The sequence below is a fragment of the Falco biarmicus genome, chromosome 7, assembly GCF_023638135.1.
Source record: "Falco biarmicus isolate bFalBia1 chromosome 7, bFalBia1.pri, whole genome shotgun sequence".
Lineage (NCBI taxonomy): Eukaryota > Metazoa > Chordata > Aves > Falconiformes > Falconidae > Falco > Falco biarmicus.
Window position 1 is genome coordinate 33406522 of NC_079294.1, and position 144179 is coordinate 33550700.

Sequence of the window (144179 nt, forward strand, 5' to 3'; positions counted from 1 at the left end):
TATTTTCCGATTTCAAATACTAAAGTATCATTTTGCAGTCACAAGACCAGCATTGACAAAAGGAGGTGATTGGGATAAATTAACATAACTCAAACTGTTATGACAAGAATTTGCAGGTGGTCACAGACTGAGATCTGATGTTAACCACTGTATGTAGAAAAGCATATATGTGTAAAGGGGTGTGTTAAGGGCAGATGTGCAACCTAAACACTGAATTTGAAACTGACTTTTTGGATTTTTTCATTGTTTTCTTTCTTTTTTCCCCACCACTCTTCCCTATTCAATCAACGTCAAAAGACCACTTCTGTATGACCTTAAATTATTAGAAATGTTCATTATCTTCAGCTCTTTGCAATAATCACTAAACAGATTTTTTTTTTTTTTTTGTAGTCACTAGCATCTCCTTTATATAAGGAAAGACACTGGAGAAATGCATTAACAAGTGCATGTAGTAGTTTTTTCTGCCTGTGCCACTGGATGGCTCAATGTGTCACAAAAGAAATCTCTGTTAGCAGTATAAGTTAAATTCAGTTTGTGAGGAAACTGTTCCTCAAGAAGGATCTGAACATATTTTGCTAAAGGTATGAAGATCAGAGTAGCCATGATGGTCATGTTATTGAGAGCTGTTAAGTTTTCTCTGGCTACAATTCTGTAACACCACTTGCAAAGCCTCCTGTAAAAGATGGTGGTAAACACTTTGTGGACAGCAGCAATGCCTTTGGACAGCCGAGTTTGCTTTATGCTACTACGGAATCAAGAACAGTAGGGAAACAATAACTTGGTCATTGCCAACTCAAAATTTGCCTGCTCATGGACATGTTAAGAAACAGTTACATGTTGTTGTGGCTGCTTCTTTACCATTGGCCTAAACAGACCAGGAGCAACGTAGGTGTACACTGGAGCATGTGTCTCTGCATGAAATTAAACGAGAAAGTAGGTAGATGCTTCAGCATAGTTCCCTGCTTAAATAAGCTCTAACCCTTTGCTGCTATTCAGTCTGCAATGATGATTCCAAAACTGATAGGGCTGTTGTCCGTACCCCATTTTTCTGTAGGAACTGTACTGTGACAACCAGACTACTTGCAGTCACGTACATAAGTTGGCAACCACTGGTTTCTTATCAGTCTTGATATAGGTCAATAGCTCAAATCCAGCTTATGATTAGAAAGGAAAACTATCCATGCTTCAGGTCCCTGACCTGTCCAGTCCTATGTGTTTTGGATAGTAACAATTACAGTAAAAAGACACCACACTTCAACGTCTCCTGTTCCACCCCGTGGTTCTTGAAAAACATGATGCAGCTTATTAATAATGCAACCCTTTACTTAGGATGTAGTTATGTGTACCAGCCTGGAATTTCTAATACTCACTGAATGATGATATACCAAATAATCTGTATTATAAATATCTTTTGGAGTTGCTCTGGTTTGTGCTAATTACCATGTTGGATTCTGAGTCATAAAGGTATTAAACCAGATAAAATAGACTGTATTTTGCCACAGAGGTGGCATAGTTCAGCATGACTGAGTCACTGCTCTGAAGAGAAGCGGCACTGAAATTTTATGCAGGGTATTGCAAGTCAAGCCTGAAGTGCATTGGCAGAGCTGCACAGCTGCAGGCAAAAAGCTGCTTTTCAGTACATACCTAATTTTACTTGTGCAATTCACTTTTTTCCAGATACACATCTTCATCATATAACCTAAACTACGTATTAGGTGCAAGCGTCCCAGGATGATTCATGCAGTGAAAAGGGAACAAGTAAAATTCTGAATCATTGCAAATGGTCAGTTTGGCAGGTGCCAAGTACAACATGTGTGGCCATGCTAAACAAACTTGGCTGGGAACTTGAAGCTGGCAAGTATCTTCTAGCTGCTGCCTTGTCTGCTTCAGTTTCCCTCTTTCCTCAGCTGGAAAATGCTTACTTACTATAGTGGAGACCTTTATGACAGATATGTCTTCTTTTTCCTCCTCCTCCTGCCTGTGCTTGCCCTTTTCTAACCAGTGCTGATTTGAAAAGGGTTTCCAGTTGGTTAGGTCTTCTCTCTGGTAACTCCAACTTGGTTCCCCTTGCCCTGTTCTGTCTGGACTCCCTGCCTTCTTTCTGCTTTACCTGTTTCCCAACAACTTTTGTGCCCAGAAACACCAGATGCAATTCTTTTCTCCCTGCCACCAGAACAAACCTCTCAGCTGCCCACTCCTACCTGCTGTCATCTCTCACTCATCTGTTAAATCCCCAGGCTTCCTTTATTCCTAGGCAAATGTCCCTTCTGGTTCTTTCTTGGAACATCTTCTATGGGTTTTGTGAATACTTCTGTCTGTGTATTTTTCACAATGTTTTTTCTTGGTGTTATTTCCTCTGTTGGTATACAGCAGGAAACAAGACTATTTTAAGGCTCCGACTATTGTGTTTATTAGTTTCTTGAAAGTTTTTTGCAGCTTATTATTGATGTGGGATAGAAATTCACAATGAATAAAAGGTGAATAAAACACTATTAGACCACATCTTTAATGATTCATATTCACTCCAGGCTCACAGTGCCTTGGTAAAAGTTACCACAAAAGGGCAGACTGAATTTTATTACGCTATGTTGTTAATTAAAAAAAAAAAATCACCTAAAAATGGTGTTTTGCAAGGAACTTTTCAGATGCTTTATAATAACCTGCATCCTTTACCTTATGCTTGGCATTCTACTGGGGGAAAAATAAGCCAATAACTTTGAGACCATGAGTTAAATATGTCATTCTACTAAGAAAATTCTCCATAAGTCCTTGCTGTCTTTTATGCTTTCCATCTTTTGAGGTTTTGGTAACTAAAGATTATTATACCTAATAAATTAGTATCTTGATAACTAATAAAACAAATCCAAGTATAGCCTACCTATTAGGTGAATTAATTGTTCACAACTTCTGGCTTGTTTGAAAGACCAGGTGCAAATGTTGTTTAGCATATCCCTGGGAAGGTACACACCTACATGTACATACTTCTTCCTTCCATGCACTTTTATCATTCTAAGATGATATAATGATTTACTATTTCCAACAGATGCTCTGGCAATCTAAAGATGTGACAAACAACACTTGCAGGAAAAGGTTATATATCTTATCTCACCAACTGTATGCAGAAATTATAAACTTCCATGCATCTGAATTCCCCTTTCGATTCTTTTTATAAGAGAAAATTTTCTTGCACTTCATTCTGAGCATTCCCAAATGTAGCCTTTCCCTCTTTCATATGACACATAAAGTGGTCACTAAATAATTGCATTTTGAGCTTAATCCAAACTACAGCACAAAGACATCAGTACTGAAGTGGTGCGAAGTGCATCTTTAGGTGGTTATATAGGATATATCTTCATATTAGGTTTTTAAAATTATTTATTTATGGAACAGGTATGTTTGTTTTTTTGAGGCCTAGGTTGTGTGTTCTGGTCTTACTATGCCATGGGGTCTTGATTAAGAGTTAGAGGCAATGTAGCATCTATGTTGAACAGGCGTTCAGTGATAGCTGACTACAGGGAGGGAGCTTTTCACCCCAGAACAAATGCTTGAATAACAGTCTGTACAAGCAGGAGAAAGAGATGGCATGTGCACTTTGGGCTGGTTCAGTGCTCTCTGCATGCAGAGTCAAGCAAACGGGACCAATGGTTTCATGCCTGAGCCAGGCAGACCCATCCCTCTGCTTAGAGGCCTGTCTCATGCACAAGCAATGTAAATCTAAGTAAACAGCCAACACTTAGGAAGCATTTTCAACCTTAAAGAAATAACTTAATAAAAAGGGAAAAACACCCGATCAAGCAATCTAATACTTTTAAAAGTAGTTGTACCCTCTCGAGTTTTCTGAACTAGAAATGTAGGCGAAGCAGGCTCTATTTTGGGGCTCTGTAAATAAGTTATTTATTAAAAATATGATATTACTTTAATGATCATTCTCAAAAGACTCTTTGAAAATGAAGGAAAAGCAAAGTTTATGTTGGACAAGGAGACGGGACACAATTCTGAGAAATATTCAAGAATAAGTTATATGAAGTTCACGAAACTGGAAGATTTACTCTTCTACCCATCTATTTTGGCCCCGCTCGCTTACTTTCATCACGAGAGATGGCATGCTTTATACCAGGGGTCCTCAAACTTTGTAACCAGGGGGCCGGCGCGCGGATGCAGTGGCAGGCAGCCATCTGCGGCTGCTTGGTTTCCCCCCCCCCAACCCCTGGCGGGGGGTGGGCAGGGGGAGTCTGTAAATACCGGGGGCCGGATTGAGGACCCTGGGGGGCCGTGTCCGGCCCGTGGGCCGTAGTTTGAGGCCACCTGCTTTATACTTACAGCCTTTCTAGCAGTCAATGTAGTATTGACTGTATTGCAGCCAGTGTAGCCAGTGTGGTGATGAGATACTGTAGTTTTTACAAGCTTTCATTAGGTTTGCTGTGAAATGCCATATTCTCATATTAGTCATCATCCCTGCTTTATATCTTAAAAGATGCGTTTCAAACTGTTTTAAAAGTACATTATTATTCAACTGTTCACCAAAATAGACCAATATATATTATAATATGTTTACAAGGTGGCAGTCTTACAATTCAACAATTGAAAATTTAGATTCCATCTGAGATAGCCACAAAATTGTTTCAAATGGCTGTGCTTACTTTTTGGAGCAAGTAGTTCTAAATGAAAAGGTTGATGGCTGCAATTTGATTATTAGCAAGTAAAAGAACTCCGATAGAAACATTGTAGTCAGTATGTTGATATTCCATGGAGAATGAAAAATGTTTAGTGGACAGTTTAGGATATTGTCAGTATACGGTGTCATAAAAACTGCTGAACATGCTTCTTTATTTATATCATTGAGGCAGGTTTAACACCATTTAAATATCTTCAAAGCCATGTCTTTACTGAAAAAATTAGCTGTTTCAACAATAGATGGTAAACACTTTCTCCCTGGCATGTTTCAATTGAATACAAGCTTTAGACAGCTGGGGAGGGACAAAGCTTGGCATCTCCTGTCAAAAAGCACCCAGTCTGCAGGGAATGCAGAACTCCTCATCTCAACCATGAGATAGGTAAGGTCATATTTCATATGTGTGGATGGAGCCAGGTTCAAGTGTGTGAAGGGAGAGAAGGAGGTGAAGGGATGGAAGGAAAAGGAAGAAAATTAACCTATTCCCCAAGAACAAACCGTAACACAGAGAGCCTATCAGATTCTAGACATCTTCTCTTAGCGCCCTGGTAAGTTCACTGCGACAGAGGACAAAGCTGATTAATCATGTTTTTTTTAGTTGCTACTACTACATTAATTAATTCAATGCTTTCAACAGATGTCTGCATGAAAATACGGCAACTCAACTAGAAAAAACAGATCTTATAAACAGAGGTCTTAGGAGCTGAGATAATACTGAAGTAAAACACTACTTCTCTGAATAACAGGGCCAGTGCCAACGATATGGAAAATAAGCAAATGAGACCCTGAGGACAGAATGAAGATGGAGAGGAGCACAGCTACAGTGTGTCTCCTCAAGTCAAGGGTGGAAAAGTGTTGGGATTGTGTGTGAAGCTAGATGTGTGTTCTTGCAACTTCTTAAAAGCCTTGCATATTTCTCCAGTGAAAAATGTGTTTGCGGTTTTCCTTACCCACCATTGCAAAGGAAGAAATGAATTATTAATTTACTATCGGACAAAAGATTGTCTTAAGTTATCCAAGCCCATTTAGATCAAGTTATTCTACTGGAATACCTGCCTACAAATATCCAAACAAGTGGCTTTTAAAGCAAAGAGCACTGGTCACATAAAAGATGCCTGAATCAACAATATTGCACGCTGAAAATGCAGCACTGTCAGTGGTATTGTAAACATCCTCCATCTTCACCTGCCTCCTCGTAGCAAGGAGGACACTCTCCTGCCTCTCGTCCATTCATCCTGAGCCTGCGCTGCTGCCAGCATGTGTGACAACTATTGCCAATTATGACAGTTGTTTTTGCGAAGGGGGACATCTGTCTACATAAAATCAGGCTGGGGTCTGAAAACTTGTTCACAGAGGCCATGAAATAGTCATCAGATGGTAAAAATTACCTTCTTGGTTAAAAGATAAACTACTGTCCCAAAACTGAGACAGACTGTATCTGACTAATACCTGAGCCAGGCTGACGTTTGTATGATATGTGTTCTGGGGAATCCTTGTAATTGCTGACAGATGGGTCTTCATCTAAAAAACCTTCCACTGCTACATGCATCTCCTAAGTTTTGAAGTGTTAACATAAAAAATATGGTCCCCACTATATACTAAAAATCTGGAACATTAAATTTTTGAAAAATATATCGATATGTACTATGGATGTCTTATCTTGAGCTGTTTGCAAATGCTAATCAAACGGCCCACTAGTTTTGTGGCTTTCCATAGATGGGATTGTCTCAGAGGAGTTTCAACATGAGCCCAGCTCTTTTCTTGGCATCTCATTTCTCCACTCATTGTCTTCTATATCTTTTGCTGTAAGCCTAAAAGCATAAAGATCCTCCATACAGTTGGTTCTAATTAAGTAAATTAAAGCTATAGATTTTTAAACAAAAATAAAAATGACATGAACAACAGTTAAGCATTTAAAGCACAAGAATGAATATATCCGTAAATGGGCAGGCAGTTACATTAACTCTTGACTTTCTACCTGATGCAACATATTTGCAGGGTAAATGCATTAGCAGTTCAGTGTTTCTTTAATTTTTGCACAGAAGCATCAATTTTTTTTTGTCAGATCACATTTTGTAACACAATATCAATCTTGCCATATCCATGTTCTAGACAGGCTGTAGGGATTCTGCTGTAATTATGTCAAAAAATGAAATATTTCAAAATCTGATTGACAGCTTGATTACAATAATGCATGTGATTAAATTCAGGTTGTGCTGGTGTAACGAAGGAGGGAATGTCAGTGGTAATTAACTGTATTTTTGTTAAATTTTGTTGAGCATTTCTTCCTCTTAGGTTGAAGTATATCGAAACCAATGAGACACCTAGTGGTAGCATTTTTTCAGAACTTCTTAGTGCCATTTGGGACTTGGAGAAAACCAGTTCTTATGCAAATCATATATTTTGTTACATGTCATGTAAATTTTATGTAGATTAGCATGGTCATGAGCGGCAAAACTATGCAGTACAGCAGCATGACAGGAAGGATTCCATGCTATGCTCACGTACAGAAGAGCAGCAGTAAGTACTTTTTCTTCTCCAGACAGCTAGTTCTGGATAATAAAGCTTGCCAGAAGACAGAAAATTGTGGATTATAATGAAATGCAGTGGTTTATTTTCAATTTTCTTTGTATGATATCTCCTTCTGAGGAAACAGTCAATGACTTCTGCCCCTTCTACTTCCTCAAAGAAAGTTTGTATGAGACAATTAATCCACCGAATACCTATTTATATGAATATGGATTAACTTTTGATATGAAAAAGGATGCAATGTGCACTGATTTTCATTAGATTTTTTCTTCTCTGAACAGTAAGCTCCATGGAAAAAAAATGCTATATCCAATCTTATAAAAGTTTTTAGGTATTTTAGAGTGTTGTTTGAAAATAAAAGAAAAATGTTACCTAGATGATAAATATTTAGTGCTCTCTCTCTCTCTGTATTTCTACTTCTCCTCCAAGCATTAGTTAAACTGCAGGATAAAAGCAGAGGTGGGAAACTGTTAATTCTTAGATTCAAATAATTGAAGGTGCTTTGCCACACAGTATAATAGACTCAAAACTGTGATCCTTCACTGATCTGCCGATATCTGCTAACCTTGATATTTTGCCTGCCCATCTCTTCTACAAGTTTCACTGTCCTCTCAAATGTTTCCCTTACAACTGGAACATCCATTCCAGGCCAATACTCTTCTCTCAATCCAAATTATACTCGCTCTTAAAAGCCTGTAACTGCTGACTTGTCAGAAATCAGGTTACCTATATTCATTCTATTTTTGGGAGTGAAGGGACAGGGTAGAATAACTAACAGAAAGCTTTGGAATTTATCTGGTATTCACTGACTGTATTCTCTTTGAACAAATGTTATGTTTTCCTCTGACTCTGGAAAACACTCAGTAAACTGCTTCCTAGCAAGATATAGACAGTAAAAATACGTAAATAAAATGCACTGTAATATAATAAAGTGAAATATAAATACATAAAGCTGGCATCCTTATTTATTTTCCGTGAAAGAAAGTTCTGAAGAGATTGTTAGAGAATGTAACAAATACATGGTGGTTCTTTATTTTTCCCACTACACAAACACATTTTCAAAACCCAGGGGGAAAGATGCTATTTTTGCTATTTTGAAGCAACAGAGTTAATGCTGCAGTATTTAAAATCCACTGTAGAAAACCTGCAACAGCCCAGTGACCTTGGAAGTCATGGTGATGTCTCTAAACAACAGGAAATATGGAACTGTAGATGGGGAGTAAACTACACAAAGTTTTGCATCTGGCTGTTTGCATCAAAAGAAGGTTTAAAAATATATAACCTCATTCTTCCTTGCACTTTGCTAGAACCTAATCACCTTAAGAAATCATTATTTGATCAGTAGGTCTATTGCTAATAGTAAGCTCATCTCATCCAAGAGATCTGAACTACAGAGGATAGTAAATAATAAGTTTATAGAATTCTGGTTTGTTATTGAAATAGCGTATAGTGAGAACTCCACTACTGTTTAGCAGAAAAGTATTTGGAGGTATGCTAATGACCACAAGAAATTTTCAAACCTTCATAATGTGCTTTAATCATCAGCTGGAGATCAAAAGCCACCATGTGATTTTATACAGCATGGGCAGCTTCCAGAACTGCCTTACATGGAAAAGATCAATGGTAAAATTGGTAGATACAGCAAAGCTTTGCAATAAAGGCATTTTATGTATCTTGTTCAAAGTATTTAAGTGCCTTTTAGATCACTGATTGAACCATAGACATTATAAAGTGGAACCTTTTAATACCAAAATAAATTTGCAGAATAAAATTCCAGTATAGGAAAAAGCATTGCACTGCAACAGGACAGATAATAATTCTTTCACATGTAATGGGATATATGAAATGTTTGATGATAAACAGAAGTTCTTTGTATAATTATAGTTAGACTTCATGTACTGTTGTTTGTGTGCATGCAAATGTATCTGCAGCGTAGGATATACAGTGTTCCCCAGATAAAATGCATGCGTACCTATAAATACAGCTTCTAAGATCGGTGAAAACACTTCATATTCAAGACAGTCCAGTTATTTATTTTTAAGTAGAAAAAACTGCCCATGCATATGAGTTTGGACCTTGACCAAAGAAAACATACAAACCATTTAGAAACTCATGAAAGTCCTTTAATTTGGATTAATTTAATGCACTTCAAACAAACTCTAGTCTTAGAAGCTTCAAGTTATTTAAAACTATTCCCTTTCACAGCTTCAAATCACGTCTGTTAGCATCACAAAACTTCCAGAAAAAGTGAAACTTCTAACAGATCTGACTGTAGCTTTTCTTCTGGAGCATTTTCATTAATTCTTCTAATACTCCATCCCCTTTCCATTAAATTATTGGGTACTCTGTAGAGTCTGGATCTCTTATTCCCCATATTCCATTCCTTCATTTAACTATTTAACTGCTTAACTTGGGGAGTGAATACAGAGGATATTTGCAAAGAACTGCAAGATTTATAAAGACCTTTCCTGCCTCTGCATATTAATTTTGAATTTAGTATGTTCTGAATAGTACAATTAATAATGTTTTTTTAATTCATAATACAGAATCAGGATTCAAGAAATCCAGGCCTTACTTTGACATGTATTACAAATTTCCTTTGCCACTTCAAGCTAAACAAACTTCACTCAGCATCTCTGTGACTGCTTCTTCATTTGTAGTAAGGGGTAAATATTTATTTGCTGAAGGGACTCTTTATCAAGTTCTGTAAGAACTTGATCCTATCATGAAACAGTGTTGTACTTTCCTTTAGTGAAGAAAACTTAGGTGACAGCCTTATCTTGTGTAATTTTTTAGATAGATATGTAAGAACTCTATTATATAAATAAATAGTCTCATCAAATAGATTGAATATTCAAAATAATAGTTGATTCTCTCTGGTTTCTTATTCTCTGCGTTCTGAAGGAACTAATAAACAAAAAAATTAAATTCCTACCTCAAAACACCAAAATGAGTCTAACTTGTAAAGACACGTGGAAAGATCTTAAACACGGGGCAAAACCAATTTTGTTCCTAGCTATCTTCCAACAAGCACTAGGACATAATAGGATATTTTACTGCTCTCCTAAAATACACACAAGCTCTGAGGTTACTGGGCAGACCATCTTAAATACTCTCAGAATGTATATTAATGGATGAACAAAGACAACTCTGGAGTGCCATATTGCTATTCTTAGATAATAGTGATTACCCTTTTAAAGTTTAATAAAAGTGGAGTAGAGGATAAACCCCACAGGCTTCACTTAATTTATACACATCTTTCCACTGTGGAAGATGGCATGAAATGTGAATGAGAGAAAAAAAAGAAAGTTTGCAGTTACCTCATTTTTCCCCCAGTGTTGTTATAGTCACACTGCAGGCTAAGACATGGATATGATGGGGAGCATAATCATTTCTACACCACAGTAGGTACACTGTGGATGGACAGTAACACAAGGCTACTGAGTCAAGAACTGCTTCTTGGAACGTGATCATATCACTGTTCCTTCTCAAACTGTTAATGAACTCTGACCAGCAGGTTTTTAGCAAATCTCTTTTCGTCTAGCACTTTACAAGGACTGTAATTTGAAGCCAATACCGTGGAAATTTTTAGGACCAGTAATCTCTAACCTTTACTCCTGCCTGTGGTCCTCACACCCTAGTTAGGACAGCCGAGTGCAGTGCCTATGTACTCCTTTATCAAGTATCTCTGGTGGCACAGTCTACCCATTAATTCTGGAATTGTCTGCTGAATTATTTTTTTTTTATTTTTCCTTTTTAAAATCTTTGTGTGCAGTATGGCAAGGTGTTTGTGAAATGTGTAATAATTTTCTTATTTTGCAAAGTAGAAAAATATAAAAGACTGCAGGAAGGGAATGCATGCTCGAGTTCTGAACCATTTCATTCTGTAATTTTTGGAAGAGTGGAAATGTGAAGAACATAATGTAAAAATACCACTGTATCACTTAATAACTTTTTAAATCCAAAGGTAATTTCATGTTTTTATAAAGAGATAAGCAGCAATCTTGTGAGGTTTCATTTTCTATAATTTCCAAGAACAAAACTCAAGGGATATGTTGTATTACTTTCACATTTCTAGATTGTTGCTTGTTTACTTGCATCTGTATGTGGAAAAGCATGCATGCATCTTTTGCTCCAATATTCCTTTCTGATATCTTGCAGAAGTTTAGACCATGAATCACAGCCTGGAAAACCTACACTAAAGCGGAAATGAGCCTAACTGAAGCATAACACTGTCTCACTACTACCTGCCGACATTTGGCATTCTCTTGATATTTTTACTGGAACCCTCACATTCATGCATTCTGGTGTTGCATTCTACCCAGCCTTGTGAGAAAGCACTGAACCCACTCAAGAGATTTGGGCTACTTTTCTGACCTTGCCTAATAATCCCTGAAGACCTTGAACAAATATTTTACTCAACCTATGCCTCAGCTTTCTTAGTGTAGAATGAAAGAGGGGCTAAATCACTTGGAACATTTCACTTTTTTCTCTATTTTTTTGTTTGTTTGTTTGTTTGTTTTTGTGAGGTCGGAGGATTTGGATGTTTTTGTACTATTTTAAGTCTTTTGAGGAACATTCTTAATATTCTCTTAGTAATGAGGATGTAACTTGCATGTCTTCTGGAATTCATAAGTACACATAGCTCTCCCAAACAAATAGCCGTTTCTGCAATGGCTATTCTCCATTTACTCTGGAGATTCAGCAGCCCTCTGAAAACTTTCACATTTAATCTAGGTAATTTTATAAGGTGCTGATTTAGAATAATTTATCCTGTAGTTTGATTGCTACCTCTTCAGATGTTCTTGTCAAGCCACATTCAAAATGTGATTCTTTTTAACCCGTTGCTAAATTAAAGGAATCTGACTGTTTATATACTATAGTTCATTATATACTGCATATTTGCTATTATTTAAAAGTAGCATTTGAACTCTTCTTACAGCTGTTTCTGTAGTGCATACATAGATTTGATTGCCCATGCCATTTAGGAAAAGAGATCTTTTAAGGAAAAGATACAAAGTCCTCTCTTTGGAGAAGAATCAAATATAACTATCAAATCTAAAATAATTCTTAAAGCATATTTGAAAGTTGTAGTCAACACATTCCAGGAATGTTCTTACTACGCATTAAAGTGAAGGATGATAGTAAGAAACTCACTCTATGCTTTTGTTTGTTCCCCTGTACTTGGCACGGGTGAGGCTGCACCTCAAACACTGTATCCAGTTTGGGCCCCTCACTACAAGAGGGATGCAGAGGTGCTGCAGCGTGGCCAGGGAAGGGCAATGAAGATGGTGAAGGGTCTGGAGCACAAGTCTTATGAGGAGGGAGGCTGAGGGAACTGGGGTTGTTTAGCCTGAGGAAGAGAAGGCTCAGGGGAGACCTTATCGCTCTCTACAACTACCTGGAAGGAGGTCATAGCATCATGGGTGTTGGTTTTTTTCCCCAAGTAACTAGTGATAGCAGCCCTGGCTAACCGGTGACATCCCAGAAAACCAGAAATTAGGAAACATGATGCCCATCTACAAGAAGGGCCAGAAGGACAACCTGGGGAACTACAGGCCTGTCAGCCTGACCTCAGTGCCAGGGAAGGTTATAGAGCAGATCAGCCTGAGTGCCATCGCATGGCCTGTACAGGACAACCAGGTGATCAGGCCCAGTCACTATGGGTTTATGAAAGGCAGGTCCTGCTTGACGAACCTGATCTTCTTTGATGACATCATGACCTGCTTAGTGGATGAGGGAAAGGCTGTGGATGTTGTCTACCTGGACCTTAGCAAAGCCTTTGATGCTGTTTCCCACAGCATTCTTCTGGAGAAAGAGGCTGCTCAAGGCTTGGACAGGTCTACTCTTCAGTGGGTAAAAAAACTGGCTGGACAGCTGAGCCCGAAGAGATGTGGTGAATGGAGTTAAACCCAGTTGGCAGCCACTCACAAGTGGTGTTCCCCTGGGCTCAGTACCGGGGCCAGTCCTGTTCAATATCTTTATCAATGATCTGGATGTAGGGGATCTTGTGCACCCTCAGGAAGTTTACAGATGACACCAAGCTGGGCAGGAGTGTTGATCTGCTGGAGGGTAGGAAGGCTCTGCAAGGGGATCTGGACAGGCTGGACCCATGGGCCAAGGCCAGCTGTGTGAAGTTCAACAAGGCTCAGTGCCGGGTCCTGTATGTGGGCCACAACAGCTCCACACAGCGCTACAGGCTGGGGCAGAGCGGCTGGAGAGCTGCCTGGTGGAAAGGGACCTGGGGGTGCTGGTTGACAGCCGGCTGAACATGAGCCAGCAGTGTGCCCAGGTGGCCAAGGCAGCCAACAGCATCCTGGCTTGTATCCGAAACAGTGTGGCCAGCAGGACCAGGGCAGTGATCGTCCCCCTGTGCTCAGCACTGGTGAGGCCGCACCTCGAGTCCTGTGTCCAGTTTGGGCCCCTCACTACAAGAGGGATGCAGAGGTGCTGCAGCGTGGCCAGGGAAGGGCAATGAAGATGGTGAAGGGTCTGGAGCACAAGTCTTATGAGGAGGGAGGTTGAGGGAACTGGGGTTGTTTAGCCTGAGGAAGAGGAGGCTCAGGGGAGACCTTATCGCTCTCTACAACTACCTGGAAGGAGGTTGCAGCGACGTGGGTGTTGGTCTCTTTTCCCAAGTAACAAGTGATAGGACAAGAGGAAATGGCCTCAAGATGTGCCAGGGCAGGTTTAGATTGAATATTAGGAAAAATTCCTTCACTGAAAGGGTGTTCAAGCACTGGAGCAGGCTGTCCAGGGAAGTGGTTGAGTCACCATTCCCGTAGGTATTTAAAAGAAATGTAGATGTGGCACTTAGGGGCATGGTTTAGTGGTGGACTTGGCAGTGCTAGGTTAAGGGTTGGACTTGGTGATCTTAAAGGTCTTTTCCAATCTAAATGATTCTATAATTGTTTGGTCAATATTTGCCTTTCTGATATCTAGTCGAACAATTGACAGTATATGGGGAACATCTGAGAAAAATTGTATTCACTTCAGGTTTGGTTAATACTTGAAGGATTTCTAGCTGTAGCAATATTAACACAAATGTATCCAGATTGGCTAAATAAAACCCTATCCCTTTAGTGTATAGAAACATAATATATGAAAGTCCTTGCGCTGATAGTTTATTGGCAGAATCTTATGATTTTTTTAATAGAGCCAGGATTAGTATATTGAAACTGTACTTTTTGATTTAAACTGAACTGGTTATTCTGGCTCAAAAGAGAAAAATCTGAGGCAGAATGAGGTCCAGGTTTCTCTCTTCATATAAGAAAGATAATACATTTTGGCCAAATTTTTACATGGGATAGAAGAATTTATTTTAGATCTCCATAGCTTCATTGTTAAGACTCTGTCCAGAATGACATCTTGAAGGTCAACTTTTCACTGAAGTTTGAATAATATTTTTTTTTAAACTAAGTACTAGATTCTAGTAAATTAAAATGGGATTAATGTGTAGAAATTAAATTTCTCATTTTCTCTATTGGCATCTTAAAATGGTTTCACAATCCCAGTAATCTGATATTAAAGACGATGGTACTTCAAATGAAATGGTATTATGTGTGATAGCCTCATCCATTTCTTTCAAACAACCTTTTGGTCTTTCCTATAAGTGGCAATACTCTAGAACATTCAGAATAGTTCAGATTCCTGAACATCTGCAGGAGTACCTAGGATTTCTAGCATATATTTCTGTTATTCCTAATGTAGCCCAGGTTTTCATGGAAATCTTTATGAATACTGTCATTGTGAACATACTATGGAAAGATAGTTCTTTGGTTTAAGCTGTTTAATACCTCTAAACCTGCAGCGTGTGAAGATGGTGGCCATGAAAACATAATGCTTTTCTTAAGGGTTTAAAATTCCCATGAATTTAACAAAACAAAACCATTGTCCTTTTATTTTCCTGCCTCATCCCATAAATCCCCTGTTTTGGCCTGCCTTTAATTTTCCAGGCCTGTCTCCTATGTCACCGCTTGGCAGAAGCAAATGTGGGTGTGCCCATACTTGTACCCAACAATAAAAGAAAGAGGTGTCAATGGAGCACTTAGGGAAATGGTTTAGTGGTGGACTTGGCAGTGTTAGGTTTATAGCTGGACCCAATGATTTTAAAGGTCTTTTCCAATCTAAATTATTCCGTGATTCTTTGATTCTATGTAGTGATACCAGATGATTGGATCAGACCTGCTAGATGAACCAACACCATGTGATTTGACTTGAAGAAAAGGAGAGGAAAGAGAATCAGAGCAGTCAGAATCCATGCTGACCCTACAAAGGCATGGGCTTTTTTCCATAAAGTTTTGTAATAATTAATTTTGCAGAATGTTCTTGTGTACTCTGAACAACCTAAGTATTAGAGATCCCATTAAAAAAAAAATAAATCAGTCAGGACTAATTAAACGCAGACTTTGCCAAAGGGCAGATAAAAAGCTTCTTTGGAGCAGGGAAAACTCCATCAGTAGATAGGTAAAATCAGTAGTAGGGTAAATCAGAAAAGGTCTGACAGTTAAGTATGAAAGTAGGTAAAGTCAGGACGTATGTAATGGTATGTAATGAAGTAACGCACAGCTGCAGGCTCTGGTGCTGCGGTGGCTGGAGGGGTCAGTTTTTGCCTAGGCATCTGTTGCACAAGATGGATCTTGCCTCCTGGAAACCTGTGTCTTGCCCTGTTTCCTGAACAGGGGTTATCACCACACGGCATCAGCCTGACACTGGCATTACTAAACTTATTTCAGCTTCAAACGCTGAGATTCCTCACAGCTCCCCGGCGAAACACCTCAGCTTTTGGCGCGCTTTGGCGCGGTGCCTGCTGGGAAGTGTAGCCCGTTCCCGCCGCCGGCCCCCGCGCAGCTCACGGACTGCACTTCCCAGCAGGCACCGCGCCCGAGGCGGGGCGAGGGCGGGCGGCCGTGGCGTGGCAGCCCAACGGGCGCGGGCGGTGTTGCCAGGTGGGCGCCGGGGCGGGCGGGCGCTCAGGGCCCCTCGCAGTGCGGGAATTTCGGACAGGGCGGAGGGAGCGGCGGCCGGGCCTGGGCACGGAGGAGGTATTTGAAGCAGGCTTCTGCTTTTGTGGTGTAGTTTTTTATTTTAGGAGGCAAGTTTTGGGGCGCTGTTTCTCCTCCCCTTCGGCCTGTTGAGCGTCCCCGGCCCTTCTGGCGGGTTGCGGCTGGGTTTTCCCGCTTCCCTAGCTAAGGAGGCTGGTGGTACCGCCGGGGCCTGCTCGGATCTTGTGCCTCCCTCGCGGGTGGGGAGAGCACCTTCCCCGCTTTCTCCTGACCCAGCCCGTGGCGCCGGAGGCATCTCGCTGGGTCAGCAGCGAGGGAGAGAATGGGGGGAGGTGGGTATGAGCTCCCCTGAGTTTCACCCTTGGGGTCTGCTGCACCCACATTCCTCTGCCTTCATGGGCTGTTGGCTCTAAAGCTGCCTTTGGTGGCAGGGGCCTCAGTTGCTTTCTTTCGTGGTTATTCTTTTTAGCTCTAAGACTAGGTGGGGTAGGTGGAGTGAAAGCTATACTCGGTGCACTTAGAGGTTTGTCGCTTTCAGGAGCATCCCGGTGTGGCTACCAAAAAAACTACCATCTTGGTTGGGAGGCATTCCTGAGTTTTGTTTTAAAGTAAACGTAATTGGGTTTTTTTTAATACAAACCTACAAATCACAAATTAAAATCTTCAATATTAGGATCAGGACAGGCCTGTTGTGTAAGAACGGGGCTAAGCTAGTTTTTGTCAGTGGTTGTGGTCTCTCTTCACTTCCTTTTTTTTGCCATTCTCCTTCCTTGTTCAAAAATTACACAATTGCAGGTAGGGTAAACCCTGTATCTTCTTTGGTTTTCAAGTTGTGCGTAAGCCTTCTAGTAATTCATAGGGAATTTATAGGCCCTTCTTATCATGAACAAAAATATAAAAGCTGTTGTGAAGCGTTCTGTAGCTATTGCCACGTCAAAAGACTTTTGTCTTCCTCTGTAGGAATAAGCTGTCCACTTAATTTTTGGGGATAATCCCCAAATGATGTAGGATTCCTAATGAATTTCAGAGCTGTTGATTTTTATGCAGTGTGCCAAATTATCAAAAAGCCTTTTAAGTGTCTAACTCCCATGCATAGGTACTTCCTGTTGGTTTGGTGGTGAGGTGATTTGGAGTACAGATGATTTTGTACCTTAAAAAGTTCACTGTACTCTTTATTGCAATAACTCTCTCGGTGATGCTCAGGGTTTTCAGGAGAACCTTAGTAACACAGTAATTTCTCTTGTAAATGCCTGTTTCCTATTTCTGAACAAGCTGTATTCTGGAATTTTAAAAAGTTACTGGTGTGTTTGAAAAAAAAAAATAGTCTGTTTGTCTTATGATGAAATGCTTCCCATTAATTGCAGTCCACCAATGTACATGTATTCATTTTGTCTAAAAACACATTTTCCTGTTTACTGGGGAAAGAACCCTAGTACCTCTTCTACCATACGTACCATTATTTGCCATATGTCTTAATAGCCAGGAAGTGAGATTATAGCAGCAGTCAGAAATGTAACACAATGATAGACCAGTCAGTCACAGTCCAACTTAAGCAAGAACATGCTCACTATCTACCTCACTTGGTATTACAAGTCAGTGATACTTCAGGTACTGCTTTGGTGGTCCCTCATATGAAACAGTTTTACAGTTTTCAGAAGTCTTAAACCGTCATGTTCTTTCCCTGCCACTCCTTGAGCAAAAACTTGCTTTTGTTTTCTGCTTGTCTTTATTTCTTTTTTTGCAAGCAGTTAGATGTCTTGCTGTGGCTGATGAACACTGTTAATGATGCATAGATTTCAGGTCTTGCTGAGCTACCTGTTTACAAAGAGGAGCACAGGTTGCCAGCATGCCTTCTCTGTGTTGAGAATGAAAGTAGGTCCTACTCAGAAAAACAACTATAAAAATTGCAGTATCCAGAGAATAAAAGAACAGGATCAGGAAGACACCAGTCTGACTTGACACACAGCAGAAATACTTCCTTCAAAATAAGTTTGATTTACATTAATTTCAGAGTTATTGGGAATGGCTGCCAACAAAAATTGAGAAGTGGCTATTCATATTTATTGTAAGAGTTCAAGTATCGCTAGAGTAGCAATGATTGCAGACAGCATTTGTAAGAATAATGCCACTAATAGCACTATTGATGCAAAATTGTCTATGTATCTCAAGTACAGTGTATTCAGTTTCTTCCAGGATGTTTTATTAGGGAGAAGCAGGAGAGATAGCCTTTGTGGTACTAAGAGGCTTTTGGAGAGAGTTTAGACAAATAGACTTCTGTTATTCATACTTGTTAGTAGAAAAATCTTTGTTTTGAGCATATTGTAGCCATATAAAACGCTGCTGTTTACAGTCATGCACCCTGAAAATTGTTCTTGTCAGATACCTTGGCTAAGTAGGGTCAGGTCTGTTTGATACTTGAATGATAGTACAGTACTTGACATCTATGGCACTGTTTCCAAGGACTTCAGCATGGTTGCAGGCAGTAATGAATTAGCTTCACAGTACCCGTGGGATATAAAATATTTCCATTTACTAGTGAGAAGTAATTGAGATGCAGGAAAGTTTAAGGTGTTGGGTTTTTTTTTTAATTTTTTGGTATGTGTGTGTCCATTTTTAAAAGTGATTTTAGGGAGCAGTATGTCTATTCCAGTTGTGCAATATTACAGTAGGGACCTCTACATCATGCTTGCTAGTTTGTAGGTTTCCTGACAAACCTTTCATGTTTGCTGTATCATGAGTTGAAAAGCAGACAGAATGATAGAATTTGCACAAAGATGTAATTTTCTTTTTTCATTATATTTGGTGGGGTTTGTTTTGCCCAGTTCTATTTTTTCTTGTAGAAAATTTTTGCAGTCTCCAGGTGTCTGTGGTTTCAATCAATAGAAGATCCGTGAATGGATTTATCCAAATAAATGGGAAAGCATGTGCAGCCATTGCTTAAATATTTCCATGGATAACAGCTTTTTTGCAAAAGAGTGAGTGCTTAGTATTGTGCATGCTGCCCAGTGAAAGCGATCAGTGTTTGGAACCTATGGCCTACTGATAGTTTGACCAACTTGTAAGTAGGCACAGTGCCATCTTAACAGACGGATATGAATATAGACAGCCAAGAAACCATGTATGTGTATCTAGTGTATTTGTTAAGGGCAGGGTTCCCAGCTGGGGACGTTCAAACTTATGTCCATTTTGAATTTTTGCTTTTATGGATAAAGGGAAGTTGTGATTAATTTTTATTTTTTTTTTAACTAAATACCTTCAGGCATACAATTACTGACCACATTAAATGAAAAAAGGAATTAAAAAAAAAAAAAAAGGGAAACACCAGCTCTTTCTTTGATACTCTTGAGGAGCTATTTTAAATAAACTTTATTCCCTTTTAACCAAGGCTACTATCAAGAGACTCACTGTGAGTGTCAAAGATGTGAAGCATATCAATAGTTTTACTTCACTGACTTGCTAGTTTTATTGGAACAGAGGCTACAAATTTTTCTTTTACTGGGCAGCAATCTGTCCAGAATTCAAACACCTAAGCGCATGTGTCCAAGTCTAGCTGGAATTGTAGTAATTCAGAGAGTCAAGGGATGCAGTCCTTCAAGCCCTCTTCATGTCTCTTGTACTGTTCTTAGCTTAAGGACAGTATGCTTATTTTGTATACATTTTTGTACCCTTTAGATGATAGTGAGTGTGATGTTGTCCCACATCTGAGTCATTAAGTAACACTGCTGATTTTTGCACTTTAGGTTTCTCCTTATCTGAGTCAGTCTTGGGGCTGTAGGCTTCTGGTTTATTATCCTATTACCACTACAAATGGTTTAAGCCTGTCCTTTGTTTTAATCTTTTTCTTGATCTGAGTGTCCTGAGAAGCTGCTAAAAGGTTGACCTGTTCTTGTGGTATCAACAGTCCTGCCACTCTTTGTTCCTTCTGGCACTTTGACACCATTATGTTCTTATTGGTATGGTCCTAGCAGAGCTAGCTGGAATTGCATTTGGTTTTTGGAAGTGTCATTTTTCTTCTGTAGAAAATTTGGAGGAAGAACCTTCCTCTAAGACAGTACAGTATGTATCACCTTGAAGATTAAAAAACCCCACAACAAACATTGAAGAGGTATAGAGAGAAGAGTTTCTTGAAGATGGGGTATGGATAGAGCTGTGGGTAAAGTTAGCCTTAAAATTTAAGTGTAAAATGTCAAAACTGTATCTTGATTACAGGGAAGAAGTATCTTGATTACAGGGAAGAATGTTACTGTATAGAAGTGGAAATATGGGAGAGTAATGCAAAATTAAAACATCCTGTTTTGTGATAATGAGGAAGCTTATGCAGTGTAGGTATTGATGAATACCAGTCTCTTCCTGTGATGTGGGTGTTTTGTAATACCATTTTGTTGAAGTTTTTTGTTTAACCACAATAGGTATTTGGATGTGACACTGAGACTCTTCTCAGATTAATGAGGACATTGAAAAAGCAGAAGTTTTCTTTGGCATGGACTCTTACACCTTCTATTCTGTGTTTATTTCTATATTGAATGACTGTAGCGTCTGCAGACTGCTTGCAGCCACAGTCCAGTATGGTCTGACTAGGTTCTTTTAGATCTTCTTGTACGAAGGGTGTAATATTTAATGTAAAATTTTACTTATTTGAAGGTAGTTGATGCTATATGAGATTTCTGATGCAGGAGAGTGTTACAAAATATGCTGAAAACAATACAAATGTAAGCGGTGTTGGGCAAAATACAGCAATTGCAATACATGTTTTGGCTACAATACTGATGTGATTCCCTTTGCTGGTCTGTGTAATATGCTTACTGTCACAATGCTGGTGTCCCCACTTACCACAAAAGGATACCTTGGTTGAAACCAGCTCAAAGTTGTTGATCTCTTGCAAATTCTTTTGCTGGTTGTTTATTTTTTTATACTCTTATGTTGGGCTGAGCCTCATAGTTACTGGCCTGGCTAACTCGGGAGACATTTACGTATCATTTGATCCACTCCAAAATTTTGAGCTCCACTCAACTGTTGTTTAGCTATTACCCAAAACAAAGGCCACCCACCCGTTCCCTTTGTGTTGAGCTAAAGAGAGCTCCTTTGCATTATTTCCAGATCTCCTTGGGCGTGTCACTGTGCCCATCTTGATGGACTGTTCCATACATTGTTGAGCTTTTTTCAGTGACTTTCCACCCCAAGGGGTTTGGTGAGTCACAGCTGCACACTTGAGTATTAGCAGACAGAATAACATTTTCACGGAACTCGACAGTTATTCTTGCATTTAGTAAGTAGAAAAATGAGTATGAGTTGCTCTTTTCAGATGTTAGTTGGGTGATAGACATTATTTGGGGAAGAAAATTTCCTAAAGATACTACCTAGTCAGAAAAGAGACTTGTAAAGTGGGGAGCACTTTTGAAACAACTCTTGTAGTTACGCAATTTTCTATTTGGGAAATTTAAAAAAGTCCTAGAGGAGCATTGGAACTAAAAGAGGAAAATTGATGTTAAGTAACTGCATTTGGCTTAGGCTTATTGAATTTTGTAGCTAGACTGGGAAAAAGTTATTTTGCTATCCAGAAACTTCCTGAATTTGTATTAATACTCCTTCCTGCTTCCCCACGCAAAATAAAATAATACTATTAAAATCTCACCAATCAGAACCATATCTTTTAGAAAATTCCTCTGGCTCTGTTTGTATGACTTTTATCTTCACACTTTAGAAGGAAGGATCAGTTCATTGTAAAACAAATCATGAATGTTTTTAATGTAAAGAGATCCAGCGCACTCTTTGCCCTATTGTGGCTGCATATTCAGTAAGTTATTTTCCCAAATGAAACTCTGACTGCTAAAAACTCAAAACATTTATTTGCTCAAAATGCGGCCTATTCTGCAGAAAGATGCATGTGTTTGGTTCCTGAGGGCTTTTATGTTATTTCCGGAACTATTGCTTACCTGAGACCTGAGGCTGGGAGAAGGCAACAGTAATTTTTTTACATTTATGTTCTCAAACTAGGTAGTTGTGTGCTAGTTTGATGATGATCTATTACATGCTGCCCTGTGAACAACAATGTTTCTGTTGCATGCAGTTATGTAGGAGAAAAAACCCCATTTGAATGGCTTAATTTTTTTTGGTATTTTTTATAGCTAAGAGGAATTCCTCATATTATTAATGAAGACTTAGACTATGTGACACTTCTTCAATATGCAAGTTTCTTTCCAGGAAAACCGATGAACTTTATTTCAATAGTTTACTTTTTTCCTAAGTTTAGACCTATGATTTGTTGTGATTAAGTGCAATAGATTCTGAGATTTTTTTCTAGCATGTATTATACAGGGTCTTCTAATAGGTTTCTCTTGTGAAGATTTTTGCTGTCAAATTTTTATGTGATGCCTGGAAAAATTAGTTGGTTTTCCACTTAGAATTCATGCCAATAAAACTACTTACTGTATTTCTTTTAAAGTATTTTTGTAGTAACAAATTAAAACTTAAACAATCCATACTTTTTCATGCTTCTAATAAATTTCTACATAAAGTAAGTCTGGCTAGCGTGTAACCTCAGCTTTTGTTTTATTTTTCCTTCCCTCCTCTCCCTCCAGGGAAAATGCCTTATAAGAAGACTGCTGGAAAAAGAGCCCCTGCAAAAAGGAAACTTGCTGAAGTGTTTGCTCTGGGGGAGGTTCTAGCAGATACATCAAGAAAAGAATGGAAATTAGGTATCCCTATAGGGCAAGGAGGCTTTGGACGGCTGTATCTTGGTAAGTGTAGTTATCTTTGATAATGCTTTAAAATGGAGAGGGAGATGTTTATCCTTATTCAAAGCAATGAAAAATTGAACCTAAGTTAGAAGTGCGGAGTGTCTTCAAGTGATCTTTTTTACTAGAACCTTAACTTAGTTCATGGTGTTGGAAAAAAATTCCAGGAGCGCATAAATGGTCATTGTAAGTACTGTGGTTGTGTGAGATTCCAATGGTAGTGCATTCAATTTTTAAACCAAAATCTTTATTACTTTTTAGCAGTGAAATGATAGTTTAGTATTTATTTAAACTTGATTTCTGGTCTGGCTGAAAGAAAGTATTTTCACGTGAGTGTCCTTTTCACAAATTCTGAACTGAAACTGTCTGTCCTGTTGAGGCTACTGATAAGCCAGTATTTTGGCTGGTTTTGACTTCGGTGTTGCTTGTGACTTTTTCATTGCTTTGTGAACTTATGACATAAGTCATATACTTTTACCAATGCTCAAAATAAATTGAAATCTTGGACTTTACAGTTTAAGGCATCAGCACAGATCTTGGTTTGCAATGCTGTTTATCGAATTGAAGGAAAACTTCTGTTAGTGGATGGTGTTTCATACTTAGTATCTCTGTTACTTGAACAGATGAAGAGGGGTCTTGAGAATACCTCAGGGAGTCCAAAAAACTTGATTGCCCCTGTTAATTTTCCACACAATTTTGAAGGGATGAAAGTTAATGTGATCATGACGGTAAGGTTTTTTGTTGCTATGGATTTATGATCTGTCTCCTCTTGGTGAAAAAGTTGCACTGAGTTCATAGTGAGTTGAAAAAAAATTTATTAATAATCTATCCTGATTTCAAAATGAACAGACTGCAGCATAAGTGGATTAAGAAGGAAAACAAGACCAGTGGGTGGCTTCTTGCCAAAGCAGCTGCCCTCTACTACCTATTCAGCCTTGCTCAATAAGCTACTACATTTACTGAGACTGGAGTTCCAGCTCACTCAAATTGTGCAGTTCTTCATGTTAAGATTTCTGGCTTTGTACAAGCCAAATCTTGCTTTCAGTTTTCCTCCCCATCATTAGCACAAAGCTGTGCCCCTGACTGTTCCTGTACTTTGTACTTGCCTAACTTGCCCTTCATACCTGTATTGCCTTCTGTCACAAATATCAACAGCTTAGTGGCAATGGAAAGTCTCTTTTGCATGTATGACATAGCAAAATAGTAGAGAATGTGTTTTTCGTCTTTGTCCACTGTGTATGTTCATCATAGTCCTGGAAAAAGAAAGTAATGCTATTGACTAGGAAAAAGTTCCTAAATAATAAAAAAGAACTTGTTTATTTAGTAAATTGCCCGTTTTCCTCAAACAGGAGGGAGAATGCAAGACCATATCCATATAGAGTAGTTCTCTTACCAGAGAACATACAGATACATGTTCACATCAGTACTTAATTGCTTTGTTGTTTGTAACTGTATGTTTTATGACAGTTTCCTCTCCTTCCTTTTTAACAGCTGATGTTAATTCTTCAAAGTCAGTTGGCGGTGACGCACCTTATGTTGCAAAAGTGGTAAGAGCATTTGAATCTTTACTTCACAACTTGAAAATGTTTGTTCTAGAACAGCATGTGTAATTTAAAACATCTTCTGGCTGAAAATAATACAGTTGCATAGTGCTGTTTAAAATAAAAGTAAGTGTGGTGATATAGAAGAATGCTGCTGAGAATTGGGACTCCTCTATGAGGGTGGATAATGGAATATCAGCAAGTTGGAAAAGGTTCATTAAATGGATCGGATTCTGTTTCATTTGCTTCTTCCTGTAAACAGCCCAAATAACACAAAATCAATGAAATCTGGCTAGATTTTGGAGAATTTATGTGATTCAATGGTGAGTCTGTGTGAACTGTTGCTCACCACTGGATGTAGGTAAGCTGACAGATGGCTTGGGAGTAGAAACAGAAAAACTTTGATTCCTGAGGTCCCAACAGATATGAAGTCCTTTGAATAGTTTATCGTAAAATACATATGTATTCTAATTTCTGTTGAATTAAAATGGCACTGACACATAATTTTTTTAACCTAATGATTAGAGAGAACAAAAAGCATTGTTCATAGCTCATTTTTAGCCCATTGTAGCAAATCAGCAGACTCTTTTTATTAGTTGAAATTTTCTTGGTTTTAATCTTAAAATAAAAGAGTTATTTAACTTGATTTGGCTGTAATGGTCTCTTCCTAAGTGCCATGGTTGTAATCCTGGTTTAACTAAGCACTGCACCACTGCTCACTTGCTACCTCCCCCAGTGGGATGGGGGAGGGAATTGGAAGGGTAAAAGTGAGAAAGCTTGTGGGCTGAGATAAAGACCGTTTTAATAGGTAATGCAGAAGCTGTGCATGCAGGCAAAGCAAAATAAGGAATTCATTCACCGCTTCCCATCGGCAGGCAGGTGTTCAGCCATCTCCAGGAAAGCAGGACTCCATCATGTTTTCATGGTTAATTGGGAAGAGAAATGCCATGACTCCAAACATCCTCCCCTCCCCTTCTCCCAACTTTATATAGCTGAGCATGATGTCGTATGGTATGGAAAAACCCTTTGGTTAGTTGACGTCAGCTGTCCTGGCCCTATTCCCTCCTAACTTCTTGTACCACCAGCCTACTGGCTGACAGGGCCCTGTTAGAAGCAGAAAAGGCCTTGAATCAGTGTAAGCCCTGCTCAGTAATAAAGAAAACATCTCTGTATTAGCAACCCTGTTTCCAGCACAAATCCAAACCATAGCTCCCATAGTGGCTACTGGGAAGAGAATTAACTCTATCCCAGCCAAAACCAGGACACCAAGGTATAAAGTATTTTTTCTTACATTTTGCTAAATTATTTTGTATAGAACCTACTATTATATGTGATTCCCCGGTACAGTTTTAGTGAAAAAGCCTAAGAATATGTGAATAGCCATAGTAGATCCAGACCATTCATTTTTTATGTGACAAAAGGAAATACCAAAACTGTACTTTTATTAAACTAAAAGATCAGGTTAATGTAGAATGAAATACATTTTAGTCAGTATGTGCCTTTACTCTTGATATTTACATCTGCTGACTATGGGGAAATTCTGGAGTACTGGTTTTGGTACTGCTCAGACTGTTGGTGATGAACCTCTTTCTGAAAAGTTGTCCCTTGCTGAAAATTCTACTGATTATGTTGTAAACATCTACCACACTTCCAACATTGGTGTACTGCTACTGCCTTAGATGTTTGTGGGCAGGAATCCCCCATAGACCGGGAGCCCCAGCCTGCAGCTGTTGCATGGTGGCAGCCTGCTTTTCTATGTCCAACGTGTGCGTTGAGGGCAGGAGGTGTCCATTGTGCAGAAGCTGTGGCCTGTTTTAGAGGCAGACAACAGACATTCAAGTTATCAGTAGTGGCTTGCCTATGAGAGGCAGTAGCTCCTAATGGCTGGCTCCTGCCACGTTTGAACTGATCAGGAAGCAGAGCACCATTCAACCCTTCATGGAAGAATCCAGCTTGACTTGCTTGGAAAATTGTCAGATATGCATTATTTTATGCTGTACATAATTGCTATTCTACTTTTTCCTGGATTTTGAAACCTGTTCATCAGCAGCTTCTCTTTGGGCTCTGAATATAAGAAGAGTTGCTGTAACTTCTGGGTTGCTTTTATGCTAAATTCACTTTGTTGCAGCACTTTGTAAATACCTCCATTGCTAATCTCCCAGATGACTACTCACTTTTTAATTTGTCTTTTATAATTTTGTCTTTATGGCAATAAAGAGTAGCCCCAGTCTTTGTGCTGCGCTCACAAATGACCCATAATGTGTTATGCCACTACAGCGTAGTATAACACAACTATGAGTAAGAGCCTGTTTTCTGATGCCTGGGTGATTGCTGGTTGATCCATCAGCTGAAGCAAAGCAGTCAACAGCTTTGAACAATTATTAGTGTTTAACAAAATATGTGCTTCTATAGTTATGTTCTTCAAATTAAGCTATTAAAGCAGGATGGAAATTGACTTACTTTTTGACATATCCTTATAGTATTGATGTCTGGGCAGTATGAAATGAATCACAGTTTTTATTAAAAAAAGAAATGCTTTTTAACATGTGGACCTTTCAGATTTCATTGTTCAGGAGTGGATGCAGAGTTTAATAACACGTCATTAAATTGCTGACTGAAAAAGACCAGAATTCTTAAAGTACTACTAGAAGAAATTTGTTTGGTTTCGACACATACTCCGTAATCTGTTCCATTATGATATCTTTTCTAATTAAACTTTAATTGCAGTTTTGCAAATCATGTGTTTAGAATGACCCTGGGCATGAAGTTGTAGAAATTTGTGTTTGAAGTCTTTCTGGTTTTAGCATATTATAAGATGACTACTATGGCAAATATTGGACATTATTACGTGAGCCTTTTTAACATAGTGTATGCATTTCTTTATCTATATGTAGAATTAACAGTATTATGGGAAAACTGCTTCATGGTCAATATGAAGATCTGTTTTGTGGTTAAATCATTTATCCATCCCCTCAAGTAAGAAAACATACTAAATTTTCAGCATTTGCTCTGACTAGAGAAAGATATATTTTCTTCAGCACTGAGACAGAATTTTTTTGTGGAATTATTTATTAAAATGTTTTAAGAATTTTTAACACCTACAGTTTTTTGTTGTATTTCAGTAAGAAAATAACATTCTTCAAACCTGTGTAAATTGAATCAAAATAATATGTATAATGGATTATGCTACACAGAAACAAATGAATAGGTCAAGTAACATTTATTTGAGATAACTGCAGTATAAGAATTCAGCTATTTAACCCTTCTCTCTGTATGTAACCTCTGTATCACTAACTTGTCCATAGTGGATAAATAAAGTAACTGAAAGTAAATATGCATGTTCCAAAGTCTATGTGCATTGATCAGTTGGTCTGGTTGGTTTTTATTTTTCCAGTTCATGGCTGAAGTCTGAACATTGGTCCCACACGGAGGGGCCAGAAAACTCTTGTCTTGGCTCCATTGTTTGTCAGGGCAATGCTGCTGAAGATGAGGTGGAGATAGGTGGTAGCTATATAAATATATATATACATACATACTGCAGGCCTAGGAGTGGTGCCTAAGCTGGTATCTGCTCTCATTCTGACCAGTCTTCCTACTCTACCTCTGAGCCAATACAGCAGATGCACACTAAAGCCCATGTGCATGAGTGTGTTTGATCTCTTTACATTGCTTCATTAATGTCAGACAGCAGTAAACCTCTATTAGCTGAGTGGTATAGTCTGGCCTTTAGCAAATTTCTGCATCACTACATCTGCATTTAAAAGTTACAATTAAAACCATTTGAGACTGATGTTACATATCTTGGAACTTTTGGTAATATCATGTGATTGTATTCTTTCATGCCACCAATCATATTCTTTTTTTTTTTTGTTGTTAGCTGTTTAAAATGTAGGATATTCCAAAAAGGTATTTTCACTGAAATTAGGTGACTTGGGACATACATGATTAGCTAGACTAAAATAAATTGCTTAAGCTTATCTCAAAATCAATCAGTTAAAAGTTGCAGGAGTTGAAATAACTTTTTTTTTTCCACCTTCACTACATTCTGGAAATGTAGAGTCAAGGTACATGTCCATTTGCAATTCCTGCAGTATTTCAAAGCTTTGGGGTTTTCAAACCAATTTCTCTTGCACTGTGCTTGCATGATTACCATAGATTTGTTGCTAGAAAATGAAACTGAAATACCTTATGTTAGCTTGAATACAAGGTAAACTCTGAAGTCCAAATAGCTGTAGTTCTTATAATTTAGTTTGATAAATTGTGAAATCCTCTGTAATTTTTACCTTGATCAACTAATGTACGAACAACTTACTCATGTTCAGCAAGGATTTAACTTTTAAGATTTTTCCATCAAATCATTTAAGATGTTATTGTAGGCTCACTGGTGATGATTGCAGCTGATGCAATCCAGCTTTAATCTGGAAAACCTGATATAATAAAAGTTGTTTAATGTTCTCTGCTAAACTTTTGCTGCCAATTATTGGTAATATTTCTACACATTTCAGTTAATTTGTTATTCTTTTATTTTTTGTTATGGGAAAGGATTCTTTGATACCTTAATGTTAAGCAATTTATAATAAAAATAAGTTTTTAGAGCCAACTTTCTTTGTAGAAAGAACATATTCTTTTGAATTTATCGGCACTGGGTAGAGGATTTGAGGGAAAGTATGTTTTTTATAGGGTGGACATTACGCTTTGTGAGCTTTTAATAATTATTGGGCACTAACACAGCAGTTTTTAACTAATTTTAAATTGTCTTAAAGGAACCCAGCCAGAATGGACCTCTTTTTACTGAGTTAAAGTTCTACATGCGAGCTGCTAAGCCAGATGAAAGTAAGCAGTCTATTAAAATATTTTTAATGAACTACAAGTATTTAGGAAAATGGAGCCTACAGGAGTAAGGTTGAACTTTAAGAGAATCTTTTTAGGTCGTATTCAAAATTATTTTTTAAATTATTGAAATCTAAATCAGACATATAGTAAAATTAGGGGGTTTTGGTAAGATGTTCTTTATAGTTGTGTTGATGGTATTGTCTAAATTGAAACTTTAGTTGCATCTTTGTCCCTACAATGGATGCGTCATTAACTTTCCAGTGTACTTTGCATACAAGTTTCCATGAAATAAGCAGCTCACATGTATGCAGAAACTGTAAGCGATGTGAGTACTCACTTTTAATGTAAGTCTCTACTATTGCGAATTCATGAACTTATCCTTTTTTGTATTTTCAGTTCAGAAGTGGACTAAGTCCCATAGACTGAAATACCTAGGTGTACCAAGATACTGGGGTTCTGGCTTGCATGAAAAAAATGGAAACAGGTGAACATATCTATTGTTGGCATATACTGGGATTTGTTTCATCCACAACGATTATCCATTTTAACCTAATTTACTTTACCTATCTTCATATTGTTCATTTCTCTTACAAAGTTTCATGTTCATAACAGGGTGTGTTTGAGGAATAGATGAGTAGATGCATATTGTCTGTATTCTCTTTGTATGTGTGTCTATTACATTCTTTGTGATTTATTTTTCATTCCTGTTGAACATTGCTGTTATACAGTGATGCTGATAGAAGCTTTTCATATTTGAATTAAAATAAAGTCAACTTCTAATGTGTAAGTCCTTGAATAATATGACAACCTTTAAAGTTTTTCTTCTTCTGGTGTGCTGTGCACTTAAAGGGTATTTTTACTCACAAGTATAAAAGACTTAGTGGTTTCTCTAAATGTATTTTATTTTCCCTAGGGATAGTTTGCTTTTTTTTTTACTTAATCTGTGAGCTAGAATCACTTCTAGTCTCATGTTAAATCTGTCTTACATCTAGGGATAGTTTTTAGTATTGTTCCATATCACGAAGGGTTTTTGTTACTTGGTCTTGAATGTTATGCTTATTTGCGTAACAGTCCTTGTTTCATAGTGGGCTTTCTCTAAACAGCTGTGCTGCAAAGGCGCTTTAGTAGTTCTCTGGCAGCTTATATTAGGTCAGGCTGCTTTGTGTGGACCACTGTGTAGGGCAGTTGATATCTATGCCCTATGGTGTCAGAAGTATCTTTGTTTCAGTAGATCTCGACGTTAAAACTAATCTAATGTAAAAACAACTTGACTTTCGAGAGGCAAAAGTACATATAACAAAAATTATTATTGTCGTTCCCCCCACACTTCCCCCATAAACTGTTCTTTGTATTCAGTGTTTAATGCATGAGTTCCATTAATACAGCCAGTATTAATTTAAGTATTTAATACAGCAGTAATAGAACCAGTTTGGCTATAGCAATGAATATCAGATCACCTTTGGCAAGTGAGATATTTTTTTTTAATAATAGGTTAAAAAAAGATTGCTATAGATCTATAGATTTCAAGAAATGGTCATTTATAAAGTAAAAAAAAAAATTGCTGTAAGTAATTGATGCTTGGTTTTATCTATAGTGAATTACAATACAGATATTTTCCCCCGTGAGTACTTTTTATCGTACTAGCCAGGAATAAAGAACAGTTGTTTTGATGGACAAACTTAACTAGCTGATGTAAAAGATTTAAGAACTGATATACATTATAAAAAAAGTCAGGTATTTCCCACATATTTCTTTTCTTTGTACCTGCAGTTTATCTTTTGAGAGACATGTTTTCATCAGTAATTTGTGCAGTTAACACATTGCTAAAATACTTTGCTAAGTTCAGTTCAGTAACTTTGCTGCTTTTTTCCCCCCTTGCGTTTAGTTATCGATTTATGATTATGGACAGATTTGGCAGAGATCTACAGAAGATGTATGAAGAGAATGCAAAGCGATTTTCCCATAAAACTGTGCTACAATTAGGCCTGAGAATAGTAAGTTTAAAAACCAGGTATTTACAGCCTGGCTTCCCCATATAAGTCTTTCCCTTAAATCACACTTTTGTGCTGACGACAGGTCCTCTGCTGGGTGGAGCGGGGTACTGCATTTATATGCCTGTTTTGTTTTGTTAGCTTGATATTCTGGAATACGTCCATGAGCATGAATATGTGCATGGAGACATCAAGGCCTCAAACCTTCTTCTGAGTTACAAGAACCCTAATCAGGTTATTTCTTATGCATTTTATTCCTCATGTTTTAAACCTTTTATTTGACAACACATGGAAGTGCTTTGAACCTGTGAAATCTAGCAGAAGCTCATTTTTAAGAATGTATATATACATTATTTCTGCTTGACATTTATATCTAGTTAATATTCTATGGTTTTTCTAATGCATTTTGCTGGACAGTTATCAAATTGACTATTTGGCCTAAATAATATTCTAGAGAAATTCTCAAGATTAAAAAAGAATTGACTCACAAATAGGTATTTGCAGGTGGAAGCTTAAAATTATATAGCACACTGGTAAATTATGTTTGCCTGTCTGCATTGTTACCTCATTCCTTTGTTCAAGAAATCCATCAGATAAGTGTTCTGTTACTTGGAAAAATTGGTCTTTAAAGTGTTGATTGTTCCACCTGATTTACAGAAGTCTTCCATTTTTCTGCATTTTTAACTCTCTTTACTATTCAAACAATGCATATTAGAGTTTCAGAATTATGTATGTCTTCTTGCCCAAATGTTTTAGCTCATGAAGTAAGTAATCTCAGTTCTTTTAAAGTAACTGGTCTTAGTGAGAAGTAATAGTATGTAGTGATGTTCAAATAAGAGAGCTGACTTTAAAGAGAGTAGGACAGTAAGTGTATTTATAAATCTATGAACGTTACATCTTTTTTTTCCCCCCATATAATCTTAGCAGTTATTTATAAAATAACTGACTATTTTACTGTACTTTGTTCTCTGTATCACAGGGAATGACTTGCAGATCAAACTGCTATATGGAAAACAACGAAACCTACCTGACATGTTCTTTTCAAATCATATGTAGTAATCTCAGTAATGCACTGAGAAAGGATCATATAAAGTTGAAAACCTCACCATTTTTAATACTTTTTAAGAAGTTATGAGAATGCTTATACATTTATTATTTCATATTTTTTGTGTCTATAGTTCTTTAATCTTAGAATTCTTTGTGGAAATTACTAGGTGTACTTGGTGGATTATGGACTTGCCTACCGATACTGTCCTGAAGGAGTCCACAAAGTATATAAAGAAGATCCTAAAAGGTGTCATGATGGAACTATTGAATATACCAGTATTGATGCACACAAGGGTGTGGGTAAGGAGGTAAAACTGTTCTCAGCAATAGGCATTTGTGCATCCTTTTCATAAATGCAAAAGAATTTATTTGCTGCATTGAGTTTTGTAAACAACCGGGTTTCTGAATCTATAAAAATATGGTTTTCTTCTCTATGGACTATGCTGCCATCTTTCTTTTTTTCCATTTACTAACGTTTACTTTGATATTAATTTACTGTATTTTTCATGTAACTTTCTTAAATAGACTTCCTTGATTTATAGACTGTTAAGATTTTTAGTGTGGTTTTTTTATTAACTAAGTAGAAACGGAAGAGTGCTTATGAGATCTTGATAGAAAAACAGGCCCTGCTTTCAGGAGATAAGTAGTTCCTGTTGTCAGAAGGATACTGTTCTTTCATATTTGGCAAAGATGCACAATATTCTTTCTTGTTTATAGCTTAATATTTGGAAGATTTTTAAACAAAACAACATGAAATATTATTTTATAATTATAATGACTGAACATCAAAAGGCAGGGAGTGAGAAAAGGTTGAACATGAAAAGGACAGGTCTATGTCTGATTAAACATTGAGGATTCATAGTGAACACCAGTTTTATTCATTATTATTTTTTTGTTTTATTAGCATAGAAGTGTGTCCTGCAAAAATATCAGTTGTTGAAAATTATTATTTACTTCAGGATGAACTCTTGCACCCATGCTTAGAACTGAATGTGAACAAAGATGTCTTGATTTGCCCATTTATATTTCTAGTGTAGTCTGTTGTCAGTGTGCATGTGGTTGTGGATTTGGTTTTTTGGGCAGGGCTTAGGGATCTGATCTGTTGTTGTCCTCTGTTCGGTTTTCAGGCCACATGAAATATTTCAGCATCATGGAATATTTTTTTTTCAGGAGGTGGGGTTTCATCACTATTACCTTTTTAGAGAAGGGAAGTAAAAACTGTTTTGAACAGAAAGTGAATCACTTCACTAACTTGCTCTATTTTTTCCACAATCTTGAGTACTTAAAAAGCTTCCCAAACTGGGGTAGCTGCATCATGTCATGTCCTTGAACAGAAGAAAGGTATTGATAAAGAACTTGAAAATAAAATTATCCATTCAGATGTAGGATTTTTCCTACCTTGCTTTCACACTAAAATAAAGAAATCGGTAACAGATACAGTAGTGTTGTTGGCATTGGCTTTCTATTGTCTTAATGTATTTACAAATTTTAACTGTTGTTAAACCGTGTGCACTTTATTAGCTGCTTTTATGGTTCTTTTTTTATGTGTGCATATATATTTAGCACCATCGAGACGTGGTGATCTGGAGATTTTGGGTTACTGTATGATTCATTGGCTTAGCGGCCATCTACCATGGGAGGATAATTTGAAAGATCCAAATTTTGTCAGAGATTCCAAAATCAGGTGAGAAACTTGTTTTCTCTCTCTTTTGAAATTGAAAATACGAATGAAAATATCTTAGTCTAGAAATGCTTTGTACTTTGAGTATGTTCCCTTTTGGTAAGTAGACTGTTGTTTTGTATACCTCCAGTTTCCCTTCATTGTGTCTCATGTATCCTTGGCTTGTAATTAAACTTAACTTCCACTACTCTGCTGTTGTTGTATATGTGAGATGCTTGCTTATCCGACACATTATTGTCATTTTAGAGTACTGCCATGGTTAAGCCAAAAAGCACTTTTCTTGCTGTGCAAGTAACCATTATTCCTGCTTTACAGAAAGGGAAGTGTGGAGTATGAGTAGCCTTTATAACACTATACTCTGAAGTCAGTGGCAGAGATTAGTACTAAAAGTGGATGGATCTAAAATCTCTTTGAGCATCATTCCAGCTGGAAGGCTACTAATGTGGGATTTCTTTATTTATTTTTTTGTCCTTCTCCCTCACTGTTACATTTCTTCATCTTCCCCCCTGCCCTGCTCAACTGTTGTCAGGTATTTAATACGAAGAAAGCTGTCCCAGCACAGCAGTTTCTGTCTCATTAACAAGTTTTTGTTTCCTGGCTTCCTTGTCTTTACTTTTAACGCTTAGGCCTCCACCAATGTTGGTGAAGCCCTCCCTCTCACTTCCCCTCAGTTATTATTTTGGCAGAGGATCTGCTCTGAATAATCAGCTAGACAGAGTGTCCTGGATCTGCTCTGAATAATCAGGTAGAGAAAGAGTCCTCTAGCCAGAAGAGGCAAGGGGATTGGTATGTGAGAGCTTAAAATGCACCAGTTCTTTTCCCTTCAGTCTTCTGCTTGCTTGCTTTTATATGGCAAGTTTTTGTTCAACAGGTTTTGATTCTTATTTCAAATAGCCTGTCTGGCATTCATCAGGTTCTCAGATGTACTGCACTCCTAAAAATGGTTGTACTAAGTCATACCAAAGTTTTACCTAGTAGTGTTTCCTGTTTCTGACAGCAGCCCAAGCTATGTACTTAGGAAGTTTATCAGGACAGGGCAAGATTCAAACTTTGAAAGAAACAATAGATCTGAATAATTTTGTTTTTCAGATGTAGAGATGATATTTCAGTTTTGATGGACAAATGCTTTCCTGGGAAAAATAAACCAGGTAAGAGGAGCTATTTTAAATTAAAATACTTTGGTTTGTACCATGTGGTAAATGTTCTCTAATAATTTGTTTTAGTGTCTTTTTTCTTTGATGGATTTTACTATTTTAATCTGTTTGGGTGCCATCAAATTGTCCACAACTTCAGAGAATGGCTAGAAGCTCTGAAATTTGTATTTACTTGGGGCATGTTGAGTGTGTACAAGGGAAGTCTATGCTACTCTGTTCAAATAAAAACAGATCAATTCAGTTGCTGCAAAAGGTGAGGAGGTGTCAGACTGTCAGCAGCTTTTTTTTCTGAGAAGCCTGTCTTGGACATTGTACCCTGATCTGTTGCTTCTTTAAGTCCTCCTTGTTTACTTAAGTTTCTATCTATTTTTCTTCTTACTCTTATCAGCAACAATGAAGTGGCATGTGTTAGATCGTTGATTAAGAGAAGTTTAGACTCTTCCTTTTGGCTGCAGTTATATGAACTGCAGACACTATGTTGCTTCTGATTAAAAGACTGTATTAAGTATTTGCAAACGTAAGATGTATAAGTTGATTTTTCACAACTGAATTTCAGAGAATCGAAACATAAAATAGTGCAAACTTGAAGTATAGATCATTTCTATTTGGCATTGGTGATTTGCTGAGTAGGATTTTTTTTTTAAACCTGACTATTAGAAATACACTTTCTTGAGATCTTAAATATTTAGTTATTTCCAGCTACTCCTGGTGATCAGAAGAGTTTTCACTGTCAGATGTGATTTCTCTTTTTTCAGTGGTCAAATGTTTCTTTTTTTATTATATGTTTCAGTGTTGAACTGATAAAGTTCTGAGGTAACACTGAGTTTCCTTTTCAACATTTTAAAATATAGACATAAGAAATACCATGTAAACAAGCATTCATTGGTGAAGATTGGCCTATTACATTTTTCACGACTGACTGTTTTCTTCATTGCAATGAACATGTAAAAAACAGTGATGCTGTCATCACTGGGTAATGAACCTTGGTATAATTTTTTTCTAAATCGTGTTGTAGTAAAGTCATAATTATGAGTTTATAAATAACCATTTCAAAAAATAGCATAAGTAGTGCATGCATAATTTCTGGCTCTTGTGGTAAAAATGAATGATTAAAATGTTTTCAAATAGAAATTAATTGGAGGTACTGTTTCTTTAGATGAAATAGCCAAATATATGGAAAAGGTGAAGCTACTGAGCTATGAAGAGAAGCCTGTTTATCAGCATTTCCGAGAAATACTTCTGCAAGGTCTTAAGGCCATTGGGCAAAAAGATGATGGAGTACTTGACTTGGGCTTGTCAGAGAATGGAGACTTGCAAACAAATCCCATGCAAAAGGTTTTTACTCTAAAAATTTATCAGCTTCTTTTAATGTATTTTTTTTGAGTTAAATAAGTAGGAATAAGTATTGGAAGTAGGTGTCATAAGTACATCCAGTAAGAAATAAGCAAATAGTGAAATGTTTAAGTCCTACTCTTATGCATTATTTCTCTAATTGAATGTCACTAATTGTTGTTAGTGTAATACAGAATGATGTTCGTAGGTGTACTTTCATAATAGGTAATAGCTAATACCTTGACTGAAGTATATAGAATGCGTATATATAGTTGTAATGACATTTGAACAGATGAACATGCAGCTAATTTACTTACTTTTGTTAAATTGGTAAAACTCTAGATGGGTCAAAATCCATGTAAGGTAAATTAAGTCTTGTTTTTGTTTCATATTAGTTTCCGTGACTAGTGAAAAGCTTAGTTTTAAGTAAACAATGTTATGCCAAATATCTGATTCTGGAGTTCACATACTCAATTCACTGTGATCTAATATGTGGTTTATGAGTCTTAATTATGGTGGTAGTCTAGGGGTATTTTATTCCTTGTATTTAAGAAGCCTTAAACTCTAGATTTGGACTCCTATTTGAATACAGTGTAAGATCTTTTTAAGCCTTAAGGAACATTTATGTTAGTTTTTTATAGTAACAATAAAACGTGGTCAAATAATGGAACAATACATATTATCCTGTACTTCAAACTGCATTTATTACTTGTTTATTTGCATTTGTTAATAACAGGTGGGCAGTTTATTGGTTCCTTTAGCATGAACCTAGGAACTGAGAATTATAATACAGGATAATAGTACCAGAATTCTGCCTGCTTACTGATATGATCAGCAGTGTGTTAAAGATGGAGAAAAAGCACAAAAGAAAAAAAGCTGTAGGATTTTAAAGTCTTCTGAGGATATATGTCCACCTTTTCTTACTTTTTGCCTAGTTAGTACTTTGATGAAGATTGTACAGCCATGGTCTCTATACTAATATTTTCTGTTGCACTGAGTGTAAAGATCTGTCCAAAAGGAGAGCTCATTAGCATGAATTCTTCTGTTCCCCCGTGGATCAACATGGCTTGAGACCTGTGCTTTGGGGGAAAAAAAAAATATTTGTTTTTAATGGTTGGCTGGTTTCTTTGCTGAATAAGTTGGCCTGCTGCAGAGCCAACATCTGTGACCTTTAATGTCCTTGTCCAGCAGAGATGGCTGGTGCACATTTCCAATGGAATAAAACTTCAAAAATCTTATTTATTTAGCCAATATCAGTCAAGACTATTCCCAAAGGGTAGGATAATAATTTTCCGTAGGTTCTTACTTACTAGCATCAATTAGGAGTTAGTTTTTTAGATTGGGTTTCTTTTATTTTACTTTTTTTCTTTCAGGAACCTTATGTATGGTCAGCTTGCTTAGTTGTCGCAAATATTTTTAAGCACTTAAAGAAAAGTGAGTGTTACTGGCCTGTTTGAATAAAAACAAAAATTTCAGTTGTCTACTTTGTAGTGCAGTGAACTTTATGCTAGCTACTTCATGCCAGCTACTGCTAGTGTCCAGACAGAATAAGATTGTTTGCTTGAAATCAGAGTTGACATAACCTGCTTGCTTTTGACCAAATACCAGACAGATGACTCTTCCTTCTACATTCTATTCCCTAGGCCTTGTAACACCTATGGTATAGTCTAGGGTAGAAGAATAGATTGTGTCTGTCCTCCTTCCAAGGGTGTATTTTGCACTTCAAGAATGAGTGGACGGAGGCTCTTCAGCAGGATGTCTCCTTTCCCAGAATATGTGTTTGGGAACTCATGCTACTAGGTCTTTCTTCCAGAGGATGTCAGACCTTGAGAGGCTAGGAGAACAGGAAGACTATCAGTGCTAGTTGAGAATGGCTGGACACATAGATACACAGAGGAAGAAAGGAAGAACATAGAATGCCAATTAAAATTATATGTACTTTCAGCTGTGACAGGAAGCTCAACTTGATGACTGTTTTAAAGATAAATTCCAAACTGTTGGAAACTGCTTTCCATAAAGATAATTTACCATTGATCAGTAGCATCTTGCCTTTGAAAGCCTGTATTTTCTAGCACATGCTGAATTCCTTTTGGCATGCTTAATGTCCAATGTGGAAAAGAAAAATGCAGTCTGGCATCCACCCTTGAGAAGACAGTGACCTCAAATATAGAGTATTTATGGCATTTTGGCTGTACTGATCTTTTAATCACAACAGGTCTTAAGACACCTACTTTTCAATTCCTTTGGGACAACCTACTGTAATACTTTCTTAAAAGTGTTATTTGGTGTTCTGAAGTTTGCTGTTTCGTATATAGGAGATAATATTTCTAGCTTCTGTGCAAATAAATTCTTAGAATGTAGGACTCTCTTGTGCTTCCAGCTCATATAGCTAACTGAGCTATGATGTGCATTATATGTTGCATATAAGCATGGTTGTTCTGGAATCTCAGTCAGTCTCCAGTATTGGTATCTGGCTAAAACTCACAGCTGTCTGCTATATTAAAAGTTAACATTTTATTTTTTATATCATGAGTCAAGTTTCCCCACATGTATAAGTAAATGAAACACAGTCCACAGTTCTGCTGGAGGGTTTTTTTGTTGTTTTGTTTTCTGTGTAGTAAATGCATATTGGTTTCTCTGTGTGGTATTTTATGATAGTTTGAGCAAAACAAGAAGCTAACAGTACCATGTGTTGAAGAAAGTATCTGGAGCTCCTGACTAAATTATTTAGGGCAATGACCATATCTTTCTTTTATTTAGTGCTGAAGAATTGTTGGGAAATACTGGGAGTAAACTAAACTGGAAAAATACGAACCTTAGTGATTTGTGGTTCCTTCTATTGTTCAGTTTCAGATGCACAGATGTCGCTTTTGTCAGATGAATGCTGTGTGATTTCTGCTGCTATGTAATTCACCTGCATCAAGATTAAGAAACCACTTTTTATTAAATAAGCTTGGAAACAAGATAAATGTATTTTGCTTTTGTGTGGCGTATATTGGATATCTGCTTTTCTGATGAGCATTTAAAATGTTTTCTAGTACAATTGGGAGGAATGCATTATTTCTCATATAAAAGCAGTACAGCGGTGAAATAGTCCTCCTTAATTTTGGTCAGAATGAACAAAAGTGTCTGTGTTTATTCCTGCCTAATGCATCACAAATCTGCTGACATGCTAACCTTGGAGTCTTGGCTGGCGGTAATCAGGCCTGTGCACCGGCAGGAAAGATGTACCTAATGCACTCCATCAGTGCAGTTTGCATATGGAAGTTCTCACAGGGGAGCTGCCCTGTGCCAGCTGAGGGTTACCTGCCCACTGCAGTTATTGTATGTAATTATCGAACCAATCTGTTCAGCCCAGCAGGGTTTAGATGGTAATCATGAAGCAACACTTTGGAAAGGAAAGATGTAATGCACTCTCCCCTTCTCTCATGAGCTATGTGAAGTTGTAGCCACTTTTAAAGCTGTATTAGTAAAGCTCTAGTCTCATACAATTAAAAACAAAAAAAAAAAAGGGAGACTCTTCCAATGTCCATCAAAGTTATTGTCTGATACAGATATAGGTCAACTCATCCTTTGCAAAAATCACATGGCTTTAAAAAAATAACCTTTCCATAACCACCTTAAGAATACTTTGCAATAGTAAGATTAAGTGTAATACACAGATAATAACAGTTCTATCCATTTAGAGGTTTTAAGATAATGTACCTTGAATAGAGTTCAGATTTCCCAAGTACCTTTCTGTGGAACAGAACCAATAGTTGCTATTAGAGGAAAATAATAATGTACTGTCAGTGGGTGTTAGCTACTTCTAAGCTGTGCAAAGAAAGCCATGAGAAGCAAGGATCCAGATAAACTTGACTTTCATGAGGTGTAATTGCTTTTAAAAAAAGCAATTAACATCAACTTTGGGTAAAGTGTTTTTCTGTGTTCTTTAAGATTTTGCAGATTGCTCCTTTCGTAACAGTTATTCAATGTAAATAACCCCCCCAGGTTTTAATCATAAAAACTTCTGTTTTCATACGTGAAAATTTCAGCCTCTAATGTGACCTACAGGTACGGGAACTCAACTTTTAAACTATCTATTGCCTACTACTAGTATTCTTGCATTAATAAATCTGCTGTATAGCTGGAGACATTTTATAATATATGAAGAAATAATGCTTATAATTGGGGAATATCTTGTGAGAATAAGATATTTTCTACTTTGTGTGGTCTTTTCTGGTCTTGAATTCAGTTCCTTTTTTTTTTGTTTGTTTGTTTTTTTTTCTAAAAGAAAAAAAGAAAAGTAGCAGCTGCAGCCAGTGAGAGCACTGAAGCAGAAATGGAAGCTACAGGAAGTCCAGAAGAAAAGAAACCTACTTCTTCTAGTAAGTCAAAAGATTGTTCTCACAGTCACATGTACTGGTGTGGTAGGTTAACCCTGGCTAAGGGCCAGACTTCCACCCAGCCACTTACTCCCCTCCTCTGGAGGACAGCAGGAGAAAATGGGATGAGAAAACTCATTGGTAGATACAAAGGTGGGGAGATTGTTTACCATTTACTGTTGCAGGCAAAGGAGACTCAACTTGGGGAAAATTAAATTAAATTTATTGCCATTTAAATTAAATTCGGGTAGTGTCAAGGACACCTTTCCTTCTCCCAAGCTCAACTTAACTCTTCACTGTAGACTTATCTACTCTACTACCTGTGCGGTGCAGGGGACATGGAAGGGATGTTACGGTCAGTATATGGCATTTTCTCTGCTGCTCACTCCTCCACACATTTTTTATCTCCGCTCCAGCGTGGACTCTCTTTTGGGCTGCAGTCCTTCAGGGAAAAAATATGTGGTCCAGTTCCTTCAGGAAATAGCAGTCTGCTCCAGTGTGGTCTCTCCCATGAGTTGCAGGGGATATCTGCTGCATCCTGGGTTCCTTCATGAGCTACAGGGAATATCTGCTCTGGTGCTGTGCAGCACCACCCCCTCCTCTGGCCCTGGTGTTCCCTCTGCTGTTTTTCACTTTCTTCTCCACACTGCCACCCTCTGCCTGCCTGCTCAGTGGTTTTTGCCCTTAAGTGTTCTCACAGAGGTGCCTCACAAGTTTGGCTCAGCTTTGGTCTACAGTGGGTTTGATTTGGAGCCAGGTGGGAAGGACTGTCAGGCACAGGGCAGCACCTGGCCTCTTCCCGCAGAGGGCACCCCTGTAGCCAACCCCAGCTTACCAAAACCCTGCCACATGGCCACATATACCCAATACAATCATTTACCTGCAGCAGTTCAAGTGCTTTCAATCTTGCATAATTTCTTTTTAGATTAATAAAATTGAAATATTTGAACTTTCTGTATCAGAAAGGTATACTTTCCAATTACATGCTGCCTAAATCTGGTAGAAATGCTAGGTGATAAAAAAATGGTGGTTGCAGCCTGCTCTTTTGCCATCATTCATTCCCTTCTCCATGCTCATTTTTGTCTTTCCATCTTGTCCAACTCACTGTCAGAATGTGCTGACTCCTCAGGACTTCTTCGTCACAGTGTGGTAAAGCCAGGGGCTCTAGCAGTAGCAGCTTCCAAAAGTGAGTGTATTTACAGTTGAGGAAAGGATCAGCTATAAAGATAGAAAATGCTGAAGCTACATTTCAGATAATTTGGTATAGTTTCAGTGTTGTCTGGAAAAAGTCATGGACAGATAAAGTAGGATTATTCTAAGTCCAGGATTGGAAATCTTCAGTAGATTTGTATAAGGTATGTGTATAGTGAGTGTCTAGTCAAACTTTTCTGGATCTAACCTTCTGACTCCTTTATGTAGATGTGAACTAAATTAAAGTAATTGCAAGCATGTTTTTCCTAAAGAATTTTTGATTCAGACTATTAAGTAAAAGACCAGGTGTTGTCCGTGATCAAGTAGTCTAAAAAAGTAATGCAGTAGCACTGGAGTCTATCCCAAAACAAATCCACTTGTTTAAAAAAGGTTTGATGAAGGAGTATGGCATTATACAGGAAAATGTAGCATTTCAAAGACGGTAATATTATTGGTAAGTTATGGATTTACCCTAAAATATTTACTCAAACTATAGTACAAAGTACAAGTAATTAAGCTAATGGTATTCCAGGAGGTGACAGTGCTCTGGTCATTTTCAGCTCACATTATAGAATTCTGATCATTATAATCGGTGATACTTTTTTTTTTTTTAATTTGAATGCCTTTTGTATTGTTGACTTCCATTTATTATGAATTTTCTAGTCTACCAGTGGCTGAAAAAGTGTTAATTAGATTATGCTTTCTCTCCAGGAAAAACGAATTATTTGAGAAGATGTTGATGTTTGTTCATAGTTTTAGCATTTTTGATTTTATTTAAGACTATAACAAAATATTAGATATGGATGACTATATTTTGGTTGTGATTTGATACACATGAGCAGAATATACTTTCATTTTATATGATATATTAGGCTTCTCTTTTCCTGGAATGTTAGATTGAAATTCTCATGGATAGAGATGAAAAAGAACTTGAGGAATTGTAATCCAAGTGGTGATATCAGCTTTTTGTAAATGCTGTTTCTTTCAGACTAAGCAAAGGTATTTGGGAGGTTATATATGTAATTTTCACAATCCAGTGCTTAAAATGAGTGGGGGACATAAGCTTAAATTTAAAAACTCCTCTTGCCAATTCAATAGAATTACAGGTGAAATGGTTCTAACTTCACCTTTTTGTACTACCCATTTTAATGAATACCAAGTGAGGGGAGTATATCAAATGATTTCAGGTGAGAAGTGATATATGCACTTACTCATTTGGTTCTCTCCAGATTTGGAATTAAAAACTTTACCACTTACTACATGATTCATAAATCTGTGTTGAAGGGAAGTGCAACTGTTTCATAATCTTATGATTCTGATGCATTTGACAATTTGAAAATGGCTGATTATTATAGAAATATTTAAAACTGTTTCCAAATCTGACTAGTTTATGTTACCATGGACTTGTTTCTCTGTTATGTAATTAGTTCTGTGACTAAAAAAGTATCCTGAAATTTACTGTCCAGTGAAATGGATAACTTCTTGATACCTCTTAATTGTAGAACTTGAAGTTTAGTTATTTAGCTATTGGACTTATCAGCACTGGTGAGAAGAGCCAGCCATGCAGCCTCTTGCTGCTCAGCTGCTCAGTATTAACTGCATCTGACTATGCAGTTTGTCTAATCCAGTCAAAAGATTAATTGTCCCAAAAAGACCCTAATCAGCTGTGCAGCAGTTTGAGTACACCAGGGTGCTCAGTGGCTACAGGGACTCTGTCAGTAATGAAATCTGCCACTGCTGAGGCTGGGGAGCCCCCAGGCTTGGTGGAGGAGCAAGAAAGCATGGCACTGAGAAAAGAAAGGACAGGCATCTTGAAATTCTTGCTTTTTCCTTCTGCTCCCCCTGGTTGTTCTCAGCTGAAGAGTGGCTGCTTCAGATGAGTTCCCTGAAGGCCATTTTTTTCAGTCATGTTGGCCATCAGTGTTTCTGGAGCTGTCAAGCAAGAGTGTTAGACTCTCTAGACACAGAATTTTAGAAAGCTCTCAAGAAACAAGCTCTGTTGTACTTCCAAAATAAGATGAACAAAATTTAGTGGAATTCTGATATAATTTTTTATTTAAATTAGCCTGTTATCAGTTTCCTCTTTTTTTTTTCCCCCCTCTGGTAACTGGAACCCGTATTCTTTCCTGAAAGGTGGAATTTTGAGAGGTATCTTTTAAGGTAATATGGATGATGTTGAGGTATTATATCAGTCACTGTTTGTCCACCAGAAAAAATGCTATCAGAAGAAATGATGCTTATTTGAATGAAGCTTTTTTCATGCTGTTACAGCTCTATTTTGTGTATCAGCTGCCTTCATGTATAATAGTAAAAATATACAGGCTTATATGTGATGGTATTAAAGCAGAATAACAAATTTTGACATACACTGTACATATTAAGCATCACTTCTGCAGGTTTGTACTGCGTAATATTAATAAGACTCATATGCTTATTTTTAATCAGTTTGCATGGAATAGGCAGCTAGTATAGGGAGCTTTGGTGAAAATGGCATAAATGCTGGAAGAGTTTAATGGGAATTTGTAAGTAATCCTAGGCTCAAAGCTACCAATAGAGATAATACCTCTACCACTGGCAGATTTTTTTCAGTCGTGGGATTGATGGTGATTGGGTTATAGAAATACAGAATTTTTTTAGAATAGGATTTTTAACACCAGCCTTTTTTATTTTCTGTTGTGATTTTTTTAAAACAATTTTGCAGTTTGTTAATTGGGACAGTATAGAGAAATACTAAAGTAATCATGGTAATGAAAGTACTGTATTTCTGTAAAGGACTTTTTTTTTTTTTTTTAATAGTCAGTGCTGCTAGGGGTAGGAATTGTGCGTGTCTGCATTGCTGAATAGCATCTAGCATGGTAAGGCCTTAACTGGAAACTTGCAGTATAAATAAAATACTAAATACTCTTGCAGTATAAATAAAAACTATGTAAAGAGCTCCAAGGAAAAAAATGGTTATACTGATGGATTGGTTAGAAGGCATTCCAAAATGGAGGTTTATTAGTATTACTCAATTAATAAGTACTTAGCTTTTTTTATTTACATTGCATGGCTTCTTTATTCAAGCAAGATTTATTCCTTAATGTTGGATTAAATCTACACTTAGGCTCATTTTTATATTTAGAGAATTATTGGCCTTGTCATCAAGCTTTAGAAGGCAAATCATACGGTGTTTTTTGAGCTTGTTTATGGCGCCACTTGTTACTTGTCTTTCTACTCCACACCAGTGCTCACATTATAGGTAGATATTTTTACCTCTTAATTTTATACCCTAATGCAGACATTTTCAGCAAAACCTGTAGCTGTAATTGTCTGTTACTCATCTTTTCCTTCTTGTGAAGGAGTTGATACTGGCTGTTATCAGTAATATGCTCCAGGAGTAAGTGGATAGTAGTTTTACAACAGTGTATCCATTTCTGTGACTAGTCACCTAAAGATCTGTCCTTTTCTGTGCCATTCTTAGCCTTCCCTTCCCTGTCTCAGGAATGTTGCAAGTTAAATGTTCTAGTATGAGAGTTACCTGATCTGGTTTTAGAAGTTAAAATTAAAAGCATGTGCTGCTGTGTTGTATCTTGAAATTAACATCAAGATTTGGGTTTTAAAGCAGAGAAATACTCCGCTCAGTTCTCAGAAATATTGACAAACTTGCTTCTGTATTTTGCATTAAGTATATTCAAACACGATATGAAGTGATCTGTCTTTTTATGGCCTCCCCCAAAATTGTTTGAGGATCTTGCAAAGCTATTTAAAGTAGAAGAGGGGTGGTAGAAGGTGCTTTTTAAGTATAAAGATCTTGGAGTATTATGGATAGGAAGGTTAAAGTAAATCAGATACCAAACAAATCTTTGTGGTTCTTCCTGAATAATGGTTTTCTGTGACGATTTGCAAATGACGCGTTCACTGAAAAGCACCTTGAACGTGTGTCACTTAATAATAATAAAGCAGCAACATTAATGTCCAAGATGTATGGGAGTATTCCTGTTTACTCCTGTCTCTGCTTAGAACACAGTTTTCTACTTAGTCTTCCTTAGTATTTTAAGCTTATTTCTATACAATGTCTTCAGAATGCTTCTAGCATTTAAATGTATTTACATTTTAAATGTGTTTAAGTTCCTTGTTACACTTCACAGGACTGTCTTGTGTTTGCTGCTAATAAAAAAGTATTAAAACAAAACAAACAAACCAAAAAACCTTCTGAGGAAAATTTTTCATGGAGTAAGGTTTTGTATAATGACTTTACATGTAGAACTAAATCATTTAAGCATAAAAGTGATGTCTGCTTTTTTGTTGTTTTTCTGTAACCTGAAGATGTATTGCAGTATGCTGAACAAGTGTTGCAATTCAAACTCGGATATAAAATTTGCAAGTGAAATTTTTCTACAGGAAAGAGAGAAAAACTGTACTGCAGTGACTCAGATTTTTACAGGGTACTAACCTTTTTCAAGATTGCAAGTTATACATTTGAATTAAACTTTTGTTGCTCCTTCAAATTGCTTTGTGGTGGTGAAGAGGGATATTTTAAACACATGCTGCGTGTGACTGCTGATTTATATGTGTATGTACAATTGTGTTTTGGAATGTCTTCAGTAAAGCAATTTTTGCAAATGGAAGTAAATCAGTTTTATCTCAAACAATTCTATATTAAAATTTTTAAAGCAGCACTCATAGATTCAATGTTATCTTTAAGAAATAGAAGGCATAAAGTCATTGAACAATACGTTCTTTTGTCCTGATGTTTTTCCATATGATAATGTTGAAACATGTCAGCTTCATTTGTTGTAGGAAACAAGGCTTGAAGGAACAGAACACCAAAAGCCAAACCCCATCCCATAACTCTTCAAACTTACTTTCCACTCTCTCATCTCCACCCCACAATCATATTTCCTGGAGTTCCAGTCCATATTTGCATTCTTCTGGTCTCTGCTTTTTTTCTGAATCATGTTTCTGATTTTTTGTAGAGGAAAGGAACTACTGAGAATATACCAAATAAGCAAAACTACTATTTTTTGCCCTTGCTGTTCCTTCAACAGCCTTCAAAGTACTGAAAATTTCTTGGTTAAGAAGTGTTATACTACAAGGTTTATCAGCTGTGCAGTGTTCCCTGGCCAAGTTGGGAAAGGGTTTGTTAGAGGACTACATACTCTTCCGTATTTTATTTTCTTAAAAGAAAAGTCGCTCTTTCTTGGCACCATATTCAAACTGCCCAAACTGATTTGGGAATGGTAGACTAGTGTGATGCTTAACTCTCCTTAAAAGCTGCACAACCTGGCTTCTGTTCCCATTTGATGTTTGCAGCTGGATGCTGAGCGTAGTCTTCAATCTTCCAATGCTATTTTTTTTTCTTACTCCTTCCATATGTAAATAGCAATTGTATAGGTTCTATTCTCTTGTTTTCCTGTTTCAGTTTGATGATTGTAGAACCCTTTTAAGGGGCTTTTGAAGGAAAAGGGTCTCTTACAGAGCCATCCAGCAATATGACTTTGTTATTTGATACCATCAGAGACAGATGAAATATGACTGAAGCACCTTTTGCAAGTAAAAGGTGATGCTGTGGTCAATGGATGAATTTTGAAGAACAGTGTCCTAAATTTGTCTCCTTTGGAGGTGACAAGTCCACAATTAGTTACTTAAACTATTAATGAAACATACTCTTCGATTAATTTATCTGATATAGTGACATATGCAAGATCATATCTAGTTGACTAGGGAGAGTTGTGTTAGGTCACAGTGATCCTCTCATTCCTACTTCATCGCTTCTCAGCTTAACTGTGGCAGTTCAGTATATGCGGCACGAAGTTACCAGTATGAAAGAAACGTCAGTTCTGTGCTAAGTGTCCTGCTGTAGTACAGAAATGATGATTTAGCTTCATCTGTGTGGGGTCTTGAGAACATCTCTTCCAGAAACCACTTGAGAACTCTTCAGCACCTGGTCCAATACCCCCAATCTGACCTTTATTTCTTAAAGAGATAAACATACAGCAGAGTGTATGCGTGAGATTATACACATGTGTAAACATATTAGGTTATTTTTTTTTTTTAAAGAAAGAAAACCTGGTGGTGTGTGATCAGTGTACTTGGGTGCATATGCTTCTTTTGAGGGTGAAAGGTATTAGGTGTGTTTTTTAATGATGATTACTACAAGTCTAGTTTAAGAGCCTGTTTTAACTAAAATTCCTGGAACTCTTCAACTGTTATACAGACTGGCATGTACTCGGTCTCTGTCAGGTGTAAATTCAGCATATGCAAGTGATGCAGCTGCTAACCTCCAGCGTGCCTGCTACTAGATATTTTTCACTTACTGATGTTTGCCTAGAGTCTAAAAATCTGTATGTCTAAAAATGTATGTTTTCAAATATGCTAGCTATGATGTAACCTAGAAGTCACCATTGACACCTAAATCATACCTGATTTCATCTGCTCAGTAGCTGTGTTTTCTTGCTAGAATCACCTCCCTGTCTTAATTTCCATCAGAACAGGCAATTTAGTGGGAAACTTGGGTCTCTGGTGTCTGCTTATTTTTACAAAGGAACTTCTGTCATTTCATATAAAATATCATTTTTTTATTCAAGTACAGTTTTATTTCTCTTACACCACTTATGTGTGTTTCTAAAACAATGTGTATAGATTTGGAAAACAGGAGGAGAAGGGATGACAAAAGGTCATCTGCTCTATACACCAGCCTAAGGACAGGCTTATCTGTCTACATGGGTATTAATCTTGATACATACCAATATTTTCTCTTAAAACCTCTATGATTAAGGTTTTAAAACAGCCCTGGTCAACACCACTTGTAATATTTTACTGTCCTTACTAGTAACAAGGGTTTCATAAGGCTGAGTATCTTCTTTTGATATTTTTAGTACCTAATACAAATTTCCCTTAAGCTTATTAGTTGTCCTATCCACTGTGGGCATGAAAATTGCTCTCATTTTATGCAGCAACCTTTTGCACATGTGGTACACGTTTGCACATCACATCTCTCTCTAGTTTTTTCCTTTCTTCAGATAAACTGGCTAAATTCAATTCAATTTATTTTTCCCCTAAAGTTAGAAACCATGATCACGACTCCTGGTATTTCCCCTACCTCCATTTTTCTCAGAACTTTCTTGAAGGATAGAGCCCCAAACTATACATAGTACTGCTGGGCTTCTTTTGTAAGGTTGCTTTATGATATTATTTACACAGAGAGGATCAGATATCACAGTCAACTAGTCTAATAATTCCTCTAGAGCCTGTGGGACTCTTTATGCCTCTACTGAACTTTGTTCCAGTCTCAAAACAAGCTGTGCAGTGACACCATCTGGTTTATTTTTGCCTATATAATTCTTCCTCGTTTGAATTGCTGTTTCAACCTAATTCAGTTTAATCTGCTTTATAAAAACTCTCTCCTTTCCTTGTAATAGCTTTGTGTCCTCATTTGGTGCTGCCCACACAGGACTTCTGTTTTCAGGAATAGAATTGACGTTTCTCCCACAAGAAATGTTTGTGGGGAGGGGGCAGTATATGTTATCAAACTAATTAATTTTGAAAACATAGACAAGCTTTTTGGTACAAAAGACCTTTAGTTTTGAAATAGCTGCAAAGTTTGAAGCTAAACATGGGTTCAGAGCAGTCATTCTGACTTGAACATAATTAACTTAGTTTGAGTCTTCCTGCTGCTTAAGTTTGAAATTATGAATAGAAGAACCATGACAAGGATTTTTTTTTTGTTATGATTCACTTAGAGATTCTCCATGATCGTGGTTTGTTTAGAAAAGCCTTGAAAACAATTCGTTAATGCAATAAACATAATGGAAAAATCAGAGACAGGGTAGCTGTCTTCTCCTTTTTGATGTTCCAACATGGGTAACTAGAAATGGGTAAGCTCTTACTGAATGAGGAATTAGTAAGCTGCAGTTGCTTGTATTGTCTGTGACAACCATGAAATACTACATTCTTGAAATACAAATGTGGAAATCTGGTAACTCATTTCTTTTTTTCTCTATAAGCAGGCACCTATAGTATTTTCCTGCTGAAGGTCATCATTTTCATATTGACCATCTTTGTGATAATAAACCATGAACTTGACCTGTCTTTGCCGTGTTTCATTATACAGTCTTATGATTGGATGAGAAGAAAAATCACAGTTCACAGTCATAACTAGTGAAGATTAATGAAAGGGGAAAAGATCATGTTATTGTATTTTCTTGAAGAGAAAACTTTGGTCATTCTCTGCTTTCTGTTGCAATACAAAGATTCCAGGAAAAAAAAATCTCAGGAGGGGTGGAGAGGGGAAAACTGTTACAGCTCATGCAGTTGATAGGATAGCTTGACCTACATACCACTGAATACTCAATTTGAAAACTCAGGAGACATGTCTATTGCTAGAATTCACAGTTATAGTAGCTGAAATATTTTTGTGACTTTGAAAATTATAAAATAATTCTTGAACATAAACCAGAATTTAGCTGGGAGAAGGAATGATTTGCATCGTTAATTTACTACTTCCGTTTATGATACCTGCTTGTATATCTTTTAGCTATGTAAGGGTACCATAATGGATTTGATTTTTACATGGCAGTTGGGGGAGGGGAGGCAGTGGTGTGTTTTGCCAGAACATATTTTTCATTGATAAAGCTGCTCTGCTCAATGAGAGACTTATCACCAGAGCTATCCGTTGTTTGGCTTTTTTTAAAGCAATTTATTAATCAAAGACGTATTGTCTGGCAATCTATTTATAGTTATATGTTGAATGCAGCAAGTGCTTTTGGACAAAAAAGGAACAAGACTTTTTTCATTCTCCATTTTATTTTCAAGACTAGAATTCTTCAAAGCTAATTTTGGTATTTTTAATTTCAAGTCAACATTTTCAGAGCAAATTAAGTTATGTAAAATTAAGCAAACGTTAAAGCAAAACTTTGCAGTAGTTTGTTGCTTTTTCTTGGTGTGGTTTTGGCTTTGGGTATGCTCAAAACTGTTCTGGTTTGGTTTGTGTTGTTTTCTACCTCTTACTTTCCCCCAGACTTACTCATTGAGCTTGAACAATCGGTGACTCATACTGCTCAAAGGCCGTTGTCTTATGCAAGCAGCTTCTTTCTTACAGACTTCCATGAAACTCAGTTTTATCTTTTTTTCTTTGTCAGTAATCCGGAGTAAGAGGTTAACAGGAACTGTAGAGTTATATATAGATTTACAAGCAAGAACTTAAATAGTTAGGCATACTGACTTCAAGGGGGAAATCAGGATAAAAAAAAAAATTAAACCCCAATAATACTGTGGCCAAGAGATGAAAAAATTTTATTGTTACTGCATTTGTGAAAATGGTAGCAATTTTTATTGTAAGTAATATTTTTTCTCAAAGTGACTACAGTTGAATGTGATTTACAGAAATGAGCTGCGGTGTTTTGTTGGGGTTTTTTTCCCTTTTGCCTGTTAGTGGGCAGAGAAGAATCAAAGTGTGGGGACTTTTTTATTGCTGCATTTGAGTATGGTCTTTTTGAACAACCTGCCCGCCAGGTTTGTTAGGAATCTTACTTAGATGGCACTGATTGTTACCCTTGTCAATAAATTATTGCCAAATAATAACTTGAAATCTGGAGGTAAAGTTGCACTGATAGCTGAGCTGATTTAACAGCTCAACGCTGCCGAACAAAAATCTTCCTCTTTTCTACCTGTGTGCCTTCCACCTCCCCTTGTATATGCTTCATTCAGAATGGTCCAAGATGCTGCAACTCACTAAACTGTTAGACCAAACAAAAGTTCTTTGCCTGACTGTGGAGCTGGATCAGTTTAGCACAAGGGCTCAAGAGCACCAAAAATGGCTTAATGCTGGGAAGGATCATGGAACTAAAAGTTGGTGCATGGGGAGGAAGGAGGGGTTTAGGTTTTGAAGAGGATCTGATTCTTCATCCTTTAGTGGAGCTGAGCTATTAAGTTGGCTCAAAGGTATGTAATGCTACTGTTTGAGAAGTTGAATTGTACAGCGTGTTTTTCAGGAAAAAATGTTGTGCCCAGAAGTTGTGGTAAATTCTTCTGAGTCCCTATCATGTGTCCACCTGCCCTCCAGTCAAAACTAAATGCATGATTTGAGTCGATCTGTCTTCTTAAAGACTATACGTATTTTCTTCTGATCTGTTTCTGTTATTTTATTTTTTAGAAAGTCTTGTCTTTTTTTGTTGTTTGAATTGCAGATGCAGTAGCTACCAGAAGCCAGAAGATGACCTCACCAAAAGCCAAGAAAGGCACAGCAACCAGAAGGAGAGTCCAGAAGTAAATTATAGATGGAGCAACAAATTAAGTTACTCTTTAGCTTATCTCTGGGTTGTCTTTTTTATCAGTTACCGTAGCACTGGAATCTAATTCTTTCCTTTTAAAGTGATGAATCCTAAAAACATGAACTGTTGTTTGTACCTTTTTTGAAGAATAGATGTTTTATTAAAATATTTGCATAATTTATGAATACTTAAATACTAATGCAAAATTTTGCCAACTTTAAAGTGAGGATGTGTTTTCTTTATATACACAAATTCGTAACTTAAAGACAAACTAGAGTGCTTTTTTTCTGCTTTTTAATGTAGAAATAAAGCTTGATTTACTTTCGTTGTGGGTACTTTATAAAGAACAGTGGTGTTGCATCTGATTTCTTCTAATTTTGAGGGAGTCATATTGAGGGTCATTTAGATGTACACCAGGATAAAGTCTGAAATGGTACCTTTTAAATATTTTTCAAGTGGTTGAATTAAAAAAAGAGAACGTAAGACAAAAATCACATCCTTGCATTCTAGTTTGTTACAAAATATGTTTAAACAATTATTTGGATAACTGGTAGTGAATTTATTATATTTTTTTTCATAGTATTTGTGTTTGTGTCACTTTTCCAATTATTCAGATATTCTCTGGAAAGGAGGAGACCAGAATTTCAGACATAGGGCCCAGGGCAAAGAAAAGAACAAACCAAAACCCAAAGCCCATTCTCAGCCACCCCCTCACGTTTTCTTCTTATGTTAGTGAAAAGTTGTAATTAATAACTTTGTAAAGTGTCTAGTTCCGGTGAAAGCTTGACTCACATGTGCTTCTCATAACAAAATAATGGCTTACCTTTTTTTAATAGTTGAGAAGCATGTAACCTTCCAAAACCTTTCTTTCCTTGCCTGTCTTTGAGTCTTGTTTTCAGAGTTGTAAGTCAAAAAATGCAGTATTTAATTTTGGTGTGAAATACCACTACTTTACATTTAGATACTGCAAAAAAAAAAATATTGTTAGGGCATGAACATAATTCTTATCAGGGAGCCTGCTTTGTGAAGTTCGGCAAACCAAAATGAATCCACATGAGCCAGTGGGTGGTGTATTTGTGTGGATGTCCAGTGCTCTGCTTGCTTGATTTTATGTCTGAATTGCTACTGAAATAAATACGTTGTAGCATAAAATGTTGAATGAATGATGAGGTTATGTTTTGAAAACAAGGGAATCCATTGTTTTGAAATAAAACTGGAATAACATATTTAAAAGGTCTAGTGCCTTCTTTCTTCTCTGACTGCTATACTCTGACTGCTATAGACTCAATTAGCAAAGTGTGGCTGATGGCTTTAAGCATAGCATTCTTTTCGTTTCAGATGTAAAAATAGGACTGCTAAAGCCTCTCATTTTTAAAACTCCTGAAACTATCTTTTTAATTACTTCATTTAATCATTTTGTTCAAAAAGTGTGTTACAGTATTCTGAAGAACTGTTGTCAGGAAAGCATGTTGTATTCTCTTGCTGTCTTGCATACTCAAAGTTAATGTCATTCTTTTGTACTTTAGTTATTTGACATTTTAATTTTTTTAGTAACTTATTTACCAGTAAACTTTCTCTCTTTGCTTTTGAAGTTTACAAGGAGTGTGTTTTCTTTTGAGACTACCAAAGCCAAATGCAGCAAACACAGACATTTTCATATATTTGAAAAAATGTTTTGAGGTGCATATTTCGTAAGCCACCCCTGCCTCTTCCCACCCCCAAAAAAGTCCTGGAAAAAGTTTGTACTGGCAAGCGTTCTGTGAAGAAAAAGGGTGCTTTCCATCCTAGGTGAATGTTGTTTCAGGGCTTGCCTTTGCTCACAACAGACTCTGCAAAACTACAGTCTTGGCAGGCAAGAATGTCTTTGGCTCACTGTAAGCTGTGATGATGTTTTAAAGTGTGGGATGGTCAGGATAAGCAAAGTGGAAGGAAGGCTGTGATAATCCCTGCAGTACTACTGTACATATTGCATACTGTATGTACTTGCACACATGTGTTGTTTTGCAAAACAGGGATAGGGAAATACACCACTTTATAAGAAGTGGAGGGTGTAGTAGGAATTTGTTGACATCCCTGTTTGAAAGTAAAGCCCCTAACACAAAAGAAGCAAGCTGCCTTTAGACTGCATTTACTGCTCTTGATGACTCCAGTTGTGTGTAAATATTAGAAAACAGCAGGGTCCTGCATTCCAAGAATCACTTGAGCAGTGCCATGAAGACAAGTGTCCTTACTGGTATTGTAGTCATACTCCCAAGCTCTCCTGCTGTTTCTAATCTGTGCGCACAGCCGTGAAAAAACTGGACTGACATTTACAGGCACAGCAGGGAGACACTTGAGTAGGGAATGTTAAAGACTCCGCTACCTATGTTTCAAAGTGGCCACCATACATGATAAATCTTCACAGGAGAACTAGTCGGCACTTCAGCTGATGGTGTAATGAGGATATTGATAATGAAGCACAGAATGCTTCTTTTAGTGCTTGAACATTTTGCAGACAGATTGTTTATATTTTTTTCCCCAAATCTAAAATATCTGGAGAGAGAATCAAATTCAGGATGGGTGTAAGATATTTTTTACATGGTGCTGCTTTGCTAATTTTTACAGGAATATTTCCTAATAAGTTAATATAAAATGATAACGTAATTCCGGATGTCTGTTATAGCTAGCACTAAGAAGGGGGTCAGTTGCTTTCCTGAGTAGTTTGACAGACTTTACTCACTGTTTTGTCCTAGTGAGCTGCCAGATTTGGGATGCCATAATACCAGTAATGCAATTAGGTTTTCTGCACGTTGTCTGGTTGACTTCTCAGTTAAGAGTTTCTTTCCCTTTGGGAATAAGACTAGACAGACTGTCATTTGCTATTACTAATTCTGCTTAGCATTATCACTGGAGCTTTTTTGTAATTAGCTATCTTAGTTGGCTCTTAAATTTTAATAGCCAATTGAAGCTACATTTTAGCCAAGTTCCATATCTAAATTGCATTCAGTCCATTAACAAAGTTGGTTAAAAGGCTATTAAAACAAAAGCCAATATATGGTGGTTAGCACTTACATGTTTGCAGCAGTAGCAGTACCAGCCTCCAATGAATATTCTCAAGAAAAGGCACTTCCTTCTAGCAAAGGAAGTGCACAAAGAATGACCAGTTTGTTTTGGGAACAAAGGCTGATTATACAGAATACTTGTAGAAAAAAAAATAAAATTGAAGTGTGTCTTTTCTGGAAGAAGGTGGGGGAGATGCAGAAGGGGGCAATTAGTGGTTCTGCTCAGACTTGACAGGTTCTGGAAAAGCCAAATAAACGAAGTGATGTTTTTCTCCATTTCAGCTGATCAAAATTATTAGCAAAACCATCTGAAGCACCTTCTGGTGGAATTGTCATCTTGCTGAGTTTAGTTTGTAAAACATCCTGCCAGACATTAAAAAAACTGTAAGCGTGCCAGCACATAGGCTCAGAGCACCGCTTCTCTAATTGATAGACCCTATAATTTTCTTTTATACTGAAGACCATGGCTGGATACCTCAGCCTCCCGAGTAACTTAATGTAGCATCAGTCTGAATTTTTTATCCCTAGTAACACTTGTTTACATTAGATTTTTCTTCTCTCTTCTTTCTTAAGGTGTAGACAGGAGATTAACAGCCTTTGGATCATCCTGTGACAAATAATGGCTTTCTCAGACTTTTCTGTTTTTTAAAAAATAAGTAAATCTTTGCTGTTGTGAAGACATCAGATATTAATACTGCTACAGTTTTAATACAGAGTCTACCAGTTGCTGATGAGTTGTTTCAAGGATGGTTTGCAGTGCCCTGTATGTGTGATGATAGGTAAGTATCAGTAGCTTCATTGCAGGAGGTGTGAGGCAAACCCCAGATTATGTCTGAATAACCAGTGTGTGTATATATATGCTTTTACCAGCGTATATAATGGGACATCTAAATTAGAGATTCCATAGTGCACCAGTTCCATTGTTAAATAAGACATAGAGCTGGAGCTCATTGAACATGAGTTGGATCCTGTTGCTTGTAGCTGCATTGCAGTATCAAGCTGATGGGAAATGCTCTGTGGCAGTAAGTGCCAGTTCCTTCATCTCTCGTGCTGTTTTGGGGGTGCTGGGCTCTTTGTGATGATGCAGTACTCAAAGGGAGAAGGAATCTTATCTGTCTGAAGGTTGATTTTCACGATAGGTAGGGAGAAAGCAGGTGTGGTGGATCAACTTCTTTGGAAATTCCTAGAGTCCTAGTTGATCTCATGGATAGCTTTATGCAACTGCATGCTAACTCACATGCATTTCAGTTTTCTTCCCCCATATTTCAAGATTGAGCAGCTGAAGATTTAGAAGGGTGATTCCATGAATTCTTTGCTTCATTTTAGGCCTTCTACCTCTGTAGATGATACCTCTATAGCAACAGTTTTGGGGTTTTATGTGTTTTGTTGTTTGTTTTTATTTTTTTCTTTTCTCCTGAAGTGATACATAAAAAAGGGAGTATACTATTTCTGTAAGCTGAGTTTTGCCTGGATGCAGACTAAGCCAGACAGCTTAGAAAAATGCAGCAGCTCTAATTGGATGCTGCAGACTAGTTTTCTCTACACTGATGTGCCATGTTTTTAAACATGAAGTCACCAGCAGTATTGCACTTGTACTTCTTTCTAGCTGTTTTTGTTTCATCTTATCTCAACCAATACCTGTCTTATTTCAGACTGGAGCATATCCTATGCATGTAGGCTTTCATGCCAGATTTTAATGCCCTTGCATTTAGGTCTACTGCATACAAATAACTGAAATATTTTCAAATGGACCTGAAGTTCTTCAACTGCCTAAGCTGCTGACAAGTGAATCCTGACAGCTTTTTCTCCATCATTGCGAATGCTGCAACAAGCCAAAACAGGTTTTGCATTTTCTCAGGGATATCCCAAACAGTAAAAGAGTTGTGAAGGAACTGTTATTTAGTGGGAGAAAGATTGCCTCTCCTATTTCTGCCTCTTGTGTGGGAAGGTCAGCTTTCCAACCCTGCAGACCTTAGCTGCTGTGATGGGTTTTCATAAGTGTACTCGAAAGAAAAGTGACAAGAACACAGTGAGACAGCTGTGGAGTATAGTAGAAGTGAAAAGAAAATATACATGTTTATGAACTTTCCTGAACTAAGTCCTTTTGCCAGACCACTCCAGACAGGAAGAAGCTGGCACAGTGGTAATCTGCATCTGCAGCTTCTGAGAGGAGGAAAATGCTTCTTTGGCAAATGGAGCAAGAAACCTAGAAAATTAAGGATTAATATGTTCATTTATAGAGAAGCAGTGAGAACACAGTAACATGAAATGCAACCAAGGAGGATGCATTCAGAAGACAAAAGAGCCCTGGAAGGGAAGGTACTTTGCTTTGTTCAGAATGCAAACTATAACAGGCAGTTCTGGGAATTGGTGAGCTGCACAGCTGAATGTTAAAAGAAATTAGTTCATACCACAAGAAATACACAATCTGTGCCTTGAAAACCTGAAGGTACTTTCCTTTTCTTTTCTGCCAGGAGAGGAGTGGAACACTGGATCTACTTGAAAGTAACCCTCCAGCTAGTTTTGTCTATCTGCTGCTAAACTTCAACAAAAATAGTTTGAATAATAAACTGAATTCCTTTTTGAAAACAGATATATCTATAAAAAACAAGAATGCCTTTATTCTTGCATTCTCACTAATCTGTCGTTATGGAATTGTTTCCTTTGGAATGGTGAAGGTAGATCTGCGCTAGCAAATGTGCAGTCCCTGACTCACTTCTAATAATGCTTGGTGATAGCCGTAGCGAAAGGTATATAGTAAACACCACCACATTTAGAAGACAATATGGTGCTGAAAATATCTGGACATGGTCTAAGAGCTAGTTCCTTCTGTCACTGTTGGAGCCGATGATCAGTAATTTGTAGGATTTGGGTTTTTTTAATTAGTGTTGTTAAAGTTAGGATGAGGTGGAATTTAAAACTAATCTCTTATCCAGACCAAATGTTACTTGATATACCACTTTAGAGACTTGACAACGTTTCTTGCCTCTGTTATCTTCATGCATTAGCTGGTTCATGTGTAGCAGTGAGTTATCTCACTGATTGCTTATTTCCCTTCCAAGCCCTCCTAAAAACAGCTTTGAAACTTGTCATCCATTTCTGGTATAAGTGCAACACAAGGTTTTCTCTAAATCTGACCAGAATACTTTTTTCTCTGTGTGGAAACTGTTCTGTTTTGGGGGTGAATTCCAGTTGTTTGTATGGAAAGCTTGAGTTTTCTGAGGTGGTAGTGCCCAAAATATCATTTGAAGCCAGTAAGAGCTGCAGGTATCCAGTATCACTGAAAATCAAGTTTATGCTCCTCTAAAAATATACCCCTTGCCTGCAAGACAGATAATGATATTTTTGGCTGTTTAGCACGCTGCTGAATTACCTTTAAGAGCAGTGATAGAAGCAAAATCGCAAGAGAGGCCATAACAAGGAATGAGCAATTAATAAGTGAAATTGCATGCTGCAGCACTGTAACTCTTAAGCTAACCTACAGAACTTAGGCTTGAACTCGACATTCTGAAACCAAAGGTGCTGTGACCAAGGTAATGAGGAACCACAGGCATGAGAAACAAATGTATTGAAATGTGTTCATGTTTTTGCTGTGTTCCTCACAGTTTTTGCCTGTTGGCTTTGTTTTAAGCTCTTTCAAGAGGTGGTTGTCTTCTTACCCATGTGCATAGTACCTAGTGTACTAGAATGTGAGATGCTGAGTGCTGATGGTAAAGTGAATTTTCTTTTATCAGGTATTTTGCTTATTTCATGTCAATATACTTCTTCCTTCCGCCTTCCAAGAGAATTTTTTGGTTATTCCAACCAGTAGTTTAGCTTTATTAGACTAATTATTTAGCCTCATTAAGCTAATTATTAGCCTTATTGAAATCTACATTGCCCTGAAGAGCACTGAAAATGAGCCATAGCAGACCTGAGGCTCTGGCAGGCATTGAAACAGGCCAGGGCACAACAGACCGTTGTGCTTATAGCTGGGGAAATGGAACTGCTTTCCTGGAGAGCCTCTCTGATTCTTGCCTAGGGTTGAAGTTTCAAGGTGTGGGCCTTTCCTACAACAACGGTTGCCTTGCTGCTTCCTCATCATCATATCAGCTTGGCAAAAACAAGACAGAGCCATCCACCTTGGGTCTTCCCTTCATCCCTGTCAGTCCTATTCAAGCTGATTTCTTCCCCCTTTAAGCGCAGACAATATTAACTGCTATTTGATGCATGTGTGATCATACAACTGATGTCTAATCAGAGCCGTGCTTGCAATGTTCAGAGCCCTGGGACCAGAAGTAAGAGTCCTGCACAGGTACTGGGGGACCCACTAGATCACTGCGGGTCAGCTGGGTTTTGCAGCTTGGCAGGGGCTGAGATATTCCAGGGAGCCTTCAAAGGGACAGAAATAGCGGAGAAGAGTTTGTTCTCTGCTCTTCTCTAAATCCTCTCCTTCTATTTCTCTTTTCCACCATAGCATCTCCTCATATCATTATAGAATCTACAGACATTGTTCTTCCCCTTTCACCCATTTTCCCTTTACTTCTCCCCTACAGACGCATCTGACAACTCATCAAAGAAGCCTACAGTTCACTGTGCTTCCACATTACCATGTTGCCTTTGACAATTCTATTAGTTTTTCTGAAAGACCATAAAACTAGGAATGAGAAAATTGTACCAAAGAAGTGGTTTCTTCTGGAGAACAGTTTTATCCAGGTGTATGTTCAGCCACCAGAGTATTCCTTTACTTGGTAGGCATGATAGTTTTCTGTGTATGTATTTTCTTGGTATGGTTTCTCAGGAGTATTTGAGTTTCTTAATATATTAATGATCCCCAAGGAAGAGACAGAATAGATTATAAACCCTAAGATTATAATCTCATGAGTTCTCAGGTATCGGGATTGGAAGACGGACGGAGATTTTTGTATTTCATATTACATTCCGCTGGGAGCTTGTTTACTGTGAAAACTTGCCTGAATGCATTGATAGCCCATGTAGGTCAACAGCAGGCAATGGAGAGTGTCCAACTTCTTAAAACTGCAAGTTTTATTTCTAACTGCAAAACTTCTTTAGAGAAGTGCCAGGGAATATTATGTGCCCAACTGTTGATCGGTCTAGTAGAACACCAGCCAAACAAGGATCTGAATGTCTGGTGGCAAAGGGACTTTCATAATCTTCTATGTTAAGAATGACTGCCTGTTCATAAAGTGGAGCTTTAAGTGAGAAACAACATTCATTAAACAGGTTGTTCATAAAGAAAAAAAAAAAAAAAAAGAGATGTCTACTAAGATATTTCCATTCTTTTGTTGCCTTTGTCACAACCTGAAGAAGATCTCTTTGTCTGAACTTGTAAATTTCAAACTCTGCCTGAATAGGTGCATTTCAGTTATGGGCAAGAACACACCTGCCGTTGTATCACAAGCCGTGGCATGTTTCTAGTATATGATCTGCTGGCAAGTTTTTTAAGCCATTAGCCTGCAAAAGACTATCAGACTTGCTTACCCACATACTTTAGAGCAGAATTTGTGGGCATTGCCAGTTACTTATGTTTGTACCAGCAGATGTGATCTGTACTTCTGCAGTTCCTGGTGACATCCCAACGTCTGACGAAGACACTCATCAAGAGGAAGGGTAGGGAACATCTGGTAGGTGAATGGGAAAGCAGGATTTCAGGATATCTGCTCCACAGACACTTGTTTCCAGGAAGCCACAACTCCCAACAATTCCATGTATGCTTGCTGATCATCACCTCTGCCATTGACACTAGCCTACTACCCAACTTACTGTCACCAGCACTGTTGTAGGATGCACTAGAAACTTTTTTAATCCTGTCATAAATTCTTCCAGGTCTTATTACAGGATCTGTATTTCTTGTTTTGTGTTTCTCTGGAGGAATCAATGAAAGATCCATGATCACTGCTGAATTTTCTGCATTGGATTTTAGTGCTAGATTAATCCTGATAATTAATGAAGCACTATCAAATGCAGTAAGGAATGCTTTTCTAACCTTTCCAATAGAATTAGTGAATTTCTGAATGGAGCACTTCTTCTCCAGAGGCCTGGGTTGTTGTTTGTTTGTTGTTGTTTTTTTTTAAATTATTTTATTTTTTGTTTGTTGTTTTGTTGTTGTTTTTTGTTGTTTTGTCATTATATTTTGTTTGTTGTTGTTTTGGGTGGGGTTTTTTTGTTTGTTTTTGGTCCCTGTGGAGTATCAGCCCAGTCCTAACACTGAAAAAAGGTGGAGGAATAAAACTTCAATATATCTTTGATCATTCAGACTCAGAAGTAACTCAGAGCAAATCATTGCTGCATCTTTCTGTTTTCAGAACAAAGTTTTTGAGAGCAGTGAAATTCAACAATTACTGTTTTGGAAATTTAAACAGATCACTAAGATACATTAATATTTTTGCTTCCTCCTCATCAAATATTTGATTACCATTTGATGGTTGGAGGACTTCACAGTCAGAAACCTTTTGCCTCTCACTGTTGTATCCTTTGCAAAGAAAAAGTCAAATTCAAGACCTGCCCCAGAATTCATGCCTACTTTCTAGCTCCTTTTGAGAGGTTGAGGGGTGTTAAGAGTAGCACATAGCCTACAGAGGGCATACACATAAGTGGAATGAAACTATTTCTGAAATGTCTAAGAGCACCTCTGATGAGGAGCACAGTTCTTCTAAGAATTAGGGCATGCTATTCCTCTAAAGCCCTTTGCTGTGGAAGAAATGGACAAGTCAGTGGATTAATTATGTAAAACTTGTATTTAGTTTTGCTTCCCATTAATGATGAGGATATCATGCATGGAAATTTATTTTTACATTCAGGATTTCTTATTAGCCTATTTTACCAAAGTTAAGATTCAATCCATTCTCCATCTGACTTTTCTCTTCTTATCAGCAATCCTGACACTTTATTGATGAGATATAAATATGAAATGGAAGACTCTACAAGCTCAAATGCAGAAAAAGAACTTTTTATAGGGCGGTTTTCTCCCTTAAGCTGTTTTGTCCTGCCTACCCTAAAAAACAAGCGAGCACCAGAAGAGAAGAATTAACAGCAAACAAAATGATATAAAGGGAGACATCATTTTTCACCTGTCCTTTTTACAGGGATAATTGAAAGAGACAGAAGTCAACTAAATTTAGTACACTAAAACAATGTACAGTACTGTGAGTTCCTCAACCTAATGGATCAAATACTGTTCTTTAAAACCTTCCCATTGCAAATGCAAGGAGAGAGAATAAAAAGAGGCTTTATTTTCAGAGTTGTTATTCAGTTAACTGTAAAATAATTTCCAAAGATAAAAAGATGTCCTTAATGCTTTACACCATGTGGATTCAGGTTGGAATCTTTTTGTTCTGCAAAAAGTTTTCATCACCAGAATCTCTTTCCTTCCTTATTCAGGCATTTAAAACCCACATTCAGACCTGTCAAGTCATATACTTGGAGAATGAGACTCATTCAGTTGATTCCTGTCTCACATGTTTCTATAGATAGCCTGGATATCAGTCAGAGAGCAGATTCGCTTTACAACAAAGTTAATCTAATGGGTACATGGGGTCAGTAGCACAGTCCTGCTTCCTTCTGCTGCTCCCTAGTTGCGCGTTCCTGCCCCCTTTTGCTGTGCTAGTATTATTGCTCATTTGAGCCTGTGGTGAGCTGGCTAAACCTCCCGAGGGTACATCCCTTTTTTTAAACAGGGGTCGGGGTTTTTTTGTTTGTTTTCAGAAGGAAATTTTAAAGCCCCTTTTTATCTAAGAAATAAATCTTTTTCCCTGGCCCATAATACTTTAATGTCATCTGTTACTGGGCTGGATGTAAGTCATTCAGGTACTGGCCAAAAGTGGTTGTTGGGCAGCTCTGAATACATGTTCTGTCCTAAGAGCCCTGCACTCTCTGAGAAATTCCCTTCTGCCTTCAGACAGTAGAGAATTAGCCAAATATCTGATCAAGCTGCATCATTGCCCCTCATCACTGATATTTTCCTATTGAGAAATACACATCATAAGTTACATGTGAAAGACAATTATGGAAAGCAAACTTATGCAGGCTGAAAGAAGAAATGAAAACCCCTCAATTACTTCCATTTTCTGGCATTGCTTCTGGTACTGGAGCCTCAAGCATCACTAGGTGTTGTCACTCTCAGCATGGCACTTGTACCACATTTTGCTGCTCTTCTTGTTACCAGCTAAGCAGGTCACAGGGTTAACTCCAGAATGTCCATTTCAAGCTATTAGTTTTGTAATCAGAAGTGCTGGGGAATATGATGAACTGGTTTAGAATAATTTCCAGGGCTGTCAAGGTGCACTTGGCTTGCCCTATGACTCCAAGAGACATGCAGTGGAAGCTGAATGATTGGGAAGGACAAGTTGGAACCAGTTTGCTTCTAGGCTACCCTGTATCGGTTCTTGTATTATAATTAATGTACGCTTATACAGTGGGTGGATTTGATTTTTCATGAACTGGATTACCATAAGTCTATGAGGTGGTCATGACATTATCTTATACTGTAACATTGAAAGGAAACAAAATACACATCCTTTCACAGAAAATCAGTGGTCCCCAGGAAGGTCTTTTTGTGTTGGAAGGATAATGAGATCCTTCAGAATTTTAGGCCTTCACCTGAAATGTGCATGTCTGAAGCTTTGTGTGTTATAATTATGAAGGGAAGGCATTCTTCCCACAAGTGTACTACCTGTTTAAGAGAAAGAGAAATTACAAAGAATGTGGAATGTAAAATCAGTCTTGATGTTTTAAATAGTATTGACTAGGGACTCTAAAGATTTCCGTGGACTGTTTGATAGAGTAGAAAGAGACAATAGAGAATTTTCTGCATGCTGGCTTTGCAGAAACATGTTCTATATTTGAGTGTTTTATTGAGTGCAGCAACAGAGTATACAAAACATTTGGGATCAATAATGATTTCGTACATCTTTCTTCCGAAGATCCTAAGCTATTCTTCAAACATTGAGCCTTACGGTCTTAGGAGGAGGCACTCATATCTAGGTACTAGGTACCCTCTTCCTTTTAAAGGCAGGGAAACGGGACCAGAAACACTGTTCATATGGCGCAGCATTACATGCTAAGTCAAGTGCTAAACTGCATTTAAAATCCCCACCCAGCACATGTCACTTCATCTCCTGGTCCTTCATACGAGTCCTGAAAAGCATTTGTTCTTTGTTCACTGTCCAGCTAAATTATTTAGGAACAAAGTTAATGTCCTATGGAGGCCCTGTGTACTAAAACAGCCTCAGTCTGTTCAGTCAAAGCTACGGAGCTATCTGTAGCGGAAGTTATACAAGTTCTTCTCTAAACTCCTTTATCTGCCACAAATGAAGAGCAGTGTGGGTATGTCCTGGATTATTTCTCTTGGTCAGTTTCTCTTAAATACCAGGGGTTGCATTGAACTCATAATTTGGCCTCCCCTGGACTGGGAATTACATTGATCACCTTAAGATGGTAAATGTAAGTGCTGCATCAACCAAGCATTCACATGGCTGACAATTTCCCAAAGCCCTTTAACAGTTAAAATATAATTACCTGGGCAGACACGAGATGATTGACTGACTAGGTTGTGTCATCACCTTAACTATAATTCTAGGACTCCACTGGTTTTATGAAGGGCAGAAATTAGCACATTTCTGCCTCTTTATCTGAGGGAAACTTCCTAATGCTTACAGCAGGGTGCTGAGAGTCAGCATGGTGCTGGTTTCAGTGTCTGTCTCTGTTGCTGAGACCGGATTTGGTTTGGAGCTTTTCTTAACTCTTTAAGAAACAGGGAAAAATCATAGTCTGCTTCTGATAACTTCGTACTTTATAGTGCAAAAGCAAATTCTGATTCTTTAATTATTTGCAACAGTAAGTGCAATCTCTCTCATTACATTCCTGAAACCTTCCTCTTTGTACGAGTATGGACATTGAGCTGGTATATATTTTCTTTGCATTTTGAGGATCTGGTCTTTTCAAAATGATAGCTATTATTTTGTAGGAAGCTGCTAGTACATCATTAATAAAAGACCAGGGATATTTACCTTTCGAAATATTTAGTTATAATTTGTCAGTTTTCGAGTAATTCTATGATTGCAATCAGTTCTTAAGTTTGTGGGAAGAATTCTAAATATATATTCATAGAGGATGTTTTCTCAAAAGGGGAATAACAATGTTCAGCATAAGGTATAAAAGTAATAAAGGTCTTCCATTGTTTTTACAATTCTGGTTTAAATAAAAGGTGTTTTGTGATGCTAGTACAAAGAGCTGTGAGGGTGGTGAGGGAAGACAAAACTGGTGCCTACACATTCAGGTATTTCAAGGGGGAAATTAGATTGTCAGGAAAGGGTTTGAAATGGATGCTCAGGTATTGTAAGGAGTGAAAACTACAGTGTCCAGCATTCCTAGATCTGTCAGTGTTGAATACAGACTGAGTAGACATCCCATGCTCTTTTGTATTAATTGTAATTAACTCATTACAAAAATGTGTTCTGTCTCTATCTCCTCACTGCTTCCTCTAGCAGCGTAGAAAGAAGCTGACCCTTTGGTTACCCTAATAGCTTTATATGCAAAATCTCTACTGCTTGCTGGGCTGCCTGCTTGAAGCCAGCTATGGCCTACTGTCAAAAATTATTTATCAGGTTTCAAGAGCCTGTTATAGTGAGATAGTAAAACCAGTAGAGCCACAGTATTACTGTACGTGTAGCCCATATAGGGGCTAGGGTACAAACATGCGAGATGAGGTTTTTTTCACGAATGGACTTCTAATCCAATTGCCAGTTACTCTCAGAGCAGAGTATACCACTGTGTGTGGTTTTGCCTAAGGACAGAGCAAGGGTGGGAGCAGGAGGACCCACTGACAAGTAGCCCAGGGATGTTTGGGGTGAGATTTGGGACCAAAGCTGAGACTAAAGATAAATTCTGCATCTGAGAGTAGATGGGCACTTGCTGATGCTTCTTCTCCCACTCCCCAGTGGAGTCTGCCACGATTCAGGCACAGCAAGGCCCGGGTTAAGTCATGCCAAGGGCCCTCCCGCCTGGCAGAGGAAGACTATGGTAATGGCACATGAGGCTGCTGGAGGCTAGAGGGTGGGCCAGCCCTGTAACTCTGGCTTATCATCATGTGCAAAGCAGTGTGGGCTGTAGAGGGGCCAGGTGTGTGTGTGAGACCTGGGGTGGTACTGAGGGATGACAGCCTGCGTGTCCATTCAGACAGCTGTGGGGCTCTGCAGGAGTGCGCTGCCTGGGATTGGGTGAATTAAGTAGTTGCAGTGAGGCTTAGTTAGGAATTTGTTGTAGGAAAACTTCGTTTTTAACACAAGGAAGAAATCCTCCTCACTTGGGTTACAGCTTCCACTTAGCTCCACCTGCAAGTCCATTAAGGTGCTTGAAACTTCCCAGTATTTTGATACACAGCTCAGGCCCCATAAACACACACTAGACCTACATCACAGCTCTGGCTGAGAGACTGCCAAAGTTTTTAAAACTTTATAACTTTATAAACATAGATGAACTATATATGTACACTGGAAACAATCCAGATGTGAAAATCATCTGAGAAGGCACGTGGTAAACACAGTGTCAGTTACTTTTTTATTACATAAAAGCTACAGGTTTTCCTCAGAACTGCAGAGCTCTGACCACAGTGAATTTGGAAAGCAGGCTGGCGTGGCTTAAGGCAGACCTATTTCTGCGCTGGAGAAGTGATTTCATAGGTATCTGGGGGATTTGAGAGAGAGGTAGAGGAGTATCCCCTGTTATCTAGAAGTGGCTTCATGTATCTGAGCGCCTTATGCAACCAAATTCACTAAGTGCACAAAATGCGCAGTTATCATCCATCCAGGGCACCAGCTGGATCTCAGCAGAGTCTATGGATTGCCATTTTCTCCTGCCGTGCTATATCTCTTCAATTTATAATTTCTTTTCCCTTATACATTTATATTCTGCAGCTGCTTGTAAACCCTTGAGATGTACCCAGTTTGAGCCTCCTTCTCCACGAGAAGCATTTACAAAAATGTAGCGGTGGGCCTTTGTCTGCATAAAGAAATTTCTGTCATTGCTGGACTACTTGCTGACCTTGTAGTCTTCTGTGCCACACTGCAGACAAGCGGTGTGTTTATTTAATAAATCTTCAAGTGTATTCAGGACTTAAAGCCAGGTCCCACCAATAAACCACAGGCCTCGGCTGACTCCAGTGGGGACCAGTGGTGTAGTGGAAAGACCTTTTTGTAAGCTGAGAAGAGCCTAGAGGTGGGAGCGGGGCTGAGCGGTTGTACTGATGGGAGTCTACATAAAGCTGTAGAGATGCACCACGAGTAGGGTCAGCAGAGAACTCCACAGCCACTTGCAGCCAGTTTGCGGCAGCGAAGAAGAGGAATTTTGCTAGCAAGTAGGTAAGAAAGGAGCTAGAAACTGTTTTCAAAAGAAAAACAAGCTTTAAGCAAGAGGTCCTAGTCTTCCGTCAGAAGGAAGAGGACTCAGTACTGGGTTGGCCTAAGGACTCCGGCTGGGCTGTGGCCCCTGGCACGGCGCAGTAAGGGGGCACACAGCTGTAGTCAGGAGCTTCTTACAGGCCTGGACTTGAATAGCTGGAAGGTTTGTTTTTAAAAGAATATTTGCACTCTCAGTTAAACTTTTCAGCTTCTTGCTTCTCTGTTGCGTTACCTCTGAAAGGGTTAACAGGGGAATGAGCTACACAGCTGAGAGCATTCCGAGGGATGGGGGATGAGGGCTGGGAAGGGCTGTGCTCCCCTGGAGGGCCTGGGCAGAGGTGGGGCTCTGCCAGCTGGGTCACTCATCGGGGAGTATGGTTCAGTGGCCCCGAGCCAGAGAGAATAACCGACTGCTCGTCCCGTACCCCCTCCTTTTGCCTTTTCAGTGGCGCTAGGGACCTGTTGAAGCATTTGGGACCGAGGGGTGTCAGCGCAGAAGCGAGTGGGCTGAGCGACAAGCCATAGGAGGGCAGCATTGCTCAGACACAAAGCCAGACGCCTTTCAGCCTTGCCCGCCACACATCCATGGAAGAGCTCCTTCTCTGAGGCCCTCTGCACGTCCCCAGTGCCACGGGTCCTGCCATCGGCCTGGGACACCGTGTGGGAGAGCCAGGCTCATGGGGGAACTGCTGCGCCCGCAGCCCCTGCCAGCTGCTCACCGGTCCCTTGGCAAGCACTGCTGTTCTTGAGCTAGTTTGTTTTTTGTTTTTTCTTTTGTCTTCAAGTGTCTTCAAAAGATAATTACAAGGAGTTAGGGCCATTTGCTCAAGTTACTTTTAATCCCCATGGCGGTTATAATGAAGTGAGTGCTGCACATCCATTTTACTAAAGTAGTGTATAAGGACACACTTGACTTTCTCTCTGCAGATGAGAAAGGACAGATCGTTAAGAAAACAGGTTTCCTTTGGAAGAGCTGCAGACTGAGCCTTTTAGACCAGCTGAGATCTTCGGTAAAGGGCTTTTGGATGCTTCCTTTCCCCCAGTTTGGTGCTGATCCCAGCATCATTGCAGGTTTTATCTCAAAGCAGACAGGCTGCTTTGGTTTACTTCCACAAGAGCACCAGTAAAAGCATGCTAGTGAATAGGAGAAATGTCTGTAAGAGGAGAGGAGGTAGAAACATCCCTTACCATGAACAAACACTTTTCTGAAGATTTCCACTTTGTAATGCTGGTAGGTGCCATTTCCTCATGGTTCAGGTGAGGGTTAGGGATTTGGCTGTTTAGGTGCTGGCTGGCTTGCCTCAAGCTGAGTGCCCAAGGTACTGCTAGAGGACAGATGTTTTCACATTCAAATCCTCCTTTCCCAGTTCTTGACTGCTCAGAAGTTGCAGCACATACGCAGATGCATATTCATTACTATTTCCTGAAAAATTGGCTTCTCAGAGCTGCTCTTCAAGGAAGCGTTGTCCTGCAGTCTCTTACAGAGGAACCAATAACAGGGATTTAAATCAAGCCCTTCCTGTGTGTTGGAAGAGCACATAACTCCCCATCCAGAGTACATTTTGAAGCTGAGATTACATTGCAGCTTTCAAGCTAGATATATTTTATACAAAATAATTATGCGGTCTTGTGTTTAAGATATTCGCTCAAGTTTCAGCCTTTGGTCTAGGAAATGCTTATTTCCCAAAGTGGAACAAATGTCAATAGGAGAGATTCATACCTCAAATAGCTTTATTGCTTCAGGGCTGGGGTGCTGTCCTGGGAGACTGAAAACAGGGCTGTTCCATTCCAAGTGATCTACCCAAGTATTGCAATTTGTGAATAGAAGTCAGAGGTGGAAATGGGGCAGGTTGGCATCAGTTTTGTAACAGTTTAGACTTGCATTTTCTCTGCTTTTTTTTTTTTTTTAAAAAAAAAGAAGTTACCAACATGATTCATTTCAATCCAAACAAAATGCAGGGATTTTATCTTTGCTGCAGAAAACACAAAAATATATTTGGTCTGGATCCATTTGATTTTTGTCCATTTCTTCTTTTGTTTTGGTTCACCTGGTAAATAATATTCTCAAATATGATTAGAGGGGTCTATGCAGAGATTCATTGAGCAGAAACTGGTTTGTAATTTTATAAATCTTTGCTCAATGGACTTGGCATTGTCTGTCAAAGCTTTGATTGACATGACAACATTATGATGCATTTTTGTCCACGGTGACTCATCTAACATCCTTTGCTAGGATGGAAGAGATTTGCATTGTTTTTTCACGTCTACCGAGGGGTACAAACACCAGGAAGGGATAGGGATAAATTCCTAATATTCATGAATCTTTTGCTTTTGTGTTATCCTGCCATCCTTCATGTCTTTCCCCAAGTTTCTTAATGTCAGGACTCACTAGGATGAAAGTATTAAGTTGAAGGTAACTGGGGATTGAAGCTCTTGCATCACCTTAACATGAAAGCACCATTGATAAGGTTTTGCTTCACTCTTCTGCAATTCAAGGGGACTTTGAAGTCCACATATGTAAATGACCTGAGTAAACTCTGAATGACCACTAAAAATAAACCCGTTTGCTGTTTATTATTTTATAGCACTGCTGAATATGCTTGTTACTTCAGAGATGTGAAAAGAGAAGACCTCATCCGTAGTTGTCTCTGCAGAGCATTTGCAAAGAAGTCAGCATGCACTGGTACGATATTTGTTATGATCATACTACTACTCCACTACATTTTCAGAGTAAGGAAAATATATTCTCCTTTTGGAATTACTGGATTCAATCCTTTGCCCTGTGTTAAACAGATAGTAGCTCAGACTAAATGATTTTAGTAGTCCTTCGTCCCTTAAAAAATGTTAACCAAATCTACTACTCTGAGTTACAAAAAATGCCATGGCTGTATCAAGGTGTTTCACAAAAGAACTTTTAAACTCTGGATTATAATGAAAAGCTCATTCAGAAAAGAGCAAAATAGTTAATTTTGCAGTGAGAGTGAAACACATTCTTCGAATTCCTCAGAGAAGGTTTTCCTGTGGTAAACTCAGCCAGGTGAGATCTCAGGAGGAACAGTAACCAGAAAATGATTCCTGTGATGTTTAGACTTGCAGTTTGCTGTTTTGAAAAGTGCCACATAAACTGACTGACAAAAATGTTTATTTTCAATTAGGTGTCACTGATGGAGCAGCCGTACTTCTTTGACAGTGTGCAGTGCACTCCAGTGCTGCATTGTTATGTTCTGCCACTGTTAATTCAGAAGTCAGTGCTGATTTCTGCTCCACATTCCCCTATGGCAGCCTTAAATGTCTTTAATTTGCCATGACTCAAGATAGGTATCAGTCTTTTCTTTCCTTTCTCACTGTATCTCAACTAGAACCAAGCTTTTGGTGGGCTCACCCCGTGCTTCCCTTAGTATCACATTTAAGGCATCCAGATGGGGTGACAGAATGGAATAAGACACCAGCCCTCCATCTGTTAAAAAACAAGAAAAAAAAAAAGAGAAATGAAATACAAGGTTTTATTGTTCTTTAAGTAAGAACAGATACAGTCTGTATGTCAAGGCCAAACTATATGCTATTAAATCTATCCTTTGAAGTCTTCCATTGGGCTGACCAAGGACAGATGGTAAACTGTTATCATTTGATATGGGATTAGGTCAAGTCGAAGTTCAAGTTTGAAGGTGACAGTGAGAGTCTCAGTTCAGCTGTCAAATGTATTAGTTTATATAATGAATAGCACATAGTCAGCATCTTTGCTACTGTTGTGCTAGTGTAAAAATGGGGAGATTTATTTAGCCACAGATCTCCACACTCTTTAGAAGTCTAAAATGCCAACGTGTATCTGTTCTAACTTAGTAGCTGATTATCAATACAATCTTTATTCTTTTGGAGAAGAAAAGAATTTAGATCTAGGATGTACTGGCCTAAAATATAATACAATTTATTTTTTTTTAGCTGGCTGATACATTTTCATCATTTGCCTCTGTGTTTCTGTTTTCTTTGCCTATATGCCAAACCCATAATATTCTCATTGGAGGAACCGATTACTAGTATCAGATGTAGGGAAGGCTGTAGCAGCATTTCATTTCTTACACTTTATTTTCACACCCAAATAATGAATGAAGACCATTGACCCTGAAGCTGAAATGCTGCATACATGTTAGGCTTTCTATTGTTTAAATTTAGCAAAGGAAATGAACTTGCCTTAAAAAAACAATCTAACCAAACACGTTTAGAAACAGCTTTTGCAGAATTGGCTGATGTTTGCCATATGACACATGCAATGGACATTAGACATAATTTGGAAGCAAGCAAAGCAGTTAAGTGTATGCCAGCTGAAAAACTAAGAAAAACAAATTTTCAAGATCTGGTCATAATCTTATACAATAATCCTGTGGCAGCCTCATGGCGTAATAACATGCAATGCTTATATGAGTTAAGGACTGATGGGATGAGCCTTTGCTGGCAAAGTAAGAGCTAAAGACACTCAAAACAACTTCTTAGAGAACAGCTTTTCTTTATAGCTTTATGTAATATTTTTTTTTTTCATAAACTCCTCTATAAGAAATTCAGTGGAAAGGAAACTCTTCTGTTAGGTGTGTTGAAGCAGAAAAGAGGAGCAATAGTCATGAACCCTGACAGTATGAGGTACTGTACAGTCACAGAAGAAAGAAGTGCTATTGCAGCACAGGGATTGTGTTTCAGGTACATGAGTCAAGAAATCAAAGCAATCTAAGGTTTTTCTGATACTCTTCACTATATTATGGGTACACATCGACTTTTCTTCTCCATATGACATTTGTTCTTTTATGTACTTATTACATATGTTAATGTGTCATGTGAATAAGTAAATATTGCCAGAAAAACAGGACTTTTGAAGTTGTGACACTTAGTGCTTCATCACTCGACATTCAACAGCTCTTTTTAATTTTTACAGTTGGGATGATGTGTAGCTGACTGTAGCGTTATACTGTGTTAGTAACACATCCAAACTAAAAAAAGAGACAACCCTAGAACTGTTTCTGGTTTACTTTCAGCTCAGAGAGGTTTCTGTCTAAAGGCTCAGGACTCAGTTCCCGTTTGAACAGATTTTTAGGCTTGGCTGGAGGTGGTGGGAAAGTTGCTTCATACCATTTTTCCTGTCCCCTGGTCATGGGTCTGTCTGAAACCACTGTTGTAAGAAGCCTGCGGGCTTCCTTCTGTCACAAGGAATGCCACAGCTCCCTGAGTACTGCTGAACTTCAAGACTCAAAGGCGGCACTGTCTAGTCTGCTGCATCCTTTGCTATACTCCTTTCTCCCCTTGCTGCCTGCTTCGCAGGGCTGAGCCAGCAAACACCAGGCAGAGTGACGGGCAAGATGTGGCAGGCAGACAGGTACTTCGCAGGTGATGGACAAGGCATAACATGGCCCCACATGCCTGCTTCTTCTTTAGTAATCCACAATGCACTGCACTTTATTTGACCAATCTCCTCCATTGTACAACATGAATTTTTTAATTTCAACCTTCAGTTTCAAGACTGGTAAATCTTTGGAAACATTGGCTATGCAGACTGGCCTTTTCCTAACCCACCCCTCCCAGGAACCTGTATCCATGTCTGGGAATGGGGATGGTGCAAATGCAGCAGTATCACTTGGAGAAATATTCCTTGGAGAAGAGGCTTTAGAAACTTGTTGAGAATTCCTATGAGCCTTTTCTCACCTCAGTATAAGCTTTATACAATTACCACAGACTTTAAAAATGGAAGACTATGACATCAGGTGGAAAGAGCCTAGGATCTATTTTCCAGCCATGTTTTAAAGTCAGTCAGCAAAAGCAAAACGTTTTCATTTCAGAATGCTGGTCTTTTCCACCTTCTTTTTGTTTAACTGTTTATAATGCTTACCTTAACTAAGACCCATCTCTCTATTCCCTACTTAAACAAGAAGAAAGCTTCCATTATACTTGGCAACATAAAGGAATGTTCAGCAATCAAAACTAAAGTGCATTTGTACAGTATATTTTGGTATCCAAATATATTCAAAAATACACTAATCTATACACATTTTGAGGTTCTCCATGCACATTCCTGTGGTCCTTTCAGTTTACTTTTTTCCCTTCATAATTTCCTCTCTGCTCATTCCTTTGAGTTCTCTTTGAATTCCTACCATTCTCTGAGAAAAGATCCATAGCCTCCTCAGTTTCAAAATTTTCTGGCTACTGCAGCCTCATTTATTTAAGTCCAATTAGCTCCCTGAGGCTTTAATTAATATTCTTGTGTTTTGGGATAGATGGTGAGCAGACTGAATCCCCACAAGCACTTGGCCTCCCACATCCAGTGTCAATTCTTCTCTTTGGGGATCCACTATGTCCTATACTCTTGAAGCGGGAAAGTTCTGGGAGATCCAGAACTTGCCTGCACTTCAGTTTTGGGCCTAAGCCAACCTGACCCCAGACCTGCATATAAAATATTTGGGCTTGTTCCCTAGATCCACTTCTGCTTACATTTCTCTTGACTCTTCATGTGACTTCTCAAGAGACCTGGACTTCCCAAGATACTTGGACAATTCCTAGACCTACAAGAAGGCATTATCTCCTCAGGATGTAAGGTGCTTATGTCAGGAGGGTAGGACCCCCTAAAGCTTGGGAGTCTCTCTGTCTTTGGGGCACATCTCCATAATCTGTTCCACTCAACATGGACTGTCCCTTCTATGTTTGCACCAGGACGGGCATAATGCAAACAACAGCAACAATATACTAAAGCAGGTTAGAGTTCATGGGTACAAGTTCACAATTAGGCTCGTTGTCATTGTTTTTCTCCATAAATAACAGCAGCAAGCACGTTGCTTTGTAGAAGGCTATGATATAATAAGTATAAATGGTACTATCTAAAAAATGGAAAAATCCTGTTCTGCAATATCCGGGGGCCATGGCTGCAAAGGGCCAACACAGCCATCAAGAAGGTCTAGAATTAAACCAGACAAGTTGCCAATGCATAAAACTGCCATCATTGTGTTCACTTCCCAGTTTGTTTCAATGACCATCCCATCTGTGAAACATATTTCTGTGGGACAGTTAAGGGTTGCAAGCATAAACCAGCCCATTCGAGTGAATGCCACAACCCAGGTGTCGCTCTTGTTTGAGAAATGCCTGGGTGGCCCCACTGCCAAGGATATAACCGCAGATAATACAATCCAGAAATCCCTTTCCAAAGCAGTGAGTAATTGAAATTTATGTACTTGCATAACTCATTTATTGCCGGGAGAGCGACGAATCCAAGGTTGTCAGCTCCAGCCATAGGGGTTGTTCCCTGATCCAAGAGGCCTGTGACTTTATTGTTTGAATGGGAGAGCTGAGGCTGGTGATTGGCACTGATGTTTAGAGGCTGGGATGTATGGCTGAGGATGTGCTGGATGAGAGGTAAGAGCACAAACTGCTCTCCTTGGCAGGAAGAAAAACACCTCAGCGGGAGTCATTTACATCAGTAAGGGTTTGAATCTGAGGCCTCAGGCCAAATTGATAGGCTCTATTTTCTATAATGAAAAGTGTCTGATTTGCCCCGTTCCTAGCACTGTGGTAGCACTCACTGATTCTTTTTTATTTCAAACCCAAATGGAAAGGCTTTCAAGATCAGTTCTCGGTTTACGCATCATTGTGATTGAGATTTGGGAAAGAAGTTTGGGATATCCAGAAGAATGTCACACGGAAAAAATTCCTTACATCTGGAAGAACTGTTTTCCTTATTTCTTCTCTGTCATGGACTGAACTGAGCTCGTAACTTCCCTGTAGCTTATAAAGATACATATCTGGTAGCAAAATGGATTTTTCTGTGAAGAGTTTTTTCTGTGAAGGTTCTGCAAAGCTCCTAAATGACAGATGCTATAGAAATGCTAAGCATTACTGTGAATAACAAAATTATTTGCCACTAAGGTTTGTTTCAACAAACAGGTGTTCTCATGTCCAGCATCCAAGCAGGGACACAGTCTAAGCTTCTGGACTTTCGGGCTGTCTTCCTCTCTCTTTCAAAGTACCCATCCTTTCTTCCATTTTACTGTGTGTCATAATAGCTTTTTTCCTTCTTTCAGAGAGATGAGAGAGTTCTGTTTAGGAGAAGATGCTCGTGGATTGGATAAAGATATAACAAACCATCACCGACTAGCTTCCTTCAATGGTAAAATCTTCTGGGAATATCACTGCAGCTTCCTAAATATTGTTGATGAGCAGCCACAATGTTGCTAGTATCTCTTCATTTTTTAAAGCAAAATGAGACAGTACATGTGTTGTAGGGGAGAATGGGATGAGACTTTGGCTTTCACTTTTAGAGAAAAAGTAAAAGTTTTTTTTTTCTCTTGAATGGGAGAAAGTGACTGATTTCTATTGCTTATGGTGGCAAACTTCTTATACATTGAAATGAATACCAAGAAGCTTTGCACTCTGAATTGTGACTGTTCTTAGCCCCAAAGGCTCTGTGTGCCCTACAGATGGTGGAGAAATTAAATTTCATGGCAACCTTTCCTAATCAAGGAAACTGAGGCATGGAAAGCTCTGTCATCCTGCTCTTGCTAGTAGGGGGACCATAAGCCCTACCCATTTCTCCTTACCTGACTTTGAGCCTTTTCTTCACAAACAACTCTCCTGTGTCTTGCCCTGGATCCTAAGTCAAGTGGATCTGTAGTCTGAGGACAGCAATAAACTCCATAACAGCATCTTCTTGCCTTCCTTACCTGGTGGTGAGAGACACTGGCTGAGCTGAATATATGACTTCCTATGTCCCTTTAACCACAGTCCTGACCTTCTTCATAAAAGTCTCTATGTTATGATAGTCCTGTCAGAATTTAGCGGTTGTGCTTATAATTAATTAAGAGGTACTAATTAGTCATTAGAAATCAAATCACAAAGGATAAGTTAAAAACCTTTCTGTGAACTTTGACATGCCCCTTTATTACCTCTAAACCCACATCAACAAAAAGAGACATTAATAAAATCATTATATATTTGAAGAGTAACACCTTGCCCATGTAAAGTTTATGGCTACAAATAAATATGTGTCAGGGAACACCATCAAGTCCATTAGGCCAAAGATTTCACTGATGCTATTCATTTAGAAGGGATGGAACTTGTATGTTGCTGTGATGGACAGCAGCATAAAATATTTAAGAGGGATAAAAGGCCCTTTCTCCTTTTTCACCCCAGCCTTCTAAGCCATACAAATTTCTAGGTAAGTATAAATAAAAATAAAACTTGCTGCCATGATTTACTCATTCATAAATCTTTTTTTTTTTTTTTCTTTTAATCACTAGAAATCTATTCCAGTGCATGTAAAGTCTTAATGAGACCTAGCAACATTATGAGTGCTGGGAGCAATCGCCCTTCAGCCTCATGCCTGCAAACGCTCTTGAGGCATGCATATATCTCATTATGGCCGAATGCCCTGTCATGTGTTATTCCTTACTTAGTGACAATTTGTCACTGTCACCCTTGACATGTCACTCTGCTGTGGAAGGATTTGACTTCAACGCAAAATGTGACAATCAGATGAGAGAATTTTGTAATCTGAACTGAAATATGGGGTTGAGAGAGACTAATTTCATTCAAACACAATCCTAATATAACATAAATGGGAAGAAATGTTTGCATTTAAGGATTTTTGTTGAGGTTCTCTTCCTTTGTCTTTTCCCAGCCCCCACTCCCCCACTTCAATTATTCTTTAGGATAATGCTTTTATTTTTGAAGGATGGAGCCTTACGTTTTAATACCATGCATTTTCAATTAAGTGCACTAAGTTCCACGGATATAACTATTACTTAAACTGTAAGTAATGGTTACTTGTAAAAATTAGGGAAACATATTGTGCTTTAGATAAATTACATTCAGATTACTTCTTATTATAAATGGGGTAGAAAATGGATTTTTAGCTCTGGCTGGCCAAAGAGCCAACATTTGTATCTACTTCATTTGTTTAAATATATTTCAAGCCAGATTGAAATCCATATTGCCTGACATTAATTGAGTACTGAAGCATCAGTGTACTCAAGTTTCATAAACCACTGATGAGTGAGTTTCTACAGGCTTGATTTAAAAATATACCATCCCTTTTATATGAAAATTATATTCCGTTTATAGTGTAATTCTTAAAGCCCAGCATTAAATGGTATAAATCTTAATAAAATGAATGTAAATATGACATTTGTACTGTTGAGCTGACATCTTGTTTGCTAAGAAAATTATATTTCTTTACTTGGCATTTATTAAAATATTCTTCTGTATGATATTCTAGGCAAATATGTTTTTTTCTGTTGCAAAGCAGAATGGGGATAAGAGCGGGGTGGGCTATGAGATGGACTGTTCCTGAAGGTCACTTGTAGGGTTCTGCTTAGACACCTCATTCTGGGCAGGATATTCCGCTCCTGGGCATCTTTTGACAATCAGTCCTATCAGGTTGCCCAGTAATTTATTGACTTTGTGGCGCTGACAAATAGTCAATCATTTCACTGGTAACCTATAGGAAGACAGGTTTGAGCTCATGTTTCTAGAGGTGAACGTCTAGGGCATTTTAACTCATTTTTCACACTTGTAATTCTTGGAGAAGCAGACATAATTTGAACTAGATTCTGGATTGCACAAAGAAGGTGCAAGGCTTTGATTTTTCCTTCAAGTTTCATCAAATTTTCCTGCATAAAATGAATGAATGAATAAGTTACTAACTAACTAACTAAAGACGCCCTCATCAAGCAGCTTTTGCTGGCTGAAGCAAGTGTCCTATGGCCTTCATCAAGCTGTGCTCTCTCTGAGGTAGAGAATAACTGCTTTTAAGTGAACGCATTATGAAGTACCATCTGCAATGTGCCGTCCTCCTGGATATTTTTAACAGGACTAACATAGCTGTCAGGATGTCATGCAATGAATGTCGGATAATTTGTACACTTGATTTATTATTTTTTTTAAAGCTCTTTCATGCTATTATAATGATAAAGGCAGCTTTCTGCTTTAAGTGCATTTTCTGATTTCTCAATATACTTATTGGAGTTTCTTTATTTAAAATCTTTAACAATACAAATTTTGTTTAATAATACTAACATTGTGAAGGAAGGCAGTACATACTGAATAATCAAGGCTTCTGTAAGGAGTGCAGTAAGGGCGGATTTTTCATGTAAGTTCTATCATTTGTCTCCTTCATTCATTGCCTTCATTGGGGTCTTCAGAACCAGGAGCAACTTGTCATTTATTAACACCAGAGAACTTGGTAAATCTTGGGTTCAGATTCCAGGCAGACCCCTGTTTTCTCTGGGACTTAATGTAAATTATTTGAGCACTCTCTGTTTCAATTCCCCGTCTGCAAGGCATGGGTAACCTTAGCTACCTCACAGAGAAGTTAATGGAAATGCACTGAACTGGCTGCAGGCATTTAGATAACAGGTGGGTGAACATGCAAAGCACCAGGTGAGGTTGCAAACCATGACAAACAACTTTTGCCTGTTTCATCCCCTGTTCTTTTCATGCTGAGCTGTGCACTCAGGTCCTCTCCCATGGACTAGCTTGGCAATTATTGAATACTTTGCAGGGCTAAGTCATCTCTTTAAGCCAATTTAAAACTTTTTTCCCCCAGTGATTTTTTTTCTGTTGATTCAACAAGTTGGCTTAGTGGGACCTCCTTCTTTTGGTAATTGTGAGCTATAACTTCATCAATTTTTTCTCTGGAATTAACTTTGAGTAATTTCAATTTTCTGTGTTCCAAGGCATTTTTCCAGGACCATTTGAACCAATGTACCAGTTCATCACTGTCAAGGAGTGGAGCTTAACTCTCCCATACTGTAACTCATAGCCAGTCCCAGCTCTGCACCCCTGTTGTTTACCTTGTGCTGGGTCTGGCTCCTGTTATGTGCTTCAGCTAGTCAATTTAACTCATTTATCTACAGAAACTAGACCAGAAAAGAACAACAACAAAGTAGATATTTAGGGCTACAAAGATGATTAGGGTAGTAGAGCATCTCCCTTACCAGGAAAGGCTGAGACAACTGGGCCTGTTTAGCCTGGAGAAGACTGAGAGGAGATCTTATCAATGTCTACAAATATCAGTGTCAAGAGGGAGGGACTAGGCTCTTTTCAGTGGTGCCCAGTGATAAGACAGGGAGCAGTGGGCACAAACTGAAACATAGGAAGTTCCATCTGAGTATGAAGAAAACCTTCTCTACTTTGAGCGTGCAGAGCACTGGAGCAGGCTGCCCATAGAGGTTGTGGATTCTTCTTCTCTGGAGACATTCAAAACCCACCTGGACACAATTCTGTGCAACCTGCTCTAGGTGAACCTGCTTTAGTGGTGGGTTGGACTAGATGATCTCCAGAGGTCACTTCCAACCCTGACCATTCTGTCATTTCTCTGCTGAGTTATAATTGACTTATACTGATACCAGATACACTGACCCAAGAGAAGGAAGAAACTGACCTTATTTCAATCAAAGCCAGCTGTTAGTCATAGTTTTGTGCACTGTCAGAGGCTAGACTAACAGTTTACCATGACTGATACTTGGAGATCCCTTCCCCTGTCTATATGCCTCTGCTGTTCACCTCATTTGGTTAAATGGGAAGGAGATCCAGTAAGTAAAACATCAGAAAAATAAAAACTTTTCAGCAAAAAGAGGCAGATATCTCCTGGTCAGGTTGATGAATTGGATCAGCAAGCTGTAAATAGATGAGTTGTAGCAGAAAGAATGGGCAAAAGAGGAAAAGAAAAAGGGCAGTGGAGGTAAGTGGGGTGAGAACAGAGCAGAAATACACTCCCCCAGTTTCCTGATGTCCCCTGGGGAGACCACACAAGTGGATCCCATGTGCTTTCCCCTCTTTTCTTAACTCATCAATATTAGTAATGTTCCTTCCCCCCACTTTTTTTTCTTTTTTTTTTTTTTTTTTTTTTTTTGAGTGGGACTGAAAGAACAGTTTAGGAGCCAGATCAAAGCATTATTGAGATCCTGGAAATATCCTAGGAAATATCTCTGATAATCTTTATCTGGAATCCCCTTCTCATTAAGAGGCACTGTGTAGCCATCAGTGATGGGTAACTTGTAACTTCCCATTCTCCATGGTCAGCCTAGGTCTTCCCTTCTCTAAAAAAAGTTAAACTTCTGTGCTCAGCTGGACCTTATTTATGGGAAAGAACCTCACATGAGCCCTGTCATTTGTTAAAGCTTTGAGGTGATGAATCACAGCTCTAAAACCATTCGCTGGAAGGAATTATTTAGGAAAGTGAATTTCAGAGTTGATCTATTCATAGAAACATACAAGATCACAGCTCAGAACTAATGTAATTTTTTGCTCCTTTTCACCTCCCTTAGGTGATCCTAAGGGAAGCGCTTCCCTTAGCATACATCTTCAAACTTTACTAATAAAAGCTAAGTTTATATTTTTAAGGAAATCAAAGATGAGAATCATGTTCTTCTAGCAGCTAGCAGGTGTTTCTGGCACTGGGCTCACACTGGAGATCTATGGCTCTGAACTGGGATCTCTGGAGACTTAGTACAGTGCCCTGGCCACTAGCTCTGTCTCTCCCTTGACAGAGTACTTTGTAGGATTTTTTTTTCTTTTGCTAAAAACCTTCTCTCTGAAAACAAATTGTGTCCCCACAGGATAATTTTCAGGTTTTTTTGTTTGTTTGACTTGAATTTACTATAATGTTCACAGTCTTTAAAATTTTGCTTTGATTTTTGAAAGCTCATAGAAAGCTTTTTCAGCAGTGGGTGGAAAGAGAAAGCCCAGGTGCTGATGAATGATGGGGTTGTGGGTGAAGCATGGACACCCTGTTGTTTGCTTTCATGTCTTGTTTTTCTTTGTGGTTGTGTGTTGGGTTTTTTTCCCCCTCCCATAACTTTGCGAACAATGCTCTGTACTGCATTTTGCAGGGAACCAGATCTCTCGTCCCACTGATACATTTTTCCAATCAAAATTGGACAGCCTGGAGAATCAGCCAGTAAGAAATGCATGCTAGGAGCCTAAAACACAGAAATTCAGGTAAGCAACAAGGGAAAGCTTTTAATTTCCTCTACTAGACATATGAAAATACGTATCTGGTGCTGAGCCATGTTTTTTGGTCCAGTGCAGATCTCAAGTATTTTCTCTCTACTTGTGGCTGTGTCACCAGCCCTTTTTAAAACCGAAGTCGGAGCAAATGTATTAAGAATGTCAGGAAATCTTTTTTGATCATGTAAAAATAACAGCTGGCATAATTTTTCTTACTTGAAACCTCATTTTACCTTGACTAGTTGACTTTGTAGTATAGTTGTGTATTTTTGTGGTTAAACAACTGGTCTTCTTTTTTAAGATGCTTGTCACAGATGTTTCAGAAAGGTGGTGGAATTCACTTTCCTGATCATGAAAAACTGTCAGCACCATCCTTCCACACTCTGCTGAGATTAGTGAATTTATCACCATCTTTTTTTTGTGTCCAGCCTCCTGATCTCACAGCAAGAGCTGTGGCACATTATTCCTGCAGCGTCCTAAACTTCACAGGTTCTCATTATACTTACTCTTTAAACTTACAGATACTGTGAACTCTGAGATACAATCAAGGTTAATTTCAGTATCCTAATGCCTTGAAACTGATACATATGGGTATAGAAATCTGTTAGCGTGGTCACAACAGAGCATGAAGTCAACTATTAGTGTCACATGCAAGCTGGTCTTCGCATATGGACAGAATTGCATTAGGGCACAATTAAATGATATCAGTTTAGACCAGGGACTTTCCTAAGCAGATAGCCTTTAGAGCTATTGTGGTTTTTAAACATCAGGTTAATTGAGAACTGCTGTATATTTAATAGGGGGGCCTTTGGGATATGACTACAAGGACTCTTTGTTGTTCAGCAGTACATTAGGCAGAAACTGCAATTCTGAAATGGTCATATAAATCCCAGGAGGCACAGTCATTAACGGGACACTAAGCTCCAATTAAGGGCACGGCCCAAAAGACCAAGGTGAAAAACATGGTCCTTAAGCAGTTTTCCCAGAGGATATCTCTGATCTAGCTGCCTGATTTCAGCCGCAGAAACATAATTGTAAATAACAAAACATTTACTCTGAAAAGAAACATACTCCTTGGTCTGGAATATAAATAGGAAAACACACCAAAACCAAAGGGTCTTTCAAATTAAATTTGCTGACTCCCCCAAAACAAGACTAGAAAGACAAGATACTGCATATCATAGCTGCAAGTCCCGATTCCTTTCACCTTTTCAAGAGGAAGGACTCGATTTCTTAACACTTGCAGTCCAGCCCTCTAAACTTCATCTTACGTCTGTTTAATGTTAAATTGAGCACTTCCACAAGTTCACATTCAGAAGTTACAAAGACCTGTGACCCTGTTTAAGTTTGGTTTCAGGTTCTATTTTTGTTCCTCTGCGTTCCTTGAGACAAACCCACCCAGTTTAGTCAGTGTGCTAGTTACTTTCTAAATGAGTTACTGGGTCTTATGGCCTGCTTCTGGTCAAGTACTGCAATTCTGCATCAGACAGACCCAAATTTTCTGGGATGCCATAGATATACATTTTCCAAGAACACTGGGTCCTGAGAGTCCAGCTGAGAATCCAGCATGACTGGTGCTTTTTTGAAACTTTAACCTTGATAGCTCGAAGAGCCTTTGCGGTTAAATCGGTAAGTAAAACATTTATGGCTGTGTATGAATACCTTCCACTGTCTTCATCTTAATAATAACAATAATGCAACCTTTTCCCTATGCACAGAGATAACCTAGCTGTTTTCCAGCTACACAGACCATATGAGTGGGATGTTAATTAATGTGATACTATGGAATTCAGTTTAGTGAAGTACCAGAAAAAAGGAAATTAATTTCAATCATTGACAAACTTGTCAATTTGGATGTATTGATTTTTTGGTACCTCTGCAGCATGGCAAAGTTCATACATGGCAAAATACATCATTACTATTGGCTCAGTGTGCTGGATGTAAGTGGACTGGTTATTTTGGTGGTATTTTTTCCCAAAAAATTGACATTCTTTAAGTGTATGAAAATGAAAAATTATGTAAGTGGCTTTTATTTCTATTTTTAATACATCTATCAATTTCCCATCTTTAATGGTGATTCTCAGTCAGGGAGTTATTTCCCAATGCTTAAAAGCCATCTGGTCTCAGAGCAACCTGAAGATCACAGCTTCTTGGGTTGGCAAAACTTAGAAGAAAAGCAGGTGAAGCTGACCATTAGCAGACATTAGTCTTGAGCCTGCTGGCAGGAGCTAGTATTCTTTAAAGGTGCTTGGGCCCCCTGAAATGGGTGTGATTGCTAGCCTCTGGGATCAGGCATGCTGCTAGAACACTGAGTGTGGATTCCTCACCAGTTGTTTTTTTCAGGGTTATGGTGTCCAGCTGAAAAACAAAGCCAAGCCCTCTCATAAAGAGCACAGATCAATCACAGAATGCTCTCTGTCTACAGTGTTTTAGAAGTCAGTGTCCAACACTGTATTTTGCTTTTGTCAGACTTCTGTGATGGAAAATCAAAAAGCAATTGTTGTTTTGCTGAGTCCAGCTCTAGCAAAAGTAAATTGGAGGTGTTTTGATTAAGTTTTTGATTTTGGTTTGTCTCTTCAGAGCATATAGAACAGCAGAAAACCTACATTTGGCTTCTGCCTGTATATTTCTCACTTTTTAAATGCAATACTCTCGTATTCCCACCTGAGGTCATTAGCCACAAGGTAGGTTAAGAAAAAAAAAAGTTTGAAGGATGGATATAGCTGCATACAAACCCCAGCAATCTGCACTCATGTTTATGCTGATGCTTCTGAAATTCATCGTGTTACTCTGTTAAATCTCAGGACTACAGAATGTAGTGCTTGTCTAAATTTTCAAATAGAATTTTTATACTGAGGAGTTCCTGTAATAGAGGGAAGGAAAGCATGTATTTCTGATGAAATGCAATTGTTTTGCATTTCAGCATACAAAACAGGTCGTAATATCTGAGTTTTGGGTTTGGTGGTGTTTATTTTTTTCCTTCCGAGTGTCCCTAAATATTGTTTCAAAGTCAGTAATATACGTATGACCTTCTGAGACAGCAGTAATATGAGGGGGAGGAAGGGGAAATAATTAAAAAACCCAAATCCTAAAAACCTGAGGCTGAAAAGGTTTTTGCTGCTATTAAATGTATAATAATGGAACCAATATTCCCTATAGGAGAATGCATTTAGTTATTGATAAGAACTATTTGGTGAATTTTAGTCCTTTGGGCAATTGCAATCCTTTTACATACAGCACAATGATTCAAAAAAATCAAAATACACATTTCTTCAGTATTCAATTTCAGAGCATTCTCTTTTGTTGAAAACTTAAATTTGCCTACATTTGTCATAGAGATATTGCAGTTTTTCAATTGAAAACTTAGAAGTTTTAGTCAAGAATATCAGCAAAGAAGTAAACTTTGACAGAATCCCTAAATTGCAATTGACTTATCTCAGTTTAAATTACTGAGACCAGTTCTAGCAGTAATAAGTCGTAAGCATGACAGCGGTGCTTCCTTTTATTCCCCAGAAAATTTACTGACTTCAGGGCTGGAGTTTCAAAGCTTCTCTATGTGAATAGCCAACATTCAGTCCACCAGCTGGGGCTGATGGAGTTGAATAGTTAGTTGCTCATTAGAGTCCTGTCCTAACAATTTATTAACGTTGAAGGAGACAAAATTTAAGCATATGAATTAGGGGAAGCTTGTACTTTATCACCAGCAAATATAAAGGGAAAAAGTGAGGTAGAAATAGGCAGTGACTTGTTCCTTCTTCTTGCATATGCTGAAGGTAAGGTATTATCCACTTTCAGTCCTGGGCTTACAGTGTTTTTCCAAGATAATGTGCAATGCTATATTTTATTCTTAATAAGGGAGAATATTTGCTGTCTCATTCTTGAGTAGGGGTGTTCAGATTTAGCTGTGACAGGACTAGAGGCAGCAGTTTCTTTAGTTGCTACAGCTAAATTTGACAAGGATCATGAATCACAGCCCTGAGGTGATGTAATTTTCCAAAAGGGAAGGACTGCTGGGGGTGATGGTTTCTTTGCCGTGGTGTGAATTGCTGTTTTTGTGTGTTAATACAATTAGGTGCCTACAATTAGTCAGTCCAAGGACATAATCTATCTGCTGACCCAGATAGCAGATTGAGCTCCAGGTCATCAGATGTTACTTCATTACAAAGCTCTAATTATCTCCCTCAGTTTTCCCTTCAGGACAGTAAGGGTAGGGATACCTCTCAGGAAAGTTGTGAGGATTAATTAATGTTTTGTAAGGAGCCTTGAAGACAAAATACTGGGCGAGTATATGGGCTTGAGCTGCTGGTGTCTTCTAGTGTCTGACTTCCACTGAAGCAACAGATGAACACGTGTATGTCTCTGGGGCTCTTAGCATTAGTATTAGTCACCAGTTAAGGATGGGGGGAAAAAAAAAAAGAGAAATGATTCCGTCTGCTCCTGTGGAACTCTTATGTCAGACCTTCAGGTATGATGTAGCTTTCTGGAGTGGCAAAAAGACTAATGTTTTGTTCCTTTTCTACACGAACAGTGGAGGGATGGAGAGAAGGACAGCCAGTTGAGTTCTCGTGTGATTGCTGATGTAAGACCAGGGCGGAGTTTGGTCTGTAAGATTTACACACCACTCTTAATATCTGCCCAGAAGTTTCATTAGCTAGTCCTGGAGCCTTGTGCTGTGGTGGATACAAGCCTGAGAAGGCACCCTGGCAAGCTTTTCAGCTGAATTCCTCACTACTGTATTAGGAACTCTTACAGAGCCAGGGTGACGTTTGCTGGCAGGATCAGGGCCAAGACAGTTTCAAAAACCCAAGAAACAAGAGTGTGCAGAAAGGTACAATCAGCTATTCATGACTGAAATGTGTATGTGTGAAACTGTACTCAGTAACTAAGGCATATCGAAGGTGAATGCCAGCTACTGCATTTGGCCTTCCAGCTATTAAACATCTCCACAAAACAGTCAGCAGAGCAATGTCATCTAGACCACTTTGACACAATTGCATTGTACAATTAACAGGCAATGAAGGACTTCCTAAAAGCACATGTTCGACAACCTGCTTTGTCATGGGGTTTTGTGCTGTTGCAGGGATTAAAAAAAATTAATTTAACTTTGTGCTAGTGCATATTATATTTGGACAAGGGACTAGATGAAATGATTACAATAATAGCCTTAGAAAAGATCACATTTCCCTACTGTGCCAATGTATTTGACTGCATACGGCAACCCTTTTAGGCCACTGTTCACAGTGAATTGTAACAACTTCCTGCAAAGATCTAAGTTCTGCATCTTTTGAATGGCAAATTATTAGAACTAGGTCAGGTCTAAGAAGAAATAACCATCTTTAGTAACCAGAAATAACCCTAAAAGTGGTAGTTCACATTAATAAAGCTCTGCAAGCAAAATGCAAATTCACCTGATCCTAAATGCCATGCCTCAACAAAGAAGAAATGTATCCTATATGATTGCTAAATGCTACAGGTAAACTGCCACCTGGCCTAAGGGAATCTCTTGGGGATTATCTGTGAGGGTTATCATTAGTTCTGTACTTTGAAATCAACTGAGCAATGGAAAGTACAAAATCTGAACAAAAAACATTAAGTAATATTTAGATATCAATTTTCCTGAAAAGCATTTTGCAGAGGTGGGTAAGGATTATCATTATGAGACTCGTAACAACTGAGGCAGCAAGTAATATACAAATGTAGCTGTATTTTGCTAAAAAGCAGATGCTTGTTTGACTAAAGTGTGTCTATAGCTCTCCAATGTGTTTTGCAATCTTGATACCAACGTTTACTGCATTTTAGGTCAGAACTGATTCATAGGGCAGGAGCTTTACGTAACGTTGATGTCAGACCATGGAGGCAAGTCGCCTACAGTCATCTTGTACTTATTACCTGCTTTATCACCCCCTTTGGACCAGCAAATCTTTTCATTAACTTTCTTTTCATTTGAACTCCCTGTAAGTGTGTGTCTTTGTTGTGGCTTTTGTGGCATTTTAATTCTGCTGTACAATGTTTGTAAGTGCTTTGATTTGTTAAAACGGGATGAGTTTTTCAAAGGAACCCAAGAAAAATCATAACTTTGGTTGTAGTTTTGAAGGATTAGGTGCCTATCTCCTTTAGACTACTTTGAAAATCTTAGCCGACATAAGAACTAGATTCAGATGATCAGTATGTTCCCTTTCAACTCAGATAACTGTGACAGGCCACCTATCATAGACTGACTTTTAGTTAGAATAATGTTTGCTGGAACTATTGCTCACTATTAACTATCCATGTAGTTTATTGAAAGCTCACAGCAGCTTCCTTCAGAAAGTTAAGATAAAACACAGGATAAATGCATTGGGTGCTTTGGGGAGTGATCATCATGTCATATTCTAAGACTGATCAAGCTAACCACTTTTATAAGGCTGCCCATTTCTCTAAGCTCAGAGTATGCTCAGAGTATTTCTCAAAAGCATATATAAAGCTTGTTTTTAGGGAAGTTTTTTGTTATGTTGGTTTTTTTTGAAAGAAATCAATTTACACTAAGTATCAACTGAAACTAGCAGAATGGTTAGAAAATACTAGTATATTTGTATAGCATTTCCAGTCAAGCAGAACATTGAGATTGTACTTAGGTACAGTAAATACACACACATTCACAGGCACACACACCAGAAAAGATTTTTGTTTCAAAATAATCTTCATTACACAAGTATTATCATAATTGTCATTTCAATTGACTGATTTTAGTCTTTAAAAGAGGGTATAATAGCATTCACTGTCTGAGACTGAATTACTGTCATTATGTTAAAGGTACACTTTATCACTTAGCTTTTCTCCATTATAAATGCTCATAGACGTACACTGCTTTCTGCTGCTACAAAACCTTCAAAACATAATATGACAAAGTTTTGTATCCAGACACTTTGTTACTAAAACTTCAGAACAAAGGAGTACCAAAGGCAATCTGCCATTGCTAATACAACCACGTTACCCAAAGATAGAGAGGATATTTTAGCAAGTTTCTGAATTCCTGCAGAAAAATGCAAACTGTTCGCTGAGATAAAAAGGTATTTTGTGTATCTTTTGCCAGGAGGGAAGATGCAGAGTTGCTTTTCTGCTCAGAGCAAACTTATTAAGATATGAGCAGATCAAGCAAATATCAGCCCAAATGAGAGAAATAGCCATGCCTTACTATCCCAGAGTTGTCAAACTTTTGCCGGTGATGTTTAGATGAAAATCCAGACGTTGTCATCATATTAATCTGCCAGTGTATAAATGACATTTATCACTTCTGCGATCGCTTTTGATCTGGTATCTTAAGACTCTTCATATGTAGAAGTTCTCAACACATTGCCCTGTCATCTTGATACATATGGGACATCTTTTACTTCTGCAGGCACATAAGAACCAAGTCTGAATATGTCACTACAGCACAACACTTGGGCAGAGCTCTGTTGAAGTAAATGTCACTATGCCTGGAGTAAGAGGCTATAGAGAGGCATAAAGGTATAAACATCAAATCTAGAGAGATCAAGGACAAGAATTTGCCTGAGGAGCAAACCTTTTTCTTTAGGGGAAGAAGGGAGTCTCAATTGTGAGATTTGGGGGGCAATTTTAAAAAAAAATCTGTTTTTCAGAGGCTGTGGTCAGCAAAAGAAGTGCTAATTATAAAGTGTTACTTGAACAATTAAGTCCCCCAAAATACTTTTAAAAGCTTGTGCTAAATGCCAGAACACTAAAGAGCCTTGTGAGTTTCCTTGTAAGTTGCAGGACTTCAACAGTTCCTGTGACCTCTCCTGGACTATACATCTTTCAAAGGTGCATCAGAGGGCCTCCGGTTTTGGTGCTCTGCTTGCCATTACTGAGGCACCTGAGCTTTGGGAAATAAATATCTGTCTTGAAAATCAGAGCATTGAGGGAGATTTGAAACTTGTCGCCCTAGTCGCTTCTGAACATTTCTGCCTACATTTTCCTACCCCTTTATGGGAATTTTTTCCTGTTTTAATGTTTTCTTCCTCCTTCACAGTGATTATTAACAGATTTTTCTAAAATACCCAAAGCAGCATACTTGGGTCAGAAAACAGAAGCTAGCGTGTTTTTGTCTGCCAGCTTCCTCCCTTACTTACCATATAATATTTCCCCTATGTATCCCTAGGTTATGCACAGGTCTGGTTCCATCATTGCTTTGTGGGGCACTAAGTAGGTTCTAGCCTAGAAACAGATTTACAGTACAAAGGTTTAAGAGAGATAGATATTCCCTTACTTCATTTTTTTTTTTAATGAAAGGACCTTTATAGAAAGAATTCATGGGCATTTAGAAATATCTATGTCATAAGAAGAATTTGTGGCATTATATGAAGTGTTTCTCTAGTTGTTTTTTATTTTGTTCAATAATGGGAATATAAAAATATCAGCAAAAAATTAATAGCCTATCTGTGTTGAAGACACAGAAGTAATACTGGAGTGGACTGAGGCCTTAGGTGAATAGGTAGGTATTTTTATTTAAATTCTATGACTGGAAAAAAAATGTTTTCCTTGCTTTGTCAAGGTTTTTTTATTGTATGCCACATTTAGCTCAGCTAACCTTGTGGCTAACTGAAGTTTTCATGATTAAGAGTTTGAATGCAGTCAAAGAAATGTTCAGGTGTTGGCACAGACTATGCTACTTGAACCTGGAAAATTAGGATGGAAACCTTGCAAGAGGTTTTTCACAGTAAGAGGTGATGCTGACAGCCCTTTGTAGACATTTAACACAACATTTTTCACAACCTTTTCAGTTTTTGTGGTTTGTGAGTTTTGTGGTGGTGGTGTTGGTGTTTTTTTTTTTTGGGGGGGGGGGCGGGAGTGGTGGTGGTGTGGTGTGTGTGTGCACCGTTCCAGGAAATTACAGTTATAGTATAGGTGGGTAAGGGCAAACCTCAGCTTAGATAAGACTTCTGAGACTACAGAAAGATACTTGAATCAAATGTAGTTACAGAAATTGCAGAGGGAATTTTCCTTTTATCTAAATCTGATCCTCTACCAAACTACCAATTTTTTGACAATAAATGAAGCTTTCTTTCTAGAGGAAGAAGTAGTCATTCTTGATTCTGTTTTTCAAAAGTTCTACTTCTGTAATACTGACACTTCTGACCCTTAGATTTTCTGTATTTAGCCAGGGAAAATTCACTTATTCTTCAATGACTAATGAGTGGGGACTTTTGCTCTAAATGTAGATCTCAGTCTAGTAGGAAAAGTATGGGAATGCAAAAGCACATCTGGTAATTGAAAAGATGAAAAAGGTAATAATAAAGTGCTCGTTTTGAGGCAACAATGATGAAGGTAATGGATGATAGCCAAGCAGGCCATATGCACTTGGCTAACAGAATTAATCATGGGCTATGCAATGCAAAACAAGAAAGACAAGTACAATAAAACATTTAAAGACAAGAATGGATTTTAATTTTAGGAGCAGTATAAAAACAATATGATAATAATGATAGCCAAGTTACTTGTGTGATTGTACAATCCAAACAGGACACAAATTAAAGCTATAAATAATATTTAATCTGCAATACCAATATATGTTAAAAAGTAATAATGACTAAAAATTATTAGAATTAATCAAATGAGGAGTGCTGTGCCTAGTACGTTCAGAAGGGCTAAGGCAATCCTGAAACTGTCAGATATGAAGTCAGGGTTGAAAATGCAAATGGAAATATTAAAAGTTTCTAACGTGCTTTAACAAAGACATCTGAAAATGCAAGCTAGTACTTAGATTTCGATTAATAAAGGAAGACTTATTATTAGAACCTTGTGATTAGCTGTGTAAAATTCTTTTAAAGCAATTTTGTAAATGTCCCATCTTGAAGCCATTTTGCAGCATCATCTGTCACTAAGCCTCCAGCTATGGCACCTAAGGGATCATGTTTTCTGTCGCTTGCTGTTACATTTTTCTGTTACATTTCTATATACTTGTATTTTAAATCATCCAAACAATTTGTGTATAACAAGCCCTCACCCAAGTACAGGCACTGTCTGCCCAGGAATTTCAGGGCAATCCTGAAGGCTTTCTGCTGGGCCAGAAGGGTGGCTGAGCACCCTTTCCTCCCCTTGAATCACAGTAGTCTTTGGCCTTTACTGAGCAGAAACAATAGTCATATTGATACGAATAAAAAAGTACAACAGAATAGCTAGTACTCTCAGTTGGTAACACTAAAATGAGAGACTGCTGTATGGCTTTTTGAAATGCATGGCAAGGTTTCTTACATCTGTAATACAAGGTGCAAAAAACCCCTTATGATCACAAATAAGTGACTATTAATTTGAACAATATCATTTATGATTATGGCTGTGTTCTAAGCAGTCAGATGCATTTAAAAAGGAGAATGAGCACCTAAATGCAGGAACAAAGAAAGCACAAGAAACTTGAAAGTTGGGAGTAATTACTGATTTGAATAAAAATTTAAACAAAAAAGTAATAACCACAAACAATGAAAGGGGAGGTTGACAGTCAAGTTACATCAATGTGTTTGCATGACAGGGTAACGCCATTTCAGATGTAAAAAGAAGGACGGAACACAAATGCTTCTAGAAATATTGTTTCTGTCTCTACAAATGGAATAATACTGTACTTAATACAATGGTGGAACTTGACAGTACAAAAGGTATTTCTTAGTGCTTTTTATTTGTTTCCAGTGCTTTGTCTAATCATATTGTACATGCATATCTGTAAGACCTAAAATTTTAAACAACCCAAGTTTTGCAAACACAAAGAATCATGCTAAACACAAGTGAGTTTGTTCTTGTAACCTCAAGAGTCTTAATCTGAAGATTTATATTTTTTATTTTTTAAGGTCAGGTTTATGTTTAAGGTATGCATGTGCATGTTTATGCAAGCTTATGCTTACTCAACTGGTCAAATTGTTTTTGCATCCCTGACTATTGCCTTTGCTTGCTGTGGACTCTGGATTACAGTGAGGGCAAAGATGATCAGCTGGAGACAGCTCATAGTTGAACTTGGGCAGAAAGCCAACCATGTTGTCAGCAGATGTTTTGCGGTATGTGGGTCACTAGGAATAATCTAAGTCTTTTTTTTCTTTTTTTTTTTTCTTTTTTTTTTCCCTTTTCAGCACTGTAAAGACCCTCAAGCTGACAGCTAGAAGCACAGCTCTTCTACCCCAAAACTATTTGTTATTTAAATACAGTAAATTGTTAGTCTCCTTGGGGATTTCTGTAGCAAGCTGAACAACTGTTGTGTCAGAAAGGTACACATGGTGTGTGTGCTGCTCTGCCATGGTAGCACACTGACCTGGATTGAAAACATTTAAGTTTCTTTGAGAGAGGCTTGGAGTTGCATCAACGCAAGTGGTAACATGTTCATACGGACTTGAAATCTTTGCTTAACTTCTAATGATCTCAGTCTCTCCTACTGGAAAGTAATCAATCTGATTTGTCAGCCAGGTCCCATTGCAACAGTTTGCAAACGTGACACAAGCATTTTGAGAAGCCCTCTTCTATCTTCCGTGCCCACCTTCCCTTATACACCCATTCCTGTCAGGAACATGCATACATACATTTGTATATATTCATATGAATACATACACATACATATGTGGATCTTTTTCAGGATTGCCTAGATGTGTTAATTATGGAAAAGAGAAGGGGAGTTCTCTTTGCAACTGGTGTCCCAGGCCTTTGCAGAGGATATGTTTATATCCTTATTCCGGTTTACTAAGACCAAAGTTTGATTGTGAAAAATATAAACCATGCAATCTTTGGCCACAGATGATAATTATTTCCATCTTGCATGCTTGGATCTCTTTCCCTTTTTTGTACTGATGTCTGTCTGGGACAGAGTCAGCCTGAAGCTTGAGCGTCTAATAAAGGGCCGAAAAATTGTTGTGACAGTGATTTTGAGTGAATTACTGGAGCCTTTCCTCATGTTATTTTCGGTTGCGCAAAATTTGGCTAAAAGTACTAAACAATTGCAGATGCAAAGTAATATTAGGCCTAGGCGGAGTGTGAACTAGCATTTATTGTGTTCCTTGTAGTAGTAGCTGCTGGCCAACCCATTCTCCACACCTCAGCTCCATTCCCCTGCAGCTGCTGGATGAACTGTGCTGTAAGGGAGATTTTCACGTTGTCATAAGTACTCTGCTATGTGCAAATTGTTTTTCTTTCCTGAAGCTGTTTCCTAACTTCTTGGACAGGTAAATTGGCTCTCCCAACACACACAGCAGTTTTTGTGGGGTTTTTCCCAACTCTTCACTAAGATAAAAATCTAATTTCAAACCTCATCTTTTTCTTCTGTTATAAATGATTAAATGCAGGCACATGAAGGAGGCGGAGGAAAGACTCAGTGATTTGTACTGAAGTGTACTTGTAAAACAAGAAACTTGTTTTGAAGGAAATTGTGTTTCTTGAAGGCTTTTTCACAAGCTCATTCCATAAAAGATCAGCCCTCCTGAGGTTTCATCAGCGTAAAACTGCAAAAACTGAACAAAGACTGACACTGTGGCCATTAGCTGAGAAACAGGTTTAAGTGTCAACAAGTGCATGATCCTGCACGTTCCGCTGACTGAAACAGAGGGAGGTGGCAGCTGATTTGGTAGCACCACACCGTCGGGTTGTGGGATCTGGGGAGCTGCCCCAGCCAGCGCATGACAGCCTGGGTTGGTAACAGTCATTAAGAGGGCTGTGACACCAGTGCGTGTAACTGGTGAACACTTTGTATGAAACTTGCCTTGGCAATAGCAGGACTAGAAAATTAAACTCTCCCATCCTTAGGGAAAAAGGAAAGTTTATATCGGTAAGAACTGTAGCAGCCATCCTGCTTGCTGAGCAGCATGGAGGTAGGCAACCACGTCAGACACAATTACTGCTCCTTTTATAATAACCTCCTTTTTTTTCCAGACAACTGACGAAGTGAATTGTCAGCCTGCTAAGCCAGATGTAACATGCTGAGACCTAGGCAATGCTTTGCTTTCTGGGTCACCTCGGGCTCTGCACCAGGGAGAAGCTGCTGGAGAAGGCTCTGCAGCACTCTGTGATGATAAGCCCATCGCCCCTCTGCAGGGAGAGGTTGGGGAAGGAGACAGAAGGGATACGTGGGGGAAATGCACTTATCTTGGCCACAGTAACATGAAGGGTGAGAGGAGGAGGGAAGATCTTGTAAGTACCTTTCTGTATTCTCCATTAGCTTCCTTCTTCTCACTCTGAAGTACTGTTCATCCCCAGCAAGCTGCTTCTCCCGCTGATTAAAAAAATAAAGCCCAGTGGTCAGGAGGAGTTTCCTTTCTGTCAGTTATGAGGCAGTTGTTACCCCATCCTTCCCCTTTCTGAGTGTAATGCAGGCTGTGAGAGAGAAATTTCAAGTGTTACAGTACTGTAGCCATTCTATATGTGCAGAGAAATTGGAGAATTAAGAGCAAGGGTGACTGAGTGGTAGACCCTTGTATAAAAATGACAGATGCCCTGGTTTAAAAGGTGACAATTTGCCTATGCAGTGAAGTTGTTCTGCCAAGGCATCATGAAATTTGGGGACTTGAATGCAAAGAAGGAAGCATTTGAAAACGCAGTCTGCCTTGAGCTTCTGAAGTAGCCTCCGAGCTCCAGAACTGATGTTTTGTAATTTTGCCTTATCATCTGCTTGGGTTTATCATGGTGGTAATAGAGATAATGACAGAGAGTCAGTCATTTCCACTTAGATGCCAGTTTTTAAGTAATAATAAGCTCACAGCGGGTTCGATTTGGTCTGTGCTGAGAGTACCTGGGGTTATTTTCCCTTTGCTTTCTCATGGTAAATTATCTCAGCCCACCAGGGCCAAGCTGATTTTGTAGCTGTAAAAACAGAGAAGACGAACATGCAGCACCACGCCATGCTGTACACTTAACTGCTTTCTCCTTTGTTGTTTCCTTTATGTTATTTAGGAAGAGAAAATTCTCTGAGCCACCCATTATGGTTCGAATCCAGGTCATAAAAAAAAATGTAAACTAATAGTGGACTGTCTCCCCTAACCCCCTCACCCCATGCATCTCTCCTCTGTATTGCAATCCCTAATGGGAACATTTAAAACCAGTGCTTATGATAATGCCCTTGTTCCCATGGACACCACAGCGCTGCAGAACCAAGATTAATGGAGGACCATTGAGTCTGGTCCTAAAAGATTGTCCCTCTTGTGTATTATGGTCTGTCATGCTGCATCCATTAGCAGAGGAGCGGAGGGTCCTCATCGTGTTGGTATCACTGGGACCAAATCGAGCTACTGCAAGATGGCATTTCCATAGCACATCAACAGATCATTTCACCACTGCTTAAGGCATCGTAAATTGGACTTATAGCTCAGCTGCTGGCATAAATAAGTCCCTTTGATAGTTAGTGGAAGACGTTATGACACTCCAGGGTACAGGAGGGGACATTGGCACTGTCATTTTTTTTCTCCAGCCCTGGCACCCTGGTGCCTCTGATCTTTCTGAAGATTCAGGGCACGCGCTCTTCATTACGGTTTGGGCACCAGGGACTTGTTTTTTTTTGCAAGATTAATGAGCGCCACGGAAATTCTCCAGCGCATCTCGATAATTAAGTCTTTGTTTATCAAAAAACAAGTTATATTAGGAGCAGAAAATTCGCAGTAATTATTCATAATTCTAACAATTCAAGTATAGCTACCTCATTTGCCTGGGTAATTCTGCTTTTTAATTTCTTGCATACATTTGCATATTAATTTTGCCCGTCGGCTGCAGCAGGCTTTGACAGTTTGTTACTATGTGATGGTTTTCACAGGGGTGCGACTCAGTTGGGTGGCATTTCGACTGGGTGCAATGATAAATTATGAATTTTCTAATTTGCTGCATAATGAAGTAACCCCTTCCAACCCAATTAAAAAAAAAAAAAAGGAAAGATGGTGTCTTTTTTAAATAATATTTCCCAGGTATTTCATCTCTCTGTTTTTGTTGTTGTTGTTGTTGTTTTGCAAGCATTTTTTTTTCACTTAAAAAGCAGATGACTGCATTTGCAGCCTTTCAGAATGACTGTGCCTTTCCATACATCAAACATGATTCATGATTCATGTATCCCCAGACTATATTCATGCTGTAAATTGGCCACTCCTCAACCCTCAGGGCAATCACAGATGATAGCAAAGAAGTCCTGGTTTCTTCTCTGATGTCCAATTTGGGCTGTAGTGATCTGTGTGTATGAGTCTGTCTGTCTGTGCGTCAGGGAGCAGGGATTTCAAATGGGGGAAATAAATGATGTGTGTTTGTTTTACATACTTACTCGAGAGGCTGTACCGTTGTAAATTAACTGCTAAACTACTGTGTGGGTTTTCTTCTAATTTCTTAAAATGGTTGTAGAAATAAATATATATGTATTTATTACTTCAGCATTGTAAAAAGGATCTGTGGAGACTTAATTTGTGGGTGAGAGATAAGGGATTTTAGTTCAGCACTGGTAAGTGTGTTCAGTACATTTGGTAATTTTATGCTCATAATGCAGCACTTAGAAAGCACAAGTACTGCCGGGTAAAATTTGTGGTGTTTCATTATACAACTGCAGACGGGCAAAACAGTTTAGAAATACTGTAGGCCTGATGCCATCCCGACTTTAAAGAATCTGAAATAACCCAGCCAATCTGTTTAGCATGATGCGAATACTGTAATTATACAATTATGCTGCATTTTTAATATAGAACAATTCCTATACATTTTGTTGTCTCTTAAAATCCTACATTATTAAGAAACCAAGCCATGATTTTATCGGAGACTACACCACAACCACATGGCAGTAGATCATGGAGGATTTTGACATTAATACCCCACAATCAAGCGGCAGAGGGTACACAGCGCTAATACAAACGAACCACGAAGTGCAGATTACATAACATTAATTCTGCATATCCCTGTAAGGCGAGCGAGGAGCCCTTCGCGCTACCCTCGCCCGAGCCTGGCAACGCACCACACAAAGCCCTGACACCACCTTGCACGAATACAGCAGAACTGCAAAGTGCCGAACGCTGCCATCCAACGCTGTCAACATTATTATAATACACAGCACTCAATGTAAGCCTGGCACAACTGGGCAACACGGAGCGCAGTGATATTATAGCATAATCACGCAGCTAAATTCATGCCTACAGTACAGAGCAAGCAGCAATAGTACTGAGCACAATACAGCATTGTCATAACATAGATTAAAGCTGTTCAGCACAGCCACAAAGTGTGGTGGCATGTTGCATCTTTATACATAAAAGTAGAAGCAGGCTGTACTCGGTCGCACAGTGCTGGTGCTGCTGGCCACAGCTGTACACCCACTGCAGCCCACAACAGCACCGATACACAGCTTGTACTTCTCCGGTACCAAACCTGGGCCCACAGCACGAGGCCATAATGAAACCCGAATACATGCCTGACATATGCACTCATTACTGCATGATTTAATTGTGCTGAGTGGTACTACAGCCCTGTCACAAACCACTTTGCCTCATACTGTCATAAAAGAAATAAAACTTGTCTCAAATGTACCACAGTAACCTAAAAGAGAACACCTTGCTACTGATTTATATTAATTGCTAGAAAACCTCCCTACATGGTATTTTACCAGTAGAAAATATAGCTTTGTCAAAATCAGGCTTTCCATAGGAATGTCTTGGGTTAATGACATTTTGACAGAAGGAGGGGGGGAGGCTCTTTGTGGTTTCTTAAATGTTAACTAATCCGGTTAGAATTTTTTTCATTTTTTCATACCTTCTTTGCTTTGAATTTTTGTATAATTAAGAAGTTTTTTAGTATATCAAAAAATTTCCAAGTCAATGCTATTTTAACAATAACAGTTAACCTCAAATTTCCCCCCCCTAATTTAACTTTGTAGTGAATGCAGTTGTTTGATTCTGAATAGGAATAATTTTTTAATGAATACTTTTCTTAGTATGCAGGAGAGGAAGTCCTGCCTCTTTCTTTTTATGAAGGTGAGTACAAAACCTTGCAAGTGCCTAGGTGATGCTACCAGTAATCCAAAAAATTCATAAAGTTTCCAACACCACAATTAGTGTGGCAAAGACAGGGTGCTTAATATTTAGCTGCTGCGATGTCACTGGCATGACGTGGTACATCCTTAGTAACAAGCCGCCCCATACTCTTTGGCTTGGAAGTGTCAGTCCGGAGGGTGTCTGTAGCTTGGGCTGCTCGGTGGAAAAGCACAGGGGTGCCCCACAATGTAAGGCTGACACGGTGCAGCGCTGGGGAGAGCTGAAGTGAACCCTATGTTGCTGCAACACCGTCACAGTCTTGTTTTCTGTCGTGTGCCTGGCAAAACATTAGAACTGCATAAAGGGAAGCGACTGATCATTACACATACAGTAGTAACATGAACCTTTGACTGAAAACATCAATATACCCCAGCAAAGTGCACAGTTAGTACACGGCAATTAATATTTATCTAATCTGGTTTATAATAGGGCTTTCTATAATGCCCACTGCTGTATCATCTGTGCTGTGATCAAATGCAGCAGACGTGCATAGTGAGGCATCTTCCCAGACTTCAGTCTCCTCCCTTCCCTCATTCTCCTTCACTTTGTTATTTATTATTATTCAAATTTATACATCACTAAACAAAAGAGCACTCATCCCAAGCCACTGATAAACTCTTAAAAATACATCTCATGAAATGAGCAGACTCCATAATTATCTATGGATAAAAATGCAACAACAGCCATGTGACTACACTAAATTTAATCAAAATCACTAACGAATCACCACCAGAGTTCCTTCCAACCATAGCTTTGCTCATCTTTTGCCAATGAGCTATCAGAAAAAGCTGGTTTTGCACTGACACCTGAAGGCTGTTTTGAACTAAAAATCAAGTGTATCTGAAGGGGCAGATCCTTTCTGGGAAATGCCCTTTCCCTTTTAATGCCTGTACCAATTTCTTAGGGAAACAGTAGAAATAGCACATGTCTATTGAACAAATGCATATACCAGTTTTGGTGTAATGCCACAGTATGGCCATACTACTGGGTGAGCATGAGTGACTTCAGAAAAATAATTAAAATTTTAAGTTTTAATTCTTGAGTGAAGACATAGCCTTAGAAGCAATGGCCATTTAATATAAGGGAGCAATTTAAAGCCACCCTCATTCACCTTCAACTGGAGAGTAGAAACTTTCTGATGGGGGCTGTGTATGTGCCCAGTTTCACAGGATGGAAGTAATGAACTTCCACTAGTAATTGCAGTGCTTGGTTGTTTCAACAGCTGCAGTAGAGGTTAACCCAGGGCTTTCTGTTGAGGGAGACTTGGAAAGGCCTGGGATATTCTGGTCTGGACAGGAGTCACTTGGACACATATGGACTCACCTCCAGCCTCCTAGTGAGAGAGGTTATGATTTATTTTCTCTTGTGTATCTTCAGAAGAGAGAGGTGGACTGGCAAGGAAAGGTCTCGATGTGCTTGTGGAGGAGGAGGAATGGTAGGACTAAACAGTATGAAGAGGTTTTTGTAGGCATGAAACTTGCTGGAATGGATCTGGAGGACTTTGTTGGATAGGGAATGCCAAACTTGGGATAATCTTATACGTACCACCCTTTGGGAGCAGTCCATATAGGGGACTATCCTCAGAGCCACGCCATGGTTGCTTACTGGAATGTGAGCTGCGGGTCTGAAACAAAACCTGAAGGTGAAGTAATCACCAAACAGTGTGGATGATCAGGGATCCAGTGCCCAAGGGCACACTCTGACCTGCTTTTCTTTAGCTGTGTAGAGGTACCCGAATTGCCTTAATCCTTTGCCGATTTCATGAATTACTTTTTCCTCTCTTGCAGAGAAGGGTTAGCAGGTTTGACATTCACTTAAACTTGTTCCCTACTATTTCCTGACCTGAAATCTGTTTTCAAAATTGGCTGTGAGGTGAGCCTAGTTTAGGGATTTAACTCTGTAGACCACTCTTTCATGGACCATTTCCTTTCCCAACACCTTAAGCCTCTGTGTTTGACTGTTACAAATGCTTCACTGTGTGGCTCACTGTAGGTGTTCCAAATAAGCCAGCCTTTTTGTAGGAAGTTAAATACATTATGTTCCCTTTATATATCCCCTTTATTTGAGAGGTGACAGAAATTGTTCGGCTAGTGTTTCTTCCTTCAAGATTTTGTATTGCACTTCAGAAGTGCGCTACTTTTAGGGGGTTCATACTAGACTGAAGACAATCACGGGGGCACTAAGGCTGCTGGCTTGTGGGCAGTGAGAAAGGGCCTCTCTGCATCTTTTCATGCAGCTCATCTGCTACCTGTCTACTAGGCTTTCTTAATAGTGGTGAATATTTTGCCGGGGAAAAACCAAATCTGTACAGGTATAAAAACATTTAGAAAGCTTTCATACTTAAAACTGACTCTGACTCCAGAACTGTTGATATAAAAGATCAGCAGGATGTGTAACCCATTCGTTCAGTCTTCATTATATTGCTCCTGTATTCACCTGTGGAGGTGCGCTTGTAAAAATTGCTCCCCTACTACAACCAGCTAGAGAAAATTGTCCCTACAATACAACAAGTAATGTTTATACTAAATCAAGGATTTTTCAGTTTATTAGGACCTGCCAACAAGAAGGCTGGAGGGGCACAAGATATTGGGAGAGGACACAGCCAAGACAACTGACTTGAACTACCCAAAGGAATATGCCATAACATAGAACATCATCTCGAATGTATAAACTGGGGGGATTTGGCTGGGCCCTGCTGATCACTGCACAGGAACTGGTTGAGCATCAGTCAGTGGGTGGTGAGCAATTGTATTGTGCATCACTTGTTTTTTCCCTTCCCTTTGGATATTATTCCTCTCCCCTTCTCTCTCCGTTGCTTCATTATTATTATTATCATAATTGTTATCATCATCATCATAACTAATTTTATTTCAGTTCTTAAATTATTCTTATCTCAACTCTCAAGTTTTAACTTTTTCCCAATTCTCCTCCCATCCCATTGGGGTGGGGAAGGGGGAATTGAGCAAGCAGCTGCACAGTACTTCAGTTGCCAGCTGGGGTTAAACCACGACAGTAACTGTAACAATACTACTTCTTTAGGATAATTTTTAAACTATTGTACAATTACTACTTAATTACTTAATTTAGATTTTAAAAGCTCCTTCTTAAATGGAAATGTGGATGAGGGGAAAAATTAGATTTTTAATTGCTGTAGAAAATCTCAGATTTATTATACCCTTCCTAAAGTCAGAATACCCACAAGCCAATGAATGACATTTCAATCTTTGTCCAAAGAAATAAAACTTTGTATGTTGTTCCCCAGGTATTGCTGTATCTTTAAAGCTTCAGCCTGGAGGAACTGCATATTACTTTACCTTGTGTATGCAACTATTGCTTACTGGTTCTACTCACTATTCTTCTAGCTATAGTAGGTGCACAGCTCCCCTGCAGGGTGAGTAGACAAATATTTTCCCTCCTTCTGTAGCAGTGTGGAAATGTGGGCAAAGGTCAGTGAAGTTGTTGTGTCCAAATATGCATGGTGGACTGCGAAAACACTTCAGGTTGATTCCAGAACTCCTTACTCCCTTCTCAACAGTGACCATGAGATAGTATATGCCAGCAAACGGATATGCAGGCTCCCCCAAGAGATGATTCTCTAGGGCTTCAGTAATTAGATCAATCAGTTTGCTCAACACACAGAAATAGCCTTAACTGTGAAACCCTGAGTGTTCTTTTTTAAAAAAAGTGTCTTTTTGTCTATGTGGTTTAGAATATGTAAAGGACAAACAGAAATGTCTCTGAGAAATCACTACCAAGTCTTTAAAGTGATATCTGAAGGTGAACTGGAGAAGAAAACTGAGCCCAGCCAGCCAGGGCTTGGACACACCACCTGCAATGGGGTTTCCCTCTGCTGTCCTCTACTGCCTACATCAGTGGTGGCCAGCTTTTGGGTCTGGAGTTGTATACGCCTTGCAAACAGCAGAGTGTAACTTCTGTAAGGTAGGCTACCCTTTTTTACCCTTTTTTGGAAAAGTTTCCCAGGGTTGGCTTTGGAAATGCTGACAGCTACTTTTTGCTGCTGCACGTATGTTTTGCTAGGTGTACCGTTCATTGCCATTAAATATCAATATTTCCTAAAAAACATGTCTCAGAGAATTGTTCAAATAAAAAGGATTTCAACTACTTACAGATTTGTGTGAGGTGTAATTGGCAAAGCAGACTGGGATGATATCTATCTTTATTTTGGGTCAGATGGTTTTGATTTAGTTTTTTACTTTCCAAATTAAGCATATGTATTTTGAAAAACCTAAACAAGGAAAAAACCTGGATTTGAATTGCGAAAAGAAACCATTTAATGGAAAAATATTTGCCATAAGAGTGTTTTACAGAATAAAGCCTCCACCACATTTATTAACAAAACAGTATTGGTAAATCATCTTCAGTGTGACAACAATAATGAGATGTTAATCATTATTAATAATAAAATATCAGTGAAGGGACTGAAAACTTTTTAACATGACTGTGTGAAAAATATGCAAGACAGCAAGTTCAGAACCTAAAGCTATAAATACACAAGGGAATAGTTATTTAACATGTGCTGTAATTTGCACTATTTAAATCTAATATTAGAGCTGCAGCTTTTTTATGTCAAATCTAGAATGCTTCAGCAATGTTAGATAAAAATGGTCATTTCTGCATTTGCTGAAATAGATTGTGCTGTATTTTATAAAAATACCATGTAGATTTAATTCATGTTAACTGAGATCTTTCTCATTATATGAGTAGGACATAGAAAAAATGCTTTCATATTCTTACATTCAGTAAAGACCAACCATATTTAAATTTCTGTAATGATCTGCAAAGACTAGCAACACACAGTAAAGTTTGTCAAAAGGATAGTGTGCTTTGACTTAACTCACGTGGTTAAGGGGTTCAGTCCAGTTTGTTTGTGACGTGGGAGGAAAAATTCAATGTATAATTTTGTGTCATTTAGGAGAACCATGAATGTAGAATCAAGGGAGGGAAAGGGAAAAAAATAATAACTGTTTAAATAATTTTAGCCTGAGAAGCTAATAAATTTGACTGCAGTGCCCAACACCCCTAACTGTATTTATGTACACTGGTTCAGAGTTTAAGATTCAGATAACACTCAGTATTCAAATTTGTCATAAGCCATATGTGCAGGTGAGAAATTGCAACGTTTTGAACTGTTTAAAATTCATTTTATTTGAAACTGTGCTTCAAAACCAGAACAGTCCTGCTAACATTCTGAACATCACTTGGCTCTTTAATAATATTGCTTGAGATATTTTGAGCAGAGCTAATTTTAAATACAGGTAGTTAGCTAGAGTTTAGACCCCTTACCAGCTAAGCAAGTTGCATCACATTTACATCAAACTTGATTATGCCATTTGCTTTTAGTAGGATATCGTGTGCATACCATTGCTTAATTTTATTTTGCTTATAATTAGGATGGCATGCACAGCACTGAAAAGGAGGCGAAAAGGCAACATTTTAAGTGGGTGCTTCTGTAACAGTGCTTTGGTAGGGTGATCAGGCTTTATTGCTATATTAGTGAATAAAAAGTACTGAGTACAGGCTAGGAACGGACAATACTATTATGCCATTTTTATCTAAGATATAAACCTAAGCCCATATATTGGCACCACGGGGCTTGCTTTTTTCACTGTCTCATATTCTTGATGGCCAATTCTGGAGGCAGTTGTGAACCAAGCAAGTTTTGCACTGAGGTTAGGGCTCAATGGGAAGCAGGGGTGCTGGGGTCTACACAATCCCCATCCTGTCTAACTTCAGCATGTTATCTTCTTTTCCCACCCAGCTTGCAAAAAGTTTCACAAGCCTATTGTTTCCTAGCCACCAGTGATGTATTTTGGAATAACCTTTAATTTAGTACCCTGTCTATCAGCCCACAGTGCTTTTTGTTCTCCACAGAAGCAAAATAGTGTTAGTTGTTCACTAACCCAAAAGCAGTAGTGATATTGAAGAGAGAAACCAAGACAAATAAAACTGATTAGGGCAAGATTTCCATTCAGAGAACCTATTTCTGTCACAGGGGGATGGAAAAATAAAATAATGTTTCAATAATTTATGCAGTGCGCACAGGAAAAATATTTGAAATATGAAACAAAAACAACATGTAAAGAACAACTGAAGTTGATAAGTGCTTTAATCAGCTCAGGTGATAATTCTAAAATAAATGGAAATATTGCTCCTGTTTTCAGCTCACAAATGGCAAAAGGGTTTTGGATATGTATCTCCCTCCCAGAAGGTCACTGCAGTCCTCTTCTCCTCACGGCAGTGTGGGACTCAATGAAATCTGGCCGTGACCTGGGTGTGAACTCTCTCCTTATCACCCAGAGTCAGCGTGGGCTAGTGGTCAACATGAAGCTGGAGGAAACAGGTGCCCAGCACTCAGTCCTCAGCTCAAGACTTGTTTTGGAAACACAGTTAAATCCCTCCACTGGTCTGTGCCTCAGTTTACCTGCCTGTATGAGAAGGTATTTATCCACTTCCTTGGGGAATTATGAGGTGTAAGGAAAATAAAGATCATGCTCTGGGAGCCTGTAAACCATTGATCTCCCTAATGAGTGATGAGCAGCTCTGCCTCCTTTTCAGTCCCTAAGCCTGTGTGCATCCTGCTTGGTCATAGCATTCTGCTTCAAATTCCCACGTCAGCTCAATGTAGAAAAAGTTGCTATGGCATCAACTTGATGCTCACAGGGAAGGTGAAGAGGAGCAAGCAAAGCTGCCTGCGCCTGGGCAACACTGGGGCTGGTGCACGGGAGGGCAGCCAGGAGGGTTCGGGCGTGACACTGAGGGCTCTTGCACCTGCAGTCATGCAGCCGCTCAGTGCAGGAGTTGGGGTCTGACAGTCCTTTAATGGGTGTTGGGCTCTTGCAGGATTTATGTGGAGTCGTGCTATTGTTTTGCAGGAATTCTTTGTGCTGGCTGCTTGCTTTTGTTGGCCTGCTGGAGACAGGGGCAGGTCACTTGTGTCACAACCCCAGCATGGCCCAGGCCAATGGCGGTGGCAGTAGTGGGAGACTTGGGCACCGTGTTGGCTCAGAAAGGTTGGGTCCCTAAAGGGCTGGGGCGGGGAAGGTGCTGGCATGTCTCTGAGAGGCTGCTGAAGAAGTTGAAGCCTCTTTTTCTGTCTCTTCCTCTCCTTCTCTTTCCCCTCCATCTCTGCCTGCCCCCCCTCCCACCAGCCCTTTGTCGACACTTGATCATTTACATCAAGTTGACATTCGCAGAGTTTACTCAGGGGTCTGTAATTGTATTCTTTCACCGGTTCTGCATTACCAACCATGAAAATGGAATCTTATCATCCCTGACCAATTTTTAATGTACAAAATGATTTGGCCGAGGTTCAAAGGGAGTCACAATTGAAATCAGGTGAATGATACATGTAGGTTTTTTTCAGTTTCTCCGTGCCTTGATTTGATTTTTCTCGTATGGCATACAGGGAGACGTAGCTTATTTTTATGTGTGTGTGTACAAGCTATATAAATGCATGTATATACTCTGCACATATATCTATGCACTATCTGCCTATCTATATTTTGTGTACATATCACTCAAATTTACCCATATGCAATGTAATGGATGACAATGAAGTTTGCTCTAATCCCTAAAAAGCAATCAAAGAATTGGAACAGGGTTAAAGCCTGCTGATAGTGCACTGCGATTAATAGGACATTATTAAATAGCCCCCCTCCTTAAGCTCCTCTTCCCTCCACCCCCCTCTCCCGCCATCTTGCCAGATGAAAAGAGGCCTCGGAGACAAAATAAATAAATAAATGAGGTTACATTTACATTATAAAGAATAGGGAAGAAAACAATAGGGAATCCTTCTCACTGAAAGGCATACCGTATCCAAAGGGACAGTCCTCAAAGTATGGGGGGGGAAGGGGAGTTCCTGCTCTCAAATATCATTAGAATGTTTTTTATCTTTTGGCAGTTTCATATTGTGAATAATGTGGACATTTATAACTCAGTCAAGCTGCTTCTTTCAAGAGTACAGTTCCTTAAGATCAAGGAATCCATCAACTTACATAGCTCCCTTAGCTATCTTATCTAAGTGCCTCACAAACAGGAATGTATTTATCCACACAATCCCTGGGCAGGAGGAAAATGTTCTTGTCTCCATTTTATAGATTGAGGAGAATGACAAAGAGATTCAAGGCCTTAAGACAGCTGCTGGTTCTGGAGGGCCTGGCTTGAGGCACCCAGGACTTTCTATCTTTCCTCTTCTGTAGGAGCTGCCCCCTGTTCTCCTGCCCAGATGCCAGAGACTACCTGTATTTCTGAATGAAATGAACGGTTTCTGAAAACTACACTGAAGAAATGCCAGTTTTAACACTTCAGACTCATTGGCCATTTTTAGAACAGGTGGCATCTTTGAGGTCATGCAGAGAGCAGGTGGCCATCCTGGGAGCTGAACCTGGCCTTTTCCAACCACAGGATGCTGTCTCCTAAGATGACAGAGAGTATGTGCTGGTAGTGGGGTGAACCTACTTTGTGTCCATATGTACATGGAATATTGAGAGAATCACCCAAAGGGTTTTCTGCTTAATGCTCAGAATGGACCAATGATGCTTTATCTAATTGCTTTATCCATACAAAATCTGCTATGGGAGGAGGGGAGATCTAATGTGTTGTCACTGTGCGAGAGATGTGTGTACAGCTTCCGCAAAGGCACTTTGTGCAATGGCAACAGAGCAAAGAGGTTCCAATTGCTCTTAGGGTTAATATTTTTGGGGACAGGACAATGGTATAACTGGTAAGAAAGCGTATCTTTGGCAGGGATTTGTAGTGTTGAAGTGACTGCTAAAGCAAACAGCATTTCAGGATGCTCTGCTGGTGACATCAAAATCAAAGCTCTGGGAAAAAGATAAACCAAACCTGGAAGCATGCTTAAGCCGTATATACTACAAAGAAGATCTTGTGACTGAATTCTCACAAGGTTCAGTGTGTTTTGTGCAATATCCATTTGTCTTAATCGGCAAGTTATTTGACATCCTTAAACACATTTGCAATTTTAATCATACTCCAACTCTAAAGAAACTCTCTCTGAAATATTTGACCACCATGAAAAAAAGTAGCTCCTTTAAACAATCATCAGTTTCTCTAATTTTTGGTGGAACTCCTTCCAAACTGGGAAGATTGTCCCCCACAGTGTCCTCATGCCCTTTTTTTGCTGTGAAATAAGAAGTATAAAAACTATGCTTCTAAACTTAGCACTGATGTAAACTGTGGCCTTCTGATAAATGTTATGGGAAAAAATACAAATTTCCCTGTAATCTGTGTGTCTGTTCATGGTGATTTTAATGGCAGAATATAGACCCTTCTGAAAGTTCTCATTCAGTGTTTTAGCTCATTGAATACTCTATTTCTCATCCCACTCATGTAGCTGTGATTTTATACTAAAGACTAGAGATTAGCCTGACCAGAACAAAATTATTGTTCATCTCCCAGATGTATTCAGATAGTGTTTTGATGTTTTATGGTGAATAGTGTTACTAAAAAGGATTTGCATACTCCCTTTAGAGTTGTTCTGGCAGGGTGGTTTTCCAGACTGGAGTCAACATCGTACACACAACAACTGGGAGAACACAGTTGATTTCCTTACTTCAGAAGTATCCAGTGACACATCTGAAAATGGGATGATGGTTAAGCACTGGCTCAAAGATGACAAAAATCAAACGAAGCTTTTCTATGCAAAGCTTTGCTTCCATAGTCTGCGTTCTTGAAAAAGTGTGTGTTGGTGATAAAGTAATGGGCTCAGCTACTCCTCTCATATATAAATGGCTTGACACTGTCATAAGAGAAATCAACAGAGCTGCAATTGTAAATAAGTTTCCCTGATGCAGAGACAAAGGCAGTGTTTTCTAAGCAATGTAAAATGGGAAACAAAATAACAAGTAATTCCTGCTTGGGTTTCAGGACAATGCTTGACATGACTGGTAATTGTCCTGAGAAACATGTTTGGGAATGGTGTGCTCTTTTTCCAAAGGAAAGCTTTGGATCTTTTTTGTTTGCTTGTGGAGGGCAGAAAACTCAAAGAAACATGTTAGTGCAGCTATTTTAATGTAATTTTCAGGAAACTAGAATAATGATATCTCTGCCCAGCAAAAAGAGTATTAGAAAATAAAAATAAATGTGCTAAGATACTGGGAAGGTGAGAAATGTTAATTTTCTGTATTCCTTAGCCTGGCACTATGTATGCTGTGTGACCTCGTAATGTCCATGTGTGCTGAAGCTTTGTTCAGCATGTTCCAGATGAGACAAACTTTATACTTCGGAAAAGTAGCCATGCTTGTCTTCAACAAAATCTGTGAGTAACCAGGGAAACTGAAAAGACAGTGCTGCTGGTGGCTGTTGGGATGGTGTCAAGATGATGGCTCTGATTCTGGCAAAGGTGAGGTGTGTTGCAGACTGCTGAAGTGTTTTTACAAACATTTAATCAATTGACTGTTGTATTCTGATATTTAATGATGTAAGTATTGTTAAAGACTTTAACTTTCTTTTGTCTTTGCTGTGGTACAAATCCTTGTCGTGATATAAAAATATTAGCACCTATTTCACTGTTTTAGATATGATCTCAATATGATAACTTCTGCATTTAGCTTTACTGTAAAAATGATAATGTATATAGCACATCATAACTCAAGATGGTCTTCTGGTTTTGGTCACAATGATATAGAGGATAGTAATATATAGCCTTTATTAAATAAGAATGAGATGAAAATTTATAACAGGCTGTAAGTATCATAATGAATATCTACAATAAAGTCTCCTTTTAGCTGTTGATTTTTATTATTGTAGGATCACCTGTATCACAGGAGCATTCCTGACATTTGCCAGAGTTAGAAAGATTTATCCTTGGGCTAAAGGGAAATGCCACAGGCAGAAACTCTGATAAATTGGGAGAGTTTTTTCACAGTAGATTATCTACAATTAATACTGAAAGAAACGCAGCAGAACAAAACCATTACACCCCACCCCCCACCTCCCCCCACCCCCCAGATAAGTCCTGGAATCAAAACATCATGACTAAACCTACCTCCTAAAACACTTTTAGTTTGCAGGAACTGTGAGTGAAAAAGAGGAGCTCATTAATGAAATCTAAAAAAAAAAACCAAAAAACCAAAACCAACACCAAAACCGCAGCATTGCAGGTAATTAAATTCTCTCCTTTGGGATACTATAATTTCACAGGAAATGTGTTAATCTTTGGAGAAAAGGATGTTTGAGACTTATCCAAAAAAGAAGTGTATAATACAAACTCAAAGTAAAAGCTGGGGCAAACATTCTGATGCAGCTGATGGAAACAAGACATTTTCATCCAAACTATTCTGTATATGAGATTAATTTTGCTGAATGCTATTCGTCTTAGGAGGCTATCTAGAAATCAAAACTGATCAAAAATTGAGTTTTGATCTCACAAAAGACACATCAGTATACAAATGAAAATATATAAGCTTTGGGGAAATAAAACTTTCAGAAACATTGTCTTTACAACTGGTAAAGTGTTTCATTTTTATATTTTCAATTATTTCAACATTAAACTGCATCTGCTCTGATTCTTACTAGAATTCCAGTTTGGGGGTGTGATGGGCCTGTCAGCTCCATATATTGGGTTCACAGATGAGCTTCATTTTCTGTCATGCAATTGCTCAGGGCTGTGCACACTTGCTGTAGTTTTTTTGTAGAAGGATGAAAAAACATAGTTCTAACTGTTTCAGCATCTTGCCTAATTCAGAATTGGTGCATGGATTGGCTGGAAAAGCATGTGGACAAAGCACCCAGGAAAAATGTAATCAAGGTAGGGAGCTGAATCTTTTCTGTTTCTACCTTGCGAAAATATCTATCCAGTAGTGAAAAAAACGTAATATTTTTCAAATAACATTTTGATTATTAAGAAATTTCATACTTATATATCAAGAATGACAGAAAATATTAGTTGCAGTCAGACTTCTGTTATTCTTATCCACACAGTCAGTGGTAAAGAGTGTGGCTGCTACTCTTGTCATTTGGAGATTGTCCTGGTCATGTATAGGAGCAGCAAGGACCTTAGGGAGGTTGTCCTTCTCATGGAGGGGAAACAGGGTGGAACTGTACTCCTGGGGCAGCTGTATTTTAAGCAATGGATTAGACAGTTTCTTACTGAGTTGCACCACACATAATTTATATTATCCGTGTATACCTTTGGAAAAGCTGTTTTAAGTCTTTCTACTTAGTTTTTCCTTTACTTCCTTTTTTCATTTTGCACTGAGTCTGTTTGGTCCTGTCATACACAGGTTCTCTTTGCCTAGGCTTACATAACATAGCTAATTATTGTAATTTTTTGGTATTTTGACAAATATGAATGTGAGGAAATATTAGAATAATTTGTAGGTTAAAATATGGAATTTGGAAATATTAGTGAAAGAACTGAGAAATAATTCTTGAGCATCTGTGAAATAGGAAGTAATTTTCTAGGAAATGAAGGTGTTTTATCTGAGAAAGGCTGTGGGCTGAACCCCAAAAGTCTTAAAAGAAAAAAAAGTCTGATTAAACACTTTTGTTATTGGATTCTGGCTTTCTATTGTGTCTCAAAGCCTTTCATCAGATAGGCTCACTTTCCTAAATCAAATTACTTGCTCAGTGCCCAGAGCCCTGCACACCTGTCCCCCTGTATCTGAGACCCTAGGTGAGTTATCTTCTGGTCCTTAGCAGGCATAAAAATTCTGCAGGCTTTAGTTGCCTCTGTGCAAATACCGTGCCACCAAGAAATCAATGCAGAAGACACTGGATTTTTACCTCTGCAAAGCAGAAATGACGGTGGCTACATGCAGTGAGTTGCATGCACTTACTTGCTTTTCTGAGTAGAACGACCACATGTTAAACACCCCGAGAGGCCACAGTTATGTGGAAGGAAGGCACTTCTCTCTCTCCAACTTCCATTCAGGCTTGGGTCTGCATGCCAAGAGTATAATCTATCGCTGCTTTTTAAATTTTACTCATTATGTGAGCCACTGTCAAGTCAATCTAATATCATACCCAAGGTTTTGTAAATCAATGATGTATAAAGCCTGGCAGCAATAGAAAAGCTTCCATGACATTAAAAAAAAAAGTCTGGGGGAATGTTAATTTTAAAGAAGCAGCATTTCTCTGCATTGTTTGCTACTCAGACATTGCTGTATCTTCATGTGTGAAAAACAGGCAGGGAACCTGATTAGAAGCAGGCACAATCAATAAAAGTGAGATTGATTCTCCCTTCCTTCAGTTTCTGAGTTATATATGAAAAGCAAACAAACTGTTTACATGGGGAGATGTGACTTTGTTGTGATAATCCTATGCCTTTTGAGTACAACTGAGTGCAATATTTCTTTTTCCTTTTTATATAAATGAGATTACTAGGCTTTATTTTATCATCATTTTTCATGCAAATATTTTCTACTCCTAATGCACTTGCAAAGTTCAAAATAATTTTTTGCCTCCAATTCTTTAAATTATTGAAGGCACTATTTGGAAAAGGAAGGAGTTGATCAGGCCTTTTGTCTGGGGCTTAACAAGAAGATCTAGAGATCTTCCAGGTGTGCTTTGCTGTTTGGTTTTCATAACGTTGCAGTGCAGTTAAGCCTGAAACAACTTGCGAGTCAAAGCAGTGGAGTCCAATAGATCAAGTTATGTGATGCTGGGGCCAAACTTTGTGGGTAGACTTGATAAATGCCTAGTTAAAGTAACAGCTCTGTTAAGTAGCCATATTTGAGTCTGGTGAGTACCTTAACATATTTTTAAAAGTGTTTGTATGGAACTGCAGTTCAGAACTCTCATGATAGAGTTAATTGCACCCTTGACTTAAAAAAACAGAGACTTCTAAGAACCCTTTCCCCTGATCACTTCTTTCTAGTTACCAAGCCTTTCCATGCCCTTTCTACTATCTTTCCTTCCACTCTAGTTTCCCAGTCAATCCTTGAATGTCTTCCTGTCTTTACCTCTCTTACCCACTTTTGCTCTGCTCTCTATTGCTGCCTTGAAGCTGCTCACTGCCTCCTCTTCAGAGGCCCAGAAAAAAAGTGATTTTCTGAACTTTTGTTCTCCTCAGGCCTTGTGTATTGAAGCCATTGAAAATGCAATGGTAAAATAGAAGAACGGCCAACCAGAAAAGCTTCCATTTAACCAAAGCATATGGCGAAAGGAACTTTGTTAAATGCAATGGTATATGAATCTACTAGAGGCTCAAATACTAATAGTTTTGCTTCTGTAGGCCTACTGCCTCTAACAAGATGCATAAAACTAGCAGTGATTTTACAGAATCTCACAAGTCAGTCATTTTGGCCCTATGCAGTAAATTATCTGGATTCACCAAATGTTGGGAGAGTTTAAAGACAGGAACGTAGTGTTTTGTGTTGTTCTTCCTGTTCTTGTCTCTATAAATTGCCCCAGCGTTTATCCAGAAAGTGCAGACCTCTGTGAATAGTTCTTTGTTTGGAGTTTGAACAGTCTCTTAAATAAACTCTTCGTATTAGTAGATCTTAGTGACATCAGACTGCTGTACCATGTTTAATTGAAAGTGGCAAGCAAACACTGTACAACTGCTTCTAAAATGCCTGGGAGCTATTTGAAAGCTTTAGCATGTTAGAGGGAAAAATGGCCTGGTTCTATCTCCCTTTCTTGAGGAAGGGTAGTGGACGCTGAGAGGGAGAGAAAATTAACCTTCCTGTGCTCCAGAACTGCTTTGTGTATGTCTGCCTAGCCTTTGGGATACTACTGATTTTTGGAGTGATTGAATTTCTGTGGATGCCCCTTCTGTGATGTGATTATCAAAGCAACCAACTACTTGCTAATTGACAGTGAGTTAGTTCAGGTGCTATTTATTTTTAATTGGTTTTAAGACAGTTTGGCTGTGCTAGTGCACTTGTTTGTGTTTGCTATAAAATAATGTACTATGTGAGAGACCAAGGTAATACCCTTAGACATTTAAACAAATTTAGGAAAGGGCATCCCCTGTTTTGTGTATGGAGAGCTAAATGGCAACCTGGTGCCAACAGTAGGGAATGACATTTATAGCATCTAACAGTTAGAAAACCTTCAGATAAGCTACCCTTACATTTCCTGGTAGGAGTCCTTCTGGCAAGGAAGATCACCTTTAGTAGGTTAAGAAACTACTTATTTTCAGGCTTCGATATAAAGTAAGCACGACTTCTGACACTTTTAATTATTTTTTTTTATTCTGTTTGAACACTTTATTTAGAATATTGTTGAAGAATGCACGTAATGGGTCAGTGGTCTTTTTTTTCTTCTTTTTTTCTCAAGAAAAAAGCCTTGTGAATGACACTGTAGCCTACTCAAATTCATTGATGTCTCTTTTTATGTCACATCTTCTACTAGTCTGAGGGTTTACCCAGCAGTTGATTAAATCTATTAGAGAGCTGCTCTTTGCTGCCTAAGTATTGTGAGTTTAGAATTCTGTGATGAGTCTGTAATTAATCCTGTGGTGCAGCTTTGGCAGTTTTCCGTACATCATTCCAAGTGGGAAAAGGTAGCAAGGTTACTGTGTGGGACCATGACTACTATTCAAGCACTTTTTAGCATTTTGATACTGAAGGGCTTACAGCACTATTTCGTACATAAATGATGGAGCTAAATATTCCTTTAGCCCTATTAACATCAAATTAAAGCCCTTTTCCTAGGAGATAATTAGTTGATACCCTCATTGAAGTTCTAATTTATTTTGTAAGAAAAGCCTATAATTGGACATTGTTCCCACCCAATACTGAAGAAATCACATGCACAAGTGGTCGATTTTGTTCCAGCAGCACATGCCTCTCCTCAGTGTAAGTTTATTTGTATTACAGAGCAGCCTCTAATTTCTATTTATTATGTGGTCTTCTGTGGCCTGTGTGTGCAAAGCACCACTTCACAGTCCAGAGGTAAGACCACAACTATTACACCACAAACCATCCTGGGACTGTAGTGCATCACCTCTGAGGTCAATAAATAGAGAATAATAGAGATGGAAAGGGGAAGATGGAGAGAATCACTTCTAAAGAAAAAAGGCTAAAAAATATCCAGAAATATTTGAAGGCTGTAGGCAATGAGAAAAAAAGAAAAATTGCCTGGTTTACTCCAAAGAGGGTGTATTGGGTTTCCATGGTAAGGTCTTGATTGCAGGGAGGCTACAGGGGTGGCTTCTCTGAGAAGCTGCTCGAAGCTTCCCCTGTGTTCAACAGAGCCAATGCCAGCTGGCTCCAGGATGGACCTACCATTGCCCAAGGCTGAGCCCATCAGTGACAGTGGTAGTGTCTTGTGGGTAACATAGTTTGGAGGGGAAAATGTTGCTGCACAACTGCAGCTGCAGCTGGAGAAAGGAGTGAGACTATGTGAGAGCAACAACTCTGCAGACACCAGGGTCAGGGCAGAAGGAGGGGAGGAGACACTCCAGGTGCTGGAACAGAGATTCCCCTGCAGCCCGTGGTGAAGACCTTGATGAGGCAGGCTGTCCCCCTGCAACCTGTGGAGGTTAATGGTGGAGCAGACATCCACCTGCAGCTCATGGAGGTTAATGGTGGAGCAGATATCCACCTGCGGAGGACCCCATGCTGGGGCAGGTGGATATACCTGAAGGAAGTTGTGGTCCTATGGGAAGGTCATGCTGGAGCAGGATCCTAACAGGACCTGTGGCTCTGTGGAGAGAGGAGCTCAGGTTGGAGCAGGTTTGCTGGCAGGCCTTGTGACCTTGTTGGGGAGCCATGCTGGAGCAGTTTGATCCTGAAGGATTGTGCTCTGTGGAAGGGACCCACACTGGAGCAGTTCCTGAAGAATTACAGCCTGTGGGAAAGGTTCATGCTGGAGAAGTTCATGAAGGACTGTCTCTAGTGGTAGTGACCCCATTCTGGAGCAGGGGAAGAGTGAGGGTGCCCTCCCCCTGAGGAGGAAAATGTAGCATAAACATGTGATGGACTGACCACAGCCCACATTCCTTGTCCCCCTGTGCTACTGGCAAGGAAGAGGGAGAGAAAATCATGTGTGAAGGTAAGCTTGGGAAGAAGAGAGGGGTGGGGGAAGGTGGTTTTAAGTTTGGGTTTTATTTCTCATTATCTTACTCTGATTTGATTGGTAATAAATTAACTTTTAAGTTAAGTTGAGTCTGTTTTGCCCATGACAGTAACTGGTGAATTTTCTCTCCCTGTCCTTATCTTGACCAACAAGCCTTTCGTTATATTTTCTCTCCCTTGTTCAGCTGAGGAAGGGAGTGATAAAGTAGCTTTGGTGGGCACCTAGGGTCCATCCAGGGCCAACTCACCACGGAGGGATTATCAGGAATGATTGCAGGCTAGCAAAGTTATACCTATTGAAAAACATTTTCTGGTGTTGAACTCTAATATGCTTAATGCTATAACCCTTTACTCAGATGAGCTATCTCACTGGCAGCAGACGGACTACTTAGAATCATATAATCATAGAATCACTTAAGTTGGAAAAGCCCTTTCAGATCCTCAAGTCCAACCATTAACCCATTAACCCAGGACTGCCAAGTCCACCATTAAACCATGTCCCTAAGCACTGCATCTACATGTTTTTTAAATATCTGAAGAGATGGTGAATCCACCACCTCCCTGGACAGCCTGTTCCAATGCTTGACCAGCCTTGCAGTGAAGAAATTTTTCCTAATATCCAATTTAAACCTCCCATGCTGTAACATGAAACCATTGCCTCTTGTTCTGTCACTAGTTATCTGGGAGAAGAGACCACCTGCCTACAACCTGCTTTCAGGTAGTTGTAGAGAGTGATGAGTTACCCTCAGAGTCACCCCATTCCCCCAGTTGCTCCTCGTAAGACTTGTTCTCTAGACCTTTCACCAGCTTCATTGCCCTTCTCTGGACATGCTCCAGCACCTCTGCCTCCCTCTTGAAGTGAGGGCCCAAACTGAACAGAAGATTCAAGGTGCAGCCTCACCAGTGCCAAGTACAAGGGGACGATCATGTCCCTAGTCCTGCTGGCCACGCTGTTTTGGATACAAGCCAGTGTGCTATTGGCCTTCTTGGCCACTTAAGCACATGGTGGCTCATGTTCAGCTGGCTGTTGACCAGCAACCCCAGGTCCTTTTCCACCAGGCAGCTTTCCAGTCGCTCTGCCCCAGGCCTGTACTGTTGTGTGGGCTGTTGTTGTGACCAGAGTACAGGACCCAGAACTTCTCCTTGTTGAACCTCATACAAATGTCCTTGGCCCATAGATCCAGCCCAGATCCCTCTGCAGATCTTTCCTACCATCAAGCAGATGAACATCTCTGCCCAGCTTGGTGTCATCTGCAGACTTACTGAGGGTGCACTCCATCCCCTAGTCCAGATCATTGATAAAGATATTAAACAGAACTGGCCCCAGAACTGAGCCCTGGGGAACACCACTTGTGACCAGCCACCAGCTGGATGTAACTCCATTTACTACCACTTGCTGGGCTCAGCCATCCATCCAGCTTTTAACCCAGCATAAAGTCCAAGCCATGAGCAGCCAGTTTCTCCAGGAGAATGCTGTAGGAGATGGTGTTAAAGGCTTTACTAAAGTCCAGGTAAACAACATCCATAGCCCTTCCCTCATCCATTTGGTGGCTGGTCTTGTCATAGAAGGAGATCAGGTTAGTCAAGCAGGACCTGTCTTTCATAAACCCATGCTGACTGGTCCTGATCACCTGGCTGTCTCCTATACGTGCCATGCGATGGCACTCAGGCTGATCTGCTCTATAACCTTCCCTGGCACTGAGGCCAGGCTGACAGGCCTGTAGTTCCCCGGATCCTCCTTCCTGCTGTTCCTGTAGATGGCCGTCACACTGGCTAAACTTCAGTCTTCTGGGCCCTCTTCAGTTAGCCAGGGCTGCTGATAAATGATGGAGAGTGGCTTGGTGAGCTCCTCCACCACCTCCCTCAGTACCCTCAGGTGGATCCTATCTGGCCCCATAGACTTGTGCATGTCCAAGTGGAGCAGCAGGTCACTGTTTCCTCTTGGACTCTGGGGAGTTCATTCTGTTCCTCCTCATCCCTGTCTTCCAGCTCAAGGGGCTGAGTACCCAGAGGGAAGCTGGTTTTGCTATTAAAGACTGAGGCAAAGGCGGCATTAAGTATCCCCCTGCCCCCAGTGGGGAGGAATGAAAACTCCCACTTTTCCCAGGTTTACTTTGAAGTAAGTTCTTTAAAAAGTGAAGTTTTGTGAGAAGTAAAGGTCAAAGATGATCCAAGTAACTGAGTTTTGGGGTTTGTGAGGGTTTTTTTTGTCTTTATAGGCCAGATGGGAATGGGGTGTCTCATTCTGATTTGCTCAGTCAGTTAGTTCACATCATTAAACTGTCCAAAGATTTGCCTTTTTGTGCCATTGAAAAGCCATGAGCTTGAATATAGTTGCAATTTTGCTTTGGGATTGGAAAGCATTACTGGAGCTATATTCAGAAACCTCTCTTTCTTCCTTTAGCCAGTACAATCATGCTCTCAAAGACCTGTGTCTGGGATTAATATTTTATGCGTGAAATGTTTCATGTACAGTACTGACATAATAAGAAGAGGCATTTTATTAGTTTCTGCATGCAAGAAGAATGGATTACAGAAACAGGAAGTGTGCAAGGACATGCCTTTAAGATGCCACTTTTATTAACATCTAAGTTCATAATTTTAAGGCAAACATGGTTCATGGTTTTTAGTTTTTTATTTTAAATTTCCCAGGCCCTGTCTAAAGAGGTAGCACCCCATTTATTTGTGTTCTTCATGCACATCTTGCACAGAAAATAGCCCATGTGGAAAGACAGCAAACAGATAGCTGCAGCTGTTGCCACTTATGCTCCACAGCACAATTTTAGAAATTAATGGTTTCTAATCCCAAAAATAATATAGATACAGAATGGTATTACATTCCAAACTGCCGGGCTGAAGTCCCTTGCTCTTGTTTCATAAATATGTTTATAAGAGTCTGCCTTAATCTCTCAACTGCAAGAAAAGCTTTAGAGATCAGTCTGTTTTTAAAGCTAAAGTTATTGACCTTTGGCAACTCCTTGGTAGCCAGGGAAATACACTGAGATATCTCTTTGTTGAAATATTTAAGACAATTGTTAGGCACTGGAGCTATTGTTAGATAAAGCTCCTTCTGGTCTTGCCACCTCCTTCACTGACTGAAGATAAATGCAAATGTTTTTGGCACTTTTGGGCTATTGTTGAAGTGAAGGAATAAAATGTGCTTGTCTGACAATTGCAGGTTATTAAAGACTATTAAATTGGTAATCCCTGGGAAATGGAGGTAAATCTCTCTTCAGCAGCAGCAACAGAATAACTTTTGTCTAAGATTTTGATTATTATTATTACTTTGTGGTTTAGTAAAACAATCTGCAAATTGCTCCTGACCTCAGATTTTCAAAAATCATGAATCAAATCCCTTTTCTCTCAAGACATGAAGCGAAATATTGTCCTGTCTCTCTTCTCTTGTTTAATCTTTATAGGAAGGGTCTATTTTCAAACTCTTATTTAAAATTGGAGAGTTTATACTTTCTGAAAAAATGAAAGCAGAGGTGTGAGCTGTACTATAAGGAGAGCACCCAACAATGTAAATATAATCATAAAACGATGAGTATTGGGTATGTTACTACATAAATCTTTTATGCTAATAGATTATAAAACTCATCTCAAATGGATAAAGTTATTAACCATGAACGTACAAGTCAAGGGAGAAAAAAGGCAGCAAACAATGACAACTTTTTTTCAGTAGTTCTGATCTCCCACACTTCCAGATTAAAACAAAGTGACATGCTGGTGCATGGTGTTTTCGAAAATCAGACTGCCATTCACATTGCACCTCATTACCAAAGCTGGGTGACAGTGACGATGTATTGACAAACAGGTTGCCTTCTGTTCCATCCTTCTCTTCATGCTACATTAGCTTTACTTTCATCAGTAAATGTGTTATTAAAATAAGTGATATCCAAGATAATAGTGAAAGAGCTAGTGTAGGGAGCTTGACATTGCTAGGTTCATGCCAGTCCACTTGTTATTGAAGACTTACATCCACCTTCCTAGTTTTATCCCTTTAGTGTCAATTTTTTTTTGTTGTTGACCTTTACAAGTAAGTAGTTTACTTATTCCATGTGCAGAAAGTTTGGCTAAGATTTTATAGTCTCATCTCTCTTTTCTTTCTCATTACTACTGGCCGTCATTAGCAGTATAAGTACTGTGTAGCTCCGGACTCCCCTGTGCCTCCTTAGTTCTCAACAGTACCCAACATCTTGCGCTGTACCATCCAGTGGACTGGGAAGGAGAGAATAAAGATGTGTAAGAAAGCATCCTGGAGATCGAGAGATCATACTGCAGTGAGGGGTTATTGCTTTGCAGTCGGCAAAGCACCTGCAAGTTGTCTTGTTCATTTAATACAGGATTTTAAAAAGGCCTGGGCTTCTTACTGCCTTCTAGTTGTCCTTGTATCACATGAGGGAGTCATATGCCATATCTCTCTGGAGCAGCCAGTACAATGGGGCTTGAAACTTGCTTGAATTTTTAAGACAAAAGACAAAACGTTAATGGGAACATGGTGGAAAAATTACTTGTTCTATTCATTTTGAATCCTGAAATGATTCTTCACCTTTTTTGGGCAGGTTAGGGGATTCCCCTCTCCCATCTCAGGCTATACAACACATTGAGTTTGAACATGTCCTATGTAATCTGGGCATAGCAGCATGGAGGGCTGAGTGGACTAATTCAAACTATCTTGAATTCTGTCATTGTGTTCCTGCAATCTATGACACATTTCCAAATGGGTTAATGCTTAAGGTCCATGGATGTTTTTAGGATTTTTTTTTTTATAAAACACTTTGTGATGAAAAGCAGGTGCAAATGCTAAGTATTTGTGAACAAGATGTACTTTCAAGGAAAACTTTAAAGCTAAGCACGTTTCAGGGCCTCAAGCATTACGCCAACCCATCACAATAGAAGTGAGTGAAACTTTAGAAAAGAACCAGATTGATGTAAGCTCTTAAATCAGGTGAACCAGCAACTAGCTCAGGTAACAGAAGGAGCAAGGTCAGGTTTTTGTTTTGACTGGCTGGGCCAAATTTATTAAAATCTTAAGAAACTTGGCCAGTTTGCCATGAAAAATACAGGACTGCAAAATGTAAGATTTTTGAAAACACCAAGCTGGAAAAGTAAAAATATTTAGCCAAAGTCCTAATGATCCTAAGAAAAGATGATGAGAGCAAAATCAATTGTATGTATGATACAGAGCTCAAGTGCAAGGAGTAAAACCAGAAGACTGGGAAGTATAGTAATGAGATGGGAGATGTGTGAAACAACAGAATAGACGGAAGAACAGAGAACTGCATTGTAGAGTACAAAAAAATCAATCCAAGACTACATTGAAGTTCCTGGAAAAGCAATAATAGGGGAATAGGATCAGATGAGGGGATGTAAATAATGTATGGGTGATGAGGATGGCAAGCTAATCGCAGGACCCACGTTTCGCCTCAGAGAAGGACGGAGAAAACTCTGAATACTGGCTGGAATGCAGACATGAAGTGATCCCGTGGCATTCATTTGACATGGCGACAGGAGGTTTTCACAGATCGTCATCTTGTCTCTCACTGCAGCTCTGGTGCTCAGCTCTGGGAGTGACTTGGGAAATTTGTCCTGATGATGCTCTTGTCAGTGTTACCTCCTCTTTGCTTAGCTTCCATTTGGCTAGTATTTGTTTCTTCATGTTTCAGTGGGGTGAAGATGAATTGTGTGAAGATGTGACTCGTCAAAGCGAATACGGGTTCTTAGGAGGCACGTCTCAATGCATAGTCAAACCAAAGCTCAGCACTGATTTCTGCTGTTGTCCTTGGCTTTGTCCACCATGTGTTTTCCAGTTTGAATTGTTATATGAGCAGGACAGTTGCTTTACAACTTAGTAACATGGACATACCATGACAGGGAGCTGTCAGGACTTTTTAAGTATTATTAAAGCCTTGCCTTAAGGAATATCTTAAATCAGATCATATTATAATCAGCATGGACTTTGTGTTTGGTACTAACTTCATATGCTTTTGCATTAGTTGATCTGAAAGTACTTTTCTTAACTCTTATGTTTCACTCTAGAGGTTGCTTTACCTACACAAATTCTTCCTGACTTTACACCTTTCCATAGATCTTTGTGACCTGGAAATAGTTTATGGTAACTCTCAGAACAGTATGTTATGCTGTTCTCCCACAGAAATAATTTCATAGATATGAGGTGGAGGGTGGTTGCTGTGATAATTCTGAATGATTAAAGAATATAAGTCTAGGAAGGACTGTTGTGACAACTTAGTCTAACATCCTACATGGCACTGGTCACACATAGTACTGGTTGTAGAATTGTCTTGGATGATTCCTGAGCCAAAGAATATCTTTTAGCAAAACTGTCTGGTTAATCTTGATTTAAGGATTATAGGTGATGAGAAAACCTTGCCCCAAGGAAAGATGCTTCAATATATAGTTGCATTCAAAATTTGTGTCTTATTTCTGCTTTGCATTTATCAGTCTGGCCACACATGCTGCCTGGAATCTGATACCTCTTTTGTCTTCTGACTCGGGGTGCTTTCACTATCAGAAGTCTTTTCCCTATATGCACACCTGTAATCTGACAGGAGCTCTCTGTTATCCCTCCGCTTGCTAAACTCAGCACTCCACATCTTTCAGCTCTGGCAGTAACACAGGCTTTCCAGGCTCTGGGGCTTCTTTTCTGGAGCCTTTTAAACTACCAACTTTTTAAAAATCTGGCCACCATGATGTGTTACCAGAACTATTTCTTTTATACTTTAAATCTGTACTCTGTTCTTTTAAAAATCCGATGGTGTGAGGAACTTTCAAAGAGGTTTACAAGTAGGGTTTTTGTTTATTTTGGGGTGTGTTTTTTTTTTCTTTTGTTTTTAACGTTGTGGAATTGGTTGGGGAGGAAAAAAAATATCTAAATAGTTGTGGAGGATACTTTTCCTTTTTGGAAAAGGAAAAACAGGCCTGTGGGTAGCACGTGATCAGCTACAGTAAGATTGTGGTATTTTGCATGTGGCAACAACAATCCATCTTTGTCAGAGAAAGAAAATACAATTAGAGGGAAATTAAACAACATCAGTTTTTACCTCGGAGATCAGTGCTTTTCATAGTTGGGAAAGACTGCTGTTCTGATGTAAGTTTTTACAGCTTCTCCAAGCACCTAGGAGCTTCTGTCAGATGGACTGAACCTGATTTGGGATGATAGCCTAATTTACTGTGTTTGAGGGAGTAAATGTTTAAGTACTTTCAGGAGCTGCTGCTGTTTCAGTGCTGTGATGAGGAGACGAGCATCCAAAGTGCTCTCAGGCCTGTACTGGAGCTTACAGGTCAATATAAACATAAGTTATATTTTTAAATGCCAAGGACAGCAAGGTATTTTAGGAAAAAAACCCCAATACCTATACAATTATTATTCCTTCTGCAAAATCCTTTTGGAAGAAAAGCAATAAGGTATTTATTGAAAGGCGAGTCAGAGATTCTGGCTGTGGTGTTGATCTTGCTTAGGTAGTGTATTAAATAAGAAACTTGTCCCATGCCTCCATGAAAGTTTTGCTGAAGTATGTTAGTTGTCTTCTGATAAAATCACATTTTTTTGGCAATGAATGCATAAGTGTAGCCTTTGATACCTTCCTAACTACTGGAGGATGAGGAAAGGAGGGCGTGTATGGAACCCCTCGGTTGTAGTCCAAGTTGTTTCCCAGCCATCAGAGATGCAGAAAGGCATTTGTTCTGCTCTTGCAGGGGCAGCTAGCCATTAGAGTTTTGAATTTTTCTTTTTCATGCTTTAAATAAAAAATACATCTGCCCTAGACCCATAATTTCTGCTTTCTGTTGTGGCATATTATCAAGTTATATAAGAGATGGTACAGTCTTTTTGAATTGTAATTGTCAAATATGGAACTTTAGACCTATTGCTATCTTCCCTGTTATCCTACCAGATGTATTAAAGTGCATGGAGAGCTCTTAAACCCAGTGGGATTATTAATTTCCCTACAACAGCCTTTTAATGCCCAGAACTTTATCCTCAGTTTGCTGCTAAATGATGATATAAAGAATTTGGGCAGCCAAACCCACTCTCGATTGAATTGGAAGGGGGCATGACACATGAACGAAGAGGCCCTTGAAGTATGGAACCAACTTCCTTATACTTGATCTGACAGAATTAGTCTGTTGATCTAAAACTCACCCTTTTCCATGTACTGTGGAGGATGACAGGTGTTCAGAGGGACCTAACAGGATTAGTGTTCTTGCTCTGGGAGGCAGGAGAAGACGCTATGATTTACTTACATTGTTGATTCAGTGTGCTTTGTTCAGAAGTTTGTAGCAAATGCTGCCGTTGCTTTTCTAAACTAATGCCTGACTTCTATGTGCTTCCCGCTCCCCTCCCCACCCCTCACCCTCCAAGTAACAGTGGTTTATTTTGGCTGAGTCTGAAGGGTTTCACACCTCAGCTCCAAGGCTATGCCTCCAGATCATATTGCTACCAGTGGGATTACTTTTTTCACTGTCATTCATCTGTACTTCAGACAGTCATCTAGGACAGGCCTTGTACTTAAAAAAGCTCTGACTTCTTGTTATTTTCTATAATGATGCACAAGGCAGAGAACTTTATGGGGGCAGTAGAAATATAAATATCTTACCAATACAGGGCAGTTACGTCTTTTGGTTCCATAGTAATTGTCTGAGGAGCAACTTGAATTTCAAGTAGGTTTTGTATTTCATTGTGAATATTTCACATACTTCTAAGAGACAGCCAGAATCCATAAAGGTCATGTACTATTGTTGATTCTATGTCATTTGTCACAAAACAGCCAGCTGCTAAGATCCCCCTATGACCAACATTACCTGGCAGCTCAGATAGTTTTGGGAGGGCCATGTAAGAGGCAAAGGAGGATCAAGACGGAGATGACACTGAGGCTGGCAGAGTGTCAAAAAGGCTGTTCAGAGACATCACCGTTGTCTCTGTTCTCCACAGCACCAATCCACAGCTCCTATAAAGTTAACTATTGCATGATAAGAAAAGTAATGTGCCACAAGTCTGCAGACTGAATTCCCCTACTCCATCAACTCCAATTGTCTGTTAAGCCAAAACATCCAGTTTCTGTTGTTTCCTGTGTAAGTTTACTCTTCCTCTGCTGGAGAAATTTTAAATCTGAAGCAATAGAAAGAAAAATTATCATCACCTTCAACAATTTATGAACAAATGAAATCACTCAAAAAATGATGGCAGAATAAAAATAAACTGAAACAAATCCAGTAAGTTATGCTTAAGGTAGAATATACAACCAAAAATGCTCTCAACTCATTATAATTCCTGTCTATGTTGCAATAAAAAGATACTCTTTACCTTGGAGGCAACATAAATTCAGTGTGTTAATACACTGACCGCCAAGGCTAACACTGCTTTTATTTAAATATTGTCCTGAAAACAACATACAGCCACTGTACGTTAACGGCATGTAAATCATTGCTGTGCTACAGCTGCCTCAACCTATTTCTGCGTCCTCTTTTCTAACATTGTCAAAGTTTTGTTTCATTTCTCCCCTTCCCTTGAACAAGTGCTGTTTTCAGTGCACAGCTCGGAGCTACCTCTTTATTGCCAGTTCCAGGCCTATGGTACCTGGAGTTAATCGCCCTTCAGCTACATATTGTTAACTGTGATGTGCCTGCTACCTATAAAGAAGGAAAAGGTTTCTTTTTATACTAGAAAATAAGATATATTCTACCGAATTGCTGGGGTGGGGGAAAGCCTTTGTTGAAAGAAGGGGACTACAGCTATTTTTTATTAGTATTATAAAGCAAGCTGTACTCCATTGAGAGCACAGGCTGCAATGCGAGGGAATGTAACATTTCCTGCGCTATCAAGACATTATTTGCAGCTTGTTTAATGAACTCAATTTCATTTTATCTGTACTTTGTATGTAGATAAAGAAACAAATAAAGGAATAAAAATAGGAGATTTCTCTGGCAACATTTTTTGGGGAGGGGAAAAATGATATAGCAGTCTCGACCACTGATATCTTGGTCACCTTGTCAGAATGGACAGCTCAGTCTGTCATTCATTGCCCATGGCAGTGAATTGGGACATGAGTTGTTGATATGACACTAAACAGAGAATTACATTTTTCTACACTGTATGGAAAACGTAGATGTATTCTTGTTCTCTGTGCCTCTGAACAGGAGAACAATGCTGATAGGAGCCCACTACTTTAAATCGCTGTTGGCTTTTCACAGCATTGACAATAGAAGGCAGTTGTGAACTGGCGGGAAAAAAAAAAGAAAAGAAAGAAAAAAGAAAAAGAAAAAAAATCCTACTGGAAATGGCAGTAAACCATTTGGCATATGCTAACAGAAAGCAGGCTGGTTTTATTCAAATGATGGTTGAATTCTTAAGCAGCTGTCGGATTTGTTTTGGGGCTTGAAGCGATTGTGGGATGTCCTCTTCTCTTTTCCCCCCAGTTTGATTTCAGTTCTTTGGATACTAGAGTAATAAACTGAAAACTCTTCCCAGTTATATGCTAAAAAGTAATGACTGCTCAGTATTATGTTTCAAACAGACAGGAACACCTGACAAAGGGCCTGCCTCTGCACCAGGAATGGACATCGAGAGATATATGTGGGGAGGGAGAGGTTGTTTGTTTACCTTTTTAATTTCTTGTTCCAGGTAAACTCCATATCTGAGTTAACACCTGGGTTTATTCCTATAGGTGCATGTAACCTTTAGGTATGGAAAGACAGAGGTGAGGTTCCCCTCCAGTTTGGAAAATGAGTGCAGTTTTTCTGCATATGGTGAAAACAAGTTTTTGAGAGTCCTGGTGTGGCTATTAAAAATACTCATGTGGAAACCTTAAAACCACTGTATATTTAGCTTTCAGTCTTTCTGTGGACTGTGTAAGAGAGTGCTCTGCCTCCTTCTGTAGACTTTAATTTCTTCAAGCTGCTATCCCTTATTTATTTATTTATGTATATACATATATATATATCATTTTTTTTCCCCATTAGCCTTTTGACTATTGTTCCTCACACTAGTTGTCCCGTGTAGAAGCCTTCTGGGGAGCTCTGGCATGTTGGAGCAAGCAACGTATTAATGTGGTTGCTGGCTGCAGTGAGGCTCAGCATGACTGAGCACTTAGGTGGGTTTCTGTTGATATAATTCCACAAGTCCTGTAATATTCCCTGGGCTTTGGAGATGAGGAAGAAAACTCTGAAGACTATAGCAAGGAAAAATCCCCCTTCTGGCTTTGGAGATAGAGGGAAGACAGGGATGGGGGAGGGACCAGATCTTGTGACCCTTTGGCTACAGCTCCCTAGAGAAATGTCTTGGGACGTGGGAGACAGTAGAGTGGAGCAGTTGGAAAGTAACTTCCAGTTTGATATCAAGGAGTGTTGGCAGCTGATGGAACAGTGGCCACCTTCCATGGAAATTTACCACAGTCAGAGAAATGTACTTTGGTGTGGTGTTAGTGTCTGTCACCCTCTGCCCACTTAGTAATTTTTATGTTGCATGTGGATTTAATTTAAGGACATAGCCAATGCCTGTGTCAAAATTAGGGTGAAACTGTGCAAGGGACTGAATTCTGTTATTGGAGGGATTTTTCGATTGGGAGTCTTGAGGTAGAACCTGTGTCCCCAGAAGGCCCATGTGTGATGAGAATTCCTTTCCCTTAGTGACAATTGGTCTCTTCTTCCCCATCTGAATTCTTAAGACAGTGTCAGAAACTGGCTTGCTGAGTTTATCATCCTGTCATATCGCAACCATACTTGGCCAAACCTAGGAGCCAAGTTTGGTTTTAGACATTTTGGTCCTGTAGCAACAGAGGAACTGCTATGATGACTTTTGTGCAGCAGAAAACTTGTGCACGCTGTGGAGGGGGCTAAGATGGGAAGCCAGGGATGCATTTTCTGGGGAAGAGTGAGTCAAAGCAAGCTGGAGTATTTGTTAGTGTCATTAAGTGTGCTGAGTGTCCCTCTGCTTATGGGATATGGGAGAGATCCCTGTGTTCCTTTTCCTGCACAGCTAGTACATATCTTCCCAGAAGTGATTTACTGTAAACTGAGAGACAGCCAGCTAGTAGAACTGATGGAGTTTTCCAATTGTTAAAACTGGCAAAAGGAAAAAGGAATCTCTAGTGATATCTGTGTATAAGCAAAGTATGTAACATTAAACAGAACGAAGCTACTGTCCGTTAAAGTGTTTTGCAAAGCCTGCCCTTGCAATGCAGCTGTGTTTCTCAGCTTCTGGTCTGTATTATCCAGAGGGCTCCTAGAAAACACTGTGTCCTTGGAGAGTGAAACACACATACATTTTCCTTTCATGCACATCTAACAAGCTCTGGCTTTTTGGCCTTCTCTTTGGGCACGCAGAAGTTCTTCTGCTATTCATTTGCAAAGGAGAAGCAGAGCTCTCTATCGCCTTTTGAAGTTTTTATCCGCCCTTTCCTGAGTCACTGGAGGGTAGCAAAGCTGATCATGACACGCTTGATGTTACACCTGTACTCCTAATGGTGCTGGGAAGCCTTCAGGGGTTGGTTATGCTGTACTGTCTTACCAAGGTTTAAACAAATTTTGAGATTTGGAGTCAGGGAGGAGTGTGCTCCTTGAGAATGAGATTGGCACATCTATTGCATATTTCTTCTGCTTCCTGTGACATTATCCTTTGTGTATCAGTCTTATTAAAAAATATGGTGAAATTTGTCAAAGTAGGGATTTCTCTGGAATGGCCCAGTGAAATTTGAGGTTTTAGTGTTCATTAGTATTATCATCACAGTTATGATGCAAATTCAGACAAGTTTTGCACTTCTGCAACTGCAGTGGGAATAATTTGGAAATCTTGCAAGTTGTTTCAGGATGTGGAAGCTCTTGACTGTGCTGCTGTTCTCCTGACCTGAGGTTCCTGATCCTCACTACAGTGCTAGAAACGGAAAGAACAGGCTAGAGAAAATATGTGTATATTCCCATATACAGAGGTGGTAGAAGTGTCTTAAATACTTTGAGGATAGGTATAATTTGGGGCCTGGGGAGCTGATGAGGGAGGTTTCCATACAGAGATACAGATTATTTTCTTTGATTAGAAAAAACAAATTCTGAACAGTACTGCAAATGTTTATTTGAACAAAATTATGTATGAAGTATGGAAAAGGATTCAGAGAAACTTATTCCAGTGATTACTTCTAGATGTCAGCATATCATTCATTGGCCAGGTAGTATGGGATTTGAGAAACTTAACGTAGTTCCACAACTCCTTGTAAGTGGTATACACATTAAATGACTGTAGGTGATATCTCCCCCCAAGTCTGAATTGACTTCAAACGCTCTCCTGCTGATGGGAGCAGCAGTTAGACAGGCAAATTAGGAAATCACTAAGTCTGCATTTAGGAAGATTAATTTATTACTACTTTTTTTACAATAACAATTAGTAGACATGGACAGAAATTATGAAAAAGGTTTTGCAAAAAAGGATTCAAAAGACTTCTTTTTTTTCCTCTGGGGGAGAGGGAAGGAAGTAAAACAAAATTTTCAATGGAATTTTTTCCAACCCAGTCTGTTTTATTAGTAATGTTTCATGTCCAATAAATTTGTGAATAATCTTGTAAACACAGTTGCAGCTGGTGATGTTAATTCACTCTGTATTAATTGTGGGGAGAAAAGGAGTGAGGGAATAAGCATCTTTGAAAATGAAATCACATCTTTTATTTGAATACCTTTTGAAAATCAGGACATGAGTAACAATGGCCATATTCAATTACTAGTTTCATAAATTTGGGAATAATCCAAATTGATTAGAAATCTTAACAGCCTGCTTGACTTCTTCACAATTGCATTACTGACATTAACTAGAATTTACCAGTTCTTGTCAGGCCTTGGAGCAGCTTCTATAATGAAGGGGGTATAGCTGGACATAGCAGTGAAAAGTTATAATACTTTGAAGTCTGTTCAGCAGAGTTGTGTTCTTTTCTTTGGTGGGGGCTGGAGGGAGCTAGTGCATGTTTGGTTGCTTTTTTTTTAATGCAGTCTAATTGTGCCATGGTATTGAGACAGTACATCTTTAAGTTTTCATATGAAAGTATGGGCTTTGGTATGACAGAATATCAAAGTGAAAATTAATGTCCGCCACTTGTATATTGCCTAGATGTTACTTTAGAGAGAAAACAACAGGAGCGAGACGAAGCCATACATATGTTAAATTCACATCAGTAATAAAGATTAAGTAGAAGTTAATAGCATCCCAGTCATGCTTGTGGAGGTAATCTCCTTTCTGAAAATTCAAAATTAGATTTGGAGGATCGAAGCAAACAGGGGGTGAGACTTTGGCGTAATATTTTAATCAAATTGTCATGAATGAGTGGATACAATTAAGAATTCTGTCAGTCACAGTGCTGAGCCCCTTTTGTTAGTCAGCTGTTGTGAGGGATGCACTAGGGCATCGTGGGTAGAGATTAAACTTGACCTTTCCCAGGATCTTTATTTTTGACCCTCTGGCTAGGCTTTGCTTGTCAGATGGCTATTTTTTATTTATTTATTTATTATTTTAAATAGAAGGTAGCAGGGGTTGGGGACAGACAAAGATGTTCTCTCTGTGTTGTTTTTTTTTTGTTGGTTTTTTTTTTTTTTTGCTTTTGCTAAATACAGCAGACAAGGCTCAATAACCGCTCCCCGTCAGCTGCAAAGTACCCATCTAAACCTCTTTCCTTCATTACTTCTCTGATGTGTACTGTATGTCATTCCTTGGACAAATTTACTGCTGAAGAATCTGTGCCAAAGGCAATACAACTTAGCGTGCAGGGAAATGTTTTCTATTCAATAAGTTGTGCTCTAACATCACTAAAGAAGGGCTGCTTTTCTTTTCAAGTCCTTTAGATAACTTGGGCTTCTTTCTAGAAATTTTAACTGTATTTCTCAAGGGGATTTCCAAGAGTGGTTTTGGACAATTTTCTGTAACTGAGAAATTTTGTTCTCTGCACAGTCCTCTTGAGATTTTGACAAATTTAACATTGAGATTAAAAATAAAATACTTTTTCCTTTTGAGTTAAGCCCAATGATACATATTTAATTGCTGTTTATGTAAAAATGCTCTCAAGTATGGAGCTTTGTGCACTGATTCACAGTGGAAGTATATTTTGTTGTGAGAGTTTCTGTGAATTCATATTCTGTCGGACCAGACTAATAGGTGTTTGTCTAGTGGCCTGTTATAACAATTTGTGTTTTGGAATGCTTTGTGGCTCCAACTGAGATCAGACTCTGCTGCGTTAGTCATTTTATGCATACCATCTGAGACAGTTTCTTTCTTCTCTGCTTTGGGATCTGTGCAACTGTAAGTCCTTAGCTATTGAACTACCAACCCCAAAACTTGCCCGAGAAGAGACAAACAAAGAAAAACCCCAACCTCGAATCAATAAAAACCTTATATCCTGAATTCATACTTTTTAACACTACTGTTATTAAAAACCTCTATCGAAAAGTGACTTGGGAAAAAATAAAACAAATGATTCAAAAGGTTGATTTCATGTCTCTTCCCAGTGGCTTTACCAATGTCCAAGCATTAAAATAGTCTGTATCCTGTATCTGGTGTTGGAAAAAATGGGGGAAAATAAAATAAAACATTTTGTTACTTCAACAACATAAATGGCTCCCCAAGGCATTAAAGTACATAAACACAACTACAAGAAATGCAAATATTAGAACCAGGGCTCACCACTCATTTATAAATGAAGATAAATCAGTTGTATGCAATAAACTGAGATTAACTTGATGCCTGAAGCGTGTTCTGTATTAGAGGTTTCCACATGCTCACACATAGGTGGGTTGTCTTTTTTTTTATTTGCTGCTTTTTTGTTAAATAAAAATGAATTTATTATTTTAAGTTGATCCTAGATGAATCTTTTATTTTCTCTCTTCTTTTTTATTTTCTTTCTTTGCCTTTTTATACAGTGTTTGGTAAATAGAAACAAGTGATTTCAACATTGGGTGACAGTATGTAATCTAAATTCCCACTGTTTGTTTTACCTTTTGTTACAGAAAGAATAAAGTCTGGGCAACTTGTGCCAGTACATCAGTTTCTTTGCAGTCCTCTGTACTGTAGGACCTAATTATATTTTAACACTGCATTTACTCCATTTGCCTGGAGAATTATTTCAAATAAACTGACAGACCTATTGTTTTGTGACATCATAGTAACTCTTTTTTTGTTGTTGTTTCAGGTTTTTGTTTGTGGCTTTGTTTTTTGGGGGTTTGTCTTTTTTGTAAAAAAAAAAAACCAACCAAACAAACAGAGAAAATAAGTCCTTCTGTGAATTCAGCAATAGCACAAGAAATCGCATTAACAACATTTAAGCAAAGTGTTGAAAACATACTGAAATAAATGCTAGTGCACTTCAGGGGTTGAAAGGAATATGCATCAAAATGCTTGGCATTTAATTTTTTTTTTTTTCTTCGGGAATTTAGCCAGTGAAATATAGCTGCCAGTGTCTCAGGCCTGCGTGTGTTCTTCTGCAATATGCTCTCGATCAATCAGATTTGCATAACTAAACTGTCGGCAAGCCCGCTCGGCTGCCCAGGTGCAGGGCCATTTGCATATAGAACAGTGAGGAGGTCCCAAGAGTCACTTCAGACTCCAGTGACTGCTGAGCCCGCAGTCCACACCGCACTGGAAATGAAATTGGAATGACAAAAAAATGGTTGTGCTAGTCTGCAAGGGTGAAATATGCACTTGTGTTTCAAAGGTTATGTAGAGATCACAAGACAGCATTCAGGCACGAGAATATGCACAAGCCTACAGGAAAGCAAATGCCGTTGTGTCTGTTTTGTTTCCCTTCCCCCAGCCACAATTATATATATTTATTTCTATTTCTATATATGTGTGTGGATATACATGTGTATACTAAAATATTTATTTTTTCCATTAAAGTTGTGTATCACGTTTTCACATATTCCTCAATCCTTAGGTATGGAGGAGGCAAGGAGTGTGGGTATGTTTTAACTATATAGTTCTTTGCAATTAAATCTCCTGGGGGACAAAATATAAATAAATAAGAGACCTTTCCCTCTAGTTTATTTCTCTCTGGAATATGCATCCACTTTTTCAGCATGTTTACCTAGAAGTCTATCTCCTGCTTCCTGGACTATTTATTACTCAATTAGATGAGCTAAATGGTGAATAATTACCACAAAGTATCGATACAGCTGGAAATAGAATAAGAAAAAAATGGATTACGATACTGATTACTAAAAGCTCTTTATCTGAGGCTTGCCATAGGTTTAGTTATCCCCATTTTACAGGCAGGAAACTGAAATGCAGAGTGCTGAAGTGATTTTCTTCTAGGAAAGTGGCGATCCTTTGGCACTCTGGAAGAAACAAAGTTTTACTGGCACTGTGAGAGATCTGGTATGAGATTCTCTGTTCTAACCATTCAGAAAGGTGGCTTCCTCTTCGCCTGCCATGTCTTGCTAAGCATTGAATCAAAGGATACTCTTAGCTGGCTTGATTAGACCGTAGTGACAGATGCTGTTTTCCCAAGGCAGTTTTTGGGGTGCAGTATGAGGTGTGTGGGTCTGGAGCCACAGCAGTGTGCATCCCAGCCCTGGCAAGGAAGTATACTGCAGATTTGGCCCCTGCTGAAATGCACTGATTTGGTGGGGGAGGCGGGAGACAAGGTGTCCCTCCTGGTTTGAATGTCAGTTGTCAAGTTGGCATCCTGAGCTGTTTCCATGACAACAGCTTTTTGTGCTGGGGGACGAGGTCATGCACCTGTGATCTCGATGAAAAGGACAATGAGAGAATGTACATTATTTAAAGCTTTTATCTTCCAGTACGTGTTTGAGTATAACCTTGAAATTGGGTGAATAAAGGGCAAAGTATATTTCTGTGCATAGGAGTGAGGCAAACTAAATTGGTTAGGAAGAGGTGTGAGGAAGACTGGGGGCATTTTACAGCATGGACATCATGGATGGGTCGGGCCGTCTCATCAACTTTCCATCCTGTATATCAGCAAAAGCTTCTCTGGAGTGAAAGGAGTCCATCATTCTTGTGAGATTGAAAAGAAGGGGGAGGAATAGGCAAAACAGTTCAGCAACTGGCTTTCAGTTGGTATTTTCCTAAAAGATGCTCGGATTAAGTTGGCCGTTGTGATTGTACTTTGGATGCCCACCACAGCTTCTGTTGTATGAGGCTCTGGTTGAACACTGAATGAAAAAATAGTTGTTGACCTTAAGAACTTCCAGTCAGAGTGATTATGTGTATCTCTGCACCCTGATGCGTTAAGAAAATGCCTAAATGTTTCCAATACTTCATTTAAGGCTTCAGTTTAGATGGGACCTGCTAGAAATAAATATAAATTGCATTGTATAAAAAATAAGCCCGTTACTCCTTATAATTTCCAAAATAAAAAGGAAATTCTGACAGAAAGACAAGAATTAAAACCAGCCAGAGATCATTCGGTTTCTTTTGGTAACAGCTTCTTATTCTGTCATTGTTCTTGGTGTTGTCAATTTACTAACATCAAAGTAGGATAGGGCTGGCTATAATTTTCTTCCTTACAGAAATACTGGAAAACGTTGTTGAAGTATTTTGTCTCATGAGGAAAGAAGTCTACGGGTGGCTCAGTATGACTAAAAAAGAAACCAGAAAGACAATTCTGTAAAAGAATACTTAAATAATGAAATCAAATGAACTAACCCAAAATGAGGAAAAAATTAAAACCTCAGAATGACTCAAATGCAAACACAAATTATTTTATTACCATTCATAAAATATCTTTGTATTTTTGTACATGTGTCTGATCTATATAGGTAAATACAAACACTGACATTTTTACTTTAAATAATTGTATTTTTTTTGGCTGGGATAGTCACATCCCGCACAGCATATTGAAAGATAATCCATAGACCACCCCAATAAAGCAGGAGGTGCAATGAGAACAGTCAAACCAATTTGTCTTTGGCTATAAGTCATAAACTTCAGAGATTATTTGGCTTAGAATTTTCACAGCTCATATGCATCAAGTATTTCTTTAAAATCAGAGCATTCAGAGTGGCTTTCAAATTTCTGCTATTTATGGAGATGAAAGGAACTGCACCAAGGGAGAATCATAGAATCATTTAGGTTGGAAAAGACCCTCAAGATCTTTGAGTCCAACTGTAAACCTAACTCTGCCAAATCCATCACTAAACCATATGCCTGCGTTCCACATCCACAGAACAGAAATAAAACATCACAAAATAAGAATTGTTAGGACAATAATCATCTGAGAAATGGCTACCATTGTTAGAAAAGACTGCAAAGGTTAGGTGGTAGAAGCAGAGATTACTACAGCCCAGGTGTATCTTTCCTTCCTTGTGCTATTGGAAGGGAAGTGATCCCTACGCTGCTATTCCAATGGATAACAGAGATTTCCTGCAATTACTTCTGGCACTGACCACCTCTTACCCAATATGGAGCTGCTAGAATTCATGGGAGGCGAGGAACAGGTTTGTGAGTCTGACGTGAGAAAAAATAGACCTATACAGATGTATATGCTGTTACATCGATCTTCTGTCACCAGGGCCACGAGGTGTGTCCTGGAATGTAAACAAACCTCTGCCATGCCAAAGCAGGACAAGTTAAAATCGGTGTCTCCTCAGTGCTTGTACCAGCACAGTGATGATTCCAGGCTTTGATAGTTGCACATTTAAACTCTCCTCCTCTCATCTCTTGATATGCAAGAGGAGGCACTCACTGGCTCCCTCCCTCCCCACCTCAGCATAGGGTCAGCTGTGCTTTGTGCCACTGGCTCGGAGATAGCTGAGCAGGGAAAGCAACGTGCAGTTGCCGTTACTGGTGATATATGAGAGAGAGAGAGATCACTGTCACAGTATATCTGCTATTTTCAATTTAATTAGTAGTCAGAACTTCATTTGTCAACTTAATCATTGCAGGCAGACACTGCAGAGGTGGGAAGTGGAGGGAAAATCAGGAAAACAAACAAAAAAGGCCCATTTGTGGCTCTGGGCATATTTTATTTGTTTCTCTGCCCATTTTATTTCAATATTTCATATATGCCAAAGTTTAGATTTAAAAAAAAAAAAAAAAAGAGATGAATGTATGTATGTAGTCTTTAAAAGTACTGGTTGCAGAGGAACTGGTTTCCTCAAGTTCTTTCAGTAAAACTGTGCTGTAGCCTGCAAACCACTGAGCTTTTCCATATCTCCACGTTCTCTGTGTGTTAAGTAAATAAACATTTATTTTTGTTTCAGCTGAGGGAAAGGGCAGACTGTCATTTGGATGCTGCTAACTATGACCAAACAATGAGATTTTGCACAAAATAAGGAAAGAATCCATCTGGTTGATACAAGCAACTAATTGTATTTGCCTACCTTTGGGTAAGCCAAATTTTTAAAGAGGAAAAGTAGGGAGTGTTTAACCCTCGACTGGATTCTTCTATGGCCAGAAATGATGCCATAGACTTTAGTGGGCATAAGCAGTGCTTTCCTTACTCGTGTGTTTTGAGCTTTCTTTTAAACCCATTTAGGTTCAGCATACAATAGGACAACTCCATAAAATGGATCAAGTTTCTGTTTTCTTACCTCAGTTACCCACTCTCACCTTTTGAAAGGCTGTAGTCGGAACACGGAGCTCAGAGCCTCAGTTAAGATGGTGGACAGGTGCCACAGCAGCCAGCAAGCACAGTCAGAAGAGGTTGTTGGGTGCTTGGGCTCGCAGCGCTGGCGGGCTGTGTGTGAGTGTCAGTCCTCGGTGACCACAGTGGCACAAAGGATCAGCTCAGGCCTGAGCCACTGCCCTGCTCTTCCTGTCAGCTGCCATTGCCTCCGCCACCAGATGGGACATAATGTCTGCCGGTCCCATGCAAGCCCCGCCAGCTGTCCTGCTGGATGCTGTAGGGGAAGGGAAGGGACCTCTGCCCTGCAGGCACTGCCCCTTATACTGGTGGCAAGGCAAGAGGTGCTGGCACTACCCTTAAAATTAAAACTTTCCTCTAGGGCCTCTTTTCATGCAAAGGACTGTGAGGAAATTCCTGCTAAAGTGTAGAGGTTCTCCCCCTTATTCCTGTTGTCTTATAATAGTTTAAACTCCCATAAGTCTACATACATAATTTTCTCGATTATAATACTTTTCAAAGTGGATTAATGGTAGTATGCTGTTACTTGGAGGAATGGTAGGTGGCAGTTTCTTAAGAGAAAGCAGGGGTTTTGGACATGTGGTTTTTAGCTTGTAGCTTGTGTTTGAGGGCTGCTGGTGGCACAGGGACTCTTCAGGCTGGCCCACAGCAAGCGACCCATGCTCAGGACACTGCTACCTCTGTAACCTCTGATCCTGCCTGCGGTCAGCCTAGGCCAGGCTGCCATCATTTGCTGGCATCTGGGCTATACCTGACTTGCACTGCCTATCTGCTGCAGTTCCCCACATTGTTGCCCAGCAGTATCTTTAGCAAGGAAAAGAGGAGTAGAAGAGTTTGGGGAGAGGAGGAGAATGGCTAGGGGTTGGAGTCAATGGAAGCCACTGTATTCTGTGATGGAGATTCTGGGGTAGCAGGTCCTCTAATGCATGAAGAGCAGCAGGAGAATTGACATGCAGTTTGGGCAGCAGCCTTGCCCATGGCTGAAGTCCCCCAGGAAATGGTCCTATGCAAAATCACATCAGAGGTGCTGAGCAATGGAAAGTCCTTGAGGAGGAGAGATGGAGTCTCTTATGCCCCTGGAATCCTGTTTCATCTTCTATCACAATGCTATTACATCTTTGGAACATTTTTGGTGTCATGAACTTGGGTGACTGGGAGCCTGTCTCTGGCTGGAGTTGCTCCTCATGGCATCCACTGATAGTGAATGGTGGTAGTGTTGGCATCAGATAGATGCTGGGAAGTCCCAGTAGACCCTATGGAGTATATAACCTGAATAGATTGTATGGACTTGAAGACTGGGGAAGAAATGCTGAATGTCATGAAGTGATGTGATCAAAGTCACCAGAAAGGCAGGTGGCAGAGTTGGGACTGGAGCTCCTTTTCCTGTACTCCCTTGCCTCAGTGGGAAAACTTTGCTGTAAAGTCCCTACTGTTGCTGCCACCCTCCCAGAGAGCGCATCATCTCCCTTGTCATCTGCTGCTGATCTCTGGCCTCAAAGAACAAGGTTTCCCATGAGTTCATGTGGATTTGCTTTGTGAAAACAGAATGGTCCATATATTCATTCAGGTCTTATAAAACATGCTGATGATTTCTGTTTGGACTGTTCTTTTTTTCCATAAACGTATAGCTTGTAACCTTTTTCGGTAGGTATTGTTGGAATGGAATTTTATTTTGTGAATATCTGTTGAAAATTAATATAAGAGGTTGTGCCACCATTGTCAGAGCACGTTCTTAAAGGTTATGTGAATGTGCATGTATGGCTTAGAACCAGATGGGTTGGAATACCAAACTGCCTGGCTTCTTCTGTGGTGTGACAAGTGTCACGAGTCACTCCAGCTGCCTCTGTGCCTCACCTCTTCCTTCCCTTTGTCCACATCAAATATGGCTCTTCAGCAATGTTTTCTTCACTCTGTATGCTAAGCACAGCATCCAGCCTTGCGTGGCCTGAATCATAGTTGAATACTAAAGTGCTGCAGTAACATAAATAATATGTAAAATGTTGCATATGTATTACAATTAATTTAATAACATGGTCTCTTATGTTGGATTCATGGAGCTTTTAGGTGATATTGTCTTGGTTTCTCAATTTAGCTTTACTGTCATTTGTAAAGATTCTCTGGAGCTTCTTTGTTTTGAATATTTCTGATGTGCCTGAAGTATTTTGGTACATGCTATTTAAATACAATAGGAATAATTTTAAAAAGCAGAATACCAATCCTGACAATGTCACTCTCATCCCTCTCCTTCAGTCAGTCTTCTAGTCAGTTTTGTAAGAATTTTCAGCTTTTATGTGCAAAACAAACCTTCTATCACAGAAGGCTGTTGGTCAGAACTAGTGAAAATGAGCCTTACTCCTACTTTAATAATTTCCCGCTATGAATTCTATGTATCTCAAAGGAGTCCTTCATTAGGAAAGCTCACACAGATTTTGAAAGGGCAATGAATTTGTATGTCATTGCAACAGCCTGTTGAATTAAGTGGTTATGATCCCCATTTTACTGATAAGCAAACTGAGGTACAGAGAAAAGTGACTTGCCTGGGGTTATGTGGTAAATCAGGATTTGAATATGCCTGACTTCTGGCTTCAGCCACTTAGAGTATTTTCTTGTATTTTTTTTTCTTTTTTTTTTTTTTATTTCCTAACATTTTTATTCCTTTGCAAGTCTTTTCTTGAAAATTGAACAATCACTCTCCTTAGTGCTGTCTCAGGTTAACTTTTATTTTTTAATATACACATATTATTTTAATATATATACATATATATTCTCTCTCCATAAATATATACACACATATATGCATATGTATGTGCAAAGATCCACATTCTAAATGTTGGAGCTACAATGGGAGTGTAGGGACTGAGCCCAAGCTGTTGTTTGCACTAACTTTGCTCGTTAGTTCGATGTTGTGGCTCTAGGAAAAGGTGCCCATTTGCTTGGCATGTTCCAGTAATCTAATTGGAAAAGTGGAATTACCACTTAAAAGATGTTCAAGAATGATGGGGAAAGAAGATCTTTAAGTCATGAAGCTAAAATGAACTGAAGTTATATGCTGGAAAGTGCTGCCGTTGCTGCTGTGGAGAGGAGCTTTATTTGAAATTACAAAATGAAAATTACCGATCAATGCAGCCAGAATGGAATGATTGATATTTCAATTGCACTTCTAGAAAATGTAACATAGCATAAAGATACACTATTTACCTTCTTTTCAATTCCAAGTTTTTGCACATTATAATAACATATATAAAGTGCATAAATGGGTATTTCCAGACGGTGCAGCTGGGAGCAGAAATGAAAAGAGCTGCAGCATATATCAAACATCAGGCAAAGCTCAGCTGCAGTAGGATTTGCTTCTGGGAAAATGGTGACAAGAGGGGTCTCCCATGGCTGAAGTTGTGTTTCCCTTCTCTAGGTGAGGCTGTAAAACATAAAGGTCAGGCAAGAACTGCACTTACCATCGTCTGCACAGACTCTGTTACCTGTGCAATGACAGGATGAGGAATGACTGCTCAGAGTGCAGGACTCTTTTAAGCTTTTCTATCCTGCCGGCAGTTCCTGAGAAGTACCCAAAAGTTCACAACTTAGTTCTTCCACCATGAAGAACCTTAGTTTATCTGCTCTTGTCTCCCTGGGCGTGTTAATACAATCCCCAGAAGTGGGCTTCCTGTAACGGATGTTTTCTAGCAGTGACCTAAGAGAAGAATCTCTTCCACACCTTTTTGATGGATGAATTATGGAGTAAATGTCATAGACATGAAGAGCTTTTCTTCCTTTTGCTTTATGCATGAAATTCAGACTGGTTTAGGACTTAACACACAGTAAAGAAATAAATCCTATTCTAAAGCTTGGGCCAGATCTCTATCCTCATATTCTGTTCCTGCTAATTATTTATGATTTCCAGCTATGGCTAAGCTACTGAACACATGCTTAAAGAAATGGGGAATATTTGTTTACAGTTTTGTGCTGAATATTTGTAAGCGTAAAACTTAAAGAATTCATATAGGAGTCAAAAGTTTGTTTTGGCATTTGGAAAAGCCTTGTTTGTACAGTGTCTACACCTCTGGTAGTATTTGACCTGCTGTTGCTTCAAGGAAAGAAGCTGCCTGTGAGAATGTGCAAAAAAATGATTTTGAAAGCGCCTGCCAATTTTTTCAATTGCTAAATGTACCTATACAGGCAGGTTAAAGCATTTATATAAGTATTCTGATTTTCAGGCATGTTTAGCTCATTCTATTTCTATAATCAAAAGAAAAGGTCAAGTCCTATGTGTGGTTATAGAACAGCAATAGCACAATTCTGTTTTCTGGTACAGACTTATAACAAATTTACGCTGCTGTAGTGTAATATGGCGTTTGGCCCTTTAATAATATTATGTCCTATTCATTACCCTTCCCAGAAACTCTGATTTTCTGTGACATCATAAGTGGTTGCTATGGATATGATTGCTGTGACACAAACATGGTTAGTGATTAGGACATGAGATGAAAAAAAGTTATGTGAAGATGAACTCTTCAGGAGCTGCAGTCTGTTTTCATGCAAATGTCCCTAGTATAAAGCGGAGGACAAGGAATGCAGAAAATAGAATAAATAACTAGAATTGCCTCTAAATGAAATGTTTTACCAAGTTTTCCCTGAAGCGTCAGCAGCTCTTTAAACATGCTGGTGATGGCCCATCACAAAGCCAGATGTTACCATTTATCAAGTAAAGTAAAGAGCCCCTCCTGCTTCCACAAATATGAACTGAATATGAAATCAAATGGGAAACTGCTGCACTAAAACTGGAGAAGATATAATGTAACTTTTAAGCTATCGACAGGCTTGAGAGTAAAAGAAGTGTCTGACAGGAAAGAGTAAGTGTCGTCAGCATTACTTGATTCATCTTTCAAAGGCAAAATTGCAGTCATATGTATAGACTTAAATCACTTGATGGATGTCCTACAGATTATGATTTCCTTCTCCTCTCTTTCAGTCAGTTTCTGTTCCCATTCCATACTCAGGTCAAGTGCTTCTTAGAGAAAGGACCCATTATGAAAGCTCTGAGCAAGCTTCCTAAAGCCCAGATTAGCAAAATGGGCATGTAAGACATAAGGAGAGCAGTTGTAAACTAATAGTTACACTTTTTTGTAAACATACTTTCTCTTCCATGTCAGTCTTAAACCTGGTGAAAAAAAAAAAAAAAAAAGGTTTGAATACATTTAACTGGGCACAGCTTTGCCAGCCCTGAATGACAGTGACATGTTAGGAAAGGCTAATACAGTTGGTCCCTCCACCCTGTTCACCAAAAGCATTGATCCTCATGCTTTGCAAAGTGATCTAAAGCACCTGAATTCTGCTCAACAACACTGGCTTATATGGTCAGGCAGTATCAGTAGTAAAAGTATTTTTTTCTCATGGTGTTTTACCTAGGAATTTGTCACTTCCACTTAGGTGGGGACCTGGCTATGTGGGATATAGTACCCATTTTAATGGTGGATTGATGTAACTCACTGGCTTTAGGATTAAATGCAGAATCATTCATAGAATCATAGAATGGTTTTTGTTAGAAGGGACCTCAAAGATCACCTAGTTTCAACCCCTCTACCCTGGACAGGGACACCATTAAACCAGGTTACTCAAAGTCCCATCCAGCCTGGCCTTGAACACTGCCAGGGATGGGGCATCCACAGCTTCTCTGGGCAGCCTGTGCCAGTGTCTTGCCACCCTCACAGTAAAGAATTTCTTCCTAATACCTAATCTAAATCTATCCTCTTCCAGCTCAAAGCCATTCGCCCTTGTCCTATCACTACAGGTCCTTGTAAAAAGTCCCTCTCCAGCTTTATTGTACATCTTCTTTAGGTATTGAAAGGCTGCCTAAGGTCTCCTGAGAGCCTTCTCTTCTCCAGGCTGAACAACACCAACTCTCAGCCTGTCTCCACAGGAGAGGCACTCCAGCCCTCTGATCATCTTCATGGTCCTCCTCTGGACTGACTCCAACAGGTCCACGCCCTTCTCATTTTGGAGGCCCCAGGGCTGAATGCAATACTGCAGGTGGGGGTCTCATGAGAGCAGAGTAGAGGGGAAGCATCACCTCCCTCGACCTGGTTGACTGGTCACGCTTCTTTTGATGCAGCTCACGATACAGTTGGTTTACTGGGCTGCAAAGACACGTTGCTGGGTTGTGTTGAGCTTCTTGTCCACCAACACCTCCACGTCTTTCTCCCCAGGGCTGCTCTCAATCCATTCTCCACACCAGCCTGTATTTGTGCTTGGGATCACCCTGATCCACAGGCAGGACCTTGCACTTGGCCTCGTGGAACATCATGAGGTTCACACAGGCCCCCCTCTCAGGCCTGTCAAGGTCCCTCTGGATGGCATCCCTTCCCTCCAGCGCATCAACGGCACCACACAGCTCGGTGTCATTGGCAAACTTGCTGAGGCTGTGCTCAATCCCAGGGCCCTTGTTGCCAACAAAGACATCGGTCAGCGCGGGTCCCAATACCGATCCAGGGGAATGCCACTCACCACTGGTCTCCACAAAGACGCCAGATCTTCAGAAAATGCAGGTGCAAAATTACAGAAGCCAGTGTTGTTGTCGCTGTAGTAGTCCTTCAAAATAATGCCAAATAGGTTTGGATGGACAGGTGCAGGAAAACTGATAAAGCTGGAAAAAAAAGATGTACTTTTATGAATGTAAATGCTTTTACAGGTCTGAAGGTTAAGCAGAAAACTTCAAAGCACATATTGAGCGTAATTGTTTGGCTAACTTAATAATTTAACTTTGATTAGACAATTTAGAAGAAAGGCAGTTGGGACCTGTGGAGCACTAGGAAATATTAGCAAGAGATAGGTGATGAGATCATTGGCTGAACGGATGCTTGAATTTTTAAATGTTTTGAATTTTGAGGAGTTAGTTGAAATGGCATATAAGAAAAATTATAAATTGTCAGAAAACCCATATTACTACCCTGCTTATGATTTCTAGCACTGTATTGGGTTATATTTTAAGTCTCCAAGATCACCTTTTTAGAAGTAATTTGTAGGTTTCCGTTACATATGAAGTCTGAGATATCAGGGTCTGAAAGGCTGTACTGTGAAAAATGTTTTCTTGTCGCAAATTATTGTTTCTGTCCTTTGTATGCTGGGTTTCAGCGTTCACTCTGGTGCATAGTGATGAAGTGTATTATGTCCCAGGATGAATAAAGAGTAGTTCTGTTCGTTACTGGCTGTGGTGGCTGTGGAAACATGTTTGCATTTCTGGCTGTGCTGTAGCATGAGATGGTACCTTTCAGCATTTGGAGCATTTGGCTTAATACTCATACATGGACGATACAGGTAATTTTTGGGACTACATTGCATAGCTGGTTTGTGCTAGGTCAGGTTATGCTGGTGGATACACTGCTGACACACAGTCACATCACAAGCCCTCAACACAAGAGTGTAGCCAGGGTCAGTCTGTGTTTCTCTTTAGGTGGGGCCATTCTGTCCCAGCACTGCCACCAGCAGTACTTTCTTCTCCAGAAAGAGAACTGAGGCAAAGTCAACTCCATTTGCAGCAGCTCCAAGAGGTCCTGCGCGCAATTTCTGCCTCTCACAGCTTCACCTCACTTTGGTGCCTGTTGTTTGATTTGAGCCCAATATGTTTCAGGAGGATGGTTGTGGAAGTGGGGGAGGGGGTCGCTAAATTATGGTTGCTGTGGGAACCATAACTTTGAATTTCTTGACATCTGTCCAATGACAATCTCAACATTAACGTTACATTAACATAGTTTTTTTTGCATTTAATTAAAAAAGATGATGGCCTGGAATCTGTTAAGGAATTTAAAGCCAACATTTAAACTGTTTGCTGGGAGCAGAGATGTCAGAGACTCTGCTCTGGAAACACTCATG

The 144179-nt window shown here is 39.0% G+C and overlaps 1 protein-coding gene and 1 long non-coding RNA gene across 4 annotated transcripts; both read left to right on the forward strand.

Annotated features, from left to right (window-relative positions):
• The first annotated feature begins 16095 nt into the window (after positions 1-16095).
• On the forward strand, positions 16096-53915 carry VRK1 (VRK serine/threonine kinase 1). 3 transcript variants are annotated; one of them, XM_056346571.1, is made up of 13 exons: positions 16096-16245; positions 22785-22943; positions 24432-24487; positions 29245-29314; positions 29711-29798; positions 31200-31308; positions 31447-31539; positions 32520-32652; positions 33916-34036; positions 35123-35181; positions 36344-36522; positions 40793-40886; positions 52241-53915. In XM_056346571.1, exons 2-13 carry the CDS (start codon positions 22790-22792, stop codon positions 52321-52323), a joined length of 1239 nt encoding a protein of 412 aa, XP_056202546.1. In that variant the 5' UTR covers positions 16096-16245; positions 22785-22789; the 3' UTR covers positions 52324-53915. The 3 variants fall into 3 exon arrangements, with proteins under 3 accessions (XP_056202546.1, XP_056202547.1, XP_056202545.1); XM_056346572.1 differs by lacking the exon at positions 16096-16245 and adding an exon at positions 16349-16538 and having other exon boundaries at positions 52211-53915; XM_056346570.1 differs by lacking the exon at positions 16096-16245 and adding an exon at positions 16357-16538.
• A 3082-nt stretch (positions 53916-56997) lies between these two features.
• On the forward strand, positions 56998-94847 carry LOC130152657 (uncharacterized). The gene is made up of 3 exons (XR_008823069.1): positions 56998-57870; positions 70346-70443; positions 94611-94847. It is a non-coding gene; the product is annotated as an uncharacterized LOC130152657 (long non-coding RNA).
• The last annotated feature ends 49332 nt before the right edge of the window (positions 94848-144179 follow it).

Excerpts from the sequence above, each read along its gene's own strand:
- VRK1 (XM_056346570.1), top strand. Across the intron at positions 29,799-31,199 it reads CATGAAAAAAATGGAAACAG|TTATCGATTTATGATTATGG; the intron begins GTGAACATATCT and ends CCTTGCGTTTAG. Across the intron at positions 31,540-32,519 it reads GTTACAAGAACCCTAATCAG|GTGTACTTGGTGGATTATGG; the intron begins GTTATTTCTTAT and ends GGAAATTACTAG.